Consider the following 142,281-nt stretch of genomic DNA (forward strand, 5'->3'; position numbering starts at 1 on the left):
GACCAAAATGAGCGCCAGCGACCCCAACTCCTCCATCTTCCTCACAGACTCAGCCAAGGAAATCAAGACCAAGGTGAGCACTGCCCTGGGGAGGGCAGCCTGGTGAGCAGACAAGCCTGAGAAAGACAGACACAGACACGTGCTCACAGACATGCTTGCACAGACACACATTTGCACACACACACACACATTCACACGCACAGATACACATTCACACACAGACACATTCAAACACGTGCTCACACAGACACGTGCTCACAGTCACAGACACATTCACACACAGACGTGCTCACACAGGCACGTGCTCACAGTCACACAGACACACATTCACACACAGACACGTGCTCACACAGACATGCTCACACAGACACGTGCTCACAGTCACACAGACGCATTCACACAGACACGTGCTCACAGACACATTCACACACAGACGTGTTCACACAGACACGTGCTCAGTCACACACACATTCACACACAGACGTGCTCACACAGACACATGCTCACAGTCACACAGACACATTCACACACAGACGTGCTCGTGCAGACATGCTCATAGTCACACAGATACACATTCACACAGACACATGCTCACACACACATTCACACACACGTGCTCACACAGACACGTGCTCACAGTCACACAGACACACATTCACACACAGATGTGCTCACACATACACGTGCTCACACAGACATTCACACACAGACACTGGCTCACACAGTCATGCAGACACGTGCTCACACAGTCACACAGACACACATTCACACACAGACACCTGCTCACACACAGTCACACACACATTCACACACACGTGCTCACAGACACGTGCTCGCACAGACACGTGCTCACACAGTCACAGACACATTCACACACATGCTCACAGATATGTGCTCACAGTCACACAGACACACACACAGACACGTGCTCACACAGACGTGCTCACAGTCACACAGACACGTGCTCACAGTCACACAGACACGTGCTCACGCAGACACATGCTCACAGTCACACACAGACACGTGCTCACACGTGCTCACAGTTACACAGACACACATTCACACAGACACGTGCTCACACAGACGTGCTCACACGCAGACACATCACACACGTGCTCACACACGTGCTCACAAGTCACACAGACATTCACACACAGACACATGCTCACACAGATATGTGCTTACACAGTCACACAAGACACGTGCTCACACACACACATTCACACACAGATACGTGCTCACACAGTCACAGACACATTCACACACAGACACTGGCTCACACAGACACGTGCTCACACAGTCACACAGACACATGCTCACACAGTCACACAGACACGTGCTCACAGTCACACAGACACGTGCTCACGGTCACACAGACACGTGCTCACACAGTCACACAGACACATTCACACACAGACACTGGCTCACACAGACACGTGCTCACACAGTCACACAGACACGTGCTCACACAGTCACACAGACACATTCACATACAGACGTGCTCACACAGACGTGCTCACAGTCACACAGACACACATTCACACAGACACATTCACACACAGACACGTCCTCACACAGACACATTCACACACAGACACGTGCTCGCACAGATACACATTCACATACAGACGTGCTCACAAGACACGTTTGCACACAGACACATGCATGTACATGCGTGCACACACATTGACGCACATGCACACTCGTGTACCAACACACATAGGTGCACACAGACACATACGTTTACACAGATGCACACACAGACACGTGCACGCACACTCACATGGAGACGCTGGCACACGCACAGACACACAGACACACCCGTGTCCTGCCTGCACTGTCCACCACAGGGATGCAGGATTGCGGGGTCCTTAACCGCACCTCACACCTCCAGGCAGCCTCGCCTGTTTGCAGAGCGCAGGGGAATTTGTTTTTTTTTGTGTGTGTTCTTCCGTTTAAGTTTTCAGTACAATGTTGTAGTTTTTTTCCTTTTTTCTTTTTCTACCTTTCTTCTCAGCACTCTGTTCTGGAAGCCACATCACAAGTCTTCTTTGCAGTGAAGGTTTGTGTGGGTATTAGTATAGAAAAGGTTGTGGCCCGTTTCTGAGCAGCAGGTGCGTTCTGGGCACCTTGCTTTTGTTTTTCGTTCTCGTTGTGGGATGGTGGAGGTGGTTCTCCACAAGACCAGGCTTAGAGGGGGTCACCAGCCTGATCGCAGTTCCGCCACCTGAAATCGACAGAGCTGCCCTCCTGGCCCCTGACCCGCCGCAGCCAAGACGGGGCTGGAGGGCTGGCTCCTCCTGGAGGGCCCTGCCCCGGGACCACTGACTGCCCTTACAGACGGCCCATCAGCCGCGTGCTGAGCCCGCCTGCGTGCAGCACTCAGTAAATATTTGTTGAGTCATCACAGAAGCTAGAAATAGAAATTAGTTTGAGCGTCCTTGTTTTCCAGGCCTCCAGCTCTGTACTGAACTGCTTGCTCGTGCATAATCCCTCTGTGTTACACCATGCTGTTGACATTTTATTTGCACAGCATGTGTTTGGGGGTGGACAGTTACAGCGGGAGCCATGCAAACCATGTTTGAGCCTGTAATGCAACCCTGAGTCACTGCCAGGGCCCTGACCCTTCCGGAAAGTCCCGAGCCGGTTCTGGTGGACACTGAAGTTTTGAACGTCAGGACTTTCCTCCGGGAAACAGCTGCAGTTTACTCTTTCCAGCCCTCAGTGGGAAGTGTACAGACGTGACGTCTTCTCTCCTTTCACTTCGGGCTGTAGCTCCCAGAGCGTGAGCCAGAGGAGGGAAGGAGGCCCAGCCTGCCGGCAGAGCTGCTGTCCTTCTTGTTCTGCTTTTGAGAAGTTATTTTAATGGCGTTGTTGGTGGCTCTGTGGTGTTTTTCGCTCAGCGAGGCCAGCAGAAACCCCGAGGGCTGCGGGAGCAGTAAGTGTGAGGTCAGAAGCCCCCAGGACTGGCGGGGTCACCAGCATCGCGGGGGGCAGGATAGGGCCAGACCCAGGCCCTCACCTCAACTCTGGAATCCAAATCTCCCCATCAGATATGGCAGGGCCACCTGCCGCAGCCTCCTCCCTTGTCACCTTCATTCTTGCAGCCTCCCAGCCCCCGCCCACCTCAGCCACAATGCAGCCCCTCAGCTTCGTGCAGGCCCTGCCCAAGGCCTTGAGCAATGCCACTCTCCTGACCAGCCTTCAGCCACCCCCACCAAGAAAACGAGATGGGTTTCTCCAGAGCCTGACTTGTGTACTTTGTGGTGGAGAACAGCAGGCCCTCTCCTCCCCACTTGCTGTGGGGCTTGCTTTCCCTTCCTGGTCTCATTTCTGTTCCCTGCTCCCTCCCGTGGTGGAAGGTAGGCCGAGGGGCTGATGCCGCCTCCCTGCCCATTACACGGCACCCCTGTGCCAGCAGCAGCTGCCCCCCCCCCCCACCAATGCCATGCCCACTCGCAGGATGACCTCCCTGCATCCTCTCGGAAGCGTGTCACCTGAGACTGTAGGACATTCCCCCACATTTCAGCACAGGTAGTACGACCCCATGACTGGGGAGCAGGATCCAAAGCTGTTCTGCCCTCTGCCCCCGTGCCCTCCCCTGTAGTGAGCCCACCGCAGCTGGCCCCTAGGGTTGACCAGAAGGAGCATTTTGTGGGATTCCTCCGCTGCCATGGTCCTCGAACCCCAGGACCCAGGAGCCTGACTGCACAGAAAGCACCATGGGCTTGACTTTCAGCACCTAGGCTCCAGCCGGATGCCCACACACACAGTGGCACCAGGACTGACAACCTTTCCTGCGTTGACTTCCAGCACCTGGACTCTGGCCAGACACATACACCAGGGCAGACCCAGGATTAACGAGCTTTCCTGTGTCCTCTTGCTGGCACAGGTCAACAAGTATGCCTTTTCCGGAGGGAGAGACACCATTGAGGAGCACAGGCAGCTTGGGGGCAACTGTGACGTGGATGTGTCTTTCATGTACCTGACCTTTTTCCTCGAGGATGACGACAGGCTCGAGCAGATCAAGCAGGTGAGTGTGAGGTCCGCGTGCCGGCCAGCCCTTGGTGCCCGGTCCCAACGCGGGGCCTAGAAGGCTCCATGCCATGCATTAAGGAGTGGTCAGTGTTTCCTCAGTGCCCAACTGAAACAAGATTAAAATTTAGAAGTGTCAGTCATGTTTCCTAACCGTGTGCCAGGAACTTAAAGAATGGATAGCTCACAAAAGAGAAAACACAGATTGGGGTTTATTTAGTAACCACACAGAAAGGTTTACTGGGCTTCAGAAAAATCTGCATTTCAAATCTCACCTGTTGAATTAGCAGGGGTTTGCAGTGATCGTAAACCAGGCGGTGGGAGGCGCACCAGGTGAGTGATGTGTTTGCTGGCATGGCCTCTTGGTGGGCAGTTTGGCCTTGAGTATGAAAAGGCCAAAGAGTATCCCTAGGCTCTGGCCCAGATTTTCTACCTCAGATCTTCCCAAGGAGGTAATCCTGAATACAGGAGAGGCGTTTCACACACAGCTGTTGAACGTGATGGTAGCAAAAAGTTAAAATGGGTTCTGTGTTAAAACGGAATAGTTAAATAAGAATTGTTGAGCTACAGGAAGGAGCACTATGCAGGCGTGGACTATTTAAAGAGAGCTTTGGAGGCTGAGCAAGGTCTGACCCCAGCTGTCCACGCAGCTCGTCCTCCTCTGCCCCTCCCCGCCAGAGCCAGGTCAGACCTCACAAGGCAAAGGGTCCCATCCTCCAGACCGCCACTTCTGCCCAAGACCTCAGAGCCAGCTGCAAGCTTGGAGTCCCCACTTCACCTCCCTTCTGACCTGTTGGCTGTAATTCAGGGATTCCCTCTGCCCCTTCAGGATTCAGCCATAAGCCCAGGGTTCCCCAAGCCCCCTCCCTTCTGACCTGCGGGCTGTAATTGGGGGTTCCCTCTACCCCTTCAGGATGCAGCCATAAGCCCAGGTGTCCGCATGCTCCCTAACTTCTGACCTGCGTGCTCCCACTGCTCACTCAGGTTCAGCAATTCTGTAGAATGATTCACAGAAGTCAGGAAAGCTCTATCCTTACAATTACTGCTTTACTACCTCAAAGAGGATACAAATGAGGAGACATATGGGGTGAGGTCTGGGAGGGCCCCCAACATGGAGCTTCCACATCCCAAAGGACACACTGCCCTCCCCCTTGCATAGATGCCTGTCACTAGCCAGGAGCCTCCATATCCAGAGCGTTTACTGGAGTCTCACTACGTAGGCAGGACTGATTGAATGGCGCACCCCACCCCCACAGTCAGCTGGGTTTTACACCACAGGTGGTCTTTCTGGTCTGGCCTGCCCAGCCCTCCCCCCTGGCCCACACTAGCATAAACCCTCATGAGGAGCAAAGACTCCAATCACAGGCGAAAGATTTAGAGGTTCTCTCTCAGGAACAAAGGACAAAGACCACACTGAGTAATGTTTATTCTAAACCGCACAGTGCTGCCACAGGGAAGTGTGCCCCTGGTGGTGGAAAATGGAAGACCAGAGTCAATCAGATAGGGGTCGACGGTGTCTAAGTAAAGTGCTCGGCGGGGGGAAAAAAGACTCAGTGAAAATATGCCAACACGGTAACCGTGGTCAGCCCCTGAACACCGGAATCGTGCCCAATTTTTTTCTTTACTTGCTGCTGCTTTGTGGTTTGGGGTAGTTTATTAAATGTGTTTAATGAGCGTGTATTACTTTTACAATTAGGAAAAGAAAAAACCGAGCAAAGATTTTCTAGAAGTCATAAGGCTGAAAGGAACAGGGGTTTGTTTCGTGTGCTTATAGTGTCCTTGTGATGGTGACGCTGGGCGGTTGTGTTCTCCCTTGTTCCTTCACTTTGAGGGCAAGTCAGAGCCGGGGTTCTAGTCAGTTTAAGAAGAGTGTTCACACCCACTAGGTTGGTACAGTGAAAAGTCAGATAAACAAGTGTCGATGAGGAGATGGAGAAATTGGAACCCACATACACTGCAGCTGAGAACGTAAACTGGGCGGCCACTGTGGGAAACAGTTCGGTAGTTCCTCAGAAGGTTAAACAAAGAGTTACCATATGACCCAGCAGTTCCACTCCTAGGAGTGTACCCAAGAGAAATGAAAACACGCATCCACACAGAAACTTGTACGCCAGGCTCACGGCAGCATTGTCCCTAATAGCCAAAAAGTGGAAACAACCCAAATGTCCGTCAGCTGACAAATGGATAAAATGTGGTGTGTCCATATGACGGAGTATTACTTGGCCTTGAAAAGGAACGGAGTCCTAATACATGCTACAGCACGGGTGACCCTTGGCAACATGCGACATGAAAGACGCCAATTGCCAAAGGCCTCATATGATTCCATTCATATGAAATGTCCAGACTGGGGAAATCTGTAGACGGAAAGTAGGTTCGTGATTGTTTAGGGATAGGGGAGGATAGTGAGGCCGTTGTTTGTGGGGATAAAAATGTAAAATTGTCTGTGGGGAAGGCTGCACCTGTCTCTGACTACACTAAGATCCACTGAATTGCACGCTTTAATAGGTGTGGTATGTGGATTATATATCCAGGTTGTTAAAGAGCAGAGCACAGTGGAAGGTGCAGGTAGCCGTTACAGTAAACGCAGCCATCAGCGACAGCGTTCACACGTTCACCCGTGGCGGGTGCGCTGCCCGTACACCATCGAGGTGTCTCTTCCCGCAGGACTACACCAGTGGCGCCATGCTCACGGGCGAGCTCAAGAAGGTCCTCATAGAAGTGCTGCAGCCCTTGATCGCCGAGCACCAGGCGCGGCGCCAGGAGATCACGGACGAGATTGTGAAAGAGTTCATGACTCCCCGGAAGCTGACCTTCGACTTCCAGTAATGCCCATTTTCTGTCGCCTCGAAAGAACCGCATTTACCGATAAGTCCCGGCCCAACCCACTGCCGTTACCCGTAGGCTCTTATCAAATGGCAGCTGTTGGGCCTGCTGCCTGTTAGCCTCTGTGCGTCATAGATGCTGCTGCTACTGCTTCTGTGAGTTTCATTGTGTCTGTCCGAAGTGAGTAAAATACCGTGGGGTACTGAGGGGCTTAGTGGAGAAGTCCGGCTCTGAGTCTCTCCCACAGAGAACCCGCCACCGTCTCTTAAAGCAGGCATTTCCGTGACAGCCGGCTGGGCCAAGCACGTTCTGGTCCAAGGAAGGACTGTCCACTTACGGTCCAAGTAGAGTTGCACCCTGCTCTGTAGTAGAATAGGTATTCTGTGTATGCACCCCTAGGATCAAAATGGCATTGCTGTAATGCTGAGAAGTGCTATGGAAAATTGACTGGGGACCTTTAATGGGCACAGATGTATTTCACCCCATGCCAAAAAAAAAAAGAATTGATAGCTCAAAGCCTTGATATCCTTTTGACTAAGAAATCTCCCAGCTTTAAAGCTGCCCTTAACATCGGCTGTTGGACAGAGTTGGCCACCTTTCATTACATCGAGCCTTCGTGGGGGAGACTCTGCAGTTGGCTTACCACCCCCAGACCATGCATGGATCCTTCTCACCCTAACGTGCTCCTGTTTTCTCTGCCGGGCGATCCTGGCCACTCGGCCCTCAGGACCAGGTGGGCTGCCTCCAGCTGCGTCCCGTGCTGAGGAGAGTATTACCTCAGCAGACCCCTTTGTGCTGACTCTTGACTTTTTCTGTTCTGACTCTTGACTGAAGTGGAAGTAGGCCCAGTGCAGCGCACGGCCAGGTCCCTGGGCGGGTGAGATTGTCCTGTCTGTGGGCCGGCGCATGTGTCGTTCTGGAAAAGCAGAAGACCTATCTCAAGGATAGTCCATGTTGATGTGTCTGTCCTTCCCAAAGACGCAGGGTCTGCTCACGTGCCCTACCCTCATGCTGCTGGCTGGCATAAATAAACTTCCTTTGCCCCTGTCTGTGTGCCTGAGTCCTGTCTGGGAGGCTTGGGGAGGGAACTGAGGCCTCGCACCTGCTGCCCAGAGCGGTGGGGCAACCCTGCCCCTCCGTGCTGGCTCTGGAGTCTGATGGGTCACATTGGGGGATGAAAGTGTGTGACCCTGGAGCCCGTGGGGTGTTGAAGTGTAGGCTCCTGAGGTCCACCTGTTGTCGGTAGTTAGCATGCCAGGTAACCCTCTGCTTCCACCCTCGGCAGCCTCCCTGGAGCCACATGCACACCCCTCATTTGATTTCCCAGCAGCCGCGGGGTGGGGGGGTGCGAGCTGATGTCCTTGTTGCCCATCGAGGAAGCCGGCCAGGACTGGTCAGGCAGTTGTGTAGCTGCAGGGGCCAGCGTGTCCCCTCCCCGTGTGACCTTGCATGACCTTGGGCAGCCAGTGCCTCTCCCTGCTGCTAGGCTCACTTCACAGGCCCAAGTGCAAGGATTAAGTGAGGGACAGCAGGAAGTCCCCAGGGCCACACAGCTGCTACTGCCACACATCCAGCAGCGTGTCCCCTGCGGGCTGGGCTGGGCACTTTGCATGTGGGGTGGGGTTGGTGGCACGTATTCAGGGGCCCACAGCCAGCCCCGTCAGCCGTGTAGCTAGTGAGTCAGGTAGCCTCTGTACCTCCACTGCACCTGTGCAGCCAAGACAGGGCCTAGAGGCGTGCCCGCCATCAGATGGCCTGGTGGCCTGCCACAGTCACTGCTGGCGAGTCCACGGAGCCACAGGCCCCACCCCACCCCCACCACAGTTTGCTAAAAGCCAGTGGTTCCTGGAGGCTCCCCAAGGGGAGTGGGCTTGCCCGGCCTAGCAGGGAGGGGACACAGGGGCTAAGGGTGTAGGGGCTGGCAGGTGGCGTGAGAGCAGGCCTGTTGCAGCAGCTGCAGAACTGTGCTCAGGTTCCAGCCAGAAAGTACTTGGCAGGAGAAGGAGTGGGGCCGGGGACAGCTCACAGCACCAGTCTCGCCCCCAGCCAATTGGCAGCGCCAGGGGTGCATCCACCCCAGCACAGAGCGAGCTCAGCCTGGCAGCCCTGCCACCAGGAGTCAGGCCAACACAGTGACCACCCTTCGTCTCCCGCCTGCAAATTCAAGAGCGCCCTTGATTCTCCAGTTTAGTGGGAAGGCCCAGCTCTGGGCTGGATTGCCATGTGAATCTGGGCCTGCTCCTCCTCCGTGGCAGGTTCCCCTAAAGGCCCTTCCTTCCACCTGGAGGTTGTGGAGCATGAGCCCTCAGGGTGGGGTGCAGGTCAGTGACACTCACCAGGCCCCCGAGAGTCAAGGTACCCCACCTTCCCGGGACACGTCCCTCAGATTCAGCAGTGCCGCCAGTAGCTCTCCTTCCGAGGTCGGGTCAGTTGCTACTTCACTGGTCTTTTTCCAAAACTGGCCCAAGTGCCTGGGGCTATGATGAGTTAATGGACATCTTTCATTAGCTCGTGCCCTCCTCCCAGCACTTGCCAGGGTGTGGTGTGCTTTTAAACTGGATGAACTTTCAGGAATGTGTGGCAGGATCTCATTCATTCATCCACTCATTCATTCATTCCAGACCCCCTACTACATGCCAGGCCCCAGAGCTGGGACACAGACACCAAACCAGACATGCCCAGCCCTTTGGAGCTCACGGTCTGGGCCCCATGGGAGCACACAGCCAGACACCTCGGTGCAGCCTGGTGGGTCAGGCAGGAGAGCTTCCTGGAGGAGGTGGTACCCGAGATGAGTTGGGGGCATTTCTGGCAAAGAGAGCAGCATGTGCATGACAGCCAGGGGATCTTGTGACTGGAGCAGGACCAGGCGGCCCACCCACAGTTCTGGAAACAGACGGTGTTTGTTCCACCAGGGGCTGGAGGTCGCTGGGGCCAAAGGCCCTCTCAAGGTTGTGTCTAAGCGAGGCTGTACTACAGGGTGCTGGGGCTGGGCCTGGCCCCTTGGCCCTCTCATCCCACCTTGGCGCTTATCACAGGAAGTCCTGTGGTCCAGAGAGAAGCCGGGGTCTCAGAAGCACGGGCGCAAGCCCCACCCCCGCCCGTTCTCTGAGGTGCAACCTGGCAGCCCCGCCCATCAGCTCCCTCATCTGACATCTGCCAGTCGTTGTGATGACTAAGGTGCCCACACAGTAGGGTTCAGGGTGCATCCAGACCCCTCGCCACCTCCAGCCTTCTCCAGAAAGGTGGCTTAAAGCCAGGTATTTGGGCAAGGTGGAGCTGCCTGGAGCCAGGTTTCGCTCAGCAAACAGGAGTGTGAGTTGGAGGACCAGGAGGGCAGGCATCCCTCTGCCCACTGAACAGCCTCTGTGGCAGGCTTGAGCCCAGGACAGGCCCCCAGCCCAAAAGGCCAAGAGCGGAGCCAGCAGAGAGCCAGCCAGACCTCAGTGTGCCTACCTGCACAACAGGAGCCCATTCACACAGGTTCAGAGGCAGGTCCAGCAGCCCCTGGCCTCCAGGCGTGGGCAGGCAGGCTTCAAGGTACAGAGATGAGCTGGTGGCAGGAAACTCGGTCAGCAACACCACAGACCACTGAGCAACTCCACTGACACCCTCAGAACTGTTTTATTAACAACAGCTCCGACTGAGCCTTCAGGGGCATTCCCAGGCAGTGAAGGCACTTGACAACATTCACACCGAGTTCACCACCAGAGCCCGAGGCCCCATGGGCACCGCTACCCCGGTAGGCTCCCTCTGCACAGCCCGGGCAGGGAGCGAGTGGGGCCTGGAGCCCACAGCCCCCGTGCCAGCCCAGCTCGGCCTTACACTCCTTACACCCTGTCTGGGACGGAAGACAAATGTGATGACCCCGAGAGGCTGAAAGGATGGAAACTGGTCATGAGCGAGCAGCACAATAAATGGCAGTGGGAGCTGGGTGCTGTGAGTGGGTGCGGGCCTGGACTGGTGGCCCGGTGATGGCAGCGAGAGGGGCTCTGTGGTTGGGGTCCTGGAGGCTGGATGAACAGCGCGCAGAATGCACAGACAGCCGGAGGCAGAGGCCCCCAGTCAAGGCCCACTCCACGGGGCTCCTGTGGCCCTCAGGGCTGCCAGCAGCTCTGCCCTTGACCTTGACATTCGCATGGCCTCCACCAGGCTCTCTCGCTGCCCGAGGCTCCCAGCTGCCCTGGGCTATGGCCCTGTGGACCCAGACTCCAGCATTCCCCCTGCCTCCTTTAGAAGCCTCCAGAGGCTGCTGGCGGGCCGGCCCCTGGGAGCATCAGGACCAGCTATGTGAGCAGGCCACGGGTGAGCCTCAGCACAGCCTCGTAGGTGACAAAGACCACCATGTTGACAGGGAACGCACGGCAGCAGTTGAGAGCCAGCCCTTTGAAGAGGACCCGTGGCCCCTCCTCTCGCACACTGGTCACCATGCAGTGCAGGAGGCCCCGGTAGCGCTGCTGGCCTTGCCCGTCTGCCTGCAGGCGCGACTTGATCACATCCATGGGGGTGGCCACAGCCCAAGCCAGGACCCCTGCACAGCCTCCGGCCACCAGCACGCCCAGTACATCTGCAGGGAGAGATCCACTCGTGCCTGGGCTGGATGCCTGGTGGGCACCCAGGACAAAGGCCCAACCCTAATGGAGCCCTGGGGTCACTTTACTGGCAAGTGGGGAAACTGAGTCTTGGGAGCGGGCCACATGACTTGTCCACAGCCACGTGATGACTTCGTGACAGAGACAGGCTGTCCTGATTTAGTTCTGTCTCCACATATGTAGAGGGACCATTTAACCCTAGGCTCACTCAGGTACCACTGTGGCATGACCTCACCTAAGTCTTTCTTCTTAATTCCGACTGGGCTGAGGCCCCTCCCCCCTCCCAGGCCCAGCCCCGGCTCACCTGGCTAGCTGTGGCCCTTTCCCTCCTGCCCCCCACCCCCAGGCCTAGCCCTAGCCTCACCTGGCTGGCTGTGGCTTCACCCCTCTTTCCTTCCCAGGCCCAGCTCTGGCCTCACCTGGCTGGCTGTGGCCCCACCCCTCCTGCCCTCCCAGGCCCAGCACTGGCCTCACCTGGCCGGCTATGGCCAGCAGGCGTGAGCCACTCGCAGAGGATGGCGTAGGAGAGGAAGTAGGTGGCGAAGGAGTGGCCGTCCCGTAAGAGCAGGGCCGAGCTGCCCTTGTAGAGGCCCCAAAGGCCCTCCTCACGGGCCACTGTGGTCAGGCAGTGCAGCGGCCCATGGTACTTGGGCCCAGGTGCTGGGCATACAGGCGCAGGGGGCACAGGACACATGGGGTGTGCAGGTGAGGACCATGAGGCTGAGAGACGCCGCTGCTGTGTCTGTGTCTGCAGGCGGACCTTGGCCACCTCAGTGGGCGAGGTCAGGAACACCTGGAGCAAGAATCAAGTAGGAATCAAGTAGTGCCCACACACCCCTGGACCCGAGGGAGGCGCCACCACTGTCCTCATCTTGCCTGTGGCGACTTCAGGGAGCCTGGGCCCTGGGAAGCTGCAGGTGACCAAGGGCGGTGATGGAGTGGGGCTCCAAACTAGTCTGCCCCCCCCAGGCCAAAGCCAGTGCGTTCTTCAGCACCACACTCTCTTCTAACAAAGCCACTAAAGTAAACGCCTGTGACTTAGGTTCTGAAGGCTTTTAACAGAATAATTGTCGGTTGCGTGATAATATTACCAATGACATTGGCTTCCTTTTCGAGAGCGCTCATCCGTGTCAGGCACCGTGCTGGGGGCTTTACAACCAGGATCTCATTTAATCCTCACCACATCTCTTACACATGAAGAGACAGGAGCTCAGAGAGGCTCCATAGTTTGCCCAAGTTCACTCAGCTAACAGGAGTCAGAGCCTGGAGTTGAGCCTGGTCATGTGCTCTTGACTTCTTTCACAGCCCCTGTGGTGGCCCCAAATAGCCGTTTGGTTGTCATGTGCATCTGCCCCTGCCGCTGGAGTGTGAGCCCCAGGAGGGCAGGGCACTTGGCTGCCACGGTCACCCCTGTGCCTTCATCTGCTAGTCTGGCCAGGCCGGTCTCTGTGACAATTGGTGGGAATAAGTGTGAGCCCCACCTGGCAATGGGTGACTTCCTGTTCAGTGCCCACACTGACAGAGGCCATTCCCAGAGTGCCGGGGGCCACAGGGCCTGCCTACCCCAGCCTGGGCCCCCCTAGTCAGCTCCATGGTGGCTTCCCAGTGACTTCCTGTCACTGTGGGGCCCCTGGGCCTTGACAGGGAGGATGTGGGTCCCTTCAGTCACCCCTCTGTCTCCCCACAGGACCATGCTCTGCTGGTCAGCTGGGACCCCTCAGCTGTATACTGCTGAGAGAGGGAGCCCAGCCCAGAAGGAAGCCCAGGTCCTCACCCACAATTCCCCCACTCACCGTGTGCCCTCACCCAGCCTCAGTTTCCCCACCTGCTGGACTTGGTGACCTCTCAGGCCTCTCGCCCTCTCTGCAGCCTCACATCTCACCCCACCCTCCCCATGCCCCTACTCACGCGGACGAGGCCGGAGGCGCATCCTGAGAGCGTGATGTCAGCCTTGGCAGGCTTGGCGTCAGCGCTGCCGTACCGGAGCCGGCAGATGTGCTCAAGGCAGTGGCGGTAGGTGCCGAAAGACACGGAGGAGACCAGGGACACGGTGCACACGGGCAGCGAGAGGCCCCTGTAGAAGCCCCACACCTGGCAGACAGACGGACCCACAGCAGGTCAGGCCAAGGTCCAGCTAGGAGGGGCCAGCTCAAAGGACCCAGACCTGGGAGCTGACCTCTAATCCTCACTCTGTCCCTACTCTCGGGGGGACCTCAGGCAAGTCAGTCCCTGCCTCAGAACCTGAGCTTCCTCAGCTGTAAAGTGAGGTCACAGCAGCACCTTTCAAGGCTATGGACTGACGAGATAACATAGGTCAAGGCCAGAGGGCCAGGCTCCAAGAAAGTGTGTGAGCCAGGCAGCTGTCTGGTGGTGCTGATGCGGGCTAGTGTGCTGTATTGTTGCTAGTTTTCATTAGCTCCCCCCTGGCCCACACCGAAATCCAAGTGCACTTTGGATAATGTTCCCAGGTCCCTCCTCTGGGGGACTCTAAGCGGGGCCCTGGGGGCCCTGATGACTTGACCCAGCACTGCCTTCAAGGGATGCCCAACCTGGAGGGGACAGAACTGCCCTCCTGTGACTTCCAGGTGCTTCAAATGCCATCTTTAGCGGCTCCTGCTCGCTGACCTGGAGGCAGGGGCCTCATTCTGAGCCCCGTGTACTAGAAAAGCCCCAGTTCTAGGCTCACCGGGGCCCATGAGATTGACACAATTATTCCCATTTGGAAGGTGAGAGAATTGAGGCTACAAGAGGGGAGGGAACCACTTACCAGCACCTGGCTGGTTGGTGAGTGGCAGTTCTGAGATCCCCATACTCCCTGCCTGTCTTCCGGCCCCAACCCCAGACCTACCCGCTCTCGCCGATATGTATCTCCGACACAGTGCCAGATGCCCGTGTATTTCGCCTCTGTCTGTATCCTGACCTGTGGAAGATGTGGGCTTCAGGAAGGGGTGGCTCAGGCTGAGGGCAAGGCCAGCAGGCCCCAGGGGAGAGGTAGGGTTACTCCTTGATTGTGGGCAGAGCAGAGACTGGGGTTTAAGATGAGACAGCTGGGGCCCAGGGGTGAGAAAAAGGGAGAGAGTGTCCCAAGGACCATGGGAGCCACTGAAGGCAGGGGAGGGCTGGGTCTGACTAGCATTCTAGAAAGGTCTTCTGGCCATGAATGGGCGGAGGAGACAGCAGGGCTTCAGGGTGGGCGGTGGGGCATGGTGATCACCGAACCTTCACTGTGTCCAGGGGGTAGCCCACAGCAACACCACAGACACCTGGGAGGAAATTAGAGGAGCCAGGTGAGAGAGTGGATGAGGGCCCTCAAGGCGCTCGAGCCCATCTACGGAGTGGGGAGACGTGCTCGTGCCAGGCTCAGGGCAGAGCAGACCCTGCCCTGGCCTGCTCATCTGCACGTGTCTGGTTAATCCTGGCAGCAATCCCCACGTAGCAGATGAAGAAACCGGGCCAAGCTGGCTAGCGCTTTTCCCTTCCCCAGGTCATTGGCGTCTCATTCTGAAAGCCAGGGTCACTCCCGGCCTCGTCACTGGCACCCTGTTTTGGGAGAGCTTTCAGTCCAACTGTCCAGCCGGCCACGTTTGCTGCCTCCAGGCCAGGCAGGTCAGCGCCCGCCCTCAGCTTTCCATCTGTGACGGGTTTGGCTGTGAGCCAGGAGGTAACTACACATTTCAGCTTTGGTGGCCGGAGGCAGGGGAGGCATGGCCTGAGCGAGGGTCCAGAAGCGAAAAAACCCAGGGTCACACCCTGGCCGGTGAAAAGGAAGGACTGCTTGGAGCCACCAGTTTGCATGGGACCGGCGGTGAGGAGCTTCTAGACCTGGCAGAGAGGCCTCAAATGTCAAGGCCAGCTCCCTGGACCAGAGTCTCTGTCCGCTGTACACAGGGGGCCAAGTGCCACCCCCCTGTTTCTTTCTCCCTTCCTGACACCAGGGCATCAACATCCAAGCCCCCAGCACTGCCATGGGGGAGCCTGCGAAGGAGCAGGCAGGTCTGTGGAGTCTCACACCCTGAGGGAGGCTAGTGAGAGCCATCTGAAAACAATAAGGAACATGGGGGCTGTGCCCTATTTACTGTGTACCCCAAAACCAAAAGAATATGTGTGAGCAGAAGAACAAAGTAAATGAATGAATGAAGCAAATGACTGACTGAGGGGCTTGGGTAGAATTACCTTCCTTGACCCTCACATGCACCTCCCCAAACTCCTACTCATCTGTCAAAGCCCTACCACAGCATCACCTCCTCTCTGGAGCCCTCCCTGACACCATGCTCAGGGCAGCCTCTGTGCCTGGAAGCATGTTGGTTAGAGCTTATCACACAGCCTTGCTGCTGTCCCTTGCATGCCATCACCCCCTCCAGAACTAGAGCTCCCCAAGGGCAGGGTCCAGGGACAAGCACGGAGCAGGGGCCTTGTTCACCCAGGCCTTCCTGTGGGCTCTGGAGGAAGGGACGCTGAACTCAGGTGCCCTTCCTTGCTACATGACCTTGGGCAAGGCAAGTCCCTTTTCTGAGCCTTCTCCTTGGGGGGCTAATGTTCTGGGAACTGGCTGGCCCCAGAGAGCAAGGCCTCAGAAAGCCTGGGCGGATGTGAGTGTGACCCCCCGACCCCCCACTAGGGAGCCGGCCCCCTGCTCTTTCCCCAGGCTTGGAGTGCCCTCCTCTCCTGCCCCCCATGCTATTCCCAGAAGTATGGGTGAGCCACCCACTCCTTCACAAGACAAATAAGGCCAGGGTGCCTCTCCCAAAATAGCACCAACAGCCTGCGGATCGATGGCTGGGGGCCTTTTTCCCAATTGGCCTGTTATCTCTGCAGGTGGATCTTTCACAAAAAGCCCTTCCTGGAGAGAAAACACTGAGCAAGCAGAGAGTGTGGCCTCAGAGCTGCCCCTGCAGGCCCTGTGAGGCTGTGGCTCAGCCAGACCGCCCTGTTTGGGCCCACCCAGACCCTGCTCTCTTCTCCCACCCTCCCTCTGGGCCCTCTCGCCCCTTCCCATGGCCCAGTCAACCCTCTGCACACCCACAACTCCCGGGCAGTGACATCCCTCAGCCTCCGGGCAGCCACCAACGCTGAACCTGTCCTGGCCTGCCTCCCACTGTCCCCCAGGCCAGTGCAGACGCCCCCCACACCCCTCCTCCTCCCGGCATCTATGGCCACACCAGGTCTTCACCGCTTCCTTGGGGAGCTCCGCAAATTGCCCCCCCTCCAACCAGAAAGGCCACCCAGCCCTGGGGCAGAGCACCACGTCCCCCAGCCCCTCCTGGTGTCCCCAGAGCAACCATCTCCCACATGGCCCCCCATCCTTGTCTCTGTTACCTCCAATGGCTCCAGCGACAAAATCCATGGAGGGTGAGGGGTGAGTGGTCTGGCGGGGCCCTGAGTCTGCCTGCTGGGGAAGGCCTGCAGCCACTACGGCAGTGGCCCAACAGTTCTCTGTCCACTCCTCACAGGCCTTAAATACCTGGGGCAGGAGGCAGAGGGCAGGGAGCAGGGTGCCTGCCACCAAGTGGCCACGAAGGCAGAGGGGTCAGTGCCCGCGTGCTGGGCAGCTGGACACCCTCCCAGAGCCCCCAGCCAAGGACCCTTGTCCCAGTGCCCTTGGGACCCGGGTGTCAGGAAAGTATGTGAGAGGTTCCGGGAGATGGCAGGCTCTCAGGGTGCTGGAGCTCTGTCCCACCACCTCCTGGGGAGAAGGGTAGGGAGCCCCCACTCCTTACAGCCCCGGCCCTGTCCTCTGGCCTCCCTGATGCCCCATATTTGCACAGAACTCCCGGCCTGGGGGAGCCCCTGGGTGGTACAAACATTGAATGTCCTCAGCTGCTAACTGAAAGGTTGGTAGTTCTAGTCCACCCAGAGGCATCTTAGAAGAAAGGCCTGGAGTTCTACTTGTGAAAATCAGCCACAGAAAACCCTATGGGGCATAGTTGTACTCTGACACGCATGAGGTTGCCATGACTTGGGGTCAATTCGACGTCAACTGGTTTTTCCTGCCCAGAGAACACTCAAAGCCCCCTCCCTTATCCACCCAGCACTTTCTGAGCTGAGGCTGCACTGAGACAAACCAAGCCTAGTCCCTGTCCCTGAGGAACTCCAGTCCATGGAGAGGGGAGGGGCAGGACAGGCCACAGTTCTTCAACACAGGGAGAAGCTGCCCAGAGGCCCCCGGGAGATGCCCACCACCTGCCCTGAGCCCTCCCCACCACCCTGGTCTCATCTCTTCTTCTGTCCCCTGAGTCCGCAGCCAGGTCGGCCTCCAATTCTGAGTCCCCTGCCCAGAAGGAGCCCAGTACTCAGCAAGGGCTGGCGAGGGCAAGCTGAGCGGCAGGGACCCAGCCATCCTGGCCCCACCACCAGGGGTGTGGGGCTCTCGCGTTAGGCACTAACCAAGTTGTCCAGGTCACTCCTGAAAGGGAAGCCAAGCCAATTAAAGGTCACTTGCATCTTGCTGGTGAGGCCTCACGTGTGCACCCCCCTTTACAGTTTACCAAGCACTTCTCATTCACAGGCTCATGGAGTCTTCCTCACAGCCCCGGGAGGGAGGCAGACAGGCCAGGGCTGATGGTCTCCATTTTACAGATGGAGCCACTGAGGCCCAGAGAGGGGCCTGTCCAAGGCCATGCCAGTGACAGGGCTGGAATTTGAGCGCCAGCCACCTTTCAGGCTGTGCTGGGGGACTGACGCTGGTGAGCCTCACCTCCAGGGCCCTTACCACCATGGGCTCTCACAGAGGCTCGGCCCTTCACAGTTTACAAAGCCCCCAGCATACACCCCCGGCGTGAGCCACACTGCAGCCCTGCGTGCGAGGTGGCTACAGCGACACTGAGGCTATTGCCCCCTCCCCCCCCCCCAAAAAACAAATGAGCTGCCATCGAGTTGATTCCCACTCATGGCAACACTATGTATGTCAGAGTAGAACCGCTGGATAGGGTTTTTTGTTTCGTTTTTATAGTTTATTTTGTTTGTTGTTGAGAATATGCAGAGCAGAACATACACCAATTCAACATTTTCTACATGTACAATTCAGTGATGCTGATTACATTCTTCAAGTTGTGCAATGACTCTCACCCTCCTTTTCTGAGTCATTCCTCCCTCATTAACATAAACTCACTGCTCCCTAAGGTTCCTATCTAATCTTTTGAGTTGCTTTTGTCAGTCCCATATAGATAGTTCTTAAAAGAGCATATTGCTCAAGGCAGACATTCTTTGCTAGTTAAGCTGAACTATCATTTGGTACTCCTTAGGGTTTTCATGGCTGTGACTTTTCGGAAGCAGATCGCCTGGCCTTTCTTCCGAGGTGCCTCTGGGTTGGTGTGAACTGCCAATCTTTTGGTTAACTGTTCAAGCTACCCAGGGACTCCTTGTCTCTTGCCCAGAGCCACACAGCTGGAACCAGAGTGAGTGGCCCCACTGACCAGAAAACAGGAAGGGGAGGGGCAGGTGTGGACAGCTCTGGGCCTGGGCAGAAGGGCAGGAGGCCACGTGTCCGGCTGTTTTCCTGCCCTCTGACAGGCTGGCCTGTAGGCTGACCTTGAGCAGGCTGAGTGCTGAACGAAGGGTAGCCTCCTTGGCCCATCGGCTTTCAGGGCCAGTGGGGTACACGGCGTGGGCAGTGCCAGCTGCCACAGCAGAAGGCAAAAGGGCAGGATGTGATGCCCAAGGCCACTTCCAATGCCCATCCTGGCCTTTAGAGAGACACAGCTCAGCATATGGTCAGGAGCCAGGCTGCCTGCATTCAAATCCTGGCTCTGCCACTAGTGGCTGTGCAACCTCAGGCAAGCCCCTTGACCTCTCTGTGCCTCCATTTCTGCATCCACAGAATCTCTGTGGCCGTTCAGGGCGAGCTCTGGGTGCGTCCCTGTTGAAGTGGTGAGCCAATGCCGAGGCTGCACTCACAGAAGTGGTGAGCCAATGCCGAGGCTGCACTCACAGGAGCATAGAGTCTAGAAGGAAGGAGGTGATGGGCCTTTCTGGGCCAGGCAAATGCACTCAGACCTTGGGTTCGACTGCAGATGCTACAACTGAAGAGGACAGTGACTTGGACAGTGAGGGTTTGAAGCCATGCCGTTTGACTGAAAGAACAGGGACCCACTCCGTCCCCCATTTCCTGTAGCGTGTCGAATGCAGTAGCGGCAGGAGTCCAAGAGTTGCCCCGGACACCTCTCCTCTCTACCCCACGTCCACTAAGTCACCCAGTCCTGCACGTTGTAAATCCACTTTCAGACCAACTCGCTGTTGTCTGCCCGCACGGCCCCTCCAGCACTCTCTTTTCCCTGTCCCCACCCTTCACTCACATGTCCAACAAACACCACTGCTCACTCTTTGCCAAACTCCAGGGGCTGTGGACCTGGCAATAAACAAAACAGACCAAAGTCCCTGCCCTGGTGGATCTTAAGTGCTGGGCGGGCGGGGCGAGGGGAGGGGGTGGGCAGAGAGCCTATAAGATAAATAACTAACATACCAAGTGTGTCAGGTTCTGGCAAGGGCCAGGAGAGAACAAAGGGGAGAGGGACAGGGTGTGGTGGAGCAGGAGGGATGGTGTTAGGAAAGGCAGCCCAAGAAGGTGACACCTGAGATGACCGTGTTCTCTCGGTCACCACAGCCAAGTTTCACCTGACTTTGTCTCCTGACCAAGCATGCCTGTCATGGTGAGGGTTGTGTGTCAAGTTGGCTGGACCATGGTTCTCAGTGGCTTGGCAGTGACCTAGTGATATAGATTGGCAGTTACGTAATGATGCATCACTTTGTGATATACCATAATCACCTCCATGATGTGATCAGCCCATCAGTTGTATATATGTATCTATGTGTGTGTGTATGTATATATACACACACACTACACTGGTTTTGCTTCTCTAGAGAACCCAGCCTAAGACAATGCCCAAACTTAACCCTTTGTCCATGGCAAAAAAAATGGAAAACACATCACCTCTCTGTTTAGGCCGCTTCGTACATGTCTAAACGTTTCCCCACTCATCTGTGAGCTTCTGGCAGGCAGAGTGGAGCCTGACTTGTCTCCATGCCCATGGCACCCAGCACAGGACAGGCACTCTGGGGAGGCTGGGTAAGTAAAAGAGTGAGAAAGTGAGTTAGTGGATGAAGGGATAGGTGTGTGGATGGATGAGAGATGGATAGGTGTATGGGTGGGGGGGGTGAATGTGTGGTTGGGCAGGTGGACAGATGGATGGATGATAGGCGGGTGGGTGAGTAGCAGGATGGATGGATGGACAGGAGGACAGCAGTTTGGATGGATGGATGGAGAGATGGACAGATACATGGATGGATGGAAGGATGGATGGATGGCCCAGTAGGGCCCCACCAGGATGGGATGAGGAAGGACTGCAGGACCCAAGACAAGCCATTAATCAGTCAACACCATTATTACCGTCAGTGGGGCCAGCCTTGTGCTGGGCCCTAAGGATTGAGGGAACCCCTCAAGGAGGTGCCACCTACTTCCCTACTGTTAGGGATTGAATCGTGCCTCCAAAAATTTCGTGTCAACATGGCTAGGCCATGATTCCCAGTATTGTGCGATTGTCCGCCATTTTGTCACCTGATGTGATTTTCCTATGTGTTGTAAATCCTACCTCTATGACGTTAATGAGGCAGGATTAGAGGCAGTTATATTAATGAGGCAGGACTCAATCTACCAGATTAGGTTTTGTCTTAAGTCAATCTCTTCTAAGATATAAAAGAGAGAGGTGAGCAGAGAGACAGGGGGACCTCATACCACCAAGAAACAAGAGCCAGGAGAATAGTGCACCATGGGACCCAGGGTTCCTGCTCTGAGAAGCTCCTCAACTGGGGAAGATTGATGACAAGGACCTTCTCCCAAAGCCAACAGACAGAAAAAGCCTTCCCCTGGAGCTGGCACCCTGTATGTGGACTTCTAGCCTCCTAGATTCTGAAAGAATAAATTTCAGTTTGTTAAAGCCACCCACTTGCAGTATTTCTGTTAGAGCAGTGCTAGATGACTAGATAACAAAGGGGAGAGGGGCAGGATGTGGCAGGGAAGTGGCAGCGCCATGTTAAGAAGGGCATCCCAAGAAGGATGTCCACCCATCCAACCCTCACCCCATCCACCCCACACCCTTTCACATCCCCGCCCCCACTCCACCATCGATCAACCTCCCACCCACCCTCCACCCATCCAGCCCTCACTCCCACCTTCTTCACCCATCCACATCCCACTCCCCCCCCACCCCTATATCATCACCCCCTCCCCTAATTCCATAGAACACCTGCCCTTCCCGAGAGTGGTACAGCTGGAGGAGCTACCTGTCTCGGCCTCAGTTGAAGAAGCCAATGGTATTAGATGACATTAAACAATTATCGTTATTCCAACAGGTGAAATCACAGCAGCCAAGTTATGTAGGAAAACATTCCCATGTTTTAGAGATACAGACAGAAGCAAGGGCTGAGATGACAGGATGCCTGGGACTTACTTCAAAACCGTCCAGCAAAAAAAGAGAGAAAGGAAAGCAGGAGGGACGGCAAGGGGGGTGCAGAGTGAGAAGCAAATGGGGCAAAACATTCTTGAATCTGGGCCGTGGGCATGTGGGCTTTGGTCACAGTCTTCTACCTCAGTGCATTCCACTTCTCTGTATGTCTGGAACTGTTCATGGTAAAAAGTATCAAAAGAAAAGCAGAAAATTGACCAAGGGTTAGCCTAACCACAGCAGGCCACAACCACAAAGGCCGACTCCTTTGTCAGAATCTGAAAAGCTTAAGAATGAGACGGAGCACGCGAACCAGTTCAATGGGCAGTAGACGTGCGTACCAAAACTAAATTACAATTTACCCCAGGAAATGAGTTAAAGAGCTACCCAGTATCATACGTCACCCGCGTAACAAATAAAAACCACCCTCCAACAGACGGACCGGGACCCGTTCAGAAAAGATCACCCAATCGTGATCTTAGTGCTTTGTCTTTATCCAGTCATAGCCTGTAAGTAATTTACTCATGATGAAAAAGTGTATAAAAAGTACTTATCGATTGTACTTCTTTGGATTTTGGTCTGTTTATAGCCTGAGTATTTCCAGCCAATTCCCCATTTTGTTTTCCCATGTCACAATAAAAATCTCTCTGTTGCACAAGGCTCTGGCAGAAACTGTTTATCTACCAGACATGAAAGGAACCGCCGGTACCCTGCCTGGCCCCTTCCAGGCCACAGGACTGACAGTGGCGGTGGAAGCACCTGGTGGTCATTGGGGCAGCAGACAGAGAGGGCAGGGAGGGGGCCTGCTCCAATGGTCCCTCCTGTACCCCACCTCCCAGCCAGCTGACCCAGGACAGGATCACCTGCCCACACTTGATTTGACCTCTGTGCCCAGGTCAAGAGGCCCCTGGTGGCCAGACTGTCAGGGGAGAGCTCAGCCTGAGCCCCTCAGACTGGGTTTGCCTCTGGGCTTGCCTTTCCTACCGTGTGATCCTGGGCCAGTGGTGTGACCTCTCTGAGTCTTGACTTTTCCAATAGGTAGTGGACTTGGGGGTCTTCTCTCCTGGGGTGTGCAGATGGCAGGAAGAGAAGCCCGTGAGGCAATGCTTAGGCCACCTCAAGGCCACCCTCCCACAGGGCCTCGGGTACAATCAGTAGTAGTGAGGCCAGTTGTGGCCTCCTGCACCCCTCAGAGCCCTACTGTGTGCAGCAAGGAGGCAAAAGGAATAACTACAAATGACTTTTTTTAAATCCAGAGCTAAGAGGCTCAACCAACAGAGAAAGTGAGAGTCCACACCTAGGCCTGGGCTCCTGTCTGCCTGCCTGAAGCAGGCAGGCACTGACATTCCCTTTTTTTTTTTTTTTTAATAATATTTTATTGTGTTTTTGGTGAAAGTTTACACAGCAAATTAGGTTCCCATTTGACGATTTCTGCAGAGATTGTTCAGTGACAACAGTTAGATTTTTCACAATGTGCCAACATCCTCTTTGGGTCTGGTTGCTCTGCTTCCGGTGCTCGCGTTTCCCTGCCCCCTTATCTTTCCAGAATTGCTTTGGAGCCATTGTTGATCTTCTGGGCCCACACAGGCGGTTCTTTAAGGGAGCACTGTACTCACGGGTAATAAGCCTCCTTTATTTTGTGTGCCAACCTGTTATTTCATTAAAAGGTGATAGTTTCAGTTCAAGTTTTAAAGAGTATCTCAGGGAGATAGTCTCAGGGAGTCCTCTAGTCTCCACTGGTCCAGTAGGTCTGGATTTTTTCAGAATTTTAGCTCTGTTCCACATTTTTCTCCCCTTCTCTCAGGCCCATCTATTGTGGCCCTGATCAGAACAGATGGCAGTGGTAGCAGAGGACCACCTAATTCTTCTGGTCTCAGGGTAGGTGAGGCAGTGGGTTGTGTAGGCTATTAAACCTGTGCACTGCATAGTTTCTTCTCTGAGACTTCGGTTTCCATCTTTCTCTTTTGCTCCTAACAAGTAGAGGCCAATAGTTGTATCTTAGATGGCTGCTCACAAGCTATTAAGAAGACCCCAGACGCTACTCACCTTACTAGGATGAAGAACATAAATTTTGTGGTGCCAGTTGACTGACTTGTCCCACGAGACTAAGGTCCTATGCCTTCAAACCTGGTGTGATGAGTTGAATTTTGTCCCCCCAAAAATATGTATCGATTTGGTTAGGCCATGGTTCCCAGTATTGTGTAATTGTCCACTAATTTGTCATCCAATGTGATTTTCCTATGTGTTGTAAATTCTGTCTTTATGATGTTAATGAGGCAGGATTAGAGGCAGTTATGTTGAGACAGGACTCAATCTACAAGATTAGGCTGTATTTTGAGTCAATCTCTTTTGAATTATGAACGAGAGAATCGAGCAGTCAGCAGGACCTCACACCACCAAGAAAGTAGTGCCAGGAGCAGAGCGCATCCTTTGGACCCAGGGCTCCTGAGCTGAGACACTCCTAGACCAGTGAAAGATTGATGACAAGGACCTTCCTCCAGAGCCAACAGAGAGGGAAAGGCTTCTCCTGCAGCTGGCACCCTGAATTCAGACTTCTAACTTCCTAGACTGTGAGAAATAAATTTCTGTTTGTTAAAGCCACCCACTTGTGGTATTTCTGTTATAACAGAACTAGATAACTAAGACTCCCAGGGAACCTTTCTTACAAGGTGTTTGGTTATGTCTGAGAAGTATCTGTAACTGTGTCCCATATGACTATATATGTATGCACACACATACATAGAAACTAAACCAAACCCAAACCCACTGCCATTGAGTTGATTCTGACTCATAACGATCCGTAGGGCAGAGTAGAACTGCCCTATAGGGTTTCCAAGGCTGTAAATCTTTTCTTTTTTTTGTACTTTAGATGAAGGTTTACAGAGCAAACTAGTTTCTCAATAAAGGTCTACAGAGTAAACTAGTTTCTCCATAAACAATTAATACACATAGTGTTTTGTGACATTGATTGCCAACCCCGTGACATGTCAACACTCTCCCCTTCTCGACTTTGGGTTCCCCACTACCAGATTTTCTGTTCCCTCCTGCCGTCTTGTCCCTGCCCCTGGCCTGGTGTGCCCATTTAGTCTCGCTTTATTTTATGGACCTGTCTGATCTTTGGCTGGAGGGTGAACCTCAGGAGTGACTTCACTACTGAGCTAAAAGGGTGTCCGGGGGCCATACTCTCGGGGCTTCTCCAGTCTCTGTCACACCAGTAAGTCTGGGGGGGGGGGAAGTGTGGGAGTGTGCGTGTGTGAGAGTGTGTGTGTGTGAGTGTGTGTGTGTGTGAGTTAGAATTTTGTTTTACATTTTTCTCCAGCTCTGTCCAGGACCCTCTACTGTGATCCCTGTCTGAACAGGTAACCCAGTACTTACTAGTTGTGCTGGACTCGGTCTGGCAGTGGCTGTGATAGTTGTGGTTCATTAGTTGACACTCCTTTTTGAATAACAGTTTGCAATTTACTTTCCTTCCTCATCAGTATCCTTGGACAACGTCTCACCTTGGTGGCTGCAGACCCACTTCTTTCCTGAGCGTGTCCACAGTATCCTGTGGTGGCCCGGGCTTTGAGGTTCAGACTGTCTGAGCCTCAGTTTTCTCATCTGTAAAATGGAAATTCTATTACCTAACACTGGGTGCTGAGTGGGAGGACTCAAGAGTCCCTAGCTGCAAGGCATTTGGAGCAGTGCCAGGCAGGTAGTAGGTGCTCTATAAACATTACTGCTGTGATTTCCTTCCCTCTCATGTGCCTTTGGAAACCCCGGTGGTGTAGTAGTTAAGTGCTATGGCTGCTAACCAAAAGGTCAGCGGTTCAAATCCACCAGGTGCTCCTTGGAAACTCTATGGGGTGGTTGTACTCTCTCCTATAGGGTCACTATGAGTCGGAATTGATTCGACCGCAACAGGTGTGGTTTGGTTTTTTTGGGTGTGCCTTTGGCTTGCTTCCTGTTTATTACAGGAAGAGCTTCAATAGACATGTTTTGGGCATTTCCGTAGGGCACCCTCCCAGAGGTGAGGTTGCTGGGTCAGATGTAAGTGAATTATTTCTAATTTTAATGGACTTTGCCATTTTGGCAGGGTCTGGAGGAGCAGAGGGGCGGGGGGCAGCATTCAAGCCTGGGGTCCTAGCTCAGGCACCTAGAGTAGGAACTGGGGGCTGGCCAGCTCCAGAGAGGTCAGCAGCCCCAGCATTCCAGAAAACAGGGCTTCCTTGGCATCTGTGGACAAGGTCAGGAAACCCCAGGTCCTCGTCTGACTCACTGGGTGACACTCCTGAGCCTCTGTTTCCTCACCTGTAAAATGGGACTAGCTAGCTCTGCTATCTTGCACACTCTGCAGGCACCCCGCCATTCTTGCCTAGGTTTGCCCAACGCCCATCTTGTCACTGCCAACCCCATGGCCCCGGGCTGTAGGTAAGACTTCAAGAGTGCTGGGGAGGGGCAAGCGGATTCTGGGTGCGAGAGGGTGCAGGAAGTGGGACTTATGGGCCCTTGCCTCAGTCTTCTCAGAAACCCTGACCCCCCCTCTGACATTCTGAGGGGTGAGGGCCCTGGGCCTGGGGTCTCTGAGGCCACGTGGCCCCATACAACAGCATTATCACAGAGCTTCCTGCCATTTCTCCTGCCTGTGCCTCCCTGCAAAGGTGGCACACAGTGGGCTCCCCCCAACTCCGGCTCCCATTCCTGCCAGCAGAGGAGCTAGACGCTGCCTTCACCCCTGAGCTTGCCACAGGCATCAAACTAGCCTTCACGGCACACCTGTGGCACAGATGAGAAAACCGAGGCCCAGAGAGAAACAGCCAAGAAGAATTGGTGGAAAGGCCTAGACTTTGAGGCTCAGCCCGGCTGAGGCTGACCCCACGGTCAGTTTAATTAACCCCTGTGCTTCAGTTTCCCCTTCTGTGAGCAGGGATGACAACAGCTGCCTGGAGGCAGAGTGAAACCCGGAGTATCTGCGGAAGCGTGGGTGACCTCGCTGCTGATTCCTTGTTCCTGAGTCAGCTGTGGGGAGCTGTCCACCAAGCCCCTGCCCCTGCCCCACCCTGGCTTTGTCTCTTCACAGTCCCTGGGCTCTGGAACCCCTGCCACTTCAAACAGTACCTCCTGTGGCCAGGGTTCCAGCCCCTTGTGAGCCCTTCACACCCTGCCCAGGAGGCATTGTTAACCCAGAAGTCCCCTGGCTGGAAGGGCTGAGAATGTCCCTTGTCCTGGGCCTCAGGTTTCTCACCTGGACACCGTCCAGATCCCAGACACAAGGAATCTTGATTGAGAAGCGAAGGGCCCTCTCCAAAGCAGGGCCTGAGGCCTGTCATAGCTGGTTATTTTGGGAAAGGAAGCTATTGACTTCTGTCAATTACTCATTCATTCACTCACCCCATTCACTCACTGCAATGGTCATCTTCTCGTGCCAGGTCCCATGCTGGGCACAGGCATCCAGAGATGACCCAGTTCCTCACTCATCTGTACCGAGTCTGGTTGGTGAGTTAATCAGCTATCTACTAAAAAAAAAAGAAAAAACAAACCCATTGCCTTTGAGTCGACCCCATGTATTAGGGAGTTGAATTTCTCCATAGGGCTTTCTTGACTGTAATCTATATAGAAACAGATTGCCAGGCCTTCTTTCTGCAGAACTGCTGGGTATGTTTGAACTGCCAACCTTCTGGTCAGCAGCCAAGCACTTACCCGTTTGCACCATCAGGGCTCCTTAGTTATCTATTACTGCTTAACGAAGTACCCCAAAACTTTGCAGCTTAAAACATCAAACATTTCTATAGTTTCTGAGGGTCAGGAGTCCAGCTTAGCTGGGTGGCTCTACATTGGGGTGTGAGGCAGAGGGGAGATTCAGGTTCAGAGAGGAGGGCGACCTCCTGCACCCCTGCCCCAGGAAGACTGCCCTGCTGGGTGCTGGCTCCTGCCTGGCATGACGGTCCCCTGAGGCTGGGCACTGGTCAGCAGGGATGACAGAAGGAAGGGGAAGCTGTGGTGGAAGGAGAGAAAGGGAGCACATACCCAAGACCCCTCCCCCAGTGGGAGGTTCTGGAATGTGGTGAACTTGGATTCCAGGATTCTGATAAGGACTGCAGGGCTCCAGGATTCCTGGAGGCTGAGAGCTTTCTCTTGGTCACTCCCCAGAGCTGCCCGGGACACCCCCTCATCCAGCATTTCCTGAGGGGCCTGCCTGCCATGTCCACAAACTCAGTACTTGTCACTCTCCCTGGCAACTGTCCCCCATTCCCACCCACTCTAGCTCACCCCATACCCCAGTCCTGGGCCTCAGCAGCCACACTGCCTTCTCCCCACTCCCTCTGCCCTCGGGGGCCTGTTTGTACTGATCGTAGGCCGGGACAGATCCTCAAGGCCCCCGCGCTACATGGAGGAGGGAGCCAGGAAGCTGTGTGTTCTGCCACCAGCCCCTCTGCATCCTGACCCGTGGGCCCAACATGAGCTGGGGACCACCCTCAGCCTTCCGGTCCTGAGCACCCCAGCCAGGCCCCCGCTGCTCTATTTTTACATGGAGAACCATTTGCTGTGTCTATTTATATCACTCCCTATCTTGGGTTTCTGGTCACCACGACATCGGGCCAGCCTGGCCAGGCAGGTCTGAATGGCCCTGAGTGCAGCAGGGGCTCCATGCACCTGCAGGTGGTACACCCAAAGAGAGGTTCAATGTTTTCCAAGGGAATGAAAATGCAAGAAACCCAAATCACCTGGCAGCAACTTGGGGTTGATAGATTCAACGGATAAATGAACTAGTCCAAGTCCACCTACCATGGGAGTCGTTTGGATGCCATGGACCTGGGAGGTCAAGGGGTCACCAGGAGAGCAGCTGGCTGTCCTCAAGGGATACCAGGCTGTCCACCCTCTGAGGCTCAGAGTGCACGAGGGAGGGTGAGTCACACCTACCTAGACGATGAGAGCATTTTCCCACAGGGCGAACAGACCCATGAGCAGAGGTGATCCTCACCTGAGCTGGCCTCAGGCCACACAGCTTCATAACAGACAAGTTTGTCATGGAAGAAGTACAGCCAGAGTGCTCCTTGGAAGGGAGGATGGTGAGATTTTGTCTCACATACTTGGGACATGTTATCAGGAGGGACCAGTCTCTGGAGAAGGACATCATGCTTGGTAAAGTAGTGAGTCGGCTAAAAAGGGGAAGACACTCAACAAGATGGATTGACACAGTGGCTGCAACAATGGGCTCCAACCTAACAATTGTGAGGATGGGGCAGGACTGGGCAGTGTTTTGTTCTGTTGTCCGTGGGGTAGCTATGAGTGGGGACTGACTCGAAGGCACCTAACAACAACTGCCTTCTTGGCCCGAGGGCCCCAGGTACCTGATATGGATTGAACTGTGTTCCCCAAAAAGATATGATTATGTCCTAACCCTTGTGCCTGTGAAGGTTACCCTGTTTGGAAACAGTTTTGAAGATATTATCAGTTACCATGAGGTCAGACTGGAGTAGGGCGGGCCCTAATCCCACCCGAGAGGTGTCCTGTAAGAGGAAGGCTACCATGGCAATCAGCAGCAGTCTGGGGCTTTGAGAAGCTGGGAGGGATGCATGGGGCAGGTTCTCCCTCAAGAGTCTCAGAAGGACTCAGACACCGTGACCTTCTGGCCACTCAGCCTCCAGAACTGAGACAATAAATGCCTGTCTTATAACCAGGCACTTACCGTGAGGATGGCGAGGACCAGAAATCACTTCCTTCTGTCATACATGAGGTGCTGTGGGTCGGAACCAGATCCATGGTATCTAACGACAACATGAGCCACCTTGTTTGTGGAATCTTGTTACGGCACCCTTTGGGGACTCACACAGTATCATTAGGGAACCTTCCTGGAGCTGTGGTAGACCATCTGTGGGGTGGGCTTTCCCCCACCCTCTCTTACAGTTGAAGGCGCCCTCAGGAAATGCTACTTTAAGGGATCCATTGGCTCAACACCTAGCTTCCATTTTCTCAAAGGTGACAGCAGCTAAGGGAAGAAGGCTACCACGCCTTATACCAGAAGGACAACAGCAGAGCGGTACAGTCCCTGCTCCGTGCCAGGCTCTGTGTGACGTCCTTCAATTGCCCTGGCCCCTGGAGTCCTTACCATCCCATTTTACAGATGACAGACATCGGGCAAAGAAGGCAGGTCTGAGCGGAGACTTAAAAGCAAAGCTGTTGAGTTGGTTCCTTCCTGAGTCTTTCCTTGAAGTCAGTCTTGACCAAGGTCCCCAAAGCCAATTAGAAGGTGGTACTGATAGGCCACCTAGGATCACTTCGAGGCAGGTTTAAAGCAGATACCACCCTCCTGCTCCTCAAGTCTGATGCCTTAGTTTAGGGGTGCAATCTGGGAAGTTCTGTTCTTAGCTATCTCCCTGGGTGACTCAACAGCACAGGGACCCACTCCAAACACAGAGGTCTAAACTCACAGTGATCCTATAGGACAGAGTAGAGCCACTCCATAGGGTTTCCAAGGCTGTAAGCTTTATGGAAGCAGACTGCCACCTCTTTCTCCCACAGAGCAGGTGATGGGTTCAAATCTCTGACCTTTTGGTTAGCAGCTGAGTGCTTAACCACTGCACCACCAGGGCTCCTTCCTAGAGGTCTCAGGAAGGGAAACCAGTGGCCAAGGTTACACAGAGGGACCCACAGCCTCGTCCCAGAAGATTATACCCTGCGCCTCTCTTTCATGAGCCACACAGGGCCCCCCAGGATCCCATCACCTTCCACAGCTCTAGCCATCTAGTGACTCTGTCAGCCAGAACATTTATGGAGCACCTACTGTTTACTGGAAGTAAAGACGACAGAAAAGTCCCTGCTCTGGTGGAGTTTACACTCTAGTGGGGGAGACAAGCGATAAACATGTGGAAAAACTATGTCACCACCAGAGCCGAGAGCAAGCAGGGCCTTTCCTCTCTACATGGGAAAGGGGCAGCCAAACCCCTTTCGAGGAGGTGGGAATCAATGGGGACCCTTGTGAGTTCTGAGTTCCAGGGAGGAGCCACCCAAGGCTAGGCGGAAGAGCATCCCAGACAGAGGAAGCAGCCAGTCCAAAGGCCCTGGGGTAGGAGCAAGTGTGGAGTGTCAGCCCCAGTGTGAAGGCCAGAGTGGCTGGAGCAGGAGAGATCAGGGAGAGAGGAGGTCGCGACCAGATCTTCTTGGGCCTCATGGCCCCAGCAAGGAGCTTGGATTCTACTCCAAGTGGGACAGGAGCTAACTGCCAGCCCTGCCCTCTTTGCCAGCTTTGTAATCTCCTCAGGCCACTCCCATCTCAAAAGGACACCTGCCCTTGTCCCCTCAGTCCCTGCCTAGCCCTCTCTTTCCACCTCACCCCGAGGCGCCCTGAGCTCCAGCCTTTCCCTGCCCCTGTCACGTCCCTGCCCACAGGAGACCACAGCTTCCAGTCACTGAGTTCAGCAGACTGAGGTTGGGTGCAGAGGACTGCCTTTCTTTTCCCCTGCTGGCATTTCTAATTTTGCCACACTGAAGCTGCCCCTGTGAGAAGTTGTAAGCACTGTACACTTTGCATCAACCTGGCTTGACTCTTTGGTCTTCTGTGATGGCTCTTTCCCGAGCCACCCCGCACTGTCCTGCTGTTGTTCTGCCCTGGAGCCCCTCCTGCCCCTCCTAGGCTGGGGCAGAGCCCTGCAGGGCGGCCTCCTGGGAGGAAGGCTCTGAGGAATGTGGGGACTCGAAAAAGGTACATTCTGGGCTGTAATTCCATCCTCAGGTGATGAAATGAAACAACAATTGTTGACAGAATCCAGGTTACAAGAAGACACAGGCATTACACGCTCACGTACTTGGCCTTGACTTTCCTTCTTTTTGCTGGTCTCTCCCCAGGGGCGATGGAATCCACTGGAAGGCAGGGTGGGTGTCTGGTCTTCAGCCTGGGCACAGAGCAGGCTTCCAATAAATACCTGTGTACCTGGGCGGCAGGAAAATAAGATTTCCTTATTTCAGGAGATGTGGTTTTCCGGAGGAAACCCTGGTGGCGAGTGGTTAAGAGCTATGGCTGCTAACCAAAACATCGACCGTTGGAATCCACCAGGTGCACCTTGGAAACTCTACGAGGCAGTTCTACTCTGCCCTATATTGTTGCTATGAGTCAGAATCAACTCGATGGCAATGGGTTTGGTTTTGGGTTTTCAGGAGATGTGGTTTTAAAAGGGTTGGTCACTGTTAAGGACTGGATTGTGCCTCCCTGTGGCGGTGCCCTGGTAATGCAGTAGTTAAGAGTTCAGCTGCAAAAGGTGGGCAATTCAAATCCACCAGCCACTCCTTGGAAACCCTATGGGGCAGTTCTACTCTGTCCTGCAGAGTCTCTGTGAGTGAGTCAGAACCCAGTGGAGGGCACGTAACAACATACTTGTGGAGGTAATCCCATTTGGGAAGTGTTGTCTTTGTTATGTTAATGAGACCTTATCAGTATAGGGTGTGTCTTAAACCTAATGACTCTTGAGATATTAGATACGGAGAAAAGGGAGGAGTGAGGAAAAGATAGATGCCAGGTGGAAATTTCCAAGGAAGGCTGGGAACTCTAGAGAAAGTGAGACAAGATTTTCCCTCAGAGCCAACAGAGAGAGCAAGCCTTCCGCTAAAACAGGTGTCCTGAAATCAGACTTCTAGCCTGAAACTGTGAGAAAATTAATTTCTGTTCATTAAAGGCACCCACTTGTGGTACCTGTTATAGCAGCACTAGGTAACTGAGACAGTCAGCCACCTTCACATCCAGGTGACCCCATCCCCTCCCAGGGCTCGCTTTCACCCTTCCTCCCAGCACAAATGCTAACCTGGGGGCATGTGCCCTGAGCAGGACAAACCCTGGCCTGCCCTCGAGGTGCCCTCAGATGGAAGCAGCCACCTGCACCCACCTCCAGAGGCTCCTGTGGCAGGGCAGAGAGGGCAAACCTGCCCCAGAGCCCACTCCTTCCTGGACCTTTGTCCTTAAACCCAATAAGCCCCAGCCAGAATAGTGGTCCCCCTGCAGTCCAGTCAATTACTTAATATGGCCCTTCTTGCCATAGTTTTTGTACCTCCCATTGAATGACTGGGTGGGACTATACAACAAGGTGCTTGTGTTACCGCAAATCGCAGATTCGAGCAGGCAAAGCCAATACTGAGACAGGAGGAGGTAAGCAGCAAGAGGGCTTTACTGAACACCGGTATCCAAGAGACAGAGGGGGATAAATTTCTCCCAAATTCTGTCCAACTCTAAAGGAGGGTTTTATAGGGGGAAGGTCAGGGTTATCTAATGTATTTAAGCACGTAGCCCACAGATGGTCTTATACAACACAGAACAACTACAAAAAACTCTTTATTAAACTAAAGATATGTATGTCAGACATCTGGACTCTAATCTGTAGTTTGCAACAGGCTGAAAAAACTTAGGTAAGAATCTCTCTGGGCTAGTGGAACTGCTCTGCCAAGTCCACTCTGACTGAGATAAGGAGCAAGAAAGAAAGTTGCAGATCAAAACCTCCAGGGAGGCTCCCTAGCTGCTGTCTTGCAGGCTGAAGGCCATTTGCAAAACAAAGCTCAGTCATGCTTGTTCTGTTCAGAGCAGAACAGCCTGTTTGGCCATATCTTGAACAGAACCTGTGCCATTTTTCAAAGACTTCAGCTATACTAAAACAAACTAGAAAACAGTCTCTCTACTTTAATATTAAAACATTAAAGAAAATATATTTTTTCTACTTCACTTGTGGCCCACCAAGGAGATTGGATAGCTTGTGAATTATGTAAATAAGGCACGTGGCACCCTTATGGGGGAGGGGCCACGCAAATAAAGTGCATGGAATTCTGATGAGGGGATTGCTCAGTTTTGCCATCCCGCTAGGCTTAAAAGGAGACATCCCAGAGGTGGGAAGGGAGGATCTCACCACCACCATCAAGAAAGAGGAACCAGGATTAGAGCGCATCCTTTGGACCCAGCATCCCTGCCCTGAGAAGCTCCTGGAATCAGAAGACAGAGAGACAGAGCTGTAACACCGAAGACAGCAAGAAGCTGATGCAGAGAAACGGTGGCAGCAGAAGCAGGAGATGGCACAGTGGGCTTCCCAGCCCACTGAGCAAGAAAGCTGAGCGCCTTCAGGCAGGAGGCTTGCTGGCAAAGTGGGGTGCCTCTGGGTACTTACTGGCAGAGCTAAAAGAGCTCTGTAACACTTTCCCAAACAGTGCAGAGGCCAGGACAACGGGTCGAGGGCCAGAGAGAGGCTATCCTGAATGTAAAACTATATCGCGAGCATCCCTAAATCTGAACTGTAACCTGCTACTTCCCTAACAAACCCCATAACTGTGAGTATGGCCTGTCAGTTCTGTGTGGGCATTGCAACAAATTACTGAACCAGTAGAGAAGAGTGCCATGGCAGGGACAGCTGGTGTCAGAATTGGTAAAAGGTTAGAGAGCGGAGGTATGTCTGACCTCTGCCTCATAGGAATCAGCCTTGGGCTATTGATCTTGATTCTCCCTCCCCTTGTGAAGTTAGGTGAGGAGGTCAGATGCCATTCCTATGCCATTTTTACACTCCAAACGTATGACGCCATTGCCATGCCATTTTTACACCCCCAAACGTGTCCCACCTCCAAACACAGCCAGAGGCCTCACACACCTCCTTTACCTGGGCCCCTACCAGCTCCCTCACCTGGGTCCCTGCTGGGGCTGCCAAACACAGCCTCCCTCCAAGGAGCTTTCTGAGGCTTAACTATTGAGTGCCTACTGTGTACCATGCTACTGGGCCCCTCCCCAAAGACGCTCAGGGAGTCAGGACTCAGTGCCATCTGCCCTAAGGGGTACATTAACTTAAAGGCATGTGTGTGCTTTCTCTTAAAAATAAATAAAGCACAGGTTGTCCTATGCTCCTTAGCAATTGTTCCATGATTTTCCAACTTGACTTTTCTCTCCAACCATGCGAAAAACAGGGATGTGGCTGGGATTTGTGCTTCACCTCCCGAGGCCTGGGGCAATCTGGGGGCACCCTGTTCCTGGGGGCAAGATATCCACACATAGCTTATCCAGTTTGATAGCCATGGCCTGGGGAGGGCTCCTACCACCTGGGTCCCCCACATCAATACCTGCCCCTGTTCCGGGCTGGGCTTCTGCTGGGCCCACATGCTACTGCTTTCCTGTCCCGTGGGTCTCTCCCCCAACCCCTCTGCCTGAGGCCTCCAGCTGGGTCAGAGGCTGGCGATAATCAAACCCAGGCCTCCAGGCCCCTAGTTCAGGGCCCAATGGCCATCACGAGCACTGGACTAGGAGTCAGCAGACCTGGGTTTGGGTCTCTGCTTAGCGAATGTTCTACTTAGATTTTAAGAAGGAAGTATGGCTAGATTCCCAGGTGGCCACCTGATCACCGGGCTTCATTGCTTACACACACCTGACACATATTCCCTGTACCAAACATGACGTAATCTTTAAAACCTGTCCAGGAGATATCTATCCATTGGAATTTGTACCTCGATCTCAGTTATGGTAAAATGCAAATAAAAGAACAGTGCTCCAAACGCCACAAAACAGGCTGTGCCTCTGCCCAGAGGAGTTATCCAACTCTCACAGTCAGGAGAAAACGCCTAGCCCCACCCGGCCCCGCCCCACCTCTGGCCGCTTGGACCCCGCAGCCCGCGGACCTCCTGGGGCGCTGGTGACTGGGGGTGTCCAGTGGCTCCTCCGCGCAGGCCAGGGGTCCCTCATCATTGTCAGTGACAGGGAGTCCGGGGCTCCACCTTACTCCCCCACCTCCTGCCGTCGAGTTACCCACGGTTACCCAGAGCCAAGCTCTCCACCTCGGCGCCTTCACACACTCCTTTCCCTCTGCTGCCTTGACCCTGCCCCTGGGCCCGCGCACCCAGCCCTGAGCCCGGCGCCCGCCTTCTCCCGCCACATCGCGCCTCCAGGTGCAGCCGTGGGGTTCACCGCGTTCTGGGCCAACTCCGCGTCGGCGCTCTAGATCTTGTCCTTGAACCTCTCCCGTTCCACAGCCTTGCGCGGCTCCCGCGCCCCGTTGGCATCCTTCGCTCTCCGCCCGGTGTCGGAGCCGGCCCGGCCCCCTCCCGTTTTAAAGTTTGCTCCTCCTCGCAGGAAACCCAGGCTCGGCCCCCGCAGGCTGCGCTCGGGGCTCCAGCGCACCGCGGGTCCGGCCTGGCGCGCGCCAGTCCCCAGGCTCCCGAAGGGTGTAAGCTGCCGGGAAGTTTCACAACTAGTGGTGCCCAAGCTCGCAGCCTTGGAGGTCCCGGAGCTCTGCACCCGTCACCGCGGCACCGTGGCCCCATTCTACAGGCCAGGAAGCCGAGGCTCAGCGACGGAGTCGGGACCCGAACCCGGTTCTCAGGCTCCGGGCCGGCGCCCGGCGTGGACTCCAGGCGGGGCGGGACCGTTCGCCACCGCGCACCGCTCTGCCTCTCTCGCGGGGGTGACGCGGGCGGGCTCACTAAGCACACTCTTTGTCTGCCGAGCCGCCGCGCCGCCCCCGCCCGTCCACGCGCCCGCTACGTCCTCTGCGCCCTGCCCGCTCCGCGCGGGCTCAGCCAATGAAGCGCGGCGGCGGGGCGCAGCGCCCGGGGAGCTGTCCATGCCCTGCCCGCCCATTGGCTGCGCTCCGCGCTCGCCGGGGCTAAGCCGGCCGGGCCCGAGGTGAGGGACCACTGGCGGCCGGTGTGCGGGCGGGCTGCAGGCGACGCGGCGGGGCCGGGCGCGGGGCGAGGAGTCGCGCACAGAGTCGCCGCTGCCCCCAGCCCCAGTGCGACCAGGGCTTCGCGCCAGGAGGCGGCGGCCAGGCCGAGCTCCAACCCTGCAAGCCGGGGCCCCGACGGCTGCCCAGCCCGGGTAAGGAGTCGGAGGAGGAGCAGGACGAGGAGGAAGGCGGCCGCGCCGGGCACCGGGCAATGGCGCTCGACTTCCTGGCTGGATGCGCCGGGGGTAAGGAAGCTTGCGGGCGCGGGCCGGGCCAGGCGGCGGGTGCGAGGCCAGCTCACCTGCGAGCTCTCGGCCGAGCGGCTCACCTCGGGCTGGGGCGTCCCTGTCTGTAAAACGAGGATAGCCACGTCCCTGTCTCATGGGGCTGTCGTGCGCTTGACATCAGGCCCGGCGAGCGCCTGGCGCACTGTCCGCTGGCCGCGTGTCTTTAAAGGCCTTCGGTGCATGCAGGGACTGGTGGTCCCAGGCGCTGGGGTTTACGATTTGACAGTCGGGCTGGTGGATCGGGGACCGCGGGGAGGATGCCCCCTGCGTCCTCCTCGCCGCGCCCAGGGCCGAGGCCAGCGGTTGCGGAGGCCAGAGAAGTTTGGGGCTGACTCCACCTTCCCTCACAGCCATCGTGGCCGGCCTGAGGCTGCAGAACGACCACCTTTGGGGCCGGCCTGACCCGGGCGCGGAGTCACGCGTTGGCGCGCCGCCCCCTCCTGCCCCTCTCCAAGAGTTGCTGGGTGTCCGCCGGGGGGAGGGGATGCTGACGCGCCGCGTGGGAAAGCCCTCCGGATCACGAGTGCGTGGCACCGGCGTGATGGCATCTTTGCGCAGGCCGGGGCTGTGGCACTGGGATTTGTCCCGAGCCTGTGACCCTGGAGAACTGAATCGGGTCGCTCGAACCGACCGTGGACAGCCTGCACATCACTTCCCGGTTTGGGCTTCAGCTTTTCCGCTGAAAGGTAGAGAGTTAATTTATTCAGCGAGTGTTAGTGAACACCTGGTTGTCTCTTTCCTTCCACTCTCCATGTGTTTGCGTTTTAATAAAGGATGCTTCCTAAAGTAGAGGGTCATCGAAAAAGAGGAAGATCCTCAGCGAGATGGATTGACACAGTGGCTGCAGCAATGGGCTTGAGCATAACAACGACTGTGAGGATGGTATAGGACCCGGCAGTGTTTCGTTTTATTGTACATAGGAACTGACTTGATGGCACCTAACAACCTAACAACAACAATAAAACAATCAGGTACCTGCCAGCAGAGGTCTGGAGGGACAGGTGTGACTAGCTGTGATCTTAAGCATTTTAACCTGTGGGGAGGAGGGGAGTGTCCAGGAAAGTGATATGTGCTCCAGGGGTTGCAAAGTCCTAGCTGTCACCCGATAGGGCCTCTCTCCCCCCAGCCTGTCACCCAATAAGGCCTCGCTTGGAAGCCACTGGCTGGGTCCCAGAGCTTTCTGCAAGATGGTGAGGAATTTCTCCCAAATCCTGGGTGCAGAGGAGGGGAGCTCCGGGTGGGGAGGGAGCATGGCCTCTGTGGATCCCGCTCTGCCCCATCCCCACCTCCTGCCCCAGCCACAGCTGTCCTCCCTCTCGGTCCCAACACCACACCTGCTGTCTTCTCCTGGGCCCCAGACCCTCCTCCATCCGCCTCCAGTGGTGGCCCCTATCTTACTTCATGGGGAGTGTGGGGTTCCTCCTGGAGCCAGGGTTCCTCCCAAAGTCATGCCAGCATGTGTCCAAGTGCCCTGGGAGCCCCGGGGTTTTGGGGGAGGAATTGTCATCCTCAGGCCAGACATGCATCGGACCCTTCTTGCCTGCTGACACATGTTCAGTTACTCTGGGCTCATGCAGGCCCCCCTGCCTGGAATGCCCTCTGTCCATGCTCACTGGTCCTCCTTCCAGAGCAGGGGTGAGGCCAGTGTGGCCCTCTGCTAGCTGCCAGCACCACCCCCTACAGCCCCGAGGCAGCCAGGCATAACTGGGGTATGGCAGGTGTTATAGATTGAATTATGTCCCCCCCAAAAAATGTGTGTATGAATTGGGATGGGCCATGATTCCCGGTATTGTGTGATTTTCCTGTTCCTGTATGTTGTAAATCCTGCCCCTAGGATGTTAATGAGGAAGGATGGACAGCAGTTGTGTTAGTGATGCAGGACTCATTCTACAAGATTGGATTGCGTCTTGAGGCAATCTCTTGAGATTTAAAAGAAAGAAGCTAGCAAAGAGACAGGGGGACCTCCTACCACCAAGAAAGCAGTGCTGGGAGCAGGCGTGTCATTTGGACCCAGAGTCCCTGCACTGAGAAGCTCCTCAACCAAAGGAAGATTGATGATAAGGACCTTCCTCCAGAGCCCACAGAGAGAGAAAGCCTTGCCCTGGAGCTGATGCCCTGAGTTTGAACTTTTAGCCTGCTAGACTGTGAGGAAATAAATTTCTCTGTGTTAAAACCATCCACTTGTGTTAATTCTGTTAGAGCAGCCCTAGATGACTAAGACAACAGCTAAGGCAGGTATTGCAAGTGGCAATATCACTGACCTCTCTCAGATCTGCCGCCGGCCATACTGATATACCTGAAACTGCATATGGGCCCTCACTGGCCCTGGGCGAGTGGCGCCATCAGATACACATAGGCCACTGCCCGCTGAGAGCCGAGGCCTGGCCTCATAAGCAGTGGGGCTGGAAGTGGCTGCTGCCAAGGGGTCCCTGTGACGGCATGGCGAGGAGCAGAGGGTGGCCAGCCTCTGCCCATGAGGTCTGTCTTCTCAGAAACCGTCTCTCCTCCCCTTTGGCCAAGGAGAAGCCCAGAGAGGAGGGGGACCAGTAGGAAATCACCCTGCTCCCCAAGCAGGTGGGGTCTCCTGCCTTCTCCCTCCCCCAGCCTCCAAGGTACAGGGTAGGCCTGGTCCACAGGACAATGATCTGATTGTGTCCCAGGCCCGTCTGGGCCCCAGGCTGTCCCACCTGCAGAAGCCAATGGGGGTAGGGGGTGGTGTCCCCAGAGACCTGGCTCCCTCAGGGCAGGGAGGCTGGAGCCAGGGCTATGGAAGTGCTGCTTCTCCTTCCTGGTGGCTGGGGTGTGGCTCCTGATTCAGATGCTACGGAGGGAGGTCAGCATGTGTGTGTCACCTGTTTAGCCTCACCCTGGAAGTAGGGTGGGCACCTTGATTGACAGCACCCCTGAGGTCTCACATAGTGGATAGGTCAGAGTGCAGCAGCCCCCAGACTCCTGTCAGGGCTCATACCCAGATGCTGGGCCCCGACAGGGCGTTCTCTGCCACAGGGATGGATAGGCAGAGGCGGAGAGAACCCAACAGTAGGCAGGAAACAGATCTGTCATCTTGATGCCCCTTCCGCCACCACAGCTGCCAGGTGCCTCCAGGACCGATGGGACTGGGGTGGCACTGCTCTTTGGCCTCCTGCCCTGTAGTGTCATGGAGTGAGGGCTACCCTGAGAATCCAGTGTAGGTAGGAGGTGGGCACTGGCTTTGGAGTCAGGAGACACTGTGGCCTAGCCCCAGCAGCCCTCAAAATGACATCTTTGTTTTTTAACACTTTAAAGAGGTCCTTTGCAGCAGATTTGCCCAACGCAATACGTCATTTGATTTCTTTTTTGTACTTAGATGAAAGTTTACAGAGTAAATTAGTTTTTCGATAAACAGTTAATATGCATACTGCTTTGGGACACTGGTTGCCAACCCCATTACGTGTCAACACTGTCCCCTTCTCAACCTTGGCTTCCCTATTACCAGCTTTCCTGTCCCCTCCTGCCTTCTCATTCTTCCCCCTGGGCTGGTGGGCCCATTTAATCTTGTTTATTTTTATGGGTCTGCCTAATCTTTGGCTGAAGGGTAAACCTCAGGAGTAACTTCAGTACTGAGTTAAAAGGGTGTCCAGGGGCCATACTCTGGGGATTTCTACAGTCTCGTCAGACCAGTAAGTCTGGTCTTTTTTTGTGAGTTAGAATTTTGTTCTACAGTTTTCTCCAGCTCTGTCCAGGACCCCCTTTTGGGATCCCTGTCAGAGCAGTTGGTGATGGTAGCCGGGCACCATCTAGATATGCTGGACTCAGTCTGGTGGAGGCTGTGGTAGTTGTAGTCCATTAATCCTTTGGACTAAACTTTCCCTTGTATCCTTGGTTTTATTCATTCTTCCTTGCTTCAGATGGGGTGGGACCAGTAGACGAATTCTAGATAGTGACTCACAAGCTTTTAAGACCCCAGATGCTACACACCGAAGGAGGATGTAGAACATTTTCCTTATAAATTATGTTATGCCGATTGATCTAGATGTGCCCTGAGACTATGGTCCCCAGCCTTCATGTTGTTTGATTTCTTGACTGCTGTTTCCATGGGCGTTGAATGTGGATCCAAGTGAAATGAAATCCTTGACAACTTCAACCTTTTCTCTGTTTATCATGGTGTTGCTTTACTGGTCCAGTTGTGAGGATTTTTGTTTCCTTTATGTTGAGGTGTAATCCATACTGATGGCTGTAGTCTTTGATCTTTACCAGTAAGTACTTCAGATTGAATAATCTGAATGTATTCAATGTGTGTGGTGAGCACGTAATCCAAGAAGCTGGACTAGAAGAATGCGGCATCGGGATTGGAGGAAGACACAACCTTGCTTGCAGAAAGGGAAGAGGACTTTGATGAAGAACACAGCCTTCAGTATAGATTGCACCTCAACATAAAGAAAACAAAAATCCTCACAGCTGGACCAATAAGCGCATCAAGATAAATGGAGAAAAGATTGACGTTGTTAAGGATTTTAACTTGGATCCACAATCAACGCCCACGGAAGCAGGAGTCAGGAAATCAAATGACGTGTTGCATTGGGCAAATCTGTTGCAAAAGACCTCTTCAAAGTGTGAAAAAGCAAAACTGTCACCTTGAAGACTAAGGTGCACCTGACCCAAGCCATGGTGTTTTGAACCGCCTCATATGCATGCAAAAGATGGACAACGTATAAGGAAGACTGGAGAAGAACTGACGTCTTTGAATTACGGTGTTGGTGAAGAATATCGAATGTACCATGGACTGCCAGAAGAACGAGCAAATTTTGCCTTGGAAGAAGTACAGCCAGAATGCTCTTAGAAGCAAGGATGGCAAAACTTTGTCTCTTGTACTTTGGACATGTTATCAAGAGGGACCAGTCCCTGGAGAAGGACACCACGCTTGATAAAGGAGAGGGCCAGCAAAAAAGAGGAAGACCCTCAAGGAGATGGATTGTTACAGTGACTACAACAATGGGCTCAAACATAGCGAAGATTATGAGGATGGTGCAGGACCAGGCAGTGTTGCGTTCTATTGTACACAGGGTCACTATGAGTCGGAAGTGACTCGACAGTGCCTAACAATAAGTGATTCAAGTCCTCTTCACTTTCAGCAAGCGAGGTTGTTTCATATGCATATCACAGGTTGTTAATGAGTTTTCCTCCAATCCTGATGCTGCATTCTTCTCCATGTAGTCTGGCTTCTCAGATTATTTTCTCAGCATATGGATTGAGTAAGTATGGTGAAAGGATACAAACTGGATGCACACCTTTCCTGACTTTAAACCACACAGTATCCCCTTGTTCTGTTCAAATGACTGCCTCGTAATCTATGTACAGGTTCCTCATGAGCACAATTAAGTGTTCTGGAATTCCTGTTCTTTGCAATGTTATCCAGTCAAATGCTTTTGCATAGTCAATAAAACACAGGTAAACATCTTTCTGGTATTTTCTGCTTTCAGCCAAGATCCATCTGGTATCAGCAGTGATATCCCTAGGGTTAAAGATATCTATTTCACAGAGGGTGTTTTCCGTGTGTGTTCTATCTAAGGCATATAATCAAGAATAACTCCCAACTAAATTGCAGTTGGTCAAAATAGGGACCCCAAGATGAGTGTCTTAGTTTCGTACTGCTGCTGTAACAGAAATGTCACAAACGGGCAACTTTAAAGAACAGAAATTTATTTTCTCATCATTTAGGAGGCTGTTATTGTTGTTAGGTGCCGTTGAATTGTGCGCCATCCTCACAATCGCTGTTATACCTGAGCCCATTGTTGCAGCCACTGTGTCAATCCATCTCACTGAGGGTCTTCCTCTTTTTCCCTGACCCTCTATTTACCAGGCATCCTTTAGGAGGCTAGATGTCTGAATTCAGGGCACCAGCTATAGGGGAAGGTTCTGGGGGAAGATCCTTATCTCTGCCCTGGTTCCTTGGCTATCTTAAGGTGGCATCTGTCTTCCCTACTTTAGTGCTTGCCTCTGTGTCTAATCTGCTGTTTTTATAACTCGGAAATGATTAGGTTTAGGATACACCCTCCGCTGGTATGGCTTCATTAACATAACAAAGAAAGCCTAATTCCCACATGGGATCATAGACAGTGTATATTTTAACCAAAAAAAAACCAAACTCATTGCTGTGAGTCGATTACTACAACTCATAGTGACCATATAGAACAGGATAGAAATGCCCCATAGGGTTTCCAAGGAGCACCTGGTGGATTTGAACTGCTGATCTTTTTTGGTTAGTAGCCAAATGCTTAACCATTACGCCACCAGGGCTCCAGCGTATATTCTGGGGGGACACAATTCAGTCCACAGCAATGGAAGAGAGGCGTGAAGAGGCAAGGAAACAGCCACAAACCCTAAGACCCCCCCAAGTCTCCTAGGGCTTCTAGGCAAAGATCAGTGGAAGCTAGCAGGCTGGTGCGCCTTTCTGGGGTGGCTCTGACTGGGCTGGGGTGGAGGAGTTGGGGACCAAGTTTCGGTGCGAGGTGGGTTATTACCCTGTTTCTGTATAATGATGACATTGCTAGAAACAAGAAGTAACCCTTCGCAGAAATTCCCTGTTACCAAGTGGAAAGGGCAGAAATAGTAGCTTGCCTGAGCCAGCAACAGCAGGAACAGGAGGAGTAAAATAAGGCGTCCCCATGAAATGAGGTGGAACATGTCGGCTCGCGCCAGGCCTGCTGGTTGCTCCGGTGAAACCCGAGGTGCTTCGGAGAGGTTAGGACACAAAATCCAGCTATAGGTTGGTTACAAGAAACAGCAGAAACGAAGTCCTAAGAAAAGGTTGCAAATGAAGAGTTGAACCAGGCACATGCAACCAAAAAGAAACCAGGATTGGCGAATATCAAACAAAGGGAATTTTAAGGTCCTGAGCATTAACCGGGTGAGTGGGAGGTTGTATAAAGATAAGATGTACGTACAACCTGTGACGAAGATGTCGGTAGTTGTCATTAACCTTTGTGCAGTCACAAACCTGATAACCAAGTCTAGCAGGGAGCACGAGAGGTGAGTGGTTAGGGAGGAGGCGCCAGGGCCAGACGGCCTGGCTTTGAATCCCAGCTCCACCACTTCCTAGCTGTGTGGCATGGACAAATTGCTTCTCTGTGCCTCAGTTTCCCCATCTGTAAAATAGGCTCATAGTCCTTTGTTTACAGGTGCATAGGAAGGAGGGCTAGTGCATGTGCAAAGCCAAGCACGTTAACCAGCAGGTACGCCTTACTGTTTGTTACTCAGCAAATGTCAGCTGTTTTAATTACACATACAGCGAACACTTTTTGTGGCTGGTTGCCGTGGAGTCAATTTTGACTCATGGTGACAAAAGGAGAACTTGGAAAGGAAAGTGTGTGAGTTGGTGTCAACTTGCTGAGCCTCAGTTTCCCCTTCTGTGAAATGGGGTGCTCACAGCAGGTATGATGAGACTCGTAGATGTTTACAACCTGCAATGTCGGTGAGCCGTATTGGAGGGGCGAACCTTTGTTCTTTGAGGGGTTTGGGTTTTGGCAGGGCTTAGGACTGAAATAAGGTAGCTGCTCAAGCCAAGCATGAGAGTAACTTCACAAGATGCCTCCCTGGGCTTGGAGGCGGCTCCCCTGTGGGGAGTAACCAGCATTGATTGCCATCAGCCAATGCCCACTATGCTCCAGCTAGGTCCTGGGAGAGGTGGACACTAACCACCTTTGTTGTTGTTGGGTGCCACCAGTCAATTCGACTCATAGCAGCCCCACGTAACAGAGTAGAATTGCCCCATAAGGTTTCCTAGGCTGAAATCTTTACAGGAGCAGGTCACCACGCCGGGTCTTTTCTCCTGTGGAGTAGCTGGTGATTTTGAACCACCAACCTTTTGGTTAGCTGAGCACTTAACCACTGCGCCATCAGAGGCTGGGTGGCGCAAATGGTTAAGCACTCCACTACTAGCTAAAACATTGGCAGAGCAAACCCACCCAGAGGCTCCTTAGAAGGTAGGCCTGGCAATCTGCTTCCAAAAGGTCACAGCCTTGAAAACCCTGTGGCACAAATGGGGTCAACGCGAATTGGAATCATGATGGCAACTAAACACCTTTACAGGTGGAGAAAGTGGGCTCGGAGACACCGAGCCATGAGCTCACCTGGCAAGTAAATGGCAGAGGAAACATTCAAATCCAGGCCCGGGTGAGGGTCTGACCCCAAAGTACAAAATCCTCGAGCCTCCTGCCTGGCCAGGAGGTGTTTGGAGCAGTGGGGCCATTTCAGGATGACATCTGTTGTCACACCCAGACCACCCTGCTGTCACGAGCAGGCCCAGGGGAGGGGCCAGCTCTGAGTCTGACAGACCTTGGCTTGACTTTGGGGAGTTGCCTCTCTGCAGATATGAGGGTTACAGGAGCTCGTGTGATGTGGCTGGCATATAGGTTGTTGTTGTTAGGTGCCATCAAGTCCGTTTGGATGCATAGCAACCCTGTGTAGAGCAGAACGAAACACTGGTCCTGCTCTGTCCTCACAATCGCTGTTATACCTGAGCCCATTGTTGCAGCCACTGTGTCAGTCCATCTCGCTGAGGGTCTTCCTCTTTTTTGATGACCCTCTACTTTGCCAAGCATGATGTCCTTCTCCAGGGACTGATCTCTCTGATAACATGTCCAAAGTATGTGAGATGTGGTCTCGCCATCCTTGCTTCTAAGGAGTATTCTGGTTGTATTCTTCCAAGACAGATGGGTTTGTGTTTTTGGCAGGCCATTGTATATTCCATATCCTTCACCAACACAATTCAAAGGTGTCAGTTCTTCAGTCTTCCTTATTCATTGTCCAGCTTTTGCATGCATATAAGGTGACTGATGACCCATGGTTTGGGTCAGGTACAACTTAGTCTTCAAGGTGACGTCTTTGCTTTTCAACACTTTAAAGAGGATTTTTGCAGCAGATTTGCCCAATGCAATGCGTCTTTTGATTTCTTGACTGCTGCTTCCATGAGCGTTGATTGTGGATCCAAGTAAAATGAAATCCCTGACAACTTCGACCTTTCTTTTCTCCATTTATGATGATGTTGCTTATTGGTCCAGCTGTGAGGATTTTAGTTTTCCTTATGGTGAGGTATAATCCGTGCTGAAAGCTGTGATCTTTGATCTTCATCAGCAAGTACTTCAAGTCCTCTTCACTTTCTGTAAGCAAGGTCGTGTCATCTGCATATGTCAGCTTGTTAATAAGTCTTCCTCCAATCCTGATACCACGTTCTTCTTCATATAGTCTGGTTTCTCAGATTATTTGCTCAGCCTACAGATTAAGTATGACACACACCTTTCCTGACTTTAATCCACACAGTATCCCCTTGTTCTGTTCCAGCGGCTGCCTCTTGGTCTATGTACGGGTTCCACATGAGCACAACTAAGTGTTCTGGAATTCCCACTCAACAATTTATGGATAACATTGCAAAGAATGGCATACAGGTGGTGCTTGGTTAATGTCCCTTCCCTCCAGCAGCCCCAGTCCATTCCTCTGTGTCACACCCCACCCTAACCCCCAGCACCCCATATTGTACCTGTCTAACGCAGTTTTGATCACTGGTCCCCTTTTTTCCCCCAGGTGTGGCAGGCGTGCTCGTGGGACACCCATTTGACACGGTCAAGGTGAGTATCTTTGTTATGGTTTCATTCTCAGGCCACTGTGGCTCTTAGGCATGGGGGAGGATCTGTGGGGCTCAGGGACCATCCAGTCCGACCTCAGGGCCAGGGTTGGATTTTTCCCATGGGTTTAGAACACAGGGAGAAATTGGAGGCTCTGTGCTGCCCAGGTGGGTGGCTGCTGTCCCATGGAGCCGAGCCAGAGATTCCTTCTGGGTCCGTTGTTGAATCTCCCAGCTTGGGCCAAGCCATGGGTCAGGTTCATGGTCAGTGTGTCCTCGGGCCTGGCCACCGAGGTAACTGAAGAACAGGTTCCTCCCGCCCCAGCATGCAGACACCCACACCATCCTTATGCAGAAATCCCCCAGAACTTTCCCTCAGGACTTTTCCCCCAAGACCTTTCCCCCCAGGACTTTCCCCCAGGAGAAGTTTAGAGAGAAAATACAGAAAAATCAAAGCATCTCAGTATTTCTCTTTGCTGTAATCTTCACAGAGCTTTCATTTTTATTATTGAGAAGCTGGGGGACACCTGAGAGGTGGCTGTCATCCACATTTTGGGAAGCTGGTCCCTCCTTGATGTGCCCCAGGCCTTAAATACATCTTCCCCCCGCCCCCACCTCTTGTCTTGGGTTGTACCTGGTTATTAGCCTGGCCACGTTAGGTTCTTGCCAGCATCACCTGGAACCCAGAGCAAGCTGAAAATGGCAGGGCACCAGGCCAGGCCTTTGTGCCTGCTGTATACATGAACTTGGCACTTCTCCTCAAAGCCTGTGCTGCCCACTGGGGCAAGGACAAAGCTGAAGACAAAACGGGCTATCCTGAGCTGGGTCACTGCCTCTCAGTGGAAGCCAGAGCCACACTTACCCAGGTGTTTCTTGGCAGAGAAAAGAAGTACATTTGGGGCTGGGATTTTGTCCCACAGAGGCAGGTCCGGGCTCCCTCTGCAGTCTGTTTGCGGCAGGACCTTGGCCAGGTGCTTCAGGTGCAGTGTGAGCCCAGCGGGCTCCCTATGCCCACAGTATCTGTTGTGTGGGACTGAATGCTAGTTCTGAAGAGCACGGGGCTCCTCCCGAAGGCAAATGTGGGGAGGAGGCTGATGGGCTGGGCTTTCTTGGCAAGCAGCGGCCCCGGAGTTCCCTACAGGGCCTGCCTGGAATGAGGCCTGGGCAGAGTCTGCCCCTGTGGCCACACACACACACCCACGCCCCACTCTGCACAGCCCAGGACAGCCTGGCGGTGCCCACGTGACGCTGTGTTGATGTCTCGGGTCATGTGCTATAAGTGCCTCCAGCTGTGTCAAGCCAAGATGTGGCGGTGACTCAGCCCTGGTCTGGCCAGGCCTTCTGCAGGCTCCCGCCTGGTTCCCTCAGCCCTTCACTTTTGTCCCGAGGCTCCCGCTTTCTCTGAGCTCCTGAGCCCACGACCAGCACGCCTACAGTCATTCTGGGCCAGGAACCTCTCGACCCCCCTAGGGCTTTTAAAAGCACCCTGGACCCCACTTCTTTGTACCTGGAGAGTAGCCTTTGAGAACATTTATTTGTGACTTTTTTCGGCCACTGCGGCCTGCCAATGCCATCAGCTTTTTATCATAAAGGCGGAGGGGGGCGGGGGAGGAGAAGTCAACCAGTCATCACTACTTCCCTCAGTTCTTGAGGCCTCTCTGTCCCCCTGGGGTCACATGCTGTGACATTGTGCAGGTCATGCCATATGCATTGGGTCTAATTTGGCATTATGTCATCAATGGCTTCGCTCCTCTGACCACCTGTTTTCTCTTATCAACGTTAAGCATTCTCATTAAAAGAAAATCAGGACACGTAGGAAGCAAACGGTTCCCTTCCTACCACGACTCAGCCACCACGGCCCCCAGAATCTCTGCTACCAGCCCCTGTAGGCACCTAGCGTTCTCTAAAGGTGTTTCCATCCTCAGGGCCACACACAGCTTCCCTGTGGTGAAAGAAATATGGATTGTAAGAAAAAAACAAACAATAATAGAGATATACGGCCTAAAAGGAAACAGGCCTTCTTATGTCTTTTCCCTCAACGCTTGTCCGTAATTTCCACTGAAAAACAGAAGCGAACACAGGCCGTGTGTGTGTTTCCTGCTTTCGGCAAACGCAGGATTCACAGTTGTTGACATGTGTAGAAAAGTGCACACGTCACAAGTGTAGAAATCTGTCAACCACCCTGAAGTACACACCTGAGTGACTGCCACCCAGGCACAGAGCCAGGACATGGCTGGCCCCCTGCAGCCCCCCTGCCTCCTGACCACAACCCCAGCCCATTCTTCAAACACACCCACGACTCTCGTTCTGGCACATGGGTATGTTTGGCCTGTTTTGAACTTCATGGAATTGGAGTCCAGAGTACTTTAGGGGACACCGTGTTCCACATCAGGCCACACCATCTTGGTGGCCTCAGACCCTTGCGTGGCTGGGACAGACTACAGTTTGTTCCTCCAAGCCCTTCGGAGTGACACTTGGGTCTTGCTAGGCTTCCGCTGGTGCCCAGGACCATAGGCCACCTCGCGCACATATTCCTGCAGGAGGTGGGTTCTGTCACGCTGGACGTGACAACAAGCTGGGACACCGTGTCCAAGGCCACTGTCATCAAGCAATGGTCACTTTGCCCAAGGAGGGGTGATGACTAGCCTCCTGGGGGCAGGGAGGCAGGGAGCTGGGTGGCCTTGGGGGCTGGGCGGGGAGCCGTGCCTGGATGTAATGTTACCATTTTATGTTGCTTTAACTGCCTTTACTTTCTGAGCTAGGGGCTGTCTCCATCCATAGCAAAAGTGTAACTTTGTTGTAGATGAGCGTATGCCTCATCCTGGAAAGCCTAGTAAGTACAGACCAGGTGACCCCAGACCATGGGCCTGGGCCCCCCACGCCCCCTCCCCAGAGTGCCCTCCATGCCTGGCAGGGGACAGATCCTGGGGTGGGGGCTCAGGCGGGGCTGGTCGAGAAACACCAGGCCTCTCTGTCCCAGGGGGGCTTCAGGTTGGGGTCTCCCAGCCCTAGGGGAGCTGGGAGCCTCCTGGGCTTCTGTGTGGATGACTTCTTTTCCAGGGTGGGGCCACAGTTTTCAGCAATCCTTAGAGGGAATCCTGTTCCCCCAAAATGCTCAGAACCTCAGGTCTAGATTTTACAAGACTTGGACCATTGAGCTACACTTCCCCCCAAACCTGGTCCCCCCCAGATTCCCAGGCAGCAAGGCCTCATCACAGACCCAGGGCAAGACACAGTGGGGGGCCTTTGGGGTCCCCTATGGAGAAACTGAGTCTCTGAGCCTGACGGACTTTCCCAAGCTGGCCTGAAGTCAACGTTTAAAGACGTTCCCCAGACATCGTCAGTACTGGAATCCCAGGAGGGGACAGCTCTGCATCATGGCAGTTTTACTGAAACAGCCCTCTCAGTGCCCTGCCAGGGGCTGCAGGCCGAGATGCATCCCTCCTGAGACCCCAGAACGTTGGAGGGGAGTGGAAGACCCTGAGGAACTTGACCTGAGCCAGAGCTCATGGTTAATATAATATGAAAGTTCAATTTGGCCCTTTCCTCCCTGAAAACTCACCTCGTCCCCTGCCAAGTGCTGACACAGAGCTGGGCAGCCTGGGTGGGCAGGGGCTGGTGGGTGTACCTTACAGGGGAGTCCACTACCAGGATTCTGCTCCGAGCAGTGGCTGCCAGCTGCTCAGCTCCTTGTTGGCAGAGACAGTCACCAAACCATTGATGTGAGTGAATTCTCCGATAAAAGATGCCCCTATTCCGATGGCCAAAATTGAGAAGGGTTCCCTGATCCCGGCTAAAGCCCGGCCGTTCCCTATGAGCGCTCTTGCCCACCAACACCCTCGCCCCGTCCAGCACAGCTGCTCACATACCTGGAGAGGACAAGGATGCAAGTTGCATCCAAGTTGCAGAACATCTCTGAGCCTCAGGCTTCCCAGCATTGAAATGGGCGCACGTATGCTCACTTGGGCAGGTTCCAGGTGTGAAGGTCCCGTGCTGCCTGGTACCGAGGTGCGCGATAGTTCTTGTTTATGAGTCAGCCTGAGGATGGGGCTTACCTAGTCGACCCCCTCCCCCCACCCCATGACTGATTCTACTTCAGGAAAGTTTCCTCCTGCCCACAGCTGCAGAGCCTATGGATCCAGAACAGACATAAGCAACAAAGAGCTTGGACATGGCCAAGGCTCTCAGGAGGCTGGGCCTGACCAGTGTCCCCAAGCCCAGATTGCTGACATAGGTTCCCAAGGAGATGGCCAGCTGTCCTGCCAGCGCTTTCTTTATTTAACTGATGACCGCTGTCCTGAGGAGGGGCTCTGGGCAGGAACCAAGCAGGAGTTCCGTGGAGCCCGTTGCTGTGCTGGGAGCCCCTGCTGTGGACAGGTACCTGGTGGAGCCATCAGGTCAGGAGGCCCTCGGCATCTGCCATGGTTTGGACAGTAGCCACTCTCAGCCAGGATGCCTAGTGTGGCAGGGACAGTGGGGAGGTGTCAGGGACTAGCTTGTGCCTGACATTAGTACTCTGAGCACAGTAGGGAAGACGGTCTTAGCCTTCACTTGTCTCAGCTCAGATGGAGACTGTCGGGGACCCCTTGCCCAGACATCTCCATGCTGGTGGTCCCTGTGTCTGCTCACCACTAGCCCCCACCCCAAAGAGCACACACACCCAGCCCTGCCCCCCTAGAATCCCAAAAGCTCCTTGGCTCCCTGCCTTGTGCGGCTATCGACCTCCCTGAGGGCCCTCCCCTGCTCTGGGCCCCCACGGCCACCACTCAGGGGTCCTAACCTTACAGGTGCGGCTGCAGGTACAGAATGTGGCAAAGCCCCAGTACCGAGGGACGGCGCACTGTTTCCAGTCCATCATCCGCCAGGAGAGTGTGAGTGGGGGTTGGGGGGAGGCCCTTCTACCTTTGTTGTATCTGTGGGCTATTTGACGAAATCAGGGCTTGGGAAGTGGGCCAAGGAGTTTGTCCTCATCAAATCGGGCTGGGTCCTCATGAGAACCTTGGGGGGCTGGGGCTGCTGTCCTGTGCACAGACAGAGCTCACAGGGAGGGAGGCTGGGCACCCCAGGCTCCCCACCACCCTGGGCCCTGATGCCATCTCCACTACCTGCAGGTGCTGGGCTTATACAAGGGCCTGGGCTCGCCCCTCATGGGGCTCACCTTCATCAACGCACTGGTGTTTGGTGTTCAGGGCAACACGCTCCGTGCCCTGGGCCGTGACACGCCACTGAACCAGTTTCTGGCAGGTGCGGCAGCAGGTGCCATTCAGTGCATCATCTGCTGCCCGATGGAGCTGGCCAAGACGCGGCTGCAGCTGCAGGACGCAGGCCCTGCGCGCACCTACAAGGGCTCCCTGGACTGCCTGGTGCAGATCTACCGGCACGAGGGCCTGCGCGGCGTCAACCGCGGCATGGTGTCCACACTGCTGCGTGAGACGCCCAGCTTCGGCGTCTACTTCCTCACCTACGACGTGCTGACGCGCACGCTGGGCTGTGAGCCGGGCGACCGCCTGCTGGTGCCCAAGCTGCTGCTGGCGGGTGGCACGTCAGGCATCATGTCCTGGCTCTCCACTTACCCGGTGGATGTGGTCAAGTCACGGCTGCAGGCCGACGGACTGCGGGGCACCCCGCGCTACTGCGGCATCCTGGACTGTGTGCGCCAGAGCTACCAGGCCGAGGGCTGGCGCGTCTTCACGCGGGGGCTGGCCTCCACGCTGTTGCGTGCCTTCCCGGTCAACGCCGCCACCTTCGCCACCGTCACCGTGGTGCTCACCTACGCGCGGGGTGAGGAGACCCGGCTCGACGGTGAGGCTGTGCCCGGGGCCGCCCCGGCAGCACCCGCCCTGGCCCAGCCCTCCAGCCTGTGACATTCAGGCCAGTGCCGCCCAGCCTAAGCTCCCCGCGGCTGCTTTTCAGAACCCAGCCAGGAAACCAGCTGGCATTTTGCCATGGCGCTGATGGTCCTTGCCCATGTGTGAGGGATAGGGACCCCATCACACCTGGATTGAATTCCAGTCATTAACTGGGCCACGAAATTGATGTCCACAAGCCCCAGTTTTCTCAGCTATCAAATGAGGGTGCTCACACCACCCACATCGTACGGTCCTGAAGGTCAGAGATGACGCCTGCAGCGCTTGGCCTGGTGCCTGCCAGAGTCCCGGTCAGCGCCAGCACTGCTCCTTGGGGGCTTTGGGAAGCCCAGCCCCACACTATAACTCCCCCCCACCTGCCAATACCACCTGCCTTCCAGCCAGCCCGAAGCCCCGCCCCAGGGGTCTGATGGCCCTGCCTAGCAACTAACTCCCCAAACACCTCCCCCAGTACAGCCCTGGGCACAGTCCTGGGCCACCTGTCCTGTCTCTAAGGGACAGAGGGGCACGCGGGAGGCCTCCTGGTGTCGCAGGACTGGGTCCCCTGCTGATGCACTCCCAGCTTCTCCATACAGCACTGCTGGGGATGCCCCTAGGGCTGCCGCTCCCACAGGGGAGTCCTTGGGGCCTGTAAGAGGCTCCTATCAGCTTAGGGGCTGGGGTGGGGAGGGGCAGACCCAGGCCAGTGGGAAGGGAGGAGAGCCCCATATGGATGTGACAAGGGGAAGTCTTTGTACCCTGGGCCTCAGGCAGCCCATCTGTAAGATGGGGCCATGGGTCAGCTGATGTCTATGATTCTGGCCCACTACTGCCAGCCCAAGTTCCCCAAGGTGTCCAGAGTATTCATCAAGGGGAGCAGTATGGGACCTCCTTGCCCAGGGCTGAAACAGCTCAAGCCACAAACAAGCCAAAGGTCAGTTCCTCCCCACCCCAGCAAATAGTGCTCCCAAGAGACAGTGAAAGTTAGTAGGCACACAGTTTGGGGCCCCTGAGGCAGAAGAGGCCCCTGCAGGCAGAGGGAGGGACAGGCACCCATCCCTGAAAGATGTGGAGCTGAGGCCCTGTGATTGGATGGGGGGCGGGTGTCTTTGCACAGGTTCTTGGGTGCCTGAGGGCATGAAGGTGGGTCTGGCCCTGAATCGCGGCCTCCTTTGCCCTGAGTGCAGCTCACCTTCCCAGGGAGTGTGACCAGCTCATCCACGAAGCAGACTGTCACCACTAAGACCTCCAGCTTTGTACGGGGTGTAACTATTGTACATAAACTGCAGAGGGAATAAAGTTCTGTTTGTCTTAAGAGAGTGGGACTTCGTTTATGTGTGGTAGAGGGGGCCTGCATTCCCTACCCTCCTCCCCTGTTGTCATAGGGGCCCTCGAGTCCTGCCTGTGTGACCTTACCTGATAAATCTCTGAGAGCCTCAGTTTTCTCATCTGCAAAGTGGTGCTAATGGGGCCTGAGGACCAAGTGAGATAAACGCATAACGTGCAGGCACAGCCTCAGCCATTTAGCCAGGGCTCAGAGGTCAGCAAGGGGAGCCTGGGTGGCACACACTGTTAAGCCCTCAGCTGCTAAGCACAAGGTTGGTGGCTCGAGTCCACCCAGAGGCCCCTCGGAAGAAAGGCCCCGAGATCTGCTTCCAAAAACTCAGCCATCGAAAACCCTATGGAGTCTAGTTCTACTCTAACACCTCCAAGACAAGGGTGGACAGGTGGCGGGACAAAATGATGCCATCCTTGTCAAAACTTCAACAGCCGGCCCCCACAGTCGGCCCATGGGAGGCCAGTCCCCCATCCCCTGACCTGACAAAGCCCACCTTCCAGCCAAGGCTGCGGCCACGGCGTCCTCATCAGCCCTGTCCCCTGGACCTCTCTACACATCCCTGCCCCCTGGGAAGGCCTCAACATGACCCTTTCTAGGAATTCATTTGAGCAGAAGTATTTACAGAGCCCTGCTCTGCTCCTGGCCCTCAGGGGGCAGCAGCCCCTGGGCCTGCTCCTGTCTGCATGGGACAAGAAACAGACCTCACAGAAGGGAAGGGACAAAGGGTGACCTGGGAGGGCTGGGGGGGGGCGTCTCCTATAGCCTTCTGACTTGGTGACCTCCCATCAGTAGCTTGACATGGGCCACAGCGGGGGGCTTCTGTTTGTGTTTTTTTTTAACCACATTCGTGTGTTAATTTTTCCAAATAGAATAAATTTGAATCCTACCCATTGCCATCGAGTCCATTCCAACTCATAGCGACCCTATAGGACAGAGTAGAACTGTCCCATAGGGTTATCCAAGGAGCTCCCGGTGGATTTGAACTGCCAACCTTTTGGTTAGCAAGCCATAGCTCTTAACCACTATGCCACCAGGGTTTCCAAATTCAAATCAGGGTAAAAATGAAATAAGGGTAAAAATGAAATAATGTAAAATAAGACAAACGCGCGCACGCACGCACACACACACACACACACACGGGGTTGCCATGATTTGGACATCAGGTGCAGGGCACGGAACGAAGCATAACCCCCCTTCATGACACTCTAGTGCTTTCACTCAGCTATTTAGTGAGATATTTTTGTGAAACGGAGAAGCCTGCGAGCCCAGCATCGCACACAGCTGAGGCCTCGGCCCGCCATCCCTGCGGACGTCCGGGACTTGGAATATAAGGATAACATCCCAGCCTTTCGCACACAACCCCCTTAGATCCCCTCTAGAGTGGGCACCCCCATTTTGCAGTGGGGGGCGCCAAGGTGCAGGGGAGGGCGGGGGTGCCCGTCTAGGGTGCTGGAGACAACCCGTGGCCCTTTGAGGCCAGGCCCTCGAGTCTGAGGCCTGGCTGCATGGATGGTCATTCTCCACCCTAGTGGGAGTGGTGTGGGGACAGTGAAGAGGTGACAGCTGGGGGTGGGGCTGGGAGGGCAGGAGGGCTGTCTGAGAGCGGGGGCTCCTGGAACAGACTGGAGGGGCAGGTGTCAGACTGCAGCACCAGCAGGGTGTGGGGGGGGAAGTGGCAGTGGGCTGGGCAGAGCAAGGGTTGCCACAGCACGCCCTCCGGTGGTGGGAAGGGGAGGCGCACCCTGCCTCTCGTAAGTCCCTGGGTGGTGCAAGCAGTTAACATGCTCAGCTAGGAAGTTGAGTCCACCCAGACACCTCAGAAGAAAGACCTGGCAATCTACTCCCCAAAAACCAGCCTTTGATGGAACATTGTTCTCACACACAAAGGGGGAGCCGCCACAACTCCATCACGGCTAACTGGTGGTGGTGGACCACTGGCCTCTAGCCCAGCTAAAGGTCTGGCCATCAGCCCCTGGGACATTCACGTACGGGGTCTAGGAACGTAGGCCACATGTGAACAGCAGTCATGGAAAAGGGAGCTGGGCGGAGGTCGCTTCCAGGGGGGCACACACCTCCCTCCTCCCATGCCCCTTACTCAGCCTTTTTATACGTGTTTATCTTTACTGGTGCTCAGCTGGCATCTGCTGAGTAAGTTAATCTGGGAATGCAAGGATGGGGAAACTTCAGGAACGAAAACATGCAAGGGGGAGGTGAAGCCGGGACAGCACAGCACACCTGTGGCAGAGGCTGAGGTGTGACTGAGGCCGGGACAGCACAGCACACCTGTGGGAGAGGCTGAGGTGTGACTGAGGCCGGGGACAGCACAGCACACCTGTGGCAGAGGCTGAGGTGTGACTGAGGCCGGGACAGCACAGCACACCTGTGGCAGAGGCTGAGGTGTGTCAGCCTTGACGGTGGGTGAAAGCTTTCAGTTAGGATCAGCAGGAATGAGAAGCCGCTGAAGGTTTGGGTGAGGTGGTGAGACTCAGGAGGGGGGAGACTGGCCCAGGTCAGTGATGGCCAGTATGCCTGGAGGCCCAGGGAGGCCACCGTGCTGGCAGACAGGCCAATGGCTCTGCTCCATAAACAAGGACCAGGGCTTCCTGGAAAGGGGACCCGGGGAAATGCATTCAGGCCAAGTGGCCAGTGGCAGGCAGAGTGCAATGGCCCGCAGGCACGCAGGCCTGGTTTGAATTTCAGCTCCCCAACCTTCGCAAATGAAGCTCGCTGAGCCCTAAATGCTACCCAACACCCCAAAGGGTGGTTTGAAGGTCTAAATGAAATGACGTGTTTGAGACGTTTAGCATGGCCCTGCACAGCTAAGGACACTGGTTTCACTTTTATCTTGGGCACCATACTATAGAAAGCATTTCCAAAGTCCCCAGCGACCTCCATTCCTTTCCATCTAAAAATCTTAAGACGCACACACTATTCCCCATGGACATTCCACCTTGGGCCTTCACTTAGCGGTTCTTGGCCTCAGAAACGCCTGGGCCAGGGCTCGTCACCTCAGCAGCATTCTGTCAGAGGCCTCGTCCACCATTAGCAAAGAGAAGGGGGAAGTGGCGTGTTCATAAGGAGCAAAGATGAACCTCCCTCAGCCTCCTCAGCGGTACATCAGACACAGGGCCCCACCTGGGAGCAAATGCTTCTCTGCAGGGTCCTAAGGAGCTAAGGAGCGCTCAGTCTACTTGGCCAGATTCTTAGTAGATTCCATTCCAAGGTAGGAAGCTCTTCTTTTGGACTGTGGAGCCCTGGGTGGGGGACAAGGGCGACTGGGGGTCGTGGCCCAAGTGCACAGGCTGCATTCAGCCATGCTTTGTGCTAAGTGGCGGAGGTGTTCAGGACGCATCGCTTGGTGGTGGAGACTGAACCCTGGGAGTTTCCATCCATCAAGGCTCCACAACCATCAACCCAGGTAGGAGCTTCTCGCCAGTTTTGAGGGGAGTGGCGGCTCAGAGGAATGAGAAACAAACGAGAACCACAAGCGGGAAAAAGCTTAACAACAGTACGCGTTTATTATAGTTTATAGAGCCATGTTACACATGCGTGGTGCTTCAAACTGACCTATTGTTAAATGTTTTTCTGGATGCAAAGCCATCTGATGCTTGATGCAGGTGCCTTAAATACTATAATATTTCTGCGTCTATGACCTATGGAAAAACCAAGGACAGTTCCAGAAATGGCAAAGAACACTTAAGAAAAAGGTGTACATGAGACACGGGCTCAAGTCCTTGAAGCGGGGCCTACACAAGTGACCATGAAGTGAATAAAAGCAGAATTTTTCTATGACCAATCACCACTTGTAGTTAATAGCGCCTCCTAACACACTCCCGGACGCTATAGGAAGACAAGGTCATTGTTTGGTACCATGCCCTTCTTTCCTCCACAAGGAGCCGGCCACCTCGCAGCCCAGAGAACATGGCCCGGCAACAGCCTCCTCCCCACAGTACCCCAACGCAGTTTCTTATGGCGTCTGAGTGTCCTTCGTGCAAAGAAGTCAATTTGAGGAAAATCAACTGTTGTGCTCCAGGTGATGAGGCACCACCACACGTGCCCTCCGCGCTCCCAGGATGGTGACCAGGACTGGGGGCAGGCCGAGCAGCAGGCTGGCTGAGCGGCACAGCCAGGGCCCCGCACTGGGCTTGCGGGAATGGCGTGCTGACATCACACCAAGTTCAATCTCAGCGCCCCCTTCCAGCTTTTACAAGGGAGTGGGTCAAGTGTGGCAACAGTGTGCTGCCCACCCCGCCCCCCAAGTCCAGATAGGGGCCCAGTTTAAAGATGCTCTGTGGTGCGGCTGCTCAGTGGATGCCGGGCCACCCACGTCCCCCACATGCTGAGCGGAGGGTGAGCCCTCTCCTGCCTGGTGCCGCTGGTCTGAAGGGCCTACACACAACCCTCCTCAGGCAACTTGGCCGGGCATCTGAGCAGTGCAAGGGTGAATCAAAGGCCAGTGATTCAGGGTGACTGTGACCCAGCCAGCTACCAGTCAAATGCTTCTGTGCAGGCTGGGAGTTCCCACCCCTGATCTGGGGAGTCAGAGCAGGTTATAAAGCACGTGACCAGAGCTGCATGGCTTCCAGGTTTTTGGCTTTCTCCCCTACCTTCTGGGCAGGATGCACTCACCAGCACCCAATGGGCCTGGACTCTGAGGAGATGCTTCAATCTCACCAGTGCCAGTGGGGCCAGAACAAAGGCCACAAGACAGACAGGTGCCCCGAAGGCTGGATCCAAGCCAATCCAGTGACTGGCCACAGAGCAGCTGGAAGGAAGCCTCTAGAAGCAAGCAGGTCAGGACGCTAAGTGCGTGCCTGTGAGCGGCACCAGCTCTCACCTCTGTTTTGATCTCTGGGAGCCTTGTTCTTGCTGGTGATCAGATGTCAAAGGAAGAAAACAGAAGATGATTGGAATTAAAGATGAACAAAACCGATTTCCTAAGCCACTCTGATCCCAAATTACATAGCAGTCGCAGAACATCGCAAACAGAGAATCAGTTCTCTCCGCTTATTACTGGGGGGAGGGAGAAGCGTTGGGTTGGAATCACCAGGTTTCCAACGCAAAAATTCATTTCAGGGGACCGGGTTTTGAGGTGCCACGGGCACGAATTCTAGTTTGAATCTAAGCCACAGGAACTCAGTTTCACCAAGCAGAGTGTAACACCGTACGTAAGCGGAGGGCGGCAAGAGGCCCACGTGTGCCAAACCCCAAGTCTCTGCGGGCCTCCCGCTGGCTGTGACTTTCATCTACCGTGAAGACGTGAACTAGGACTCTGCGGGGAAACGCTGGCAGGCGCTGAGCACACGATTCCGTTACAAGGCTTCCTTTCATTACTCAGATTTAACAAAATAAGTGACATTTAAAAGAACTTGTACATGAAGACCACGTAGGAATACACGTCTTGATTTTCCTCAAATCCTCAGGCCTTGAGTTTAGGCAAAGCACACAAACACCATATGAAATTAACAGCATGAATTCAATGTCACCTTGGAAAATAAACGTCACTCTGAGGTGACAGTTCTTTTTACAAATATTATGCTCCCCCCAACCCCGCCACCAAAAAGGGGGAGAAGAAGAAATTCAAAAATAGAAAAGAACATCTTGTTAAGTGTAAACTTAATTCTCTGGGGAGTTTTTATATTACCTATGATAGAAACATGCATTTAGTTTAGCTTGGATGTATGAAAATATGTCTTCAGTTATTACTTAGAAATCAGATTAATCTTCAAGACAACTGACTCACTGTTAGAACACCATTTCAAATTGTAATAAATTACATTTTTAGCAAAATTATAAATTCTAACCACAAGCAAAATGGGTTTCAGTCAAACCCAATGAAAACTACGTCTACTCTTTAATCAAGTCACTGCTCCTCTACTGGTTTCCCACACTGTTGTAAACTGAGCGCCGTGCCTGCGAGGAACTTGTACATGAAGTTTTCATCAAACCCCAAATCAAACTGCGTACAGAAATTAACCCTGCAGACTGCAAGAAGACACACGGGCAGAGAGAGTCAAGGGGAGATAGAAAGGACGGAAGAGATGACCAAAGGCACAGAGGAAGAGGGGCCTCCCCCCACACGGAAGCCTGGCTTCTGTAGGGCACCGGGCGGCTCTCGGCCCTTCCAAGGGCTTCCTGGCCTGGGCCAGTGCCTGGCGGGACTGTCCTCAGCACAGGTCTGCTTTGCTGTGGGCCCCTGGGCAGGAGCCCTGAGGACAGCGCCTGAGCCAGGCTCCAGTGTCGCACGGTGCCGAGCGTGGGCAAGGCAGCTCTGGACAATGAATACAGCCCCTGGACTCCTGGGTACTACTCGGCCCAACACGGTGAGGGAAGATACAGGTGGCTATGGTTGGAGGCCTCTGCCCGATGTCAGTCACAGAACCACAGGTTAGCACCTGGACACTCAACTTCAAAAGGCACCTTCACCACAGGCTTACCTCTCTACTGACTGCCAGATACAGCAAAGCCTGGCTTATCCAGAGGATAGCGGGGTCTTCTGATTAACCCAGTTCCATCAAACTACTCAATGGATTACGGATTGTGAATGGATAAAAAAAAGTGTCTCAAATTACATTTTTCATTTGTGATTCAGAAGGCACTTCAAAATTCCGCAGAGCCACAGGGTCATTGTTACGAGCCCATCAATCCTCCTGCGCAGGAGTAAAGAGAAGCTGTAGGAGATCGGGCTTCATCTCTGACCTGATGATGTCCTGATAAAGAAATCTGGAATTGACTGTCTGTCATATACCTTAGAGCCCAGCATACAGCACAGAAAGACGTGGCATGTTTGCATTTGGACTAAATGGGATTTTGCTGTATCATGGCAGTTTATAAAATATTCTCAATGAGTCCGATATTTGACTCTAAGTAAAATTCAAAACTGATAATTGTACATTGAAGAGGTCACCAGGTGAGGTAAAGCACTCACTGAGTGCAGCTTTCTGGCAATCAAATCACCTTGCCAATCTGCACTCAGCATGTTTGGAAGCACGAAAGCAACATAGTGGCGCTCCGTCGCCTCACCTGCTAGCACTTTAGGACTCCATGGATGGAGGAACAAAGGCGCTCCAACCAACCAACCAACCAACCAACTGAACGCTCTCCTGCCAGACAAGTCAGAGCCCTGCTGTAGCCTCCTCGGAGAGCAGCCTGAGGGAAACGCCCAGTCTTCCCCTCTGCTGGCACCCACTGCCAGCCAGCACCTTACCTGGAGAACGTACACAGGCCCCATCAAAACTGCATCCGTCAAACATCAGCCGGGGTGCTAAAATCAAAGTCCCCAGTGGGCCCGGTACGCGGTGCTCTGAGGTAGTTCCTTATCTCAGGATGCCTGCTAGCTACGCTTTCTTTCAGCATTTCAGTACACGTAGGAAGTATTAAAATATCCATGCATCGCTTTAGTCACAAATCACTGTAACTGAGTGCAAAATAAAGGAAACTTGAGTTGCTTTATTTAGCTTCCAATTTCTGGGAGGCTCAAGAGTTAGAATTATTCTGGACAACAAAAGAAAATAAGACTGTGCTTACAGACCTTTTCTGCCATACTCTTTCTTCAGGATTGCTATTTTATTGTTGCCCTTTCTGTTACACGGGACGTACACATCAGGTGTTAAAAGGTACAATACATTCTACAACTGAGCACCACTTTCTGTAACCGAACAGGCAAAGAAATGACACTCGACATCAGCATCTGGCAGTATTTTTCGGGAAAAAAAAAAAAAAAAAAAAAAGTGACTAAAATGGGTTTAAATTGATTAACACTATTAAATCACATCTAATATTTGATACTACATGATTCAATACAGCTATACGATACAATTATACAAAATGTGTTAACATCAAAGAATACAACCAAAATTAAGATAGCAAACAAAACCTATATAACTTTTTTTTTGTACAGGAAAATACTTTTGAAGTATGCATGTAACTGCCCATTCTTTTAAAGAAAATCTACTGCAAGCAAAGTTATCAACCTCCAGAAAAATCACACATAGCATTACTAAGCATATCCCCAAAAAGTGTACAATATGCACACTTGGAAAATACAAAATTAAAAAAATTGTAAGCAACAGGTGAGCTTCATATTTATAAGAATGTGAAAAGAAGTCCCATTTTTAGCACTGTTGTATAAAGAATTGTCTTTTGATGCGAAGTTCGTGAATTGTCCTCCTGTTGGGACCACACTTTACAAAAACACCGTGTTTTTGAAACGAGATTACAGAGCAAGATAGAGCATCTCAGCAATGTCATCTTATTAAAGTTTTTTTTTTTTTTTTTTTTTTAATTTTTACTACTTTATCAAAACATGTCCCTTAGGTGTGTAGGATTCATATTTAAAATTCTTTCCTAGAAACAATATACAAAGGAGAGGCGTATTTATTCTTAATCACACTCCTGGAAGATGCTTCCCGAGGCCGAGAAGGGGCTCCGCTCTTCCTCTCACTGGTTGTTTTTGGCCTTAGCATGTGTTAAGATGTGCGATTTCAGGTTAGTTGACTGAGCAAACTTCTTATTACAACCGTCGAAGGGGCACACATAGGGCCTGTCTCCGGTGTGGATCCGCACATGCGTGCGCAAATTGAAGTCCAGTGAAAAGCGCTTCCCACAGCCTTCGAACGTGCACTGTCGAGGAAAGACCAGAGTCAACCCACCAGCAACTGGGGTGGACCCGGGAAGCCCGGAGTGCCCCACTGTGGTGGGGAAGGGACTATTTCTTTCACCAACCCCTTTCCCTCCCTGCCCTGGGTGAACTTTCTAGATATAGTCCACAATCAGCAGGTGGGGATCGTTAACTTGGCTTGTGGGACATCTCCTAAAACCCATGGAGAGCCCTCACGAAATGTTTAAAACGAAGAAGGAAAACAACTTGGCAAGATGGCAGGGATTTTCCTGAATTAATTAAGTTCCTGCTGCTTCTTTAGATACCTCCAATAGTAAAATATAAATGATTGAGAATGCTTCTGGTGTCAGTAACCAAAAAGAACATTAGATTTACCAGCTGTAGGACTAGTTTATTATTTCTGGGCTTCTAACATCAAGGCCAAATACCATCTCTATTCACTCTCATACATTTTCAGAAGTCCCTGTCAGTTAGAACGCAATTCAGTATATTATTAACTACAGAAAATCCATGACTGCAAGGTCATAGTGAACACACCAGAAATGCCTTCCAGGATTGCCCCTGAGCACCGTTGTCCCGGTGTAAACTACGCTCCCCGAACACTGTGATACAGCCCGCGCCCAGCACTACAGCGATTACGCATGGGCCCCCCGGCTGATGTTTCTCACTGAAGGTAAGGTACGTCTCCAAGAGCAACGAGCCCGGCTCTCGGAAGCTCCCGAGTCACATGCTGCAGCCACCAGCCACCAGCAGTGCGCTGACGCCCAGGAGGGTGCGGAGGAAGAAGGGAGGCTCTACCTGAAAGGGCTTCTCTCCAGTATGAACCAGTTGATGCCGTTTTAGTTTTGAGCTCTCAACAAAAGCTTTGCCACACTCTGCACAGACGTGGACTCTGGGGCCGTGGGTGTGCAGATGTTTCCTCATGGCAGAGTTGTCCCTGAACATCTTTGTGCAGCCCTTGAAACAGAGAGAAGCTTAGTGGTTCACACTGCAAACTCTGGCATGGGTTCAGCCACTTCAACCACACAAAAGCCCTCACCGACAGATTAAAACAAACACCCCCCCCAACCCCAGCGGGTACATACAATTACCTGCTCAACCCCCCGGCTTTAATTTTACTTAGCATTACAGTAGAATATTGATAAATGATTTAACACAACAACCAGACAGCTGAAAAAGGCCTTATCATTTAATGCAAACCCCTTGTTTATGGATGAGGAAACTGAGGCTTCGCGAGGTTTTTCAGACTTGCCCAAGGTCACACTACCAGAGCAGCCGAGCTGGGAGTAGAACCCAACACACCGGCTCCCAGCTCCACCACAGCTGCCTCACCCGCGTTTATGTCCCCCACATGAAGTAACAGAAGCACCGATACAGAAATGGAGTTAAAAGGATGGCAGGCCACCACTACCTTTGGTGGGCCCCATAGTCTGTGCTGCAAGAATGGGCTGTCATTCTCCATCGCCCAGTGCTCCCTCTTCTCTCTTTGCCTCTTTCCCCTTCTTGACAGAGAAAGAAGCAAGAGGGTCTCCAAGGAATGGCAACTACAGAAGAAATTTATTTTGTGAGACACTAGGAAAAGGAAGAAGCAGGCAAACTGACTACCAATGCAGTGTGGACTGAGGCAGATGGATGTGTGGTGCTCAAGAGAAGCATGGCCTCAATTTCTTCTGCAGTTGTTGCCCAATAATGGAGTGACTGGGGGATGACAAAACAGCATGACAGAAGGACAGCACAAGTCAACCACTGACAGCTCCACAGCAGGTGAGGGAAGCCACAGTTTTTTCACCTTGACCTCTAGGTGGAGCTTCCATTTGGAAAATGGAGTCAAGACAAATTAACTGGAAAAAAGTATACAGAAAAGCTACAGAGATGACAGGCACTGAAGATGGCCTAACTGTTTTCAAATGCTTATTTCTTTTTGGCCCCAAGAGAAATCATTTTCCACTTCAAAATCTCCACAGTAAGAGTGTTAAAAAGGAACACAAATACCATGCAAGTGCAGAGTCCTAATAGGTGACACCATGAAACCAAACCTACCCCCGCCCCAAAGCTGACCTCGAGAAGTCTTTACTCCGTTCAGAATGTCTCCCCTTTATCCTCTGCACCTATGCGATGTTTTATTCTCTGTTAGTTTTACATCCAACAAGGGTTGAAAACAGACCTCTGTCAGAGTACTTTGCAGGCTATCCTTTCATTTCAAAGGTGAATCACATTTGAAAACAGTTAAATACCCCTCTAGTAACATACAATTAACAGGGTAAATTAAGAAAACGGTGAAGGAAATCTTATTAGGCTTATTTTAGCAACACTCAAAATAATGTCCAAACTTCCACAATGAGCCCATGGACCCACAAAGGTCCAAGGGCAAGATCATAACTCAAGTCTTAAGACTGACTGTACAGTGATAACAACAACACTTGTGCCCCATGGTAACTGCACTGAAGTAATTTAAATTTAAGCGGCCCTTACTAAACAACAAAGATTACATCGCAAAATGTAGTCTCTTCAATTTAGAGACCAAAGATTATAGTTCCTTACTTTATCTCAATTATGGAGATGGAAATAAAAATGCAAATTTCTGATAAGCACCCTATAACTCCATGAAGAGTTCTGTGAGCCTTTTCACCCAGCATTACTTACTCTAGGAGCCTTTTCACCCAGCATTACTTACTTTATGAGGGCAAGCTATTGTTCTTGGAGCATCATCTTCTTTAATTTTTCTTGGCTTCATTCTTCCCCAAAAAAAAAAAAAAAAAGAGAGATGGATTTGTAGGGGTGCGTAGACTCAACTGGCCTAAATCAGAGAGTTGCTAAAATGTCTTCCTTGTAAGTATAAAAACTAAGATTCTAGGATGCTTCCATGAAGGCGGTTGGATGCACCTAGGACCGTGAAACACTGCCCCATTTTACAGACAAGGTTACCGATGTTTACAGACGTCTGTCTACGGTCTCATAGCTAAAACATCAGTGCAACTCAGAAAGGCACTATGACCTGTGAGATTCAAATACACGCTCTTTCCTCCGACCCTTTAAAAAAAAAATACAGAAGACCAACAGCCCAGACAACCACGACGAATCTCCTAGCCGGCACAAGGCAAGGTGTCTAAAAGCAGCTGCCATCATGCAGTAAAGCAGTCTTACAAAAAGGGAGCAAGGGATATGGGACCATCTTAAAAATATAAATCCCTATACAGCTGTTTAAAAAAAGAAACTAAAAATGGGTTCAATTCGTACTGACAGGAAAGGCTCTTTAAACACTCTGTTAGAAAACAAGGCAGAGAAGAGTCTCCTTCTAAATGGAGACTTACGGACACACGTGTAAAGTATCTGTTAGCACCGGTTTGGGGAGGAGACCTTTGGGACTAGTGGAGGGCCCACCGCATCCCGTTTCATACAGTTTAATCTTTACCACAGTATTCTGGCGGGGGAGGGTATGGGGAGAGGGGGGACTAGAGTTTTCATTTATTTCAAAAGACCAGTTCTGGTTCTGCTGTCAGACCTGTGGCGGGGTTCATAAGTTTCCACGGTAACAAGCGTCTGGGTAACTATCCAGGGAGCTTGCCGATGTGGAGACTTACCTACCCGCCATCTCCACTTACCAACCTGTGGTCTTTTGTCAAACTTTCTCTCCAAATACTCCCTACAGATCTGAGTGTGGTAGAGGGGTGAGAAATTAAAAGTTCCTAGAAAAACTAGAAAGAACAATTTTAATCTCTGAAACAGACTTTCCTTTTGTCCTTCATTTTGCCATCCTCCTACTCAAGGGTTCATATTTGATAAACAATAAGTCAACGATTCCTTGACAGTAAGAGCCAATTTGCCACCACCCTCTTATCGTGAAAGATTACTTCTGTCACCTTGAAGTTAGCAAAGGCCCTGACAATAACCTTCCTTTTTCTATACCCCTGATCTAGAGAAACACTTTGTGATGCTTCTCACTCTATAAGACCAGACCTCATGAAATCGTCTAGTTAAACTTTCCATCTCCCGGAGGAGTACAAGTGAAGGTATACACCTGGTAGCTATAACTGGTCTCCACAAAGTTTATTCAAGACACTACGTATTTTCTACTCTAAATTCTGTGAGAGTATTTTCAGTCTGGCACCCCCACCCCCACCCTGCAGACACTTATCCTTTCTTGTAATTGGAGTATTACTACATCAGTTAGCAAATATTTTCTAAGTTCTCATTGTACACGGGGTGCTGAACTGGCTTTTGTTATCTTAAATACCAACAAATCCTGAAGTTTTGGTCTGAGTTCATGGAACTATGAGGTGGAACAAAAATTACAGTGCCACTGCGCCACCTGGAGTTGGGTCAGAGATTAAAAAGTAATAGCGTCCACATAAAGTGTTTTATTCCACTCAGTATCAAAACAAATATAAAAAAAAAAGAACCAAGTTTCAATCTTCCCAGTTAAGAATTTTTATTCATTGAAGAGTCCACTGAAATGTTCTGTCTTAACTGTGGAGATGGTTACATGACTATGTCTGTCAGAATTCACAGGCACAGCCCTAAAAAGAAAGGCTGAATTTTACTATATGCCCAGAGTATTATGCTTAATAAACTCGACTTTAAAAAAGGCCACTGAGTTGACAAATACATTACATAGACATTCCTTGTCCCACTCATCTTGATGCTCAAATCTGGGGTCAATGGCAGTGAGGTGCCTGTGCCCGAGGGCAGGTGTTACCAGAAAAGAGTCCCCTCAACAATATATTTTCTCAGAGATTTATTTCTAGAACCTTATTATTATTATTATTTTTAACATTTTATCAAGGAAATGTTCAAATATCCACAAATGTAGAGAGAACAGTGTTAATGCCAAGGTACCATTCACTCAACTCCTGATTTTTTTATGTTGTTATCAGTGGCATTTTTCTTTAAAATGCCATTTACTAAATGTGTGTAATACTGAGAAATATAATTAACTTTGTATGTTAATTTTGAAAGGCAGGGGTTTTAATAAGAAGCCACTTTTTTTTTAGACGAGTAGAGAGTTTACAATGCATTTGGATTCAAGAGGGAAGTTGGAGGTTTGATGCCAGTCACTCTTAAGCTCCTTGGCAAATCACCCTTCCTCGCTACAGAACGGCAAAAGAGGTAGTCTGTGTGCTGGTGCATTTTAAACGTTATTTGAATGCAAACACTGAAAAAGTTATTTTCCAAAAAGTGTGCTTTGACTGAAAGTTTTGTTTTGTGAATAAAGACCCAAATCACATAGTACTACTTAGAATCTATCTCTTGACCCTTCTGAACTATTCAGAGGTCACCAAGAGTTGGGTCTTCCACTGACTGTGATACTTCACACAGATTCTGTTGAACCCAGAGACGGCTATGACAAAGCATAGGCATCGTGAATCGGACAGACAGGACGCGGGTCTTGGTGCTGATGTTTACCAGCTGCATGACCTTGAGCAAACTACTTGACTTCTCAGCCTCGGTTTCTTACTCTGTAAAAAGGTATAATCCTACCTTAGAGTCATGAGAATTAAAAGAAATGATGTATGTTGAGCACGTGGGAAATGATAGCTATTATTATCCCTGGCTATGTGTTAAATGGGTCTAGCTAAAAATGCATTCGTTCTTAAAATATCACATGCCAGTTGTGCTTAACAACTCAGAAGGTTCTGGCACTCCGAAGCACCCTTTCAACTAAGGAACTCAGGGGCTGGAGAAAGTAAGGTAGAAGGCATCCCTCAATGTAGTACACATCATACAGAGGAGCAGGGTGCCCACCAATGGAAGCTTCCTGCTCAAGTAAGAACCAAGAGCACACCCCCAGGGCGTGACTGCGGGTTTTAGAATATCTCACTCTGGCCGACGTGGAAGGAACAGCACTGCAAAGGTTGGCACCAGGACCCCAAACTGCAGGAACTTCCTGGCCCACTTTCAGTAGGGCATGTGTAAGCCAAAAGTTCTTATTAAGCTAAATTTGCCAATGTCCCTGAAGCAGAGATGAAATAGTCTGGAAGCAGTGGTTCTTTAACGAAAATAAGTCTTATCCCTGCAAAGCAAGCTTAAGGAGTTGACTTCTAGGCCAGAAGCACCAATTTGCTGGTGGGACTGAAGTTCTTGTGTACTACGGCTACCATGTGAAAGCATCATCCACCTCCCCTTTTCTCGTGGAAAGAATAGTGTTGCCTTATGTACATCAGACACAGTTTGATAAAACGAGTGACATCTTAAAGTAAAAAACTATAAAGTACAGACAACGTGCTTTCATGTGATGATACTGAAGAGTCTTAAGGCACTTCCACCTCCACTACCACGCTTCCTTTTCACAGTAATCCTATGAAAGAGTCCCAGGGTGGGTAACGAACACAGAAACTAACCTATCTGGGATTGTTCTAACTAAATGCTACCTGTCAGAGACCACTTTTTACATAGTTTGCAGATTTAACCAGGAAAGAGAATTCGCCAGGTCCCACTCACTAATAATTTTTGAAGTATTTACTAAAAAGACATTTCAGGGAAGAACCAATCACCCATCGTCCCACCTCCCCAATCCCAAGACTTTCAAGCGGAAGTCATTATTTCTTACACTTGCCCACATGTTTATGTAACTGGCTTACTAAGCTGTCTAAGCTCAGCGCAGCAGGAACTTGAAATGGTCTGCATTTTTGGTCAGTTTCGAGTCCAAGTGAGCACCCTATTAACCCACCACACGGAGAAGGGGGGTGATGGCTGGACTAGAAGAACCAGTTCAGTGGATCTAAAGAAACCACGAAGATGTGGCCTGGCTCCCATGAGTCTGATCCTTGGTCTTTGCCTTCAGCTTTCAGAGTCCCAGTCACCAATTCTGGGGCTTCAGCAAAGTCCTATCCAACTGTGAGACACATTCTCAAAATGTGAGACCTTGTAATAGGGCACCAGGCTCAAGAATCTCTTGCCACCACCTGTCTTAACTAGAAAGGTTTGTTTAGGTTAACATGACCTTCTTTTCCAGAGATATTATGTAAAATGGGTGGGATGAGCCCAAATCTCAATCCACCTCACAATGCCATGCCAGAACCCTATACCTGTACATTTTCTTACAATGTCAACATAAACAAGATTTCCTTCTATTCTATACACAATAATGAAACCTTTAACACGTTGATTATGTAAAAAAAAAAAACAAACATTTTTGTCAGTACTGCTTACTGTAGAAATAAACAGTATGCTAGAATCACCTTTTTTAAAAAAAAAAAACAGTAATTCATTGTGTTTTCAGCGAAAGTTTACACAGCAGTTTAGGTTCCCATTCAACAACTTCTATACACGTTGTTCAGCGACATTGGTTATATTTTTCACAGTGTCTGAACATTCTCATTATTTTCATTCTGGTTGTTCCGTTTCCATTAATCTCGCTTCCCTGCCCCCTTACCTTCTCATCTTTGTTTTAAAGTAATTGTTGACAATTTGTTCTCATATAGAAACTCTGGTGGCTAGTGGTTAAGAGCTACGGCTGCTAACTGAAAATTTGGCAGTCCGAATCCACCAGGTGCTCCTTGGAAACTCTATGGGGTGGTTCTACCCTGTCCTATAGGGTTGCTATGAGTTGGAATCGATTCGATGGCAAAGGATTTGGTTTTTGTTTGTTTGTTTTCATATAGGCGATTTTCACCCCTAAGTTGTATTTATTTTGTTGTTGAGAATATACACAACAAAACATATACCAATTCAACAGTTTCTACATGTCAATTTAGTGACATTGATTACATCATCCTCCTTTTCTGAGTCCTTCCTCCCTCATTAACATAAACTCACTGTGCCCCCTAAGGTTCCTGTCTCATCTTTCAAGGTGCTGTTGTTAATTTGATCCCATATACAAAACCCATTACCATCAAGTTGGTTCCGACTCACCACGACTCAAAGGACAGAACAGAACTGCCCCATAGGGTTTTCCAAGGAGTGCCTGGTGGATTCAAACTGCCAACCTTTTGGTTAGCAGCCATAGCTCTTAACTAGTACACCACCAGGGTTTCCGTATAGATAGTTCTTAAAAGAGCATAATGCTCAAGGCAGACCTTTTTTACTAGTTAAGCTAAACTATTCAGTTTTAAGAGGACTTCAGAGGATATTTTTGGTTTAAGGTTTAAAGATTATCTCAGGGCAATAGTTTCAGGGGGTTCATCCACCCTCCATGCCTCCAGGAAGTCTAAAGTCCACAAAAAACTCCAAATTCTGTTCTAAATTTTCCCCCTTTTGACCAGAATTCTTCTATGGAATCTCTGTACGATCACATTTCTTGCTCTGTTAAGTCCAGGAGAATAGCTTCAGGACTACGGAGAGAATTTTCCTATAATCAGCTCAAATGAGTTCTCTTTCTATAAATATTGCTCAAAATTATGCCCCATGTTTTAGGTTATGCTTTCTTAGTTTTCTTCTCTCCTCTTTTCAGGGAGTTTCTGATTGCTTTTTCTTTTTTAAATAACTCCCATGCCATGAAGATCTTTCAGCTTTTTACTCTTTCTGCCCACTCACTACTGAATAAAATGGACTTGTCTTGAGAAATTCTTACAGCCCACTGGCTTCCTGTTCTAAACTTAACAGGTTCTTTTCTAGCCTGCTACACAACTGTCTTCTTGGTTTTCTTTTCCTTGTGTTTCTCAGGAAGTCTTCCTTTGGATGTTTATCATTTTGTTGGAGTATATTCTCAAGTAACCTCTATGGAAAAGGTACATGCAATGTAAAACAGATCCTTAAGTATCTACGACTGTCATTAATTTACTTTTGTATTTGACTGATAGTTTTACTGGATAAAGAATTCTATGTTTATAATAATTTCTCTTCAGAAATCTTAAAAGCTTGGCTCCAGTGTCTTCTAATTATCTTCTGTCATTGAAGAAAAACCTCATTCAGATCTAACTATCATTTCTCTCTCCAAGTGACCTTATTTTTTATCCTGGAAGCTTTTATGTTCTTCATTCTTGGTGTTTTGAAATTTTACAATTGACCTCTGGCCCCTGGTCCCAGCCCGTGTGGGTGGTCCACTTCCATAGGAGGGGGTGATCTAAGGTGGCCCTGATCCAGAGAACCAAGGTCACTGGGGAAACAAGCAAGGATTCTATTCCACAACGGCAACGTGCACCCTGTGGTCAGGGCTGAAACTCCCTGGATTTTCTGTGCAGAGGAGTGGGGACAAGCTCTCAGACCAGGTGCCCCAATTCTCCAACGAAGGTGAGCAAGGCCAAGGGCCACCAGTCCCTCATTACTTCTTCTGCTCACCACACGCAGGTTCCCTCTTTCTTCAAAACCTTTCTTCAACTCTCTACTCCACCACTGAAATCACTCTACGGTGTATAATCGAGACAGGTCTTATTCCTCCCTCTCCAGGACCTTTTGGAAACTCCTCCCTCACTGTTTGTGATGCTGTACTGTCCTGAGCATCCTCCTCCTTACCTCAATCATCCTTCTGCTCAGTTGCTGGTTCCTTCTACTCTCTGAATATAAGCAGTTTTTCCAAGATCTTATGCTGAGGTCTTTTCTCTCCACAACTGTCCCACCTCAAAGACCTTACCACTTTCATGGAATTAGCTACCGACCCCCATTAGATAATTCTAGCCCTAACTTATTTCCTAAATAAAACATCTTAAGTCCCAACACGGGTCTTTTATTACCATCTAAAAACAAACACTGCCTTCCTGAACCCCAAACCAGCACCTTCTCCCAACCTCCCCCCACCATCCAGGGAGTGAAGCTTTTAGTGTCATTTGGGATCCTCCTGTGTTGTCTGCCCTCCCTCCAGACAGCCAGCCAATCAGTTTCAAAATCTTCTCCTTTATCTCCTGTAGTTGCTATCACATCCATCCTTCCACCATCTGATGGCCACAATTCCAGCTCAGGCCTTCATTAGCTCTTGTTCAGCTTGCTCTCTCCCACTTCCCGGGTTGTACCTGCACCAGTTCAGCTCAGGACACAGTGGGAAATAAGCCTCTCAGCTTAAAGCTCTGGCCACACAGCCTCTTCTCTACTGCTCAAAACCCTTCAGCAGCTGCCCCCTGCAGCCTAAATCAAGTCCACACAGCTTGGCCCAGAATTCACAGGCCTTAATGATCTGGTTTCAGTCTGCCTGAACTCCAGTCATGTCCCTGTGAGTACCCTGATTCTCAGGCAAACCCGAGCACTTACTGTGGTTTGACTATAGACCGTGTACCAAACATGGAAGAAGTCCTGGTGGCACAGCAGTTAAGTGCTTGGCTACTAACAAAAAGGCTGGCAGTTTGAGCCCACCAGCCCCCACCCCACAGGAGAAGTACGCGGCAGTCAGCTTCCGTAGAGATCACAGCCTACTCTGTCCTACAGGGCTGCCAGGAGCTGGAATCGACTTGATGACAAAGGGTAAAAACCGAATACACGTCTCTCTACTGTGCTCATGCCGTTCCTGCGCACTGGCCCTGCACGGGCCCTCGCCACCCTGTCAAAACTCTGTATTCTTTCATGCCCAAATCCAATGCTACCTCCTCCACCAAGCTGTCCTCCATCCCTCCATTCCATCTCTATCCTGGAATTCTGAGTAAACAAGGGAGAGCTGCCAAGCTTCCAGAGCATGTGACAATATCATATAGCGGCACAGCGCTCGGCTCAGCCCGTCCAAAAATCTAACCTCGATGCTGACTGTGTCCCTACAGTCATGGCTGGGGGTGCGGGGAGTGCACTTAATGCTGGATTTGGAATCATATTTGAAATACGAATGGCAATACAATATGGAATAAAGTCATTCCTAAAAGCAGGGCCTTAATTTTTTTTTGTTAAGCCATGATAAATTAAAAATAAATTAAAATGTGTATATTTCCTATAACCATAGTCTCACTGGGGTGAAGGAAAAAGGGTGAGATCCCTTTGCTAAGACACAATGGGTCCAGGTCTCCCCGACCACTCACCTCAGACAGCCACACCCCAGCCACCAGTGTTTGATCTCTTCCTGTCATGCCGGCTTGTGTTAACAAAACACTGGAGCTTAACTGATGAGGCTGAGACGGAACCGAGGACATCCTTTCCTACGGTCTCCCCGCAGCTCAGTTCAGTGCAACACTCCCTAATTTAAAATGCACACAGAGGGCACGAGGTGGCAGGAGGATATCCATTTCAAAACAAATAATGTGTAAGTTTATTTATTCACAAGTAATGCCAGTTATGGAACTAAAGAGTATCTCCTTCGGCTTATTGTCTGCAAGGGTCTAAAATGCTGTCTCTCACATTAATAGCACAGCTACTACTAAAAATAAAACTTACTGCTTGTGTTTTCAGAAGTTTCCCAAGAGAAAGAATACAAACCACCACTGCAGCACAGGCTCACACATACACATTCCACAGCTGGCCAAGATTCACTCTCCACAATGAAAGGAAAGAAAGTTCTTACGACTTACCTAGCAAATTCTGCCAGTTGTTTGGGATCTGAGAGGTCAATGCCAGGTATTCCTCCAGGAGGAAGTTTCTTTCCTGTCATGTACTCTGAGTAATCGGGAGGAGAGTTCTCCCCAATGATCTGTTCTTCAACCACCGTCTCATGGTCAATATCTTTTTTTTCATCTGAAACAGGTCACGAGATTATCTCAGCTGAGTAAAAACGTACACGCAGGCAAAGGCACTTAAAAACTGTAAAGACGCTTTTGTCAGCAGCTTCTTAACAGGTGATTTATAGCTCCTAGCTCAACTTCCTTACCGCCAGTTCTTCCTCCTCCCCAATCTCTTGAAAGCCCGTTTCTCCTTGAAGGTCACCGATACGTCCAAGCCAGACCTGGTGGACCTCGTCTCCGTGCTCCTCCCCAGCCCCCCTGCAGCACGATACCAGCTCAGCCCTCCCACAATCCGCAGAGTTCACCATTCGTGTCTTCCTCATTACACTTCCCCGGTTCTCTTCCCACTTCTCTAACTGGCTTGTTTTCAGCTTCCTTTCTTTCTCCTCTTACCATTTCTCAGAGTTCTGCTTTCCATCTACCATACACATTTCCCGTCAGCTATCAGCTCCGTGCAGCCGACTCCAATCTAATCTTGCAGTCTTCACCCCTTAGCCAGCCAGCCTCTCGTCTCCCTCTCCAGTCTCCTCCTCCTTCACTACGCTCCCTGACTCCGCACTCCAGGCACACAGGCCTTTCAGTTCTTCAAGTGTGTCATGGCCCACCAGCCCTAACCTCATGGACTTTCCCCATGCAATTCCCTCTCACTACAACCTGTAATTACAGCAGTGTGATTTTTGTCAGTTTCTCCCAGTGGACTGTAAGCCCCACGAGGACAGGGACATTTGTTGGTTTTGATCTCTGTGGATGCCCAGAGCTTGTTCAACGTCTGCACAAGATTGGCCCTCAATAAATATCAGTCTCAAGAATGCAGGACATCTTGTGTATCTATCATCACAAATCCAGCAGGTTTTAAAAAAAGCCAACACTGACCGCTGTATACTTCATCTCCTATATCCTAGACATCAAATCTTATTGGGTTATTTTTAAAAGCTCACCTCTCTTAGTCCCACTGCCAGCAACTTAGCTCTTGTCATTATTATTGCAAACCTAAATGACTATAATACTTGAATTGGTCACAACAATCTGCTCTATGCCCTAGAAATGCTGTAAGGACAAATTGGCACAGAAAACACAGTGGTCACCATTTCACCAGGGTATGGGTCCTTCAAGGGCAGTATAATTTACTCCGACTTGGCATTCTGGGTCCTAGGCCGCCTGGTCCCATTTTAACAGATCCAGTCTTTTTCCTCTGCACGTGCCCTCCATATTCCAGCCAGGCTGTTTGTCCGTACGTGCCCAGAGGGAGGTGTTCCAAAAGCATGAGTTTCCTCCCTCTCCCCTCTCTCAAACCAGCCTACCCTCCCAAACTCTCTAAGGGCTTCTGGAGTCTGTCACTGAGTTTTAAATTTTTGATGTCCTTGTCTCTTACTCTAGAGTGGAAGTACCCAGAGGCCAAGACCAGTCTTCTACTACTTGATACCTAAAGGAGAAAAGAGATGCTCCAGAACTTTCACTGCCAGCTGGATTTTATTTACTTTTGCTTCTTAATCAAATTATGTTTCAAAAAGAACAGTAACATAAGAACTTTGAAAAGTGAACACTGGCTCATTCAATCCTTACCTTCCACTATCTTTCCACCAGTGTTTACCAAAAACCAAATCAAATCAAAACCCTACAACTGATGTCACTACCCAAAAAACGATTTAGCTATGTAGACATGGTCCTCTGACATGAGAGCCAAGCTAGAGCATGAGGAGAAGATAAAGGCAGAATGCTGATTCCTTTCATTCCAGTGGACATGACCCAGCGATCACTCTCAGCAAAGAAAAGCACAAAACACACCATTTTATACCGTAAATCCCTCTCCTCTTCCACCACTCTTCATTCAAGGAAACACTATAGTCATTATAAGGAACCACAGAATAGCAGCCAACATTTTACTGAATATTCACAACATACCGGCAGTTTCAATCACTGCACCTGTCACTGAGTCCTCAGCACCCCGCCCCCATGAAGTGGATAAATAACCAACTTCACTTTACAGAGGAGAAAGACAAGGCACAAGGAGGTTAAGTAACTCGCTTAGGGTTAACTAGCTTGTAAATGCAGATGTGAACTCAAGAAGTCTAACTCTAAGACCTGTATGCTTAACTGTTAAGCTCTGTTGCCTCTCTTATTCGGAACCAGAAAGAACATCAGAGATAATATGTCCAAGGTCACACACTGACAGATGAAGATCAGCATCCAGGGACGGATGAAGGGGCCTAAGAAAGAACAGCTGGACATATTAATACAAAGAGAACAAATGCGGTTACTGATATTCAGTTACAGAGCCGGGACTCCGCTGTAATCACTTTTTCCCAGGGTTGCCTGCCCCGTGACCGCCCCTCACCCTCCAAATCTCTCCTCCTACTACTACACCACAACTTACAAGTGGAACAGGAACACACTGTGGGCAGGGGAGCAATGCTTCTCCAGTGACCTTCTGTACTCCTGACGCAAGAATGAGGGCAAAGCCGAGAATCCCTGGTGCTCTGAGCAAGCTGCTGATTGGGGCTGTCTCAAGTGTGCTGAGGCAGAAAGAAGGCTGAACTAATGGCATAAAAGGTCACAGGTTAAAGCACCCCTTGTCTTAGTTCAACACGTGTTACTCATGTTCGAGGTGTGGGGAGTAATGCCAGCACCAAAGCAAAGTCTCTCCCCTCATGGAAGTTACACTGGAGTGAGGGAAGTCAAACAGGAAATACTTCCTGAGGCTCAGTTCTTAGTACCAGCATTCAAAAATATCAAGAAGAGAGGACAGTCATTAAGATGACTAAGAATTAGAACACAAAACATCTAAGAAATACGCTGTAAGTAGACCTGGTGGCACAACGGTTAAATACGTGGCTGCTAACCAATAGGTTGGTGGTTTGAACTCACCAGTGGCTCCAGAGAAGAAAAGACCCGGCCATCTGCTCCTGTAAAGATTACAGCCTAGGAAACCCTATGGGGCAACTCTACTCCGTCACACGGGGTTGCTGTGAGTTGGAATCAACTTGATGGCAAATCAACAAGAACAAGAGGCCGACAGGGATTTTATGGCTTTTATCAGAGGCTGGCAAGGTACAGCCTGCCACCATTTTTGTAAATAACGTTTTATTGGAACACAGTCACGTTCACTCATTTACATGTTGCCTATGGCGGCAAAGTTCGCACAGCAGAGTTGAGAAGTCGCAGCACTGACATCATGGCCCACGAAAACTAAAATATCGACCATCTAGCCCTTTACAGAAAAAGTTTGCTGATCACTGATCTATATGATAAGATTTTACTTAGAGAAAATAAGATTAAACTCTAGTGGAAAATTTTTTATTTCAAACTAGAAACAATTTCTGATAATGAGATTACTGCATAATGGGATTTGCTACCAAATAAGACAATATTTTTTCAGCAGGTCTTTAAGACAGGTTAAAGATTTATTTTGGAAGAGGAATAAATATGGCTGGGGGATGGGGGAAGGCCAGTGATGTCAAGATGACATCTGAGTTTCCTGCTGGCTTAGATGTGGATGGAGTCATCTAATGAGATGGTAAACATCGGGGAAGAGGTGATCTGAAGCGGAGGCTCCAGGCAGAGTACCATTTTGCTCTGAGGTATTTGTGAGATACCCAATGGACAGACCTCCAGGAGGCTGACGTATATGTAAGCATGGGAAATAAAGTATACAGGCAAAGAGAGAAAGGGCCCCAAACCAAAACTTGGGCAATTCCAGTATTTTCAGAAATGAGGAACACTTTGCAAAGGAGACTGAAGAGATATGCCCAGATGCAAAGAAACAACCAACCAGTCTGTAAAGAGAATCTTTCTTACTCAGTGGTGTATCACGGGTGGGGCAGTGAAAAGTCTGCCCTGAGTATAGACAATGAGGGGATACATGGTGTGTACAGAATTTTAAAACAATAATGACTGTTTTAATAATATTTATGTACACTTCATATCATCACTTGTTTATTATTTATTCTTTAATAAACACTGCATTCTACATGGAAGTTAATTTGGAGAACTCCTTAAAGACAAGGGTACAGCCATTATGAAGATCATTAACTATGCAACAACAGAACAGAAAGAAATAAACATTTACATTAAAAAAAAAATCAACTTTCGAAGAAGACTGCTAGAGAAATAACAAAAGAAGCTAACTTCTATTGCCAGAAGAAATCAAAAGGACAATGTTCTCACCCAGAATTGACCGCTCGTATTAAAGCAATAGATCAAATAACGTCAGTGTTATCATTTGGCCATTCTGTCTGATTTTTGCAGAAGGAAGAAGTTTTTACAGAATATGATAAAAATTTATGACGCTCTAAAACTGAAAGAGCCCTGGTGGCGCAATGGTTAAGCGCTCAACTACTAACTGAAAGGTTGGTGGTTCGAACCCACCCGTTGGCTCCACAGAAAAAAGACCTGGCAATCTGCTTCCATAAAGCTTAAAAAAAAAAAAAAAAATTACCATCGAGTTATTACAGCCTAGGAAACCCTCTGGGGCAGTCCTACTCTGTCACTTGTGGCAGATATGAGTTGAAAATCGACTTGACTAACAACGACAAAACAGAAATATTTTAATTCATGACATTACAGACTAATATGTACGTATGAATTTCCCTCCGTTTAATATATTAGTAAAAAGTATAAATGCATTTTTTCATTTCTATACTGTTACTTTTTTAAAAACTTAATAGCATACTATGTTTACAAAGTCCAAGAGAGAGTCACTGTCTGCACTGGCCATTATTAACACTCTTTTCATTTCATGAGTATTGCCAACAACCAATCTGTTATATAGAGAAGGGCATTCCTGAATCTACTCCGGGTGTCAGACACACTAGCTATGCTACTGATTTCTACTGGTTGGTGACACACACTTAGGTAAAGCATGTGCATGAAGCAAGTATCTAAATCTGCTTAAAAAAACAAACAAACAAAAAAACCCCAAACCCACTGCCGTCAAGTCGATTCCAACTCATAGAGACCCTGTACGACAGAGTAGAACTGCCTCTGTAGGGTTTCCAACGAGCGCCTGGTGGATTCAAACTGCCGACCTTTTGGTTAGCAGCAGCCAAACACTTCAACCGCGGCACCATCAGGGCTCCAACCCCCCTAATACCCGTGGACATAATCCCATTTGGGAATAGTCTTTCCTTCCTATGTTAATGAGCCCAGATCTGTGCAGGGTCTGTCTGAAACCAATCACCACTGGGATATAAAAGGTAGATTAGGCGCAGAATGAGATGGACTAACAACAATGGGCTCATGTATAACGACTGTGAAGATGGTGCAGGACTGGGCAGCGCTGCCTTCTGTTGTACATGGTGGGTGGCTATGAGTGGCAACTGACTCGATGACACCTAACAACAACAACAGGCACAGAAGCAAGCAAGCACAGACAGGGGAAAACAGATGCCATGCCAATGAAGATCACTGAGGAATGGAGGGACAGAAGCTGAGGAGACAAGGACTAGAGCCACAAAGAAGTCCCTAGAACTGGTACCCTGAATTTGGACTTCTAGGCTCCTAAACTGTGAGAAGATAAATTTCTGTTCATTAAAGCCACCTACTTGTGGTATTTCTGTTGTACTAGTACTAGGTAACTAAGGAAGGGGCCTTGGTGGCACAACAGTTAAGCGCTCAGCTGCTAGCTAAAAGGTTGGCCTTTGGGATCCACCAACCACTCCACAAGAGAAACAACTGGGCCATATGCACCCGAAAAGACTTCAGCCTGGGAAACCAGTTCTACATTGTCCCACAGAGTTGCTATGAGTAGGAATCGACTCGATGGCACCAAACAACAACAGGTAACTAAGACACCCCTCCAGTTTTCAAGGTGACAGCCAACCCACATTAGGAGTTGCAGTGAACATGGGTTTCTGCTAGTGAAGTACCTTAGTTATGGTTACCAGAACATACCTGGGCATGGCAAGTTAAATCCAAACCCCAGAATTCCTATTTGTAATGAGCTGAGAATACACGTCACTATAGGAATGGCAGAGAGAAATGACTGTGCTGGGAACTTCTAACCAAAGCTGTCAATTAGGTGATTCCAGGGCTCACTAACACCCTTGCTAAACGCAAAAGAACAGCTAGACCAAAGCCAATGGCCTAAAATGTGGAGAAACAAAATCTAGCCAACACTACCTACAAATGGGGCCTGTATGCTTGAGTTATCTTAGCAGGACAATCAATTCATTCATATTTTTAAACACTCTCTATTTTTGCATATGGTACTATTAAGGGCCCAAAGCAATCATCAGTCCCAGTCTAGTTTGAGAGGCAAAGCAAAAAGACTCAAAACAAAAGGTCAAAAAGATCCAATTAAGTAACTCACGGAAAGGCTGGGAAGCACTCCCAGGTGGAGAGGTTAATTAGTGAAGTTCCACCTACTCTCCAAGCTCCAACCAAATCATTTCCACAATGCAACACAACGTCTGACACAAGGTAGGTGATAAAGATAACTTTCCTCCTGCCCTCCTCTCATCACCCCTCTAAATAAAGACCAGCCCTCCCAAGCCCAGATCCAGAGGCCTTTTGTCCCTGCCACGTCCACCTCCACTCTGAACCTGGGTTTCTTAGAGAGAATACCATTTATCTCACAAGGATGGAACTTGCTAACGTGTTCAACACCAACCATTATGTCTGGAAAACACAGAGGAGTGTACAAAAAATGTTTACTCCCCTTTCCCTTCCCCGCTAGGTTTAAGGTGAGCAGGAGGTCTTATGCCTTACATACAGTAAAGCCTGGGAAAGCCAGAACCTGTGTAAGGTGGAAACCTGTCAAAGGAGGAAAACTCACAGGGTGTTTATGAGGTAGGATTCTTAATAGAGGATGATAAGAAAGTGGTAAGCACCCTGTCAAGGGCAGGAACTTCTGAAAGCTGAAAAACAAGGCAGTCCTGCTGAGTTCCGGCTCTCACAGGTTTCACTGTCTATCGCAGGGATTTACCAAGTACCTGGGAACCGTGGTGGCTTAGTGGTTAAGAGCTACGGCTGCTAACCAAAGGGCCAGCAGTTCGAATCCACCAGCCGCTCCTTGGAAACCGTACGGGGCAGTTCTACTCTGTCCTATAGGGTTGCTATGAGTCGGAATCGACTCGACGGCAGTGGGTTTGCTTTTCGTTTTACCCAGTACCTGCAGGCTGACTGAAGTACAGGGGATATTAGGATGGGTATTACTTTCCTGTTGTTGTTGTAACAAATTACCCAAAGTCAAGGCCTTAAAACAACACTGATTTATTCTCTTATTTATTCTGCAGGCCAGAAGAGCAAGATCAGTTCCACAGAGCTGAAGTCAAAGTGTCGCCAAGGCTGGTTCCTTCTGGAAGCTGTCTGCATTCCTTGGCTTATGACCCCTTCCCTCAAGTCACTCCAACCTCTTCTTGTCTATAGCGAAATCTCCCCCTGCCTCCTTCTCTAAGGACACTTGTGATTATATTTAGGGCCCAGCCACTTAGGATAATCTCCCTATCTCAAGGGCCTTAATTTAACCACATCTGCAAAATTCCCTTTTCCTATAAAGCTGCAGCCACAGGGTTGAGAAATCAGGGCCTGGGTATCTGTGGAGGGCCATTATGCCGCCTACTACCCCGGAATATTAATCACACAAATCAAAGACACTGACCTTGAGTATGGTTTCTAAGCTAAACCTCAACTCATACATAACAGCCACACTCATTATTATTGTACTTCATTGCTTCTAACAGACCTTTTTCCCACATCTTACGCCTCTGAAATTGGACCGTAGCGATCTGATGAAATAAGTTATCCTGGAACCATAAGGTACCCTTGAACCACAAGGTATCCTTGAACCACAGCAAGCACGTGAGGAACACGGCAAATGGTGAATCATCCTCATTGGGGTACACTTTCAGTCTCCGGCAGCTCTAAACCACCACCATGAAATCTGCTCCCACATCCACTGAGAAACGCCACCCCACCTGCGTTACTATCACCCAGTGGTCCCCTTCATACACCCACAGTTTTAGAATTCAGTCCTGAGACGTTCTTCCCACATTAGTGTCAGATAAAGGTACTAATCTATCCTTTTTACCTTGAATGCCAGGAAGCACAGAGACCACAAGTGGGGTGATCCTAACTCTTCCTTTTTCCATGATCTTGATTTTCTGTTTTCACCAATTCATCTATCCACCTACTATCTTATTTATGTGCTGGCTAGATTTTGTTCCTTCACACTTTCCATCTTAGGTCATTAACTTCGGGTAAAATGGCATTATCTACTCACCACCGCCATTGCCCAAGCCTTCATAATATGGGGGGAGAGCTAAATATTTGGGACTCCCTGCTAAGCGACAGACAAAATTCAGACATGGGCTAATTTCCCACTTTCCCTATAATAAAGAATTAAGGAAAAGACACTAATACTTATTGAGTATCTATTTCAAGCTGGCAACCATCACATTTCTCAATCTAAAAAAACAAAAAAAAAAACCTTTGAGTTATTAACCCGATTTTTTGGCTGAAGAAACCAAGCCTCAGAAATGCCGGGTAAGGTACCTAAAGCAGCACAGTAGCTGGCAGACCTGGGATGCGAACCTAGGTCTGACTCCAACACTCGTGCCTTTTCTAAAACAGAACCCATCTCCACCCTCTCCTCACCCTTAATACTTTTATTCCACCGACACAGAAACAGGCTAGAGAACGGTATTTTGGTCTGTAAGCCATGATTCTGCCTTCCGGCACAACTTCCATCCACTCATCTACCCAGTTATTTACTGGGAATCTTCTAGATGCCTACTGCTATTCTAGGTTGCCAGGATGTAGTGTGGAATTTACTTTTTTGAGGAAGTAGATAAGACAATGGAGCCCTGGTGGCGCAGTGGTTAAGAGCTCGGCTGATAACCAAAAGGTCAGCACTTCGAATCCACCAGCTGCTCCTTGGAAACCCTATGGGGCAGTTCTGTTCTGTGCTATAGGGTTGCTGTGAGTTGGAATCAACTCAACGGGTTTTGGATTAGATAGACAAAAAACAATTTAGGAAAAAAAAAATTAAAAAGGCAACACAATTTCAGACAGTTCTACAAAGAAACTAGACCAGAGTGACAAGACAGCGACAGAGGGGTGGGGGCACCCATCTGGATGGAATGGACAGGGAAGGCCTCTTGGAGCTGAGACATGAATAACAAGAAGGCACTAAGGATGTGAACCCCTGCTCCGAGCACTGGGGACAGAGGTAACAGAAAATGCAAAGGAACAAGTTCAAGGGGTTGAAAGAGGGCCGGTAAAGCTAGAGTACAAGACAGCAGAGAAGAGTGAGAAAGAAGCTGGACAGGAATGCAAGGGGCAGGTAATACATAGGGCCTTGGAGTTTCAGTGAGAAGTTTAGACTTTACTGACATAACAGCATGTTTGAAGGATTTTTAAGAGGGGAATCAAGTCACCCAAGTATTAAAAAATTTAGGAAGGAATGGATCATGTGTGACTGAATCCCCGGAAGCAAAATTAAGTGGTCTGTTTTAGCTATGTTGAGGACTTATTTAATACAGAGACCACATATATTACTACTAGTTATAAATGAGTTACCAACAAGTTAAGAAATTAAAAACCAATCGCTAATTTAGGAAGCAAATTAAGGCAGTGGCAGCAGCTTCTCTCCCTCAAAATTTCTGGGCCCTTTAGAAGCTAGAAGAATAAAGGGAAGAGAAAGAAAGTGGGCTAAGCTGAGGACTGCAGACTGAGAAAGACGCTATGGGGTGTTTCCAGGAGTGTGACGTTCTGAGATACCAGACATCGTATTTGTCGTTCTAGCCTCTTCTAGAAATGGTAGGGTCCAGATTCCAACAGAAGGTCACAGCTTCTAGCACAGCAACGGCAGCCCCTCCCTGCCCCCACCCCTCAGTTCCTGTATTTGAGGAGAAAAATTAATTTACTCAACAGTCCAGCACAAATAACCATTTACGCTGTTTTGAGGCTTAACTATATCTGAAACCACGGTGCAAGGCTGAAACCATAGTTATTATGAATTTTACCCAACAGAGTTCCTAACAATTCACCTGCCAGGCTGCAGTGAAACTGGTGAGCTTTGCTCTAGGCAACTCAGTATATATACTGCTTCCTACCGTCACGTAGGATTGTGTAAGGGAGTTTTTCCCCCGCTATGAGGAGCTGAAAATGATTTTAGTCCTGCCCCACTCCAACAACTCATTTTGCAAAGATCCCAAGGTAACAAATTAAAAGACATGCCAAGGTCATACCCTTCCATCAGTGGCTTCTAGAGAGGAAATTCGATGTTATTACTCGAATGATTCCCAGAAACTATTGGGCTTGCTGTTATTGATAATTAATCACAAAGTTAAACAGAGTGGGAGCTGCCAATGCGAGACACTCAGGGCTGGGAAACGGCCCCTCTGGTGTACTGTGATCGGGTGAGCCTGCCACATGTACGAAAACAGACCTATCCAACAGTCAAGCCGCTCCTAAGACCATCCTAATATTCCACCAGCAGCAATGAAATTCATGTTATTTTAACATCCAAGTAGTGTTTCAAGATGCCAGACTTAAAGTGTTTATCCAGTAATACGACAGAACACAACTTACGGGTAAATACTCCGTTTAAAGTCTAGATCTCCCACAATGATGAGTTACCACTTTGGCTTACTTTTCCCACAGGAAGTAGTAAGAAAGAGCACAGAGAAAACGTCACCTGGGAAGAGCAGCTCAGGAGTTAAGCAAAAGAATGCGGATCTTAAGAAATGTTCATTCTAATCACTGTTTTGCTAATAACCTGTTGTTGTTGTCAGGTGCTATCAGTGGACTGAGACTCATGGCAACCCCATGTGACAGAGCAGAACTGCCCCCAGAGGGTTTTGTTGGCTGTAATCTTCATAGGAGCAGATAACCAGGTCTTTTTCCAGCAGAACCGCTGGGTGGGCTCCAACAGTCAACCTTTCGGCTACCATCCCAGTGCTTAACCATTTGCCCATTTGTGCCAATTATGGTCCTAAGTTTCTCAGCCTTAAAACAAACTGACCTTACTAAGCAGTCTTCAAAAAGAAAGAAAACAAAATAGACAAACTTTCTGAAATACCCACCTAATTGCTAGGAACCTAGCATACGTCTTTTATTTTAAACCTCTTTGGAAAGCTAGTTATTTTTCTAAAATGCTAGTTACAGGTAAGAGAGGAGACCTGACCTTTTCCTGATATAAACTGTTCTGTTCCCACTAGGGGGAGTGGGCAGGAAAAGGAAAGGTTAACACCCTGGAGTGGAGCCTCTGGCGGCACTGAAGGTTTCACCAGTAAGGTAAGGCTTCCTGAGCTACCTACCGACCCGGAGTCAGATTTGTGACTGAGGCTGCCTGTGTAGGTCACAAGGCTGACACCATTGCCTTGGAGGGCTTCTCTGCTGTGGCTCCACGGGAATTTGTATTTATGGCATCACTTTCTTTTTTTCTCCAGTTGCCGTCGAGTCAACTGACTCATGGCAAGGCCCTGAGTGGTGGAAATGGTTAACACACTCGGCTACTAACTAAAAGCTTGGAGGTTCGAGTCCAGTCCGGGCCTCGGAAGGAAGTCCTGGAGATCTCCTTAGGAAAAATCAGCCACTGAAAACCCCAGGAGTACGGTTCTACTCTGACACACATGGGGCCACAAGGCATGTCTACTTAGGGATAATTAAAAACCATGTGTCATCAAGTTGACTCCAACTCATGGTAAGTCCTTTTTATTGTCAGAGTAGGACTGGGCTCCACAGGGTTTTCAATGGCTGAGTTTTCAGAAGCTGATCATGCTGGTATAAAAGGAGGAAACTCAAGAGGAATGACAAACGGCCAAGACTAGTAAGTTTTAGTAAACCTGAACTTTCTCAATTTATAAAACTAAAAAAAATTTAATACTCTTCTGCTTTCTTCCAATTCACTGATTTTACTATCAATGGTTTTCTAGAGGGGAACCCTGGTGGTACGGTGGTTAAAGTGCTTGCTTGCTAACTGAAAGGTCGATGGTTCGAACCCACCAGTCGCTCTGCAGGAGAAGGACGTGACAGTTGCCTCCTTAAAGATTACAGCCTTGGAAGCCCTCTGTGGCACTTCTCCTCTGTCCTATAGGGTCACTGTGAGTCAGAATCGACTCGATGGCAGTGAGTTTGGTTTGGTTTGGTTTGGTCTGCGAGATGTTTTGCTCAATCCAGCACAAAGCACTCCTACATACAGCCTAACAGAAAATTAAAATATCAACAGCTCCATGAAGTCACAATTTCTAACTAAATGAAACCCTAAGATTTTAAAGCCTTCGAATTTCTCTCAAAATTAAATGTTTTAAATGCTAAGTTTTCATCATTAGCTTCCCGACTCAACCCAGTGTAAGCTCTATAAAATAAGAAAAAAAAAGTTAGTCTTTCAAAAAAACATGCATATACATACATATAAAAAAGAAACTCGTCTAGTCAATTCCAACTTAACGATTCTATGGGACAGAGTAGAACTGCCCTATAGTTTCCAAGGTGGCTGGTGGATTTGAACTGCCAACCTTCTGGTTAGCAGACCGAGTTCTTAACCACTGTACCACCAGGGCTACTGTGTACCGGAGAACTACTAAATAGTTTCCCTTGCTGCTGTTCCACTCAAAAGATATCCACCATACAGAATGCTGTTAACTGTAAGAAATTAATGAAAGATGGCACATAAGCAAAGCCAAAACAAGAAACCAAACCTACTGCTGTCGAGTCGATACCGACTCACAGAGAGACCCTATAGGACAGAGTAAAACTGGTCCATAGGGTTTCCAAGGCTATAAATCATTATAGTAGCAGACTGCTACATCTTTCTCCTGCAGAGCGGCTGGTGGGTCCAAACCTTCGACCTTTTGGAAAAGGAACCTATAAAAACCAAATATATGGTTTCCACAAGCATGCTAGCTCCCACTAAACTGTTTTTTTTTTTCATTTTTACCAAGAGATGCTAACAAGAAAGTAGAGCCTGGAGAATACACTCTACACACAACTATTTTTATAGGTGCTTTAGGTAACTATGCTTGGGGCTTAGGCATAACCACGGCCTTGCTATTTATTCCAATTCCAATCTAAGGGGCTGTCAGTGAAACGACAGGGTAGTTTAAAACTCTCATGCCCAGGATCAGAGGAGATAAAGCCTGTGGGAGCATTTAATATTTACCTGCCACAGTCAACACACACACATACACACTTGTGTGCGCAAATTTAGTTCAAAAACTAACCTGCATTGATTTCTTCACTTGTTACAATCAATCTGGTGTTATTTCAGTTCTGAAGATTAGACTTTATTCAGAATTTGAACTTGAGACATGCACAGTTGACCACAAACTATTTAGCTTCTCTTTGGTAAGAACTTCAAACCACAAGCACAAGGAAGGGGGACAGTTTACCACAAAACACGTCTGAGGAAATAGGCCATCCTGCACGTTACCATCAAATATTTACATTTACCTCCATGCGCACAGTATTCCGTAACATGCTAGAGAGCTAATTCTTTAAGGAAATGGACATTAAAATAACCTCAAACTGTGCAACCTTGTAAGCTGTCACGTGTACAAGGGAATTAATGACTTGAAATGTTGGCTTAATGGCACATTAACCCTCATTAGCCAAGCCCCTCAGACATTCTCCCCCGACTGGCTGACTTGATCATCCCGCAAAGCTACATATTACCAGGTGTTCTGGGTTTCTAAAGGTACGTTAGCAATTTGATACAAAATAACGTTGAATGTAATAGATACAAAATACGCTCCAGAAATTCAGTACGAGAAAAAGTAGTTTCACATAGTTAAAGTAGCTTCAGTTAAACACCTAATTTCAGATGGCATCCTGAATTCAGCAGACTCATCAATATCAAACCCTCTCCTCCCTCATTCTATTTCTATTAATGAAAAACCACAGCCTTTTACTTGAACACAATCAGTGTACAATCATTTTGAGCTACCAAAACTATTACAGGTGTCTTTTGAGAACCACTAGGGAACTAAGATTTCATTTCAACATACTGCTTCTGCTGAACTCAATTACTACATTACACAGAATCCAGCAAGGAGCCTGGTGGTGCAGCGGTTAAGCATGCTCAGCAGCTGCCAGAAAGGTCAGCACTTCGAAGCCACCGGCCTTTCTGCGGAGGAAGATGCGGCGGTGAAGACCGCGGCCCCAGAATCCCTACGGGGCAGCTCTCCTTCGTCCTACGGTGTCACTAGGAGTCGGAACCCACTCCATGGCAAGGGGCTTATGAAACCCAGCACGGTGCCAGTTAGCACATGCTTATAGGTTCTGGCAGCGACTCGGAACCCTCTGCTCAGCTGTCTGAGTCATGGATCCACGCAGCTTCAGCGATCCTAACCTGGGCGCTTGCACTAGATGCGACGAGATCAGCTTTTCAGTCCATTTTTCTACTTCATTCATTCTTCTGAATTTTAACAATGATTAATATCCAAGAAAGCCCTGGTGGCACAGTAGTTAAGAGCTAACCAAAAAGTCCGCAGTTCGAATCCACCAGGCGCTCCTTGGAAACTCTAGGAGGCCGTTTTAGCTTGTCCTGTAGGGTCACTAGGAGTTGGAATTCACTGAGGGCAAAAGGTTTGCTTAACATTCGAAGCTCCCTATTTTGGGATTTATCCAATTCTGGATTTTTATTTAATAGCTTTAGAGTAATTATGGGGGTGGGGGCTCTACAATTTCAATCTACACGGGTGCTGGATTAACTACTTAGGGCCGAATTATTCTCAATCTCTTCCTATTTAACACCGCAGCAATTTAGCTAGACAGCATGTGAACACGGGATACCGGCATGAGAAAACCAGCACTGAGCTAGAGCTCTAAAAAACTCAACGGTTTCACACATGCAGATAAGTCCCTTTTGCCCTAGATATTTTCTCTGACCTTCGCTCTCAGCAGTACTAAAATAGTAGAAGACGCTTTTTAAAGTCTTTCTTTTCACGGGAAAAATAAGCAGCTATGTTTTTATCTAGTAAAAAGCAGCTTAGAAGGAAAGTAGTGGATTTTATTAACTTAGTCGTAAGCGTCCACAGCTGTGTCACCGGCCAACCTACTTCCACAACGTCAAGCACTTTGGGGAAAAAAAAAAAAACCCAAAACCTCGCGGACGTGGAAGACTGGCATTGCCCACCAACGCCTGCGGCCCCGAGACCTCTTCCCGCTGCGCGCCCCGTGACAGGCTCCAACCGCCGCCCGCGGAGCCCGAGGGCCGGGGGGCCCGACACCCGGGGAGCCTGACAGCCGGGGAGCCCGCGGGCCCGACACCCGGAGGGCCTGACGACAGGGGAGCCCTGACCGCCCGGGGAGCCCGACACCCGCGGAACCCGAGGGCCGGGGGGCCCGACACCCGCGGAACCCGAGGCCCGAGCGCCCGGGGTCGGGGCGCGGGGGGGGGGAACCGGACGGCCGGGCCGCGCGCAGCGTCGGTGGGCGGGGCCCGCGCCCCTCCCCCTCCGGGGCGGTTGGGAGCGAGGGGAAGTGGGGCGGGCGGAGGGCCGCGGGCGCCCCCAGCGGGCAGCGGCGGAACGGCAGGCGGCGCGGCGCGTCCCAGGCCGCGCTCCGAGCCCCAGCCCGAGCCCCAGCCCGAGGCGGCCGCACCCCAGGCGCCCGGCCGCCCGCGCCCCCCACGCCGCGCCCCGGGGCCGGACAATGCGGCGGCGGCGGCGCCCGCGGGCCGCGGCCGGTTGGCCCAGCGCGCGCCGCCCGCCCCGCCCCGGGCCGCCCGCTCGCCCGGCCGGGAAGTGCGCCACTGCGGCCCGCCGGCGCCGCCGCCGGCGCCATCTTCGGCCCGGCCCGCCGCCCCCGCCGCCGCCGCCGCCGCCGCACAGGCGCCATCTTTCGGGGCCGCCATACTTGCCCTGCGGAGAAGATGGCGGCGCCCATCACACACATAAAACATGGCTTCCCTTCAAAACAAAAACATCCCGGGCCCGGGGCGCGCGGCCGGCGCTCACCTGACGACCACATGGTGACGGAGAACTCGCCCTCCAGGGTCTTGATCTGCACCTGCTTCTGCTCCCACTTCTTGTTGCCCGGGTCGCCGCCGCCGCCGCCCGCCGCCCCGGCCCCGCCGCCCAGGTAACTCTTCTTGCCGCTCTTCTTGCCGCCGCCCTTCTTGACGCGGCCGCCGCCCGACGACGACCCGCCGCCGCCGCCGCTCTTGCCGGCCGCCGCCACGGTGACCAGCGTCTGCTCGATGTAGTCGTCGTCGCCGCCGGCCGGCGCGGGCACCGGGATGAGGATCTGGTCCTCGAAGCCGTCCTCGGCGCGCAGCCCGTCCGAGTCGTCGCCGCCCACCACCTCCTCGCGCGTCTGCACCAGGATCACCTCCTGGTGGTGGTGCACCTGGCTCGGGTCGTCGGTGACCAGCGGCTGCAGCGCGATCATGGGCGGGTGGTGGTGGTGGTGGTGGTGGTGGTGGTGGTGGTGGCCGTGCCCGTGGCCGCCCCCGCCGCCGTGCTCGCCGCTGCCGCCGTCCTCGTCGTCGTCGTCGTCCTCCTCCTCCTCGCCCACCACCGTGGTCTCGATGGTCTCCACCGGGATGGTCTCCACCTCGATCTCGTGCAGCTCCACGATCTCGGCCGGCATCTCCGAGCCGTCCGTGGCGATGTAGAGGGTGTCGCCCGAGGCCATGGCTGCGGGCTCCGCCGCCACGGCCGCGGCGGCCTCGGCTCCTGGCTGCGGGCGGCGGGCGAGGAGGCGGCCGGCCGCGGGGAAGGAAGGCAGAGGGAGGAAGGCGGCGAGCGGAGGGGGGAGAGGGGGCGGGCGGCGGGGGAAGGGGCGGGCGCGGCGGCGGGGCTCCCCGCCTCCCTCGCCTCGGTGCGCCCCGCGCTCGCTCGGCCGCGGCTCGTCCCGCTCCCCGCCTCGCCTCGGCGCGCCTCGGCCGCCCGCCCTGGCCGCGCCTCCTCCCGCCCTCCGGCCGGCGCTCCGCTTCCCCCTTCCTCCTGCGCCTCCGCCTCCTTCCACACAAATACCAACTCCTCACCCCGAGCCCAGATCTCGCCGCCGCCGCCGCCGCCACACTCCGCTCCGGCTCGGCCTCGCGAGACTTCCGCGCTGGCCGCGGCCCGCCCCGCCTCGCTCCCACTCGCTCGCCGGCCCTCTGGCTCCTCCCCCGCCGCCAATCACTCAGTCCCGTTCGCCGCCGCGGCCCCGCCCACCCGCCCGGGCTCCTCCCGGATTGGGGTCTGCGGGGCAGGGGGCGGGGCGGCTCGCGCGCGCGACGGCTGGCCCGCGGCGCGTGACGTCAGCGCGCGCCGCCGCCGTCGCCTCCTGTCGCTCCTCGTCGCGCGGCCCCCGCCCACCGCAGTGCCGCCGCCACGAAAGCCGCCGCCTCAGGCCGGGGCCGCGCTCGGGAGCGGGGCGTCGCCGCTGCAGCCGCCGCCTCGGGAGCCGGTGAGCGGTCCGCGCGGCCCCGGGCGCGGCGGGGCGGGGAGCTGGGAGAAGAGCGGGAGGGGCGGGCGGTGCGGCGGAGCGGCGGGCGGGCCGGGGGCGGCCCCGGGCGGTGCGGCGGAGCGGCCGGCGCGCGCGAGGCTGCCGGCCGCCCCAATAAAGTCTGCTTTGACGAGAAACGCCTGTGCTTCCTTTTTCGCGTCGGGCGGCCTCTGCTCGTGGCTCCCGGCTCCCGGCTCCGGGCGAGCGATGGCGGCGCGGTGAGTGTGCAGGGCCGCGCCAACAAAGGCGGGCGGGCCGCCGAGGGAAGATGTCCGCCCGCGCTCGCCGCGCCCGGGCCGCGGGGCTTGCAGCTCGCGGCGGTGTCCGGTCCCCGCGCCCGCCTGGCTCCCGCGCCCGCCTGGCTCCCGCGCCCGCCTGGGTCCGGCGCCCGCCTGGGTCCGGCGCCCGCGGGTGGGGAGCAGCGCGCGCGGTGGGGGAAGCGCCCGCGAGCCCCCAGGGCCACCGTTGGGAGGGTGTCGGTTACCCCACTGTGACCCGCGGAAACCGAGACGGGGCCGTTGGGCGCCTGTTTCCCGGTAGATCGTGGAGCGCTCGTCCCGCGGCTTGGCTATTTATAGCTTCCGAAAACTTCCTCGTCTTGAGCGTGTCTTTGTCGCCGTCTGGCCAGCCATCGCTTCCCAGGCCCGCTGTCTTCACCGATCTCCCACTTTCATAGATGCCCCTTCTTCTTCGCAGTAGTTTTGTCTCGGTTAAAATTTCACATTTTTTATTCTGTGTTCATTAAACCTGCAACAGAGCTTAGGTTTGTTCCCCCCACCCCCTTGGCACAAATGGGCAAGTTAAATCTCCCTGAGAAGCTGTATTGCATCGAAGTGTTTTTGCCCTTATCCATCCTCTTGGTCGACCTGACAGCTCGTTTAAAGCAACACACATAAAATGTACCGGTTTTTAGGAGGATCATGAAAAACTGAAAAGGTTTGTCTTTGTTGTACTCGTTTGGCCGATTTCATCCCCACGTGAATTTGTTGAAGGTGAATATTCTCAACGTGTTTACTCTTGGAATCATGAAAAACTGTTCATGCGGTAGAAACCCAGTGGTCTGCACTGTAATCCGTTCATCTTAGATCTAATTTGTAAAAACAAACAGGTGTCTTTCTTACTGCGCACACAGAAAAGTTGATTCATTCCAATTAAAAGATGACTTTATTGATCTAATTTAGGGGCCACTTCGTCCTAAATGGCATTGGACTTGATTTTTCAGGATATTAGCGTAAGGGGAAAAATGATCATTTCCTCTTTGAATATGAGTTTCAAAGCCTGAGTAATTCCCCTTGGCGTGCTGCACCCACACAGTTTGGAAAGTCAGATCTGTCGAATGAAGTCATTCCGGCTTCATAGGCTATAAATTCTGCATAAATGGATCGCAGATGAAAACGAGTTGTGGGAGAATTTTTACAGTGCTTAATGCTTTTTGATTTCACTTTCTCCACTGTCTAGTAGTAGATAGGAAAATGTCTTTGTAGATGATGCTTCCCCACAGATGCCAAGATAGTAAGAGAAATTCAGTAATAAATTAGGGGAAGTACCCAATTAGACAACCTGGTTACTGACTCATAGATCCGTAGATGTTTACCATCCAGTGGAGAAAGCAAAGAGGCTTTAAAGTTGTCAGGAAGGGTGGTGGGTGAGAAATCCCTAAACAAACAAACAAAAACCAAACCCCTTACCAACCTTCAAATCAATTCCAACTCACAGAGACCCTGTAGGACAGCGTAGAACTGCCCCATAGGGTTTCCAAGGAGTGCTGGTGGGTTTAAACTGCCCATCTTTTGGTTAGGAGCCAAGCTCTGAAGATGCTCCTAAATGCTAGGGGCTAGGGCCTGTGCATGGCTTTTGAAACTCGCCCCAAAGCAGTTGCCCCTGTGAAGCAGCCACTGAGTTTTCTGTGGCGGAAGTCGTTCTCGCCATCCATGCTGAAGTTGTAGGCTATCTCACGACCAGACACGCAAGGACATTGTGCTGTGTGGGCTTTATTCTGCTTGCACTTGCGGCAAAAAGTGAAGCTCCATTTAAAAAAAAAGGACAGGTTACATCACAGCTTCAGAAACCGCTGAGCTCCGGGGGTAAGGGTAATTTGTGGTGTGTTTGGGCAGAATGAATTGGGCCAGCCAGTATTGTTTTGGCAACAAGACAAGTGATTAAAGTCCATTAAGCTGGTATTTCTCTGGCCAGTGTTTGTATGCTTTTCTACTTCCAGCCATCAGGGCAGGGGTCCTGGCTGTGTCTGTTTACAGCATAAAGCTTTGCACTTGAGGGTAGGATGCTCACTTGGTTTTTGATTCATGTAACACAATGAAGTGTAAAACACCAGGACAAGGAGGAGTTGTGTATGATAGTGCTCATCCATTTCTTAGTCATTCAGGTGTTCCTAGCGCCAGCTTTCTGCAAAGCGTACAGCCTACCGGGAAAGTGAATGTCAGCAGCTAGAGAAGAAAGTAGAATATTACAAGAATCTTTAACAGTTGTACAAAGCTTTGTAGACTCCCTGAGGAGTTTACCAACAGCTGAGGAGACGTGGTGACAAACATCCTTTGTTTGAAAAGCGTCCTTTGGGCACCTGATCAGGACAGAGATGAACGCCAGTAGCTGCCAGCTGCTTTGCCATCTCCTCACCTCCCTCCTTCCCCAACGGTTCCTCCTTCTGTGAAACCTCCGCGACTGCACAAACTTGGATGTAGGAGCCTGTGGTTTAGGAGGGGACGTGTATGGGGAGGGCAGAGGGCAGGAGTGGGAGGAAGAAGAACAAATATGAGTAAAGTTGCCTGGGACTTCTCTTTCCCTGCTCTGTTCAGAGAGAGTCTTCTCATGTATTGATTAAAGGGAGGCTGATTGTTAATCTCATTCTGCCATTTTTCTGTTTCTAGCTGATCGTGGATGATTCGAGCAGTGAACTTGTGCTGAATAATTTCCCTTAACACAAGCTAATTTAGCTGTCTCATGAGATTGCCTTTTGGTTAGTTCCAATGTCTAGTTCTCTTGAATTTACTTGAAGTAGTGGCTTCGTGCCCTGCATCTCTTACAGTGTTGAGGCTGTTAGAGCTGAGCAAGACCTCTAGCCCAGTCTCTTCGGTTTGCAGGCAAGGAGATCAGCTGAGAGAACCTCCGCGCTCAAGGTCACATTGCAAGGTAGTGATGAGGCTGCAGCTGAAGCTTGAGCTTCCTGCCATTTGTTAGGCTGAAGTTTGGGTGGTAGCACCCAGATCCAGTTCAGACCCATGCTGAGTTTCCAATGAAATAGTTAGAAAAAGAGGATAAAAATTCATGTTTATACATCTAAGTTAATTATCTCTAGTTCGGATCATACCTACCTTGGACATGTTGTCAGGACGGATCAGTCCCTGAAGAAGGACATCATGCTTAGCAAAGTACAGGGTCAGCAGAAAAGAGGAAGACCCTCAACGAGGTGGATTGACACAGTGGCTGCAACAATGAGCTCAAGCATAACGACGATTGTGAGGATGGCTCAGGACTGGGCGGTGTTTCCTTCTGTTGTACATGGGGTCGCTATGAGTCCGAACTGACTCGATGGCACCTAACAACAACAACAACAGTTCGGATCAACACAAACTAGATAAAAATTAGGTTTTTTAAAAATATGTTTTTAAGTCATCAAATCTTTAAGTATTCTTTTTGGTTGTGGAGTTTTTGAAACCTGGGCTAATAAAGGGATACTTTTTATTTTTCCAAATCAATGCACATACTGGATTTGAGGCAAAATTATGGTGAAATACCCTACTTGTGTTTGTCGGCAGTGGGTGTATGTCAGTAGGTGGGATCTCAGATTAATGTCTGTAAAGCTAAAGTTACCAGCTTTCAGGCAGCATTTTATTTTACGTCCTTTACTTTTACTAGGTCTTCGTCAAACTTTTTCTGAGGCCATGTAGTTTATTACAGTAAGTGAATCTAGTTGTTGCCCATAAATATAAGGACAGTTAAAATTTTCACTCACAGATTAGCCATTGTTTTTCTCTGCTTTGAACAGAATGAATAGAAAATTCTATTTCAATCCGTGGTAACTTTCATAGCCACACTGATTTTCACACCACACTTACTGCGAAATAGAAATGCAGGAAGCTGACTAGTTCACATATCTGCCTGTGAGGTGGCAGGTTAGTATGGTAGAATGGAAGGAGTGTATAAGGACTTGGGAGTTAACTTGGCCTCTCTTGTTAGGTGCTGTCGAGTTGTTTCCAACTTATAGTGACCCTGTGTAGAACAGAATGAAACACCGCCCGGTCCTGCGCCATCCCCTCAGCCGTTGCTATGTTTGAGCCCATTGTTGCAGTCACTGTGTCCATCCCTTTCCTGAGGACCTTCCTCTTTTTCACTGGCCCTCTATTTTACCAAGCATGATGTCCTTCTCCAGGGATCTGTCTCTCCCGATAACATGTCCAAAGTTTGTGAGACAGTCTCAGTGTCCTGGTGCCTAAGGAGCATTCTGGCTGTATTTCTTCTAAGACATATCTGTTCGTTCTTCTGGCAGTCCATGGCATAGTCAGTATTCTTCACCAACACCATGATTCAAAGGCATCATATCTTCTTTGGTCTTCCTTATTCGTTGTCCAGCTTTTGCATGCATTATGAGGCGATTGAAAATACCATGGCTTGGGTCACGTGCACCTTCGTCCTCAAAGTGATGTCTTTTGTCCTCTCTATACTTGCCCTGTAAGAGTGGGTGACATGTAGCTTCTCTCATACGGGTTTTCTGTTTGTTAAAGAGTAGTACCCAAGAGGGGATTAGGTGAGCCCAGCTGTTCATTCACTAGGGTGTTAGTGTTAAGCACCTACCACAGGAGGCACTGAGGCTACCGCTGTGAACAAGATAGGGGTGATGCCTGTCTGCATGGAGCCTGCAGTCCAGAAAAAAACAAACAAACAAACCCGTTGCTGTCGAGTCGATTCTGACTCATAGCAACCCTATAGGAGAGAGTAGAACTGCCCCATAGGGTTTCCAAGGAGCGCCTAGTGGATTTAAACTGCTGACCTTTTGGTTAGCAGCCATAGCACCTAACTACTATGCCACCAGGGTTTCCGGAAGGGAAATAGGCATGAACAGGTAGTTCAGAAATACCTGCTTAAATGTCAGTTGTTAAAAATCTAGGGAGAAGTGGAAAATTTGGGGACAGGAGGACCTAGCCATGACTAGTGAGGGAAAGGCCTCCTCCCTGAGGAAGGGACATTTCAGCTGAGACTGGAGAACATTAGAGCTGGACAGTTTCCTAGTGTAAAGGGTCCAATCCAGTGTTTGGCTGTAAACCAGCACCCCCCCCTTTTTTTTAGTGCTAATTTCTGTGTGAAAAGGGAGTAGTAAAATTAATCAAGTGATAAATTTGTAAATATTTGGGATAAGCCCACAGCACTTAGTATATAGAAAGGCTATTGTTAGCCTTTGAATATCATCAAATTAACCTACTGAAACTGCTCTGGAGAGTGGCTGGAGTTTTCTCAGCACTTGGCCACCAACATCAGGTCCTACTTTATTTTTTTAATGAGCCATTCTCCACTCAAAGTTCCCACTATAACTTGGGGCCTAATAGTGGAAATCGTTTTGGAGTTCCAGGACTTGGAAAGACCAGCTGTAAATGTACTTAGGGAGGCAAAAATGAGCCATGGAAAGGGCAGACTCTGGAGCCAGGAAAACTCGGGTTCAGGTCCTGGTTCTGCCATTTACCAGCTGTGTAACCATCAGAAAAGCCTTTTAACCTCCTGACTCTTAATTTCCTCAGCAATAAAACAGGGCTAGTAATGCTGCTGGTCTTCAGGGCTTAGAGGAATCAGCAGTCATGGAAGTAAAATGCCCGGCTCGGGTGTGCAAAGAACTATTAACAAAGAGAAGAAAGTGTTTGTGCTTTCCAGGCCTGGTTTACGTTTGCTTCCTCACCTCATTCCGGGGCGCACTGGCTCCCATCCCCTCACGCCGCAGCCACTGTGCTTTTCTGCGTGTCCGGGTACTGCTAGCTTTAGGTTCCTAGTGCTTAGACCCTGTGCGCTCTTGGGTTTGTTAGAGCAGAGCAGAAGCCATTCGCCAGCCAGTCTGTTTTCGTTATTATTATTTTTTAAGTTTTAAAGAGATTTGCAGTGTCTGTAATAAGTTTTTAATCTCTGAGCTAGGTGGACTATTGTCACTTCAAGGTGGGACAAATGATGAGCTTCAGTGTTTTCTGTGCCAGTCAGAGCCTAATTTCTCGGCATTAGAGCTCCTTTTGGAAGTGTTTCTGCATCTGTGACCCAGCTGCTGGTGTCTTACTGGTATTTTTTTCCTTGTGACATAGAGGTGCTTCGCACAGAGAGGGTAACACAAGGCAACGAGAGCGTTGTCATGGTGGGGCAGCCCAGCTGCGAGGCGAGGAAAGAGGAGTCCGCCCTAGTTTCTTCTCTCCCTCCATGTTCAGTATGGCGCTGCCACCAGGCTAACTTGGTACTCTTTAGGACACAGTTTTTTCTTCCCTTATGTCATGTACAATCTTAACCTTGGGAATTCAGGGTTGGGGCTGGGGAGGAAGGACTTGCTTACCTCGTGCCACCCTGTTTTCTACCTGAGGGATGCATTGGGAATGGCCTCCACTCTTCTGCTTAAATGGCATTGTCGCGGCCTGACCGCACTTATGGATTGCCTGAGTCTTTCTAGTGATTTTCTAACCAAATCCTACCGAGGCCGTGCTAACCCTGACATGGCTTGAGGTGATGCCACCATCCCACAGTGCCACTCCCTATACCATCTCATTTGCTCGTCTCCTCACCCTCTTCCGTGCTCGTTGAAGACCTGGCGCTTGAGCTGAAACCTTTCTCTCCCTCCTGAGCCGTACCAGCCCGTGCTTGACTTCAGTCACCTCAGCCTGTTCGTTCTCTGACCTCCGCGGCTCCAGTTACTTTCATCCCCACCTCTCTTCACTCTCTTCAGCAGCCGTATCCTGGTCCTGGCGGTTCCTAAGGACAGTACCACATCGGGAATCTTAAAGTCCCAGCATCCTACCTGGACTAAAACCTATCGTCCCCTTCTCTCACACCTCCCCCTGCAAGCTCCCCAGGTCTTCATTTTCTAATCTCCCTTTCCTCTTTTCCCAGACTAGAATCCCAGGTGATCACCCACATTCGCAGCTTCCTGTATTGCTTCTGTCTGATTGAGCTTCCCTTGACCAGCCCACCCCTGCCTCTGTGTACTGAAGTCCTGGGATCTGCTGGGGGAAACTCCACGCACGCGTGGAGATATTCACCCTGACTTATTTCTGGTCTCCAGTAGCAGCTGAGTGTTTAACGTCGTTTGACAGTTGTTTTCAGTTGTCCTAAGTCAACCCCCTCCATCATTTGCCCAACAAATTCTGCAAATTACTTTCCTCAGAATCATTAACAGATCTTTGTGTGGCCATCTTCCCATTTCCCTCTGGTAGCCTGGGTAAACTGGAGGGTCAGCAAAAAAGAGGAAGACCCTCAGGAGATGGTTGACACAGTGGCTGCAACAATGGGCTCAAACATAACAAGGATTGTGAAGATGGTACAGGACCGGGCAGTGTTTCACGCTGTTGTACGTAGGTCGCTAGGAGTGGGAACTGACTCAACAGCACTGAACAACAACAGCCTAATGACATTGCTTCCTACTTCAAGAAAATTGAAGCAATCAGAATGTATTTCCTCAAAGGCCAGCTTCCCCTTTCTACCTATTTTACCAATTAAACAGCAGAAAGATCCTTCCATTCTCAGGCTGCTCCTAGCCCCACTGTGGGCACGCCTCTCCCTTGTCGCTCTGGGCCCCCACCACCGCTTACCTTCTCCCACGAACTGTCCGTTTCTCCTTGCTCCTGGTTTTTGTGATTCTTTCCTGACCTTTAAAAAAAAAGGCTCTCTCAATCCTGTATCTCCCTCTAGCCACTGCCTCATCTCCTTCCCTTCTCTGCTAAACTCCATCAGTCTTGTAGCCTTGACTTCATCCGGCCCCACGTCTTGTTCCTGTAGTCTACCAGACATCCTGTCGTGTGGTGCCCAAGCAGTGAAGGCTGTTCTGAACTTGTTCATTGCCCCTCTCTTGCACTTGACAGCATCTTGCTCCCTCCCTGGATTCCTACGCTGGCTTTCTTACCACTCTCTCCTTTTGCTCCATCTTCTCTGTCTGGATTTGCCTCCTCTGGCCACACTTCTTGTTCTGCATGCTCTCCTGGGCTGGCTGATCCACTCTTGGGGCAGTAACTGCTGCCTGCATGCTGACCCATCTTAAACCTCTTGTCTCTAGTCTGGATGTACCCCCATGGCTCTAAATTCATGTCCACAGACACCACTGCTCAGTGTCCCACGGGCCTCAATGTCATTGGGTCTAAACTCACCCTAACCCGCCACCTCCTCTCTGCTCAGACCTGCTTCCTCTCCAACAGTTGCTCTCACCTCTCAAACCTAGTTGCCCAAGACCAAAACCTGGGCGCCTCTCTGACTCCTCTAGTTCCCCATGTGTGGTTGCCAAGTCCTGATGGTCTTACCCTGTGAACGTTTTTCAAACCCACCTCTTCTCCATCTGTACCACTGCTGTCCTCAGCCAGCCCTGCATCTCTCACCTGAGCCTCAGCTGCTCCACCTACCTCCGGTCTTCCGCGAGGTGCACCTGTACCTCTCCACCTTGCAGATGCAACCATATCACTTCCAGAGGCCTCGGGATCGGCCAGCGCCTCAGTGAGGCAGTCATTCCCAAGTCTTCCGGCCTCATTCCCTGTCCCTTCTCTACCTCCAGGTAGATGCATCATGATGGCTGATACCTGTGCTTTCAGGCTCTCCCTTTTCTCCTGCCTAAGGTACCCTTTGCCACCCCTTTCACCTTTTCTTCTTCCAAGAAGATCAGATGACGTCTCCAGGCAGCTTTCCTTGCAGGGGTCTTTTCATGGTGCTCTGCCCAAACTGCTATCCTACTTAGAATGAAGACACCTGGGAACGGTTCTGCTTTTCCACAAACCATGCCTTCTTAGAGGGTAAGGGCAGCATCTCTCCCATCTCTTGTTCCCAGAGGAAGCAAGGGCCAGCCCAGGGCTAGACATGCCCCATCTGAGTGGAAGTACCTGGTGATACCGTCTCTGTCCTCCTCAACTCCCTGAAGTCCAGAGTCCTTAGCTGGGCGCTGAGGAACATGGTAGAGCAGAAAAAATAGGTGCTTTGAAGTCAGACAGGCCTGAATCGGAATATTTTTCCACCATTTACTAGCTACATGAACTTAGGTGAGTCTCTTAATCTCTGAGTTGGTTTCCCCATCTGTACAATAAGAATGTTACTGTTGAAGATGATTGTAAAGTTTGATTGAAATAATATGTACAACCCCCGTGGCATGTAATAGGTGCTAAATATATTTCCTCATCTATTATTGTTTTTCTCCCTCCCTCCTGCTCCTTTCCCCCCCTGCCCCCCAATTCTGGCCTCACGGAAGTCTCATTGAACAGGCCCCTTCATCTTCCCAACCTTTGCTATACTCCCTTCATTCTGGAATTCCTTCCGAGTTTGCACACACCTTTCCTTCAAGATCTGGTTCAGACCCGGCCTCAGGGCATCGTGGGTCTTGCAGTTAGACGTGGTGCCCCTTGCGCCGCACCCCCCCCCCCCCCCCGTTTCCTGACAGCACAGGATGTTCCTAACTCCCTGCTCATTGTCATTACTTGTAGGGTTACTGGGTTGGTAGCTGTTACAGATTGCATTGTGTCCCCCCAAAATATGTGCTGGAATCGTAACCTTTGTACCTGGGGATGTAATCCCATTCGGGAATAGGGGTTTCTTTGTTATGTAAATGAGACCATATCAGTGTTAGGGTGTGTCTTAAACCTGATGACTTGAGGTGCTGTAAAGAGCAGATTAGACACAGAGAAGCAAGCACAGGTGGGGAGGGATAGATGTCACGTGCAGGTGTCCAAGGTCCGGAAGGGGGAGGGACGCTGGGGCTAGAGAACCTGACACAGAGAGCCTTCCCCTAGAGCTGGCGCCCTGAATGTAGACTTCTAGCCTCCTGACCTGTGAGAAAATAAATTTCTGTTGGTCAGAGCTGCGCACTTGTGGTACTTCTGTTATAATTGCACTAAGAAACTAAGGCTGAAGCCCCCAGAGGGCAGGCTGTCCCTTAGTTTTTGTAGCTCTCCATGGTTCTGGGCACCCAGGGCCTAAACCAAAAAACCTGTTGCCGTCGAGTAGATTCAGACTCATAGTGACCCTATAGAAGAGAGTAGAACTGCCCCATAGAGTTTCCAAGGAGCACCTGGTGGATTCGAACTGCTGACGTTTTACACCACCAGGGTTTTCACCCAGGGCCTGGAGCATGCTAAATGGTAAATGAATGGTTATGTAATTTAATGGGGAGTGGGGGGATGCACCCTCTTCACTGGGCTGAACGATGTTGTTGGAGTCTTAAAATAATCAAACTCCTCGAAACTGTGGCCTCCGATGCTCTGGTAACCCAGAACTGAAACCATTCCCGAAGCCCACTTTTCAGACAAAGATTAAACAGGCCTATAAAACAAAAAATAAAAAATAACATACATGGGAAATGTGCTTCTTAGTTCAATCAGATATACAAGACCAAATGGGCAGCTCCTGTCCAAAAGCAGGAGGAGAAGGCAGGAAGAGACAGGAAGTGGACAAATGGACACAGGGAACCCAGGGTGGAAACGGGGAGCATGCTGTCATGTTGTGGAGATTGCAAGCAATGTCACAAAACAGTATGTGTATAAATTTTTGAAAGAGAAATTGAGCTGTAAACTTTCGCCTAAAGCACAATTAAAAATAATAATACTCAAACTCCCTTGGAACTCTGAATTTTAGCTTCCTTCCCCTTAAGGTTTTTTTTTGAGTGAAATAAATTTCCATATTTGTGAAAATATTTTAAAATGTCTGGAAACTAGACATAAATCAGGAAAATTCATTCCAAACACAATGAAAAATCATCAGTTTTGGATGTGAAGAAAAGAGAATATTGTTTGCCCCAAGCTACATGAAAGTGATGTAAAGTGAAAGTTCTTCCTCAAAAGCATATTCAAACGGGAGTTAGTGCTGAGGAGGACCTTTCTGTGCCCTGTGCTTTGGAGAGATAGTCTCACCTCGTCTCCTCGAGACAGTCTTTCATCCAGCTCTCTCATGTTGTGTGCCGTGGAGTCAATTCTGACTCATAGCCCTCACGGCAAATGGTATTACAGGTAAGATCCTGTTACAGCCACTACCATGACAAAGAGGGAATCCACTTAAAAGACCGTTGCCTGTTAAAATAATTGCCTTATTGATTGAGGTGTTAATCCAGAAGTTAGCAAGCAACAATGCCGTTTGTGTTCCAGGCAGATTGGGGTGTTTTATAGATCTGTTCACGTGCCTCTCTTCCACCCATGAAGACTTCACTCATCCCTGTTTTTCCCCAGACTGTTGACCTCCAGGTGTAAAGCATATTAAATGAGAGAGTGAATCTCCTCCAGGTCTGGCCCCACCTGAAGCAGGTAGCCACATCTAGCAGTGAGTCTAAGCTGCCCAGATTCATTAGAATGCCACTATTTCAATGTTTAGACTTGCAGACAAGCCACTATACACACATGTGTAGCTTTTAGATCGTATTTCCCCATCCTGTATTTGTTTCTTAGGACCCTGTGAAAATGGCGTAGCAGAGGCATCTGATCTCCTTAACTTCACAAGAGGGAAGAGCAATCAAGATCAACAGCCTGAGGCTGATTCCTATCAGACATGCCTCCTCTCTCCAACCTATTTACCAGTTCTGACACCAGCTGAATTACCGTTGCAGCGGCCACAGAGAACTCACAGACCATACTCACAGTTACGGGATTTATTAGGGAAGTAACAGGTTACAGTTCAGGACCAGGAACAACTCAGGATACAGTTCTTTGATCAGGAAAGCCACTTCTCAGCCGTGCCCGCAGGCAGATCTCTCTCTGGCCCTGGGCCCCTTAGCCCAGCCTCTTCCATGCTTGGGAAAATGTTACAAAGCTCTTTTATCTCTGGCAGTAAGTGCCCTGAGGCACCCCACTCCACCTGTAAGCCTGATCCAAAGGCGCTCAGCCTTCTTGCTCCATGGACCAAGAAGCCCACTGTGCTGTCTCTTGCTGGTCTCCTTCTGTAGTCTCTGCTACTGGTATTTCTCTGCGTCTTGCCATCTTTGGTGTTATAGCTCTCTCTCTCTCTCTCTTTTTCCCTCCCCCCTCCCTCCCCCTCCCTTCCTCCCTCCCTCCCTCCCTCCCTCTCTCTCTCCTGGGTCTAGGAGGGCTTTAGTGTAGGGATCCCTGGTCCAAAGGATGCACTTTGCTCCTGTCTCTTCTTATTGGTAGTCAGGTCCCACCTCTGCTCTGGAATTGGCTCTCTTTTAAAGCCTAGCAGGATGGCAAAACTTGACCAATCCCCTCATTAAGGTTCCATACACCTTATTTGCATGGTCCCACCCCCCCAAGGGTGCAATGTACCTTATTTACACAATTAGCAAGCTATCCAATCCCCTTGGTAGGCCACAAGCCCTTATTTGCATATTCCCGCCCAGCCCTTTCATAGGAATTACAAGACCATGGCAAGAAAGGACAATTAAAAGTAATTCATCACACCGCAGACACAAGTTTAATAGCATACACATTGCATAGTAAAGGTAACAGGTAAGTCTTTATCTTAATAAATATATCTATATGAGCCCAAGAGACAGAAAGGACCACATAAACCAGAGGCTCCATCAGCCTGAGACCTGAAGAACTACATGGTGCCCGGCTATCACCAATGACTGCCCGGATAGAGAGCACAACAGAGAACCCCTGATGGAGCAGGAGAACAGTGGGATGCAGATCTTAGACTCTCCTAGGAAGACCAGGCTTAATGGTCTGACTGAGACTGGAGGGACCCTGACAGTCATGGTCCTCAGACCCTTTGATAGCCCAGGATTGGAACCATTCCTAAAACCAATGCTACAGACAGATTGGCCTGGACTGTAAGATAGACAATGATGCTGGTGAGGAGTGAACTTCATGGTTCAAGTAGACACATGAGACTGTGGGCAACTCTTGTCTGGAAGCGAGATGAGGAAGAAGAGGGGGACAGGAGCTGGTTGAATAAGACGGGGAATACAGGGTGGACAGGAGGAATGTGCTGTCTCATTAAGGGGAGAGCAGGTGAGAGTGCACGGTGGGGTGTCTGTGGCTTTTTGTATGAGAGACTGACTTGATTTGTAAACTTTAAAGCACAGTAATTAAGTTATATAAATTTATATATATCTGTCATACAACCTGTTGAGAATGGGCAGAGGGATGTCTTGACCATCATTGAACATATTTATTATCTTTGCTAGGATAATAATAATAGCAGCCAGCTCTCATATAGCCCTTACCCCATGTGCCAGGTATTGTTCTAAGCTCTGTCAATAGGGTAACAACTCAGGTAAGGTACCATTAACTCTATTTTACAGTTGAGGAATATTCAGATGTGTGGTCATTGTACAGAATTTGTAGAGTACTTTGCAACTTTAAATTTAGTATATTTGTATATTATTTGTATTAGTATGTAAATACTTTCAGAAAACCACCTAAATGTTGACTAGACAAATGGCTGAATGCATTACTCTATGTCACATGTATGTAATGTCTGCATCTGCTTAGAAAAAGGTATGGGTCCCCTTTGACAGACACTTCATTGCCTACCCAGCAGCTCATCTTCTCCCAGCACTCAATGTTCCCTTCTTATAGAGCCCTGGTTTCTTCTTTTCAAGTGTTGTCATTGTTGTCGTGTGCTGTCAAGTCAGTTCCAACTCATAGCAACCCTGTATAGAACAGAATGAAACACTGCCCGGTCCTGCGTCATCCCTTCAACCGTTGCTATGTCTGAGCCCACTGTTGCAGCCACTGTGTCAGTCCATCACACTGAGGGTCTTCCTCACTTTTGCTGACCTTCTACTTTACTAATCATGATGTCCTTTTCCAGGGACTGGTCCCTCCTGATAACATATCCAAAATATCTGAGACAAATGCTCACTTCTAGGGAGCATTCTGACTGCATTCTTCCAAGACAGATCTGTTCGTTCTTCTGGCATACCTGTACCCATTGCTGCCGAGTCGATTCCTACTCACAGTGCATAGTATATTCAATATTCTTCCCCAACACCATAATTCAAAGGCGTGAGTTCTTCTTTGGTCTTCCTTATTTGTTGTCCAGCTTTTGCATGTATATGAGTCAATTGAAAACACCATGGCTTGAGTCAGGCGCACCTTAATCTTCAAGGTGACATCTGTACTTCCAACACTTTAAAGAGGTCTTTTGCAGCAGGTTTGCCCAATGCAATGCATATTCTGATATCTTGACTGCTGCTTCCATCGGTGTTGATTGTGGATCCAAATAAAATGAAATCCTTGACAACTTCAGTATTTTCTCCATTTATCATTCTGTTGCTCATTGGTCCAGTTGTGAGGATTTTCGTTTTCTTTACGTTGAGGTGTAATCCATACTGAAGGCTGTGGTCTTTGATCTTCATCAGTAAGTGCTTCAAGTCCTCTCCGCTTTGAGCAGGCAAGATTGTGTCATCTGCATAATGCAGGTTGTTAATGAGTCTTCTTCCAATCTTGATGCCACCTTCTTCTTCATATAGTCCAGCTTCTCTGATTATTTGCTCAGCATACGGGTGGAATAAGTATGGTGAAAGGATACAACCCTGACACACACCTTTCCTGATAAACTACGCAGTTTCCCCTTGTGTTGGAACGACTGCTTCTTGGTCTGTGTACAGGTTCCACATGAACACAATTAAGTGTTCTGGAATTTCCATTCTTCGCATTGTTATCCATAATTTGTTATGATCCACATGGTTAAATGTCTTTGCATAGTCAATAAAACACAGATAAGCAACTTTATGGTATTCTCTGCTTTCAGCCAAGATCCGTCTGGTGTCAGCAGTGATATCCCTTGTTGCACGTCCTCTCCTGAATCTGGCTTCAGTTTCTGGCAGTTCCCCCTTGATGTACTACTGCAACTTCTTTTGAGTGATCTTCAGCGAAACTTTACCTGTGTGTGATATTAATGATATTGTTCAATAATTTCTGCATTCTGTCGGATCGCCTTTCTTTGGAGTGGGCACAAATATTGATCTCTTCCAGTCGATTGGCCAGGTCGTTGCCTTCCAGATTTCTCAGTGTAGACGAGTGAGCACTTCCAGCGCTGTATTCATTAGTTGAAACATCTCAGCCGGCATTCCCTCAATTCGTGGAGCCCTGTTTTTCACCAGCGCCTTTAGTGCAGCTTGAACTTCTTTCTTCAATACCATTGATTCTCGATCCTGTGCACCCTCCTGAAATGGTTGAATGTCTGCCAATTATTTTTGGTACAGTGACTCTGTATAGTCATTCCATCTTCTTTTGATAGTTCCTGCGTTGTTTAGTATTTTCCCTGTAGAACCCTTCAATATCACAATTTTTCTTCAGTTCTTTCAGCTTGAGAAACACTGAGCGTGTTCTTCCCTTTTGGTTTTCTGTCTCCAGGTCCTTGCACATTTCATTATAATACTTTACTTTGTCTTCTGGAGCCACCCTTTGAAATTTTCTGTTCAGCCCTTTTACTTCATCATTTCTTCCATTTGCATTAGCTACTTGACACTCAAAAGCAAGTTTCAGAGTGTCCTGTGACATCCATTTTGGTCTTTTCTTTTTCCTGTCTTTTTAATGACCTTTTTGCTTTCTTCATGTATGAGGTCCTTGATGTCATCTCACATGGTCTTCGGTCATTAGTGTTCAGTGTGTCAAATCTATTCTTGAAATGGTCTTTAAATTCAGGTAGAATATACTCAAGGTCATATTTTGGCTCACCAGCTTGTTTGAATTTTCTTCAGCTTCAACTTGAACTTGCATATGAGCAATTGATGATGTGCTCTGCAGTCAGCCCCTGGCCTTGTTCTGACTGATGATATTGAGCTTGTCCTTTGGCTCTTTCCACAGATATAGTGGATTTGATTCCTGTGTGTTCCATCTGGCGAGGTCTGTGTATATAGTCACCATTTATGTTGTAGCAGAAAGATATTTCCAGTGAATTGGTCTTGCAAAATTCTATCATGCAATCTCCGGCATTGTTTCTATCACCAAGGCCATATTTTCCAACTACCAATCCTTCTTATTCATTGCCAACTTTCACATTCCTTTCACCAGTAATTATCAATGCATTTTTATTTATTTATTTATTCGTTTATATATATATTTAATTTTATTGTGCTTTAGGTGAAAGTTTATAGCTCAAGTTAATTTTTCATTAAAAAATTATACACATATTGTTTTGTGGCATTGGTTGCAGTCCCCACAATGTGACAGCATGCTCCCTGTTTCCACCCTGGATTCCCTGTGTCCATTCATCCAGTTCCTGTCCCTTCCTGCCTTCTCATCTTGTGTTTGGACAGGAGCTGCCCGTTTGGTCTCAACAGGACTAGAAAGCGTATCCCTCACGTGTGTGATTTGTTCCATAGGCCTGTCTAATCTTTGTCTGAGAAGTGGGCTTAGGGAGTGGCTTCAGTTCTGAGTTAGCAGAGTGTTCAGGGGCCACAGTCTCGGGGGTTCCTCCGGTCTCTGTCAGACCAGTAAGTCTGGTCTTTTTTCCTGAATTTGAGTTCTCTTCTACATTTTCCTCCCATTCTGTCTGGGACTTTCTGTTGTAATATCTGTCAGAGCGGTCAGTGGTGGTAGTAATTATCAATGCATCTTGTTTGATCAATTTCAGACTCCAGAAGTTGGTAAAAACCTTCAATTTCTTCCTCTTTGGCATTAGTGGTTGGTGAATAAATTTGAATAATAGTCGCATTATCTGGTCTTCCTTGTAGGCGTATAGGTATAATCCTATCACAGCGTTGTACTTCAGGATAGATTTTGGAATATTGTTTTTGATGATGAAAGGGACACCATTCCTCTTCAATTTGTCATTCCTGGCGTTGTAGATCTTATGATTGTCTGATTCAGAATGGCCAATACCAGCCCATTTCAGCTCACTAATGCCTAGGATATCAATGTTTATGCACACCATTTCATTTTTGACAATTTCCAATTTTCCTAGATTCATACTTCATACATTCCACATTCCAGTTGTTAATGGATATTTGCAGCTGTGTCTTCACATTTCGAGTCATGCCACATCAGCAACTGAAAGTCCGGCGAGGTTTACTCCACCCACATCAGTAAGGTCGACTCTACTTAGAGGAGACAGCTCTTCCCCATTTCTTCCCGCACTATATCAGACAGCGTTCTGCTGCTTATTCGTAAGATTTTCACTGGCCAATTTTTTAAAAAGTAGGGACAGATACTTCTTCCTAGCCTGCCTTAGCCTGGAAGCTCCACTGAAACCTGTCTAGCACGGGTGGCCCTGCTGGTATTCCAAACCCCTGGGCTTCCACCTCGTCTCGTGGGATAAGTCATGATTGGCCCTGCAGTCAAGGCAGCTTTCCTCCCTTTAGCCAGTGATCGATCTGAGGGTGCGGGGAAGAATGTGGCCAAGTTCTGGCCAATGCGTTGTAAAGGGAATTGCGTGTTGTTCGAGAGGCTTCCCTTCCCTTATAAGAAGACAAAACCTCAGGAGAACAAAGCCCCTCTTCTTCCTTCATACCTTGAAGACTGGTGTGTTGGCTGAGCTGCAGCAGCTGTCTTACAACCATGAGGAAAAGGCTAAGAGAATTGTAGAGTCGCGTGTCAGTCACCATGAGTCACAAGCTCACTGCTCCCACTGGGCTCTTGTGTAAGCTGCTGTGCTGGAGTGTTGGTGGCTTGCAGTGGACCGATTCCTGTCTGCTACTGACGTCTGTCAGACTCTGAATGTATGTAGTTCTGTCCAGGAGGGGAGGGGAGACGACAGGATGCTGAAGGGGGAGCTACTCTTCTATACGTCTGAAAAGATTTTCTCGGTAATATTGATCCATCCATATGGAACCCATGGAATAATATACAGCCATGAACTTTGTAAATGATTTTAATAACATGAAAAATGCTGTGTAAAATATGAAGTGAAAATGTAGGACATTTTTGTGTAATATGAGCACTATGTTTTGTGGGGGGAAGATATAGGAACAAATTGGAAAGTAAATTTCTCAAAAAATTAATGTGGTTTACTTCTGGAAATTATAATTTTGGATAATTTTCCTTTTTTTACTTTATGTTTTTGTGTTGTAATCAAACGTGTGTTTTATAATCAGAAAAAAAATAAAACAGATACCAAGAAAAGCTTGTGGCGGCCCAGTCATCTCATTTTGAATTTGTGCTAATTGTCTTTCATCATTTCTCATTTTGTATCAGATCTCCTGAATGCTTTAGCCAACTCTAATATTTTCCCATCAGAAGGAAAAACAACCCTGCAAGCTGGTTTCCCATTTAAAAACCTAATAATAGCAAAGTGGTTAACTGAATTCAAGAGCTCTTCCTACTATTTCCTTCCTGAGGAGTTAGTTCTTGAACTTCAACTTCTCACCACCTTATATTCTCCTCTGATAAACTGAGCCCTTCTCCAGCTCTGCAGCCCCTGTGGTGCAGTGGTGAAGAGCTATGGCCGCTAACCAAAAGGCTGGCAGTTCAAACGCACCAGTTGCTCCTTGGAAACCCTATGGGGGCAGTTCTACTCTGTCCCCTAGGGTTGCTATGAGTCGGAATCAACTTGACAGCAAAGGGTTTGGTTTTTTGGTTCTCCAGCTCTGGAAGTGTCTCCTGGAGACCATTCCCATAGCCCTGTGATCCCATCACCCTGGGCATTTCTTCTTTGTACTTACTGTATTGTATTGGAATTATCCCTCTGCTTCTCCCTCTGAACTACACAGAAGACAAAACAACTAAATCAGTCACTGAGTACTCAGTGCCACCATGTGGCAGCCACCTGGCCAGGTGCCCAAAATTCAGCAGTGAGCAAGCTGGCTGGAACCTCTTTTTTAAGCTGGGGCGAAATGGTACGTATACTTCACTAACTTGGTGGGAGTCATAGAATGGGAGTTGAAAGAGACCCTCGACCTGATTTAGTCCAACCACTTGAGACCCCTAAGTGAAGTACTTGGGATGTGTATGAGCTGAGAGGGCTCGTCACCTCTCATCCTGGCTGACAACTGTGCAGCAGTGAGCTCCTGCTGCCATGCCAATCTCAGGTCAGCTCTGGTCCTCACGTTCCTCCGCTCAAAAGCCTTCCACCAGCCACTACCCTGCCCCTTTCAGCCACACCATGTTAACCACCATGTCCCTCCTTGCCTTGCCCTTCGTCTGGAAAGTCTCCCTCCCCAAGCTCTGCCTCTGGCCGCTTCAGCATCTCCCTCAAATGCCACCTCCTCAGCATTCCCACCCGACATTGAGCTCCCTCTTTTGAGCAGTTGTATTCCTCTGGGTAACGTGGTATTTGAGTTGAGATTGTAAGTACTGTTGCTTCCCCACCAGTTTGGCGTTTCCCCAAGGTGGGAGTCCTGTTCAGGATAGATACTTAGTAACATCTGTCACAATTAAAATTCCACATCAGCTTGGAGCTAGCCGGCTCACTGGTTGCTTGGAACCCTTTGTAGTGGGCCAGCAGTGGAGCAAAGGAAGTGCCCATCAGTCGGGAGGCTGTGTCCACCATGTGAGATACGCAGCCGTTTCAAGGAACGAGCGAGGTTGCCATCACCTCACGTGAGAAGAAGCAAATGCGTGGAAATTTAGAAAGTGTGATTCCGTTTTTTTTTAAGCCCTTCTTCCAAAAACACCTGTTCCTGTGTGTTTATGTTATTATGTGAGCATGAAGAAAGGAATGTGAGGAGGCACATGCATTCGTTAACACTGGTTACCTTGAGTGAGGCGGGGCTCCCAGAGGCACCTCGGAAGAAAAGCCTGGCAATCTTTTGAAAAGATTGCCATTGAAAACCCTGTGGAGCACGATTCTACTCCGTCACACATCAGCGCGCCATGAGTCAGGGTCCACTTGTCAACTGGTTGGTGGGCAAGGCAAGGGGGACAATAAAGAATTAAAGGTGAAACTTAGGTATTAAACGCTGAGTAAGTGCATGAAATCAGAGCTCACCCTTCACGGCTGGAAGCTGGAGGGAGACGGTGCGGCCATGTCTGGGTCATGTGGCAGCAGGTTGCACAGTGCACGAAGGCTCTTCCCGCTGGTGATGCGCCCGGCAGCTCCTCAGGGCACAGGAGTTGGAGACCGCCTCCAGAACCACGGTCTGTGTTTTATATTTATTGTGAACTAACCAGAGTTCCAAGGAGCCCTGGTGGTACAGTGGTTAAGCACTGGGCTGCTAACCAGGAGTTCAGCGATTTGAACCCACCAGCCACTCCATGGGAGAAAGATGCGGCAGCCTGCTCCCATAAAAGTTACAGCCTTGGAAACCCTATAGGCCAGTTCGGCTCTGTCCTATAGGGTCACTATGAGTCGCAATCGACTCAACAGCAATGGGTTTGGTTTAAGCAGAGTTCTTATTCACAGTGGGGAGAACAGGCTCACTCCCCTCGTCTCCCAGTCTCCCACTGTCTGCACTGGACTGCAGCTGTGGCACCCACTATCCTCTGTCTCCCCACCCCGTGCTCCCAGCTCTCCCTCTTCCTCCTCAGTCCTCTCCTTCTGTATCTTCCTGTCTCCTCTGCCATTTCTCTTCCTACCACTCATGTTATTCTGTGTCTTTCTCCCTTCCCTTCCGGCTTCACTCACCTCCTCCATTTTAATAGAGTGGATGTGTATAGTTCACACTTGTTCCAGTTACTAGATGTGGTTTTATGTTGCTTTAATAGAGCCAGCAGGTGAGTTGTGCTTTGGGGGCTGTCTTAGTCATCTAGTGCTGCCATAATAGAAGTACCACAAGTGGATGGCTTCAACAAAGAGAAATTTATTTTCTCACAGCCTAGTAGGTTACAAGTCCAAATTCAGGGCGTCGGCTCCAGGGAAGCCTTTCCCTCTCTGTCGGTTCTGGAGGAAGGTCCTTGTCCTCAATCTCCCCTGGTCGAGGAGCTTCTCAGGCGCAGGGACCCTGGGCCCAAAGGATGCGCTCTGCTCCTGGTGCTGCTTTCTTGGTGGTATGAGGTCCCCAATTCTCTGCTTGCTTCTCTTTTATCTCTTGAGAGAGAAAAGTTGGTGCAGGCCACACCACAGGGAAACTCCCTTTATCTTCGATCAAGGAGATAACCTGGGTAAAGGTGGTATTACAATCCCACCCTAATCCTTTTAACATAAAATTACAGTCACAAAATGGAGGACAATCACAGAATACTGGGAATCATGGCCTAACCACATTGATACAAACATTTTGGGGGGAACATAATTCAATCCATGACAGGGACTTTATTTTCCTAGAAAATTTCTAGCCCAAGTTATTTTCTCGTTAATAGGCTTTCATTTAACCTGGGAACCTCCTGAGTCCTCTCTGGCCTTCATCCTCCTCACCTGATCTATGGACCAGTTGTGCCAGGTCTTTGTGAGAAATATTTCCCAAACTCGGTGTCATGGATTGAACTGTGTCCCCCAAAAAATATGTGTCAACTTGGTTAGCCCATGATTCCCAGTATTGTGTGGTTGCCCTCCATTTTGTGATTGTAATAGGTGTGGTGAAAGGATACAACACTGATACACACCTTTACTGACTTTAAACCACACCGTATTCCCTTGTTCTGTTTGAATAATTTCCTCTTGACCTGTGTACAGGTTCCTTATGAGCAAATTAAGTGTTCTGTAGTTCCCATTCTTTGCAATGTTATCCATAATTTGTTAACGATCCACGTAGTCGGTTGCCTTTGCATAGTGAACAAAACACAGGTAAACATCTTTCTGGCATTCATTAACATCATAGATCTAGGGTTTGCAACACTTAGGAAAATCACATCAGATGACAAAATGGCAGACAATCACACAATATGGGGAATCATGGCCTAGCCAAGTTGAGACACATTTTTGGGTGACACAATTCAGTCTCTAATACCAGGGAAGGGCGTAAAACTAGCTAATCTGTGTTGCCACTTCCTGCTTTAAATTCAGCCTGTAACTTACACGTTGCGTATGCCTGGGGTTGGTTTAAGCTGACCCGGCTCCCTGCCTTAAGCCAAACTGCTGGGTAGATTGACTCGGCAGCCCTGGTTCTGCACAAGCAACCCGATTCCATCTAGGAACCAAGGAACTCTTTAGTTGGCCTTAGCCTTGGATGTAACTGTCTCAGTCCTAACAGGATAGATAGGCCTACCCCAGGGGCAAAGAAACAGCTTGGAAGCTGTAAAGCAAGTAAGTTCTGTTTCTAGAGTGAATCAGAACTGTCTGAAAACAAATGGTGAGGTGAGAAAGCCACCTGGACTTGCTGGCAAGGTAAATAGGGGCAAAGGCACCACGCAGGTAACTTCCATGGGACGACTGCTAGGCCGCCACTCCCAGGGTGAATCTATCCTGTGTCCGCTTTAAAATGACCTTCACCTTTGTGATAAAGACACAGGGCACTAACTGGGCCAAAGACGTGAAGAAAGCTGACCCAACAAGCAAAAGAGGGAAAGGCAGGGCAGCCTGTGCTTTGATTTGCTCAAGGGCTGCCGGCCTTGGACCTGGGCCTGGAGCTGTGTCTGCTGTCCCGGTTGGGTGGGAAGTGGGGTGCTGCAGGGCCTGGCATGGGGGGAGTCAGAGCTCTGGGTCTAGTGGGCCTTGGCCAGTACTAAGCTGCCAACACTGGTGGCCCTTTTGACTTCTCCAGCACCTATTCCCTCCAGGTCTCAAATTCTTTGTCTTAATTGTTGTTAAAGAACCCAGTAGCACAGTGGTTAAGCTCTCAGCTACCAACTAAAAGGTCAGCAGTTCAAACCCACCAGCTGCTCCACGGGAAAAAGATGTGGCAGTCTGCTTCTGTATAGGTTACAGCCTCGGAAACCCTATGGGGCAATTCTACTCTGTCCTATAGGGTCACTGTAAGTCGGAATCAACTCCATGGCAACAGGGATTGACTATTGTTGACAGATGCCTTAGAGTCAATTTGGACTCAGCAACGTCATGTGACAGAGTAGAGCTGCCCTATAGGGTTTTCTAGGCTGTAATATTGAGTTACCAAGTCCTGTCTTCCTTTTTCAGGTTTTGTTTACATTTCATTCTTTTGGTAAGAGGGTATACATAGAGGGGGAAAAAAAAAAAAAGCACTGCCATCAACTTGATTCCTACTCATAGCGACCCTATAGGACAGAGAACTACCCCATAGGATTTCCAAGGAGTGGCTGGTAGATTCGAACTGCCGACCTTTTGGTTAGCAGCTGTAGCTCTTAACCACTGCAACACCAGGGCTTCATACATACATGCATAAAACGTGTGACCAGGTTAGAGAATAATTTTATAGGGAACACTCACGTAACACCACCCAGGCCAAGATATAAAACCTAGCCAGCACTCAGAGGTCTATGCCCCTCCCTGGTCACAGCTCTCCCTACTCCCTGCAGGTAATCGCCATGCTGGGTTTTGTGATACTCACAACCTTGTGTTTCTTTATAGTTTGCACCGTCAGGGTTTTAGTTGGAAATGCACTGAACTTACACACCACATGGGGAGTACAGACCTCTGTATTATGTTAAGTTTTCCAGTCCAAGGACATGGTATATCTTTCCACTTAAACCAGAAAACCCACTGCCGTCGAGTCGATTCTGACCCATAGTGACCCTATAGGACAGTATAGAACTGCCCCATAGGGTTTCCGAGGCTGTACTCTTCACAGAAGCAGGCTGTCACCTCTTTCTCCTATGGAGTGGCTGGTGGGTTCGAACTGCCAACTTTTCAGTTAGCAGCTGAGTCCTTAACCACTGCACCACCAGGACTCTTTTCCACTTAAAAAAACAAAACCAAACCCGTTGCCATCAAGTCAATTCCGACCCATAGGTACCGTATAGTACAGAGTAGAACTGCCCCATAGAGTTTCCAAGGAGCACCCCGTAAATTCAAACTGCCGACCTTTTGGTTAGCAGCTGCGGCACTTAGCCACTACGGCACCAGGGTTTCCACTTAGGCTTCTTTAACATCTCACAGTAAAATTGTATGTTTTTTTTCCATAGGGGTCTTGCACATGTTCTATTAAGAAGCCTTGTGTTTGGTGTTATTATAAATGGGTTCTCTCATTTCGTTTTCTAACTGCTGTAGCGAAACCTAAAACCCAAACCCGTGGCCGTCGAATAGATTCCGACTCAGCGACCCTACAGGACAGAGCAGAACTGCCCCACGGGGTTTCCAAGGAGCAGCTAGTGCATTTGACTGCCAACCCTTTGGTTAGCAGCTGAGCTCTTAACCGCTGAGCCAGTGTGTTTGTGTGTGTGCATGCCTGTTAATTTTTGTAGCCCTGCTAAACTAATATTCTAGTGATATCTATTGATTCTTTGGCTTTTTTTTTATCATCTCTAAATAATGACAGTTTTGTTCCTTCCTTCCTAATCTTTATACCCCCCTGCCCCCTTTTTTGTTCTTGCTTTACTGCCCTGGCTGTGTCCTCTGGGACAATTTGAACCATACTGGAAGTCATGACAATGACCATCTTTGTTGTGTTTCCATTCTGAAAGGGGAAGCGCTCAGTGCCTCACCATAATGTCTGATGTTTGCTATGGGTTTTATGTTGTTACTTTTTATCAGGGCAAGGAAGTCCCCTTCCATCCCTAGTTTGCTAAGAATTGTTCTCATGAATGGATATTGACTTTTATTTGCAAGCAGAGGGAGGCTGGCAGGACTTCTCCTTTCTTCCATTAAAGTGATAGATTGTTCTGAGCCTCCGGTGCTGAGCCAAGCTTGCACTCCTGGGAGAAGCCCTGCTCGCCTGTGTTGTACTCTTGTTATGTATTTCTGAATTCAGTTGGTTACTTGTGTGAGATTTTTCCATCTATTTTCCTGTGTGAAATGGGCCTGTACTTTTCCCTTTTCATATTTCACTTGTCAGGTTCGGTGTCAGGGTTACGACTGCCTCGCAGAATAAGCTGAGCAGTAAGGGTGCTCCTGGCTCTTCCTGGTGGTAGTGAGGTCCCCCCTCTGCTCTGGGATTGGCCCTCTTTTAAGCCTAGTGGATGGCAAAACCCCTTATTAGTGTTCCATACACTTTATTTGCATGGTCCCACCCCCACAAGGGCGCCATGCACCTTATTTGTATTATTAGTAAACTGTCCAATCTCCTTGGTGGGCCGCCAGCACCTTATTTGCATAGTCCCACCCATCATTTGGTATAGTTACGAGACCATGGCTAGAAAGGCCATACAAAAGCAATCCATTGCACTGCAGGAACTGAGGCACAGAGAACTTAAGCCAAAGGCCACATGGCCAAGGAGTGATGGGGTCTGGATTTGACTCAGGCAGCCTGGCTCAGAGCACCCCACCCCCCAGCTTTTTTTTAGTACAAGTGGGTGGAGCTGTTCGGCCCTGTTTGGTGCTCTATTTGGTGACCTGAATTTTGCACTTCTATACCCGTCTTTCTCGGAACCACAGAACCATGCCTTCTGGCCCATGCCATACCTGCTCTGCCTGTTTCCTTCTCAGCTAATGGGGCATGGCTTCCCCTGACCTTTCCACTAACTGCTGTGTGGCCTCAGGCTAGCCCATGGGCCTCTCTGGCCACATCTGTAAGAAAGGGGTGGGATTCAGCCTGGGCTTCTGCAGTGCCCCACTGGAGCCACCCCTCACAGGGGTGCCTGTGGTCACCGGTGTCCCCCGTGGGGGTGGGGTGCTCCCAGGCCCCTCCCTCCTCCCCACCCCCAGTGCAGCTGTGGGCATGTTCAGGCATCTCTGGAGGGGAAACCTGTGTTTAGCAAACCTCACCTGAAGGCAGTGACCCAAAAGGAAGCGTTTGTCCCCAGCCATACACCTGCCCCTGGGAGCACTTTGCTTTTCACCAGCCTTTTCCTCTGCAGCACCCATGATCCAGGTGCCCCGAGACCCTGCCGGAGCGTGGGGGGTGAGGGGTGGCCCTGGGGGCCTCCGCCCCCTCCCTTCCTGGTCTCGGTCTTGGCAGCTTTGGTATGGGAGGGCCAAGAATAACAGCGATGGCACTCTCCAAATGCACTGCAGGGAGAATATGGCAGCTGGGCTGGTCAGGAGTTGGAGCGGGGCTTGAAGAACCACGCGAGGGGACGGCCTTGTCTCTGTCTTCTGTGGGCTGGACGGCAGGCTCTTCCGATGGTCCTGTCCCTGGCGTGGGTGACATGTGGGCCCCTGCTCCTCCCCTGAGGTTGCTAAGAAGTACCCCACGGTCAGCCCCTGCTGAGGGGACACAGGCTTTCCCTCACCACCACCCCCTTTGGACGGGCGCCTTACCTCTCTGTGCCTGGGACTGCCGAGGCAGACTGGGGAAGCCTTTTGACCCCCCGTCAAGATCTTTTTAAATAAATGAGAGGATCATGAAGGAACCCAAATGTATAGAAATACAGTTAATAAAATTAAAAGAAACCGTGCATAATGTAGTAGTGTGTTTTATTTAACAGATTAAATAACAAGATGAAGCTGCAAGTCTAATAGTCACCATAATTTTGAAGTAGTCATGAGCATAAAAGAGAGGGAGATTTCTCTGACAGCCGATGCGTGACATGAAAATATCTGGGTTTCCGTTGGTGACAGTCCCAGCAACAGCTGGCACTGATGGGTTCAGGGCTGGCCTTCCTAACTGATGGAAGAGTTGGGTGAAAATTTTTCCCATCCAGCTTCACAGACCCCTGAATCTATCCTCTGATAGCCTTGCCCCCAGGTTCTGTCCATGGACTCCAGGTTAAGAACCTTGCTCTAGGTGATATTGTTGGTGTCAGTGGGTGCCATCAGTCGATTCTTACTCATAGCAACCCTTTAGGACAGAGTAGAGCTGCCCCAAAGTGCTTCCTAGGCTGTCATCTTTATGGGCGCAGAACACCAGGTCTTTTCTCCTCCTACAGAGCCTAGGAGGTAGGGTGTGTAAGACAAACTAAGAGAAAAATGGGAGGGCTGAGGGGTGGAGAGAAGCAGCAGAGAGGAAAGGCCTTCACTGTTGAGTGGTCTGTTTCGAAGGGAAGGCAACTGAATACCTCTGGACCTTTGCACATGCTGCTCCCTCCGCTTGGTTTCTCCATCGCTCTGCCACCTAGCTCCAGTGTCTCCTCCGTGAAAACACCCCTCCTGCCCAACCCTGCCCCAGCGTGGGAGCCCCTTTCCTCCTGGGGCCTTCCCGGCTCCACTCGGGTGTGCATGTCAGGTGTCTACGTTCAGGCCTGGCTCTCTTGCTGCACTGACCCAGGCAAGGCCTTGGCTGGAGCTGCAACATCTCTGGGCCTCCAGGGGTCAACCCAATGCCGGTGCTCAGTGGGTGTTTATAGAATGAATGAATGCACGCATGAGTGAATGAGTGATGGATGGGCAAAGACATGCCTTGCTGGGTTCTCGAAGCTCCTGCCAGGCAGCAGCCACTTCTGACTCCTTTGGACCCCTCCAGTGCTGCCTCCACCTACCCTGAGCTCTGGTTCCCACCTGGGAGAGCAGCACCGACATTGGTTGATCACCTCCTGTGGCCCAGGCTCAGGCTGGATGCCCTCATACATATCTGGCAGGTAATTCTCTAGGAGCCCTGCAAGGCACTCAGTTTACAGGTGAAGCACCTGGGGCAGGGAACGGTTCCCGCTCTCCCCACTAGGCCTTGAGGCTGGTGAGTGGTGGAGGCGGCCAGTCAGCTTGCCCACACTGCTCTCCAGGCAGCCCGGGGCCCAAGGGGCCTCGAAAGAGGCGGCGGTGCTGGGAGCGGTGATGACCACACAGGACGATCAGCCTGTGCCCTTGGAAGGGGGCTCCTTTGACAGAAACACTTTAGACAGTTAAATGAGCCCGGGGTCTGTCTGTTGGGCAGCTCCGGCCACCTGTGGGAGATGCAGAGATGCCGAGAGGCTGCAGATGGCATCTGCCTCCTGGAGCTTGGAGGCTGGTGGGACCCTGGAACCAACAACTCCTGTGAACAGGCAGGGGAGAGGGCAGGGACCACTGTGGCAGGCTGGGAGGGCTTCTCGGAGGAGGTGGCGAGGCTGGCTGGGTCTGTAGGAATTCACTCTATGCAGGAGAGTATGGAGGGAGGAGGAGGACACAGCATGTTCCACCGGAGCAACTCCGAGACCAGGATGGGGGGCTCGGCCCTCAGAAGCCTCCAGCACAACTGGTGAAATGAGACACGAGATGAGGCAGCCACAAAGCCAGGAGGCGGGTGTCAGACTTCTCCTCCCCACATAGGCAAAATGGGGAGAACCACAGCGAGCTGGCTGCCTGCAGAGGGGACCCCGGAGTGGAGCAGTGACTGGGGTGTGAAAGGTGGTGCTGAGGGTGGGGGGCATTCTGGGCAGAGGACGCAGCCTGACCAGGAGTGGGGCGTGGACGGGGCCAGAGAAAGCAAGGGACTGAGCCTGAGCAGCTGGGCTGGGGCAGGAGCAGGAGCCAGAGGGCCTGCAAAACTGGGTGGAGGGATCTGTGGGAAGACTGGGGGCCCCAATGGGGCCAAGGAAGCCTTTGGAGCTTAGGCGGTATGTGGGAGGTGCTTGGGAGGGGCAATGATGGGCACCATTCACACCAGGGCAGGCAGGCTCCCCAGCAGGCCCCCAAACCTGCGTAGAGATCTTAGATAATAACCACCTTCACCCACCCACCCAATGGGTACAGACATTTTATCTCACTGGATTCGCCCAACATCCTGTGTGAAAGGTAAGATCCGTTCATGCACACGCTCATTCATTCATTCAAAAAACGTGGCCCACTTTGGTGGGTGGCGTCCGGGGTCTTAAAAGCTTGCAAGCAGCTGTCTAAGATGCGTCAGCCCACCTGGAGCAAAGGAGAATGAAGAACATCAAAGACACAAGGAAAACATTAGCCCAAGAGACAGAAGGGCCACATAAACCAGAGACTCCATCACCCTCAGACAAGAAGAACTAGATGGTGCCTGGCTACCACCAATGACTGCCCTGACAAGGAACACAACAGCGAGTCCCTGACGGAACAGAAAAGTGGGGTGCAGAACTCAAATTCACATAAAAAGACCAGACCTGATGGTCTGACTGAGACTAGAGGAACCCCAGAGGATATGGCCCTCAGACTCCCTGTTAACCCAGAACTAAAACCATTCCTGAAGCCAATTTTCAGACAAAGGTTAGACTGGACTATAAAACATAAAAAATACTTGTGAAGAGTGTGCTTCTTAGTTCAAGTAGATACATGAGAATAAATGGGCAGCTCCCGTCCAGAGGTGAGATGAGAAGGCAGAAAGGGACAGGAGCTGGCTGAACGGACACCAGAAACCCAGGGCAGAAAAGGGGAGTGTGTTGTCACATTATAGGGATTGCAACTAGGGTCATGTAACAATAAGTGTATAAATTTTTGTATGAGAAACTAACTTGAGCCATGAACTTTCACCTAAAGCACAATTAAGAAATATATATATATGTTCCATGCTTAGATCTGTGCTGGACTGTTAGAGAGCTTTATATATTTTTGAACTGTTGGAATTATTTTATAAGGAACATGTATTATTACCTCTACAATCAAAAAAGGCAATAGAGATTAAAAACAAACAAACAAAAATCATGCTCCAAGTGGTCCCTGGGATACAAAGTTGACTAGTGTCTCTTCCTTAAGGGAAGTCACATGCGAGTGGTCATTATCCCTATTTTCCAACCATCCGGCTATTCACAACGCGTTCACGAAGGCCCCTTTACGGGGACATACTGCAGAAGTTTCCCAAAGCTCTATTAAGGGGATAGGGCTTGAGACCAGGAAAATATGTGTCTTCCCTCAGGAGCTGGTAATATTCTTACCCCACGGATCCCAGCTATGACATTTCACCCTGTTTCTCTTTGTACTGGCCCCCAGGAAACTCAATGTCGAATTCTTCCTCCGCCCCTAATCTTTGGCATTTGTGCAGAACGTTCTGGCATGCATTTTTGGACACTAACATTATTCCTGACTTTGTCTCACACATCCACCTGTCACAGGAGGTGACACCAAAATGACTATAAAATTTTTGTGCAGTGTTTCAGCAGAAATGTATTCTTTTTTAGAAAAATATCCCTGTAGTTAGTTATAACAACAAAAACACTGTTCGTAAGGCCAGCTTACATGTATCAATATACCCACAAATGCTAACACTACGCTGTTTTACTTTCTGGACCTTCTAACGTGCTCTGGTTAGAGCTGTCATTATTACCCGGTGACAACGATGCTTCGAGTCACGTCACTGAGTCTGCGCTCGCCAGGATCATGTGCTGCTGTTTTCGTTGCTGCTGATGTTCTAGTCACTGATTTTGTCAAATTTTCTGGTGTTTTAGCTGCAATATTGTGGTAATTAGTATATATGCAAAGCTATATCGATAACTTTTTTGAGAACGAAATACTAATTAAAGGAAGAGGAGAAAAATCAAAAAAGGCTTCCACTTAGCTACTAACAGTGTTGTAATGAATAATGTAATTCAACATAGAAAGATTTTACAAAACAACTTTGTTGTTTCGTATCTGTATAATCTAAGAAACAGTACATTCATGCAATTTACACCTGTATCACGTATTATTCTATGATTAAAATTGATAATAAACATTACTAAGGATTCTGTATGGTCTGGTACAGGAGGAGGTGCATTGGGGGGTGACACTGTGAGCTACTGCACTGGGTGACACCAACCCCAGTGACACCACTCGTTGTGAGGACCGAGGGGCAGCCATGGGAGTGTTTCCGGGGCTCCAGCTGGTCTCGGGCTGGGAGGGCCTCCCGGAGGAGCTGGCATCAGAGCAGAGACCAAGGGTGAGGCCCGGCGTGATGTTAAAAGCTGGGCTGAAAGTACTGCCAAGCCATTTTCTTCAAAAAAGGGAATAAAACAAACAAACAAACAAAAAGCTGTTAAGGGGATAGGTTATGCATTCACACATACAAAAATCTAAAGGTAGAAAGGGCATCAGTGAAAAGCCAGCTCCGCTCTCCCTGTCTGCCAAATGCCCAGCTCACCTTTCTGAAGGGACCAGTTTTGGCGGTTTCCTGGGTATTCCTTCCAGAGATAGTCTACAAAATACAAGAAAATACACGCATACATACTGTTCCATACTTTGTATACCTGACGCTGTGCCTTGGAGACCCTTCCGTAGTACAGCACAAAATACTTCTACTCTCTGCTTCCGGCTGCATGGTGTTTCAGGGAGGGGTGGGCCAGCTTGTATTGGCCAGACTCCAAGGGTGGGCATCTCGGGAGCTTCCAATGGTGCTGTTGCAAGTACACGGCGCGAGCAACTGTCCTTGTCAGTACATCACTTGTGCGTGCATGAGTGTTTCTAGAAGAATCCATCTCCTTCACAAAGCTGTCATTCTGTGCCTCTGCACAGGACTCCAGCACAACCCAGCTCCTGCAGTAACCTGTGCTGGGACGCTTCAGAAACCTCACCTGTCTGGGGGTGTCTTTCACCTCCAGGGATTCTTTAGCACAGAGCTGAGATACCTGATGCTGGCTTGTCATCATTGATTTATGATCCTCTGAGCAATGGCCATGGAGAAGTCACACTCTGAAATCCAGGGTGCTGACGGCAGCAATTCACTCTTAAAGCTGGTGAGCCAAACAGCCTGATTGTAAATGGGGTGGCCCAGCTGGGAATTGGCAGATAGTGCACCCCCATCATACAGAAATGCTCAGACTAGAGGCAGAATGGAGTGAAGCTCATTTTTAAGAACATTGGAGTCAAAGGCCTGAAAAATACACATGCCCTTTGGCCCAGTGAAGTTCCTGGGTGGTGCAAATGGTTAACGTGCTTGGCTGCTAACCAAAAGATTAGAGGTTTGAGTCCGCCTAGAGGCCCCTTGGAAGATCTACTTCCAAAAAATCGGCCATTGAAAACCTACGGCCTGTATATAGAAAGTCCCAAAGAAGCCACGAGAAAACTTCCAGAGCTAGTAGAGGAATTTAGCAAAGTTGCAAGGCACAAGGTCAACAAACAAAAATAGTTGGGTTTCTCTACACCAGCAATGAGAAATCTGAAAGGGAAATTAAGGAAACAATTTCATTTACAGCAGCATCTAAGAGAATAAAATGCCTAGGAATAAATCTAACCAGGGAAATGAAGGACTTATGTAACGGAAACTATAAAACACTGCTGAAAAAGATTAAAGAAGGCTTAGATAAATGGAAAGGTGTTGCATATTCATGGGTTGGAAGAATTAATATTGTTAAAATGTCAATATTACCCAAAGTGATCCATGGGCTCAAACCAATCCTGATCAAAACCCAAGCCTTCTTTACGGAAATAGAAAAACCAGTCCTCAGCTTTGTATGGAATGGCAAGAGGCCCAAATAGCCAAAGCCATGTCGAAAGAAAAGAACAAAGTAGGAGCATAAACACTTCCTGATTTTAAGACATACTCTACAGCTGCAGTAATCGAAGCAGGCTGGTACTGGTATAATAACAGACATATAGACCATCGGAATAGACTTGAGAGTCCAGAAATAAACTTATACATCTACAGTCAACCAGTTTTTGATAAGGGTGCTAAGTCCATTTGATGGGGGAAGAAGAGTCTCTTCAATAAATGGTGCTGGGGAAATCAGATATCCACATGTAGAAAAATGAAACGGGATCCATGCCTCACACCATACACAAAAACAAATTCAAAGTGGATTAAGGACCTAAATGTGCAAACTAAAACCATAAAATTCTTGGAAGAGAAAGCAGGGGGAATGCTGTCAGGCTTGGCTTCTAACAATGGATTATCCAATATAATAAAAAAAAATACAATCGGGAAAAACAAAATAAATAAATGGGACCTTGTAAAAATTAAAACTTTTATTCATCAAAAGACTTTACCAAATTAGTGAAAAGACAATCTACAGATGGAAAATATCTCTGGAAACCATATATCCAACAAGAATCTAATAACCAAAAAATATATAAAATTTGACAACAACAAAAAGACTAATTATCCAATCATAAAATGGGCAAAGGACTTGAATAGACATTTCACCAAAGAGGACATTCAAATGGCCACCAAACACATGAAAAGATGCTCAGCGCCATTAGCTATCAGAGAGCTGTAAATCAAAACCACAGTGAGATACCATTTCACCCCTACTGTTGGCTAAGATTAAAAAAAAAAAAAAAAAGAATATAACAAATGTTGGCAAGGATGTGGAAAATCGGGACACTTACCAATTGCTGGTGGGAATGAAAAACATTGCAGACGTTATGGAAAACATTCTTCAAACTAAAAATAGAACTGCCATACCCATTGCTGACGAGTTCACTCTGAGTCAGAGTAACCCTATAGGACAGTAGAACTGCTCCACAGTTTCCAAGGAGCAGCTGGTGTGTTTGAACTGCCAGTCTTTCGGTTAGCAGCCTGAACTCTTCACTGCTGCACCACCAGAGCTCCAGAACTACCATACGACCCAGCAATTCCATTTCTAGGTATATACCCAAAAGACTTGTAAGCAGAGACTTATACACCAGTGTTTACTGTGGCACTATTCACAATAGCCAAAAGGTGGGAACAACCTAAATGCCCATCAACAGATGAACGGATAAACAAAATGTGGTACGTACGCACAATGAAATACTACTCAGTCAGTAGGAGAAGTGAAATCTTGGTACATGCTACAATATGGATGGAGCTGGAAGACATTGTGCTGAGTGACTTAAGTCACAAAGGGACAAATACTGTATGACATCACTTAGATAAAAAGACAAAAAAAAAAAAAAGAAAAAAGGCAAATGTATAGAGAGCAAAGTTTATTAATGGTCACCAGGGGCAGGAGGAAGGGGCGGGGGGATATCACTTTGATTAACAGTAGGGTTGCATAGCTGATTAAAGTAATTGCTGTCAATAAGTTGTACACCTTTAAAAAGTTGAATTGGCAAAAATTGTGTGATGGATATATTTATGACAACAACAAAGAGTAGCTGCTGAGGCTGCTTATGGACAACCAAACACCTCCTGGAATTTGGCTCCTTGGTTTGGTGGTTTAGGGTTATGGTTTCATGGGACATCTCAGTTAACTGGCTGAAAAACATGCTTAGTGCTTCTGTTTTACCTCCTACTTCAATGCGTAGTGCCTGGGGTCTTAAAAGCTTGCAAATGGACATCCAAGGCACAACAACTGGTCTCTGCTCACCTGGAGCAACAGAGGAAGAAGGAGAGTCAGGAATAGGAGGAGAACATGGAATGGGTGGCTAACTGCCTCCATGAACAACTGCCTCCTTTGCCATAAGACCAGAAAAACTGGATGGTGTCCAGCTATCGTGATTGGACATTTTGCTCAAAGATTCCATTAGAAGAATCCTGATCAAAAGGAGAGACAACGCACAAATGCATGATAGAATTTCAAATTCTCATAGACTCCAGGATTCCTGGAGCCATGAAGTTTGGATGAGCCCCTAAAACTACTGCCCTGAGATAATCTTTAAACCTTAAACCAAAAATATTCCCTGAAATCTCCTTAAAACGAAACAATAGTTAAACGCAACCAGTAAAAAATGTTTGCCTTGAGCATTATGCTCTTTTAAGAACTATCCACATGAGCTCAAATTGACAACAGCAACTAGAAAGATTAGACAGGAACCTTAGAGACCATGAATTTATGTTAATAGGGGAAGAACAACTCAGAAACGGAGGGCAAGAATGGTCACACAACTCGAAGAATGTAATCAATATCCCTACATGGTCCATACAGAAACTGTTGGTTACTGCATGTTTGCTGTAAATATTCTCGACAACAACAACAAAATAAATTCATTTAAAGAAAACAAAAAGAAGAAGAAAACATGAGGAGAAGAGGTTTATGGGGATAAGATCAGGAGTTCGATTTTGCACACGGTGAGCTGCATTTTCTGCAGAAGACAAGGAGAACGAGCTGGATATGTGTGTCCTAACGTGAGAGGAATATCCAACGCATCTCAAGTGACGAGCATGTTGTAGAGCTCTGCAGTTTAATCCAATTTTAATAAAAATACTAATACGCTCACTGAAATAAATCTGAACAATAATATACACTAAAAAAAGGAAAGAAAGAAAGCTGTGTGGAGCGCAGTTCTACTCTGACACCCATGAGGTGATCGCCAGGAGTCGGAACTGACTCTGTAGCAACTTTTTTTTTACTTTATGGCACTGGGTTTTGTTTTGAATTCCACTTCCGGGACTAAACCGCCCCCAAAAAACAGTTGCCGTTGAGTTGATTCCGACTTACGGTGACCCCATGCGTTACACAGTAGCACCCCAGGTGTTACATATGAAAACATAGGGTTCTCATGGCTGTGACCTTTTGGAAGCAGGTTGCCAGGCCTTACTTCTGAGGTGCATATGGGTGGGTTCAAACTGCCAACCTTTCGTTTAGTAGCCCATGCTTAGCTGCTTGCGCCACCCAGGGATTCTTCTAGGACTAGGGACAGGGTAAAAACCAAGGACGTGCCCTTAGATACTCCTTACTCCTTCACAGTCACCCCCAATTGGAAAGCACCTCAGTGCCCCACAGGAGGGAGGCTAGTTGCATAAACAGAGGTAGAGCTGCAGGACTGAGTACTCTGTGGGGAAACATGAACGGAAAATCAGTGATTAGGAAGATTGTCAAGTCCTATGGCTCTGAAAAAGGCTGATTACCAAACGGTATATACAATGTGATTCCCATGCCGCAAAATAACCCATATGCACAGAAAGAAAGATACACGCTGAAATGTTATCTGTGATTCTGTTTGGGATTTAACCTTTTTTTCTTCTTTTTTTCTAAATGTCATGCATTCAACAATTATCAAGCAAATACTGTGTGCCAGGCACAGTGCTGGGCACCAGGGACACAACAGTGAAGGAGATGCTGTCTTCCAGGTGTCTGTGCAATGGCACATGTGTTACAGTTTGAATACACATAATAATAACACTGTTATTTATAAAAACAATGTATAGTTACAAGGGAATACTATTTAGCCACAAAAAGGATTGAAGTTCTGATACATGTTACAATGTGGGCAAACCTTGAATACGTGATTCTAAGTGAAAGAAGTCAGACACAGGTCACATACTGTATATGATTCCATTGATATGAAATGTCCAGAACAGGCAAATCTGTAGAGACCGAAAGCAGATTAGTGGGTGCCTGGGACTGGGGGAAGGGGAGAGTGGGGAGTGACCACGGGTGGGTGTGATGTTTCTTGTGGGGTGTTGAAAATTTTCTTAAAATTGGACATTGGTGATGGTTGCATAACTCTAAATACATTAGAAATTGTTAAGTTGCACACTTTAAAAGTGTGAATTTTATGTGTGAATTGTAACTCAACACGGTTTTACAAAAGTGTGTAGGAAGACATCTATCCACGTCTCTCTGTACGTTTCCACATGCTCCTGCCCACGGTCTCTGTAGTTCTGAGTGGTGGGATTACGGGTGTGTATGTTTATTTTCCAGATTTTCTCAATAAACTTGTGCCGCATGTGTAATCCACCACCCATCTGTCAGTTTGTCATCTGCTGCAAAAGCCCTCTTTAAAGTGTTAACAAGCAAAAATGTCACTTTGATGACTCAGGTGTGCCTGACCAAAGCCACGGTCTTTTCAACTGCTTTGTATGCACGCGCAAGTTGGATAATGAAAGAAGAAGGCAGAAGAATTGATGCGTTTGAACTGTGGTGTTGGCAAAGAATATGAATACAACCGTGGACTGCCAGAAGAATGAACAAATCACTCTTAGAAGAAATACAACCAGAAGGTTCCTTCGAAGTGAGTATGGCAAGACTTGGACCCGCTTACTTTGGACACATCATCAAGAAAGATCGATCTCTAGAAAAGGATATCATATTTGGTAAAGTGGGGGGCCATCAAAAATGAGGGAAACCCTCAGTGAGTTGGATGGACACAGTAGCCGAAACAGTGAACCCAACAGTCGTGAAGATGGCTCAGACCTGGGCAGCGTTTCCTTCTGTTTATACAGAATGCTGCGTGAGTTGGAGTCAACTCAACAGAACCTAGCAACGTTTGTAATGAGTTTTTTTTTTTTAATTACTTAAAAGCACATCACTCTTGTGTATGCAGTAAAACCTTTTAACTCAGAACTGAAGTCACTCCTGAGGTTCACCCTTCTGCCAAAGATTAGACAGGGCTATGGGGCGATCAATAACACACATGAGAAACGTGCTTTGTAGTTCAATCCTGTACACAATAAGCACTCCAGCCCAAAAGCAAAGACAAGAAGCCAGGAAGAGACGTGAAAACTGGATGAATGGAAACCGGGAACCCGGGGTGGAGAAGGGGAGAGTGTTGATACATCGTGGGGTTGGCAACCAATGTCATAAAAACAGTTCGTGTATTACTTGTTAAATGAGAAACTAATTTGGAAGGCACTCAAAATACACAGCGAAGATGAGACTGGAGTGACGCAGCCCCAGGAAATGCGTCCAGCCTGGGAGCCTGCCTACAGGGGACGGTGTAGCTGGAGAATGAAGTCTGTGCGTGTGTGTATGCGTGTGCCTGCATGGGGAGGGGGGTTGTGCAGCTGAGGAGAGAAGGGGGGTGGGGAGAGAGCAGGACTTGAAGGGCCTTCTCAGGAGGTGACCTTTGGCCCCTTTGTCCAGGGATTCCCATGTGCACCGTTGGCTCGACAAGCATTTTAATGACACCCCTTTTACTGTCCAGATGGGACAGTAAACTCTGACCTCTTCTATCTAGAGGCATGCCCAGCAGTTGGGACTTGGTCTTCAAGGGACAAAGGTGCGTTTGAAGTAGAGGAGAGGCTTGCTCAGAAGATTTTCTGTTTAGAGTGGGGCATGGTTCGAGGAGCCTTCCTGGGTTCCAGGGTGGGTGGGCCTGTTGCAGGGGTCCAGGAGAATGGCGGTGGCCTCAGGAGGGTGTGGCAATGAGGAAGAAGAAGATGGAAGGATCCCAGTGTGTTGGGAGGGAGAATTTATACACCCTGGTGGCCGAGGGGGCAGTCAGAGAGGAGGTCTTTGGCCAGAGGACTCCATGGACGGTGGTCTGCTCCCTGATTAGGGAGCAGCCAAGGGCTGGGCTGGAGGGGGGTTGGCAAATCCAGGTGGAGCGCTTCAAGCTGGAAGCACTGGGGCCATCCAGGGAATGTCTAGGAAGCAGCCGGAACCCCAGGCATGGCTGGAGAGCCAGGGAGAGGATCCAGGGGGTGAGCACAGCCTGAGAGGAGCCTGGGACCAAGGAGGTGAACCTGGGTGGGGGGCGCTGAAGAGAGGTGGGTGTGGGCCAGAAGTGGTGGGAAGAGGCTGCTCAGGAATCAGGGAGAAGCAGCAGACAGGGCAAAGCGTCCAGGGGACTGCCTCCCGGAGGCAGGGACATGAGGGCGGGTGGGAGGGCAGTGCTGGCTGCACTTCCGGGGTCCAGCCGAGGGCAGGAGGCTGCAGCGGAGATGGCGGGGGGAGGGGGTTTCTTCTGATGCTGTACAGCGGCCCCAGGGCCAGGCAAAGGTGAGGCGGGAGAGGGAGTGGCTGAGACTGCAGGCTCACTGGAGGAAACAGGAGGGCCACTTTGCCCATCACACTGGGAGGGAAGGTGGAAAAGAGGATGCCGGGGCGGGGGTGGGGGTGGGGGTGGGGTCGTGTGGGCTGGGGAACAACGGTTTGAGGGTGTCTCTCTTCTCTTAAAGGGGAGGGGGTGCCTGGGTTTATGGAGCTCCCTCTGGGGACAGGAAACCCTGGTGGTGTAGTGGTTAAGAGCTACAGCTTACTAACCAAGGTCAGCAGTCTGAATCCACCAGGAGCTCCTTGGAAGTTCTACGGGGCAGTTCTACAGGGCTGAACTGTCCTACAGGGTTGCTATGAGTCATAATAGACTCGATGGCGTCGGTTTTGGTTTTTGGTCTGGGACAAAGGTCTAACCATGGGAGATGTTGGCAGGGGTGGCCTCTGGGCCTGCAGTTTCTCCGTCACTCCTCTCACTGAGCAGGTCCCCATGCCCACCTCCCTTTCCAGTTACTTTGAGATGGACAAAGGGAGGCCTCAGACAGGGCGGGCAGCCCTCAGAGGGCAATCTCCATCCGGTGATGGGTTAGCAGCTGGCACCCACATCGGATTTGTGTGATTTTGATGGGTGAGAGTCATGGAGACCAGCCCCCACACACACCAGAGACTGCCCCTAAAGCCCGCGGGAGCCCTTGCAAGCCTGCCTCCATGACATAGTTTCTCTTTAAACCCAACCCATCACCCCACACAATTGAAGGGCAGCAGCGACTTCTTCAAATAGACTCTCTGGTGTGCAGAACACTCCCTCGACACTGTTCTTGTCCCTATGGGCCATTTGCCGAGGACCTTCTGGATGCCAGGTGCTTTGATGGGGTGGAGGGCATGGCACATGGGCAGGGAAGGCCCTAACTTACCCCACAGGCTTCCCAGAGGGGGGCGGTGAGTGGCCGAGCCCCTCTGAGCCCCATGCCAGGCCTCCAGCGAGGAGCACACCAGTGCTGCACTCTTCCACCTGGAGGACCCGGCCCACCTGGGAGCCTGGCTGGGCAAGCGACGGATTCACATCCATCCCTGGAAGTCCCAGGGTCCAGGTGAGCCGAAGCAGGTGGCAGCAGGTGGCCCAGACATCCTACCACCTTGGGGTCACAGGGGCACCCACAGCCTCCTGGGGAGGCGGGGACCTCCCAGTCTAGACTCAGGTGGGAGTTTAGAGTTATCCAACTGTTTGACCCACAAACATGTACTGAGGAGTGGGAGCCAGTGGGAAGTGGGCCGACTGTGAATGAAGAAAAAGAAACACGCTCGGTTACTAATAAAGAGGAAAGAACCAAGCAAAGCAGCAGCTCTCAAACTTTATTAGTCTCAGGACCCCTCACAGTCTTAAAAATTATTTGTGCTTGTTAGTTTAGCTGTTGAGTCAGCTCTGACTCATTGTGATCTTATGTATAACAGAACGAAACATTGCTGGGTCCTTCAGCAAAAGAATTATTGAGGATGCAAAAAAAGCTTTCATTTCTGTGCATTACCTTTATCAACATTTACCATATGTTATGGATTGAATTATATCCCCCAAAATATGTGTTGGAAATCCTGACCCCTATACCTGTGGTTACAATCCTTTTTGGGAATGGGTTTTTTTTATTGAGTTGATCTCTTTTGAAATATAAAAGAGATACAGTAAGCAAGCAAGCAGAGTTGAGGGGAGAGAGATGTCACACCACATGAGATCTCCAAGAAACAGAAGCTGAAAAAAGACTGAAAAGAGACTTTCCCACAGAGCCAATAGAGGGCGCCTTCCCCAGGAGCCGGCACCCTGAATTCAGACTTCTAGCCTCCTAACTGCATGAAAATATGTTTATTAGAGCCACCCACTTCTGGCATTTCTGTTATAGCAGCACTAGATAACTAAGCATATTAGAAAGTAAAACAGAAAAAAAATTAATTATTTTAAAATCAATTTATGTTAAGGTATGTGCTAGGGTAAAAATGCCAGGAAGTTTAGTAAAGCAAAAAGCTAGGTTTTATTCAGCTCATGTTCAAAGACGGGAATAGCAGGAAGCGGACAAGCATGCTGCCAGGGCCATGTCTGCCAGAGCGGAGGAACATGACAGAGCCATCAGTACATATTAACATTACAAATGGACAAAACCACTGAAAGCTTCACCTTTTCACAGATTGGCTAAAAACTGTCAAATCACCATGATTTTACATTTTGAAGTGTCTTTTTCTTAATAATCATTGGTACAGGTTCTCAGTAACAAGTCAGGAAGGTCTTCATTGGTCCAACAAATCTTACTGTTCACTAAATGCTACCAGAAAAAGATAAGAGTGGAAAGTGTGTGGGTCTTTTGTGCTGTGTTTTATGATTTGTTTATGTGAAAGTTTCCCTAAAAGATGTTTTCCAAGATTGTCCTAGCTACCAGGGACCTGGTGGCACAGTGGTTAAGTGGTTGACTGCTAAGCAAAATGTCGGCAGTCTGAATCCACCAGCTGCTCCCTGGAAACCCTATGGGCCAGTTCTACTCTGTCCTATAGGGTCACTGTGAGTCAGAATTCATTTGAGAGCAACAGGTTTGTTTGGGGGTTTTATTGTCTTTAGACGTCAGGGCCCAGTTGATGTGTCCTTGTGAGTCCTTGTGAGTCCAGCTCCAGCTGTCACATTTTTTATGCTCAAGAACAGGGAATAATGGCTCTAGCATTGTCTCCTACATCAAGTAAAAAAAAAAAAACAGATCATAAATCCAGTACATGTCAACATAAATAACACAGGTTTTTAAATGAAAAATAATTATATTATCCAAAACAAAAATGTTTAGTAAGAACAGGGACACTTTTGTACAGCGTTGCCAATCTCTCTAGCCTCCAGCCTCCTGGAAGCAGCACGGTTCTCACGTGGGTTCCGCCCTCAGGCTGTTGCGATGTCCTCTGTTGAAGGGGAGGGAGAAAGTCTGATCGCACCAAATTCGTGGTTGGAAAAGGAGGGGGGCGCCAGGAAGGGTCTCGTGGAGATCCTTTGAGAAGCAGGAGGCTCCCCAGGACTTGGTGCTTGGGCTGGAACCTGGGTGACGGGTGGGAGCTCACAGGAGGTGCTCGGGCTGCTTGAGGGCAAGGCATCTGGGGTGTGCGGAGCTGACCAAAGGCCAGTGAAGCAGGCATGCAGCCCCTCATCTGAGGCAGGAGACCCCTCCCTCGCACCAAGCCCCGCCTCACGCCCCCCCCCGCCCCAGTCCCACCAGTTATTTTCCACTTCATGCTGCTGTGCTGTGCGCCTCTGCTATCTTGCTGCTTACACACTGGCTGCTCTGAAGCTCACTTTCCTCCAGGAAACAACGAGTCTGGCAAATCCTTCCGCATCGGTCTCTAAAGCCCTGAAGCCTCCTTTTTGGCAGCTGCAGAACATTCCACTGGGCGGACCGGTTGGTGGACTCTAGGTTGGGTGCTCTCTTTTGCGGTGCTGAAAACGGCCCAGCAAATAACCTTGCTTTGACGTCTTTTCCCCCATTGTGAGTTCATCTGCAAGAGGACTCCTACAGCGGGGCGCTGCTAGCTCAAATGTCGAAGGCATTCATCGGGACGCTGTCTGTCGGACTGGGCCTGTGTCTCCACGTGCCAAGTCTGCCTCCCAGGGCAGTGGGGCCCGGTGACGGTGACGGAGGCGGAGACCTAGCTTTGGGGTTACACACACCTCGGCTCAAACCCTAGTACCCACTTCCCTGCTGCGCAGCCAACCTCTGTCATACTCTATCTTCGGAGCCTCAGTTTTTCTTTCTGTATAGTGGGCATCACAGTGCCACCTCACGGGGCTGCCCTGAGAAAGACCCATTGCATGTAAGCACTGGGACATGCCCACCGGGCCCACAGTCTGGGCACCACAGTCACGATGTTGGTAGCAGGGAAGATTGTCACTAAGGGACACTCCACCTCCTTCGTCGATGTTATCTGAAGCCTCAGTGAAAATCCTGAGTGCCCTGGCCAGCTGGGAGGAGTCAAACAGCTTATTGCTGCAGAGAAAAGCCAGGGACCCCAGAAAGGGCAGGAGAGGGTAGGTGCCAAGGCCTGGGCCCAGGGACAGAGGGCCCAGGGAGTGACCTGCCTTTCTGAGGCTCATCCCCAGCCCACAGCTCTTGCTGCCCAGGTCCAGCCTGGAGGCCTGAGGGGCGGAGCCTCCACAGCGCCCCACCAAGCTGCTCATGGCCCAGCTTCCAGATCACTGCATGACCTGGGCCAAGTCCCTGTCCCCCTCGGGACTTTCCTTTTCTCTTTTCTCAAGTGCCCAGCCTGGCACCCGGTGCCTACCGATTTGCAGCGAGGGCCTGGAGTGGAAACTGAGCCCTGGGGACATGGTGAGTACGTGTGGGGTCTCTGGGATGCCCGGCCAGCAGCCAAGGCTTCTGGCTGACCCAGGTGCACACTGTCCTCACCTCCTCACCTCTCCTTCCCAGCTTCCCCCAGGCTCTGCTCTCTCAGCCAGGGGAGCTGCCCAGCAGGTTTCCCCAGCAGGGCCCAGGCTGCCTGGCATGGAGGTACCCCCTCATCCTGCCGGTGACCAGTTCTGCCAAGGGACTTTGGCCAGTCATTCTGCCCCTCAGAGCTTCCTAGAACTCCCCAGTCAAAGGGGATCCAGTGCCCCCTTCCAGGGCTGCCCGGGCCTGACTGCTGGGCCTGGGGATGTTAGTTCCTTAGCCTTCATTGCGTCTATTCCTATCACAGGCATTAAGTCAGCGGTGTAGACAAGCAGACGGTGTAGACAAACAGGTGGCCAGCCCAGGGCAGGGTGGTCAGTGCCTGCAGAAGGACGATGCATAGAATCTGAAGAAGCACCCTCCGCCGCACGGACCCTAACCCCCCCGCCCCAAGCTGGGTCTGGAAAGATCTGTCTGAGGAAGCTAGGACAGGGGTAGGGCGAACAGGAAACCTAAGAATAGCTCTGACACAGCGACCCTATGTACGTTCCAGCACAGGGCACAGCCTGGGGCAAAGGACGGCTGGGGCAGGAGGCAGCCTGGGGCAAAGGCCGGCCGGGGCGGCTGGAGCAGAGGAGCCAGCGGGAAAGAGGATCAGGAGGCGAGGCTGGGGTGGAAGAGGGGAGACCGGGCGGCAAGGAGACGGAAGGGAGTTGATGGGGGGAGGGCTGGGAGGGGAAACCGGGCGCTGGAGGCTGGGGGGCGGGAGGGGGACCGGAGGGGAAACAGGGGCTGGAGGCTGGGAGGCGGAGGGGGGACCGGAAGGGAAACGGGCGCTGGAGGCTGGGGGGCGGGGGGGGATCGGAGGGGAAACGGGCGCTGGAGGCTGGGGGGCGGGAGGGGACCGGAGGGGAAACAGGGGCTGGAGGCTGGGGGGCGGGAGGGGGACCGGAGGGGAAACAGGGGCTGGAGGCTGGGGGGCGGAAGGGCGGCAGGGCTCGAACCGCAGGGCTCGAACCGCAGGGCTCGGGGCATAGCGAGGATTTGTGTCTTTATCCCCTAAGCCATTTCGGGATTTGAGGCCACCGCTCCGGCCACCGGGTGCAGACGGGAGTCTGGGGAGGAGCAGCGCGGCGGGCGGGAAAGCGCGGGCCCGGGACCCGGGAGGGGGCGCGGCTTCGGCCTCCGCCCCGCCCCTCTGCGCAGAGACGTCCTCCCGGCGCCCCGCCCACAGCCCGCTGAAGGGCGAGGGGGACGCGAGAGGTAAGACTCCACCCCCCTCGCTGATTGGACCGGGGTGGGCACCTGACCCGGAGGCAGCCAATCCCTTCCCTAGAAGTGACCCAACAGGCGGCTTGGTTTCTGAGCCGGGCCAATGCGACCTTCCCTCCTGGGGTGCGCGTGGAGACTGGCCGGCAGGGGGCGGCAAAGGGCCGCTTGGCGGCCGAGGAGTCCTAACTACGCGGCGGCCCGGCGTCAGGCCGGTGGCTGCAATTCCCGAGACGCCCGCGGGTCAGACGTCAGTTGCTCTGAGCGTCCTATGACGTTTGCGTTTGCCGAGGACGCACCGGGAGTGACAATTTCCTGTGTGATCTGGCCCGTTTTCCTTGTTGCCCCGCTCTGCCGGCCTTAGCTCCTGATGTCATTCGGGGGTGTTGGGGGTGACAGCCCACCTCCTTCCCTCCCCCTGCCAACCCCGCTTTGCGAATCCTGACCCCTAGGTCCCAGCGCGCATGCCGCCTCCTCCAGGAAGCCGGCCCAACTCCCGGGGCTCCCCGCTGGCCCGTCGGCCTGGAAGCACCCTCGTTTGGGGATATTTCTCCCAGGGCAGGACCTGGGCGGGGGCCCCTACCCAGCTGGCCCCCAAGCTCGTAAGGGGCCCATTAGGGCCTGGTCAAGGTCACCTTCCGTGGGACTGAGGCCTTGAGCTCGGCGAGGACCATCTCCCGGCACCCACCCTCAACTGACACGGGAGAAGGTGCTGATTGGGGAGACCTCTGCCAAGGAGGGTGGTCCCCGGAGAGGCGGGCTGCTGGGAAGCTGAGCAGCAGGCGCGCCCTCTGGTCCCGTGACCATCCTTTCCCCCCACCCCCCGCATCTCCCCATCTGTATGAATGACTTCTCTGGACCCTTTCAAACGGTCGGGTGGTGTTGGGGGGGTGTTCCTTAGAAAGTATCCAAGTGGGAGTCGTTTGCACTGAGTATTCAATTCATGAAGGAGCCCTGGTGGTGCAACGGTTATGCACGGACCCACCCAGCAGCTCCACGGGAGAAAGACCTGGCGTTCTGCTACTGTAAAGATCACAGCCTAGGAAACCCTATGGGGCAATTCTACTCTGTCGCATAGGGTTGCTATGAGTCAGAATCACTCCATGGCATCCAGCAACATTCAACCCTTGAAAACAGCACGTGGCTTAACAGTATCAAACATAAGGAAATGTATCCCAGGAGGTGGGCAGAGCAAAGCTGCTAAAGAGATCACTTACCCTGTGGGAGCATCACTCACTTACCCCATGGGGCTTTGCCAAAAACTAGGACATGAACTATGGCTCTCATGGCTTTGTTCTAATTTTCTTCAGTTTCAACCTGAACTTGCACAGGAGCAATTGATGGCCTGTTCCACAGTCGGCCTCTGGCCTTGCTCTGACCAATGATACTGAGCTTTTCCATTGTCTCTCTCCACAGATGTAGTCGATTTGATTCCTGTGTGTTCCAGCTGGAGAGGTCCATGTGTACAGTCACCGTTTATGTTGGTGAAGAAAGGTATTTGCGATGAAGAAGTTGTTGGTCTTGCAAAATTCTATCATGCGATCTCTGGCATTGTTTCTATCACCGAGGGCATATTTTCCAACTACCCATCCTTCTTTGTTCCCAACTTTTGAATTCCAATCACTGGTGGTTATCAATGCATCCTGATGGCATGTTGGATCAGTTTCAGCATCACAGCAACACACAAGCCCCCACAGTACGACAAACTGACAGACATGTGGGGAAAATAAGCAAATATAAAACACAAAAAGAGGCCGACAGAGAGGGGCGGAGCCAAGATGGCGGACTAGGCAGACGCTACCTCGGATCCCTCTTACAACAAAGACACGGAAAAACAAGCGAATCGATCACATACATAACAATCTATGAACCCTGAACAACAAACACAGATTTAGAGACGGAGAACGAACTAATACGGGGAAGCAGCGATTGTTTCCAGAGCCTGGAGTCAGCGTACCAGTCAGGAAGAGCAGCGTCCCAGCCGGAGAACCGTCCTGCTGGGATTTGGACTGGACCCAGGTACGGCATAAACACGGAGAGCTGCTCCACCCCCCTGAACTAACCCCGGGAAGGGGCCCAGCCAGGTCACGCGGGCGGCGTGGGACGCAGCCAGTAGAAGTCCCCGGGAGGCAGTGACTGGTCTTGGAGCAGAAAGAGCAGCGTCCGAGCTGGGGAACCGTCCCGCAGGGATTTGGACTGGACGCAGGTACAGCATAAACACGGAGAGCTGCTCCACCCCCCTGAACTAACCCCGGGAAGGGGCCCAGCCGGGTCGCGTGGGCGGCGTGGGACGCAGCCGGTAGGAGAAGTCCCCGGGAGGCAGCGACTGGTATTGGAACGGGGAGAACAGCGTCCCAGCCGGGACACTCGGTCACGGCACAAGCACAGGGAGCTGCTCCACCCATCTGAACTAACCCCGGGAGGCGGCCCAACTGGTTCTCGGGGGCGGCACGGCCACACGGCTGGAGGGACGAGAAGTCCCCGGGAGGCAGCGACTGATTTTGGAGTCGAGAGTGCACCGTTCCAGTAGGGGAGCCTTGACGCTGGGCGTAGGGCTGGAAGCGGAGGATCTGACCGTGACTCCAGCGGGCCAGACCCCCCGGGGGCAATCTCCACACAGCCAGCACACATAGGAGACGCGCCCGCGGGAATCTCAGATATAATAGTCATTCCAAGCAAGACAAGCAACTCTGGCTATATTCTGAGGTGCTACTCTCCTATCTCTCTGTTCCCTCCCCCACCCTCCTCAGGCGGCTTCATTAACATCCGAATAGCCTGAGCCAGAGGGAGAACTCTGATAGGGATCTGACTGCATTTTTTTTTTAGCGGATTTTCTGGAAAAACTAGTTTCCCAGTGATGGCTCGGAGACAACAATCCATATCAAACCACTTAAAGAAGCAGACCATGACAGCTTCTCCAATCCCCCAAACAAAAGAATCAAAATCTTTCCCAAATGAAGATACAATCCTGGAATTATCAGATACAGAATATAAAAAACTAATTTACAGAATGCTTAAAGATATCACAAATGAAATTAGGATAACTGCAGAAAAAGCCAAGGAACACACCGATAAAACTGTTGAAGAACTCAAAAAAATTATTCAAGAACATAGTGGAAAAATTAATAAGTTGCAAGAATCCATAGAGAGACAACATGTAGAAATCCAAAAGATTAACAATAAAATTACAGAATTAGACAACGCAATAGGAAGTCAGAGGAGCAGACTCGAGCAATTAGAATGCAGACTGGGACATCTGGAAGACCAGGGAATCAACACCAACATAGCTGAAAAAAAATCAGATAAAAAAATTAAAAAAAATGAAGAAACCCTAAGAATTATGTGGGACTCTATCAAGAAGGATAACGTGCGGGTGATTGGAGTCCCAGAACAGGGAGGGGAGACAGAAAACACAGAGAAAATAGTTGAAGAACTCCTGACAGAAAACTTCCCTGACATCATGAAAAACGAAAGGATATCTATCCAAGATGCTCATCGAACCCCATTTAAGATTGATCCAAAAAGAAAAACACCAAGACATATTGTCATCAAACTCACCAAAACCAAAGATAAACAGAAAATTTTAAAAGCAGCCAGGGAGAAAAGAAAGGTTTCCTTCAAGGGAGAATCAATAAGAATAAGTTCAGACTACTCAGCAGAAACCATGCAGGCAAGAAGGGAATGGGACGACATATACAGAGCACTGAAGGAGAAAAACTGCCAGCCAAGGATCATATATCCAGCAAAACTCTCTCTGAAATATGAAGGCGAAATTAAGATATTTACAGACAAACACAAGTTTAGAGAATTTACAAAAACCAAACCAAAGCTACAAGAAATACTAAAGGATATTGTTTGGTCAGAGAACCAATAATATCAGATACCAGCACAACACAAGGTCACGAAACAGAATGTCCTGATATCAACTCAAATAGGGAAATCACAAAAACAAACAAATTAAGATTAATTAAAAAAAAAACACATAACAGGGAATCATGGAAGTCAATAGGTAAAAGATCACAATAATCAAAAAGAGGGACTAAATACAGGAGGCATTGAACTGCCATATGGAGAGTGATACAAGACGATATAGAACAATACAAGTTAGGTTTTTACTTAGAAAAATAGGGGTAAATAATAAGGTAACCACAAAAAGGTATAACAACTCTATAACTCAAGATAAAAGCCAAGAAAAACGTAACGACTCAACTAACATAAAGTCAAACACTATGAAAATGAGGATCTCACAATTTACTAAGAAAAACGCCTCAGCACAAAAAAGTATGTGGAAAAATGAAATTGTCAACAACACACATAAAAAGGCATCAAAATGACAGCACTAAAAACTTATTTATCTATAATTACGCTGAATGTAAATGGACTAAATGCACCAATAAAGAGACAGAGAGTCACAGACTGGATAAAGAAACACGATCCATCTATATGCTGCCTACAAGAGACACACCTTAGACTTAGAGACACAAACAAACTAAAACTCAAAGGATGGAAAAAAGTATATCAAGCAAACAATAAGCAAAAAAGAAGAGGAGTAGCAATATTAATTTCAGACAAAATAGACTTTAGACTTAAATCCACCACAAACGATAAAGAAGGACACTATATAATGATAAAAGGGACAATTGACCAGGAAAACATAACCATATGAAATATATATGCACCCAATGAAAGGCCTGCAAGATACATAAATCAAATTTTAACAGAATTGAAAAGTGAGATAGATACCTCCACAATTATAGTAGGAGACTTCAACACACCACTTTCGGAGAAGGACAGGACATCCAGTAAGAAGCTCAATAGAGACACGGAAGATCTAATTACAACAATCAACCAACTTGACCTCATTGACTTATACAGAACTCTCCACCCAACTGCTGCAAATTATACTTTTTTTTCTAGTGCACATGGAACATTCTCTAGAATAGACCACATATTAGGTCATAAAACAAACCTTTGCAGAGTCCAAAACATCGAAATATTACAAAGCATCTTCTCAGACCACAAGGCAATAAAACTAGAGATCAATAACAGAAAAACTAGGGAAAAGAAATCAAATACTTGGAAAATGAACAATACCCTCCTGAAAAAAGACTGGGTTATAGAAGACATCAAGGAGGGAATAAGGAAATTCATAGAAAGCAACGAGAATGAAAATACTTCCTATCAAAACCTCTGGGACACAGCAAAAGCAGTGCTCAGAGGCCAATTTATATCGATAAATGCACACATACAAAAAGAAGAAAGAGCCAAAATCAGAGAACTGTCCCTACAACTTGAACAAATAGAAATTGAGCAACAAAAGAATCCATCAGGCACCAGAAGAAAACAAATAATAAAAATTAGAGCTGAACTAAATGAATTAGAGAACAGAAAAACAATTGAAAGAATTAACAAAGCCAAAAGCTGGTTCTTTGAAAAAATTAACAAAATTGATAAACCATTGGCTAGACTGACTAAAGAAATACAGGAAAGGAAACAAATAACCCGAATAAGAATCGAGAAGGACCACATCACAACAGAGCCAAATGAAATTAAAAGAATCATTTCAGATTATTATGAAAAATTGTACTCTAACAAATTTGAAAACCTAGGAGAAATGGATGAGTTCCTGGAAAAACACTACCTACCTAAACTAACACATTCAGAAGTAGAACAACTAAATAGACCCATAACAAAAAAAGAGATTGAAACGGTAATCAAAAAACTCCCAACAAAAAAAAGCCCTGGCCTGGACGGCTTCACAGCAGAGTTCTACCAAACTTTCAGAGAAGAGTTAACACCACTACTTCTGAAGGTATTCCAAAGCATAGAAAATGACGGAATACTACCCAACTCATTCTATGAAGCCACCATCTCCCTGATACCAAAACCAGGTAAAGACATTACAAAAAAAGAAAATTATAGACCTATATCCCTCATGAACATTGATGCAAAAATCCTCAACAAAATTCTAGCCAATAGAATCCAACAACACATCAAAAAAATAATTCACCCTGATCAAGTGGGATTTATACCAGGTATGCAAGGCTGGTTTAATATTAGAAAAACCATTAATGTAATCCATCGCATAAATAAAACAAAAGACAAAAACCACATGATCTTATCAATTGATGCAGAAAAGGTATTTGACAAAGTCCAACACCCATTCATGATAAAAACTCTTACCAAAATAGGAATTGAAGGAAAATTCCTCAATATAATAAAGGGCATCTATGCAAAGCCAACAGCCAATATCACTCTAAATGGAGAGAACCTGAAAGCATTTCCCTTGAGAACGGGAACCAGACAAGGATGCCCTTTATCACCGCTCTTATTCAACATCGTGCTGGAAGTCCTAGCCAGGGCAATTAGGCTAGACAAAGAAATAAAAGGTATCTGGATTGGCAAGGAAGAAGTAAAGTTATCACTATTTGCAGATGACATGATTATATACACAGAAAACCCTAAGGAATCCTGCAGAAAACTACTGAAACTAATAGAAGAGTTTGGCAGAGTCTCAGGTTATAAAATAAACATACAAAAATCACTTGGGTTCCTCTACATCAACAAAAAGAACACCGAAGAGGAAATAACCAAATCAATACCATTCACAGTAGCCCCCAAGAAGATAAGATACTTAGGAATAAATCTTACCAAGGATGTAAAAGACCTATACAAAGAAAACTACAAAGCTCTACTACAAGAAATTCAAAAGGACATACTTAAGTGGAAAAACACACCCTGCTCATGGATAGGAAGACTTAACATAGTAAAAATGTCTATTCTACCAAAAGCCACCTATACATTTAACGCACTTCCGATCCAAATTCCAATGTCATATTTTAAGGGGATAGAGAAACAAATCACCAATTTCATATGGAAGGGAAAGAAGCCCCGGATAAACAAAGCACTACTGAAAAAGAAGAAGAAAGTGGGAGGCCTCACTTTACCTGACTTCAGAACCTATCATACAGCCACAGTAGTCAAAACAGCCTGGTACTGGTACAACAACAGGCACATAGACCAATGGAACAGAATTGAGAACCCAGACATAGATCCATCCACGTATGAGCAGCTGATATTTGACAAAGGACCAGTGTCAATTAATTGGGGAAAAGATAGCCTTTTTAACAAATGGTGCTGGCATAACTGGATATCCATTTGCAAAAAAATGAAACAGGACCAAT

General features: G+C 50.1%; 4 protein-coding genes across 12 annotated transcripts in view; 2 read left to right on the plus strand and 2 right to left on the minus strand.

Annotated features, from left to right (window-relative positions):
• WARS1 (tryptophanyl-tRNA synthetase 1) overlaps nt 1–7,907 on the plus strand; it is a 40,538-nt gene extending 32,631 nt beyond the window's left edge. For both annotated transcript variants that reach the window (XM_049899623.1, XM_049899622.1), the window contains 3 exons: nt 1–73; nt 3,893–4,033; nt 6,700–7,907. The exon at nt 1–73 is cut by the window's left edge and continues 101 nt beyond it. In XM_049899623.1, the coding sequence (XP_049755580.1) occupies nt 1–73; nt 3,893–4,033; nt 6,700–6,861 (376 nt within the window). In that variant the 3' untranslated portion in view covers nt 6,862–7,907. The remainder of the gene's footprint in view (nt 74–3,892; nt 4,034–6,699) is intronic.
• Nucleotides 7,908–10,922: 3,015 nt separating this feature from the next.
• On the minus strand, nt 10,923–13,552 carry SLC25A47 (solute carrier family 25 member 47). The gene is made up of 3 exons (XM_049899624.1): nt 13,356–13,552; nt 11,922–12,240; nt 10,923–11,422 (listed from the first exon to the last, which is right to left on the minus strand). Exons 2-3 carry the CDS (start codon nt 12,139–12,141, stop codon nt 11,142–11,144), a joined length of 501 nt encoding a protein of 166 aa, XP_049755581.1. The 5' UTR covers nt 12,142–12,240; nt 13,356–13,552; the 3' UTR covers nt 10,923–11,141.
• Nucleotides 13,553–36,483: 22,931 nt separating this feature from the next.
• On the plus strand, nt 36,484–53,578 carry SLC25A29 (solute carrier family 25 member 29). Of its 8 annotated transcripts, none has more exons than XM_049897708.1 (5): nt 36,484–36,779; nt 46,380–46,423; nt 50,541–50,796; nt 51,207–51,290; nt 51,531–53,578. In XM_049897708.1, exon 5 carries the CDS (start codon nt 51,567–51,569, stop codon nt 52,281–52,283), a length of 717 nt encoding a protein of 238 aa, XP_049753665.1. In that variant the 5' UTR covers nt 36,484–36,779; nt 46,380–46,423; nt 50,541–50,796; nt 51,207–51,290; nt 51,531–51,566; the 3' UTR covers nt 52,284–53,578. The 8 variants fall into 8 exon arrangements, with proteins under 8 accessions (XP_049753665.1, XP_049753662.1, XP_049753664.1 ...); XM_049897707.1 differs by lacking the exon at nt 50,541–50,796 and adding an exon at nt 49,182–49,252 and having other exon boundaries at nt 36,740–36,779; XM_049897712.1 differs by lacking the exon at nt 50,541–50,796 and adding an exon at nt 49,182–49,252 and having other exon boundaries at nt 36,740–36,779; nt 51,664–53,578.
• A 7,455-nt stretch (nt 53,579–61,033) lies between these two features.
• On the minus strand, nt 61,034–90,407 carry YY1 (YY1 transcription factor). Its single transcript, XM_049897703.1, has 5 exons — nt 89,631–90,407; nt 73,582–73,744; nt 64,899–64,959; nt 63,023–63,181; nt 61,034–62,226 (listed from the first exon to the last, which is right to left on the minus strand). Exons 1-5 carry the CDS (start codon nt 90,307–90,309, stop codon nt 62,044–62,046), a joined length of 1,245 nt encoding a protein of 414 aa, XP_049753660.1. The 5' UTR covers nt 90,310–90,407; the 3' UTR covers nt 61,034–62,043.
• Between the last annotated feature and the right edge of the window lie 51,874 nt (nt 90,408–142,281).

The sequence above is a fragment of the Elephas maximus genome, chromosome 10 (assembly GCF_024166365.1).
Source record: "Elephas maximus indicus isolate mEleMax1 chromosome 10, mEleMax1 primary haplotype, whole genome shotgun sequence".
Taxonomy (NCBI): domain Eukaryota; kingdom Metazoa; phylum Chordata; class Mammalia; order Proboscidea; family Elephantidae; genus Elephas; species Elephas maximus.

What these genes read in the sequence shown, in the direction of transcription:
- SLC25A47 (XM_049899624.1), bottom strand. Translation starts at nt 12,141, where the DNA reads ATGTGTCCTGTGCCCCCTGCGCCTGTATGCCCAGCACCTGGGCCCAAG. An exon ending in TGCTGGCCATAGCCGGCCAG is followed by an intron (nt 11,423 to 11,921) that starts GTGAGGCCAGTG and finishes CTCTCCCTGCAG; the next exon opens with ATGTACTGGGCGTGCTGGTG.
- SLC25A29 (XM_049897704.1), top strand. Translation starts at nt 50,500, where the DNA reads ATGACTGATTCTACTTCAGGAAAGTTTCCTCCTGCCCACAGCTGCAGA. An exon ending in GGAGCCCCTGCTGTGGACAG is followed by an intron (nt 50,797 to 51,206) that starts GTACCTGGTGGA and finishes CTAACCTTACAG; the next exon opens with GTGCGGCTGCAGGTACAGAA. An exon ending in CCATCATCCGCCAGGAGAGT is followed by an intron (nt 51,291 to 51,530) that starts GTGAGTGGGGGT and finishes CACTACCTGCAG; the next exon opens with GTGCTGGGCTTATACAAGGG.
- YY1 (XM_049897703.1), bottom strand. Translation starts at nt 90,309, where the DNA reads ATGGCCTCGGGCGACACCCTCTACATCGCCACGGACGGCTCGGAGATG. An exon ending in CAATAGCTTGCCCTCATAAA is followed by an intron (nt 63,182 to 64,898) that starts GTAAGTAATGCT and finishes CTCTGTTTCAAG; the next exon opens with GGCTGCACAAAGATGTTCAG. An exon ending in CTGGAGAGAAGCCCTTTCAG is followed by an intron (nt 62,227 to 63,022) that starts GTAGAGCCTCCC and finishes TTTCCTCGACAG; the next exon opens with TGCACGTTCGAAGGCTGTGG.